The sequence below is a fragment of the Capricornis sumatraensis genome, chromosome 10 (assembly GCF_032405125.1).
Source record: "Capricornis sumatraensis isolate serow.1 chromosome 10, serow.2, whole genome shotgun sequence".
Lineage (NCBI taxonomy): Eukaryota > Metazoa > Chordata > Mammalia > Artiodactyla > Bovidae > Capricornis > Capricornis sumatraensis.
In genome coordinates this window covers 104,390,457-104,526,202 of record NC_091078.1, presented here as the reverse complement: position 1 = coordinate 104,526,202, position 135,746 = coordinate 104,390,457, and the positions used below count along the sequence as shown (strand labels likewise).

At 55.5% G+C, this 135,746-nt stretch overlaps 5 protein-coding genes across 7 annotated transcripts; 3 read left to right on the top strand and 2 right to left on the bottom strand.

Annotated features, from left to right (window-relative positions):
- Nucleotides 1–34,328: 34,328 nt before the first annotated feature.
- On the top strand, nt 34,329–43,779 carry CNBP (CCHC-type zinc finger nucleic acid binding protein). 3 transcript variants are annotated; one of them, XM_068981640.1, is made up of 5 exons: nt 34,329–34,454; nt 41,510–41,647; nt 41,776–41,838; nt 41,941–42,139; nt 42,738–43,779. In XM_068981640.1, the coding sequence occupies exons 2-5, from the start codon at nt 41,524–41,526 to the stop codon at nt 42,853–42,855; spliced, it is 504 nt and encodes a 167-aa protein (XP_068837741.1). In that variant the 5' UTR covers nt 34,329–34,454; nt 41,510–41,523; the 3' UTR covers nt 42,856–43,779. The 3 variants fall into 3 exon arrangements, with proteins under 3 accessions (XP_068837741.1, XP_068837740.1, XP_068837739.1); XM_068981639.1 differs by having other exon boundaries at nt 41,510–41,626; nt 41,746–41,838; nt 42,738–43,778; XM_068981638.1 differs by having other exon boundaries at nt 41,746–41,838; nt 42,738–43,778.
- A 6,383-nt stretch (nt 43,780–50,162) lies between these two features.
- ISY1 (ISY1 splicing factor homolog) lies at nt 50,163–64,910 on the top strand. Its single transcript, XM_068981715.1, has 11 exons — nt 50,163–50,272; nt 52,277–52,299; nt 52,801–52,852; nt 53,776–53,841; nt 54,008–54,050; nt 56,748–56,860; nt 58,333–58,450; nt 61,131–61,253; nt 62,053–62,171; nt 64,123–64,209; nt 64,455–64,910. Exons 1-11 carry the CDS (start codon nt 50,270–50,272, stop codon nt 64,560–64,562), a joined length of 855 nt encoding a protein of 284 aa, XP_068837816.1. The 5' UTR covers nt 50,163–50,269; the 3' UTR covers nt 64,563–64,910.
- Nucleotides 64,911–70,569: 5,659 nt separating this feature from the next.
- RAB43 (RAB43, member RAS oncogene family) lies at nt 70,570–90,281 on the top strand. The gene is made up of 3 exons (XM_068981716.1): nt 70,570–70,813; nt 84,351–84,534; nt 87,657–90,281. The coding sequence occupies exons 1-3, from the start codon at nt 70,616–70,618 to the stop codon at nt 87,905–87,907; spliced, it is 633 nt and encodes a 210-aa protein (XP_068837817.1). The 5' UTR covers nt 70,570–70,615; the 3' UTR covers nt 87,908–90,281.
- A 584-nt stretch (nt 90,282–90,865) lies between these two features.
- Nucleotides 90,866–91,408, bottom strand: GP9 (glycoprotein IX platelet). The gene has a single exon (XM_068983139.1). The coding sequence runs from the start codon at nt 91,406–91,408 to the stop codon at nt 90,866–90,868; it is 543 nt and encodes a 180-aa protein (XP_068839240.1).
- A 15,941-nt stretch (nt 91,409–107,349) lies between these two features.
- EFCC1 (EF-hand and coiled-coil domain containing 1) lies at nt 107,350–135,062 on the bottom strand. The gene is made up of 8 exons (XM_068983138.1): nt 134,367–135,062; nt 132,675–132,958; nt 114,744–114,901; nt 111,945–112,101; nt 110,654–110,819; nt 109,084–109,224; nt 108,180–108,249; nt 107,350–107,486 (listed from the first exon to the last, which is right to left on the bottom strand). Exons 1-8 carry the CDS (start codon nt 135,033–135,035, stop codon nt 107,350–107,352), a joined length of 1,782 nt encoding a protein of 593 aa, XP_068839239.1. The 5' UTR covers nt 135,036–135,062.
- Between the last annotated feature and the right edge of the window lie 684 nt (nt 135,063–135,746).

Here is a 135,746-nt window from a genome sequence, read left to right as displayed (position 1 = left end):
GAATTTAATACAAGGAGATTGTCTCACAGGGGATTGAAGAACTGGGAAGTGACACAGGAGGCAGGGAGCCCAGGAACCGGCGGCGGCAACCGCAGGCCTCTCCAGACTGACCCAGGCCTGGGGGCTGCCTGGTTGGCCCTGGGGCACGCAGGGAGAGCTGTCGGCTCACACCGCCCCCCAGCAGAGGGAGCAGGGGAAAAGAACCCGGGTTCTTCCCCGTCCCGCCTGCCCTGCCCCCTCTGGCCCTTCCCAGGGCGGGGGCTCCCCAGGAAATGACTCCGACTCCCGTTTACTCAGGGCCTGTTTCAAGGTGCCTGACAGCGCGCCAGCCACGGTCACCCACCCCACCCCGTGTGGCCCTGCCCGAGAGCTGCCCTGCAAGCAGATACTGCCTCTGCTCTATAGGGATGACAGCGATGCGGGGCAGATAAAGGAAAACAGCCTGTCGGGCGGGCCGGGGCCAGGGGGCGGAGGAAAGGAAGGGCTGCAGGGAGGCCGAGACATTGTGCGGAAGCCTTCCCGGCCGGGAGGCGCCCGCAGCCCGCAGGGGTGGGGAGCGAGGCGCTCCTTCAGCACGCTCGTCCAGCCAGGAATCCCCTGCCTGAGCCCCACTTCCTGTCTCAGGCCGGCTGCCCCCACCCACTTTGCCCCCTGGGAAGGCCTGGGTTCCTTCACCGCAGAAATCGTTTGCAGTGAATCTTTTGTTTCCCCCTCATGCTTGACTCGTGGCTACAGTTTGTTTTGTCTCTCAAAGACCTGCTCGATTCCGTTTTTCATGCCGTTTTCACACTGCTGAGGGGCATGTTGGCCTGGGACTTGCTCACACACAGGCAGTTCAGCACTGGCGCTCAGAATCCAGGAACCACGGCGCTCCCATAAATGGTTTTAAACCCGGTGCTGAAGCCCAGCAGCTCCACGCCTTTGCCTGGCCTCTGGGATCAGAAAGCCCTCCTGTTACCTCCTCCCACACTTGGCCTTGCACCCTGGCCAGCTAGCCTGTGCTCCCAGATAAGAAGTGCAGAGAAAGGCGGGCTCTTTCTCCCAAGCCCCATGTGCAAAGGCTGTGTCTCACGATGGTGCTTTTTTAGGTGTGACGGTGCTGTGGTGGTTGGATAGGAGAACTGAAACTGCCTGCACATCTTTGAGGAAAACACACACACTCACATTCACATGTGAACTGAATATGGCAACTTAGTGATTACTAGATCTTTTTAGTCTGTGCATTTGACTTTTTTAATGATAAAAACAATTCCCCTTCCTTCCTTCCTTAAAACATTTTAATGTATTCATTTTTAACTGTAAAATTAATTGACTCTTTTTTTGCTTTCAAACCACCAATCATAACTTCTAATCTGAGATAAACTGTGTTGTCACTTTGGATTTACTTTATTCCGTCCAAGAGGGAAAAATAAGGGAAAAAAATAAGGCTTTCTGCTTAAATGTAGGTTTTAAGGCAGTATAGAGTAGGGTTTGTCTCTTGTCTTTTAAGACATGAATGAAGGTCAAGGTTAGGCAGACCTACCCTGTTCTCTCGCTCTCTCTCCTGGAGAGCAGCTGGTGCGGGGCGAAGGGTCCGGGAGGGAAGGCCCAGGGAGAGGGCGGCAACCTGGCCGCAGCGTCTGCAGGAGGCTCACCCGGGCAGGCCCAGCTGCCACAGCCTTGCACAAGCTGTGTGGTCGGGAACAAGGTGTGGGATGGATCCACTGATGCCTCTGGCATGACCTTAAAGATTGTGGAGGAAGCGACCAGCACCCTCCCCATCACACACTTAAGTAGCACAGAGATTAGCATGGAGAGCTCAATAAGCTGCTCAACGAACTTTGGACTAACGCGTGTGGGATGCGGGGCGAAGTGCAAAAGCAAAGCTAACCGTGTTGCGGCCCTTTGCCACCTCGGTTTCTGAGCTGTGGACTCACACAGCCATTCAAAATGGAAAGGAAACTGGCGTTTCAGCTACTTATTGCTAAAGTCAGCATGTCAAACTTGCTTGAAACGTGACTGCATATTTCCCCTGGCTCTGCACTCTGGGCTGGGCTCACCTGAGTGGTTCTTCCACCCCGCCAGGTGTCTTCTGGGGTGGAAGGTTCCAAAGAGCATCTTCACCCAGACTTCTGGGGCGTCAGCTGAGGTGGCTGGAACGGGGATGACTGGCACACTTGTGCCTCCATGCCGTCACAGCAGCTGGACCTCGTCACAGAGTGACTCAGGACTTCAAGAGGCAGCATCCCAAGAGGACAGACCCCAGCATTCAAATCTGTACCAAGGCTCTGTGCCCAGCACATCTTCTACCATCCCGTCGGCCAAAGCAAGTTAGTTACGTGTCCAGTCCCGGAATTTACCTGTGAGGAAGAGGGCGGGCTGACAGTGGATACCACCAATGCATGGGCCCCACAACCAGGAAGACCGCTCATACAGCAGCGCATAAGCCGCCGTGGGCCGCCCAGGATGGAGCTCTCCTTCCGGTTAGGAAGACACCAGCAGCGCGTAAGCTGCCGTGGGCCACCCAGGATGGAGCTCTCCTTCCGGTTAGGGAGACGCCAGCAGCGCGTAAGCCGCCGTGGGCCGCCCAGGATGGAGCTCTCCTTCCAGTTAGGGAGACGCCATGAAGGATCTCAGTCAGTCAGTCATTCAACACGCATTTCTCGGGAGTGCAGATGCTGGGGATTGGTATGGACGAGACAGGTGAGCTCTTGCTTCTGAGGCTATCAGGTAGTCCATATGCAGGTAAGACCGTTTCCAATGACGACCAGCACTGTAAAGAAAACAGCGTAGCAGGGCAGAGAGTGGGCAGAGGTCGAGGGTGGGTGCTGTAGCTGCAGGGATCAGGACAGGCGCTCCTTGAAGCAGGAAGCTGAGCTGAGACTTAAGCGAGAGGGCACCCACGTGGTGGAGACCCAGTTGCAGATGTTCTAGGAGGAGGGAACCAAGGGCGGAGCAAGGGGGCAGGAATGCACCTTGACCAAGTCTCAGCTCGACATGTTTCAGGGGTAGTGGACTAGGGCGTCTGGAGTAGCGGAAAAGGGAGGCAAGGTTCGAGGGAGCAGGCCGGGCCTGGCCGCACCTCTGAGTGCACCCAAAAGCATGACGCGCGTCGGGAGGTGCGTGACCTGGAGCTCCTCGCCCATCGTCCTGCCCCTCCCCGGCCCTCCTCTGCGTTTCCAGGTCCATTCTGAGAAGCTGTCAAGCTCTGGGGGCTGCCAGAAGGTCGGCGGGTGGGGCGCTCAGAAGGAAGTTAAAAAATTTCCTAGCGTTGGAGGCTGACTCCCTTGCTCCGGACACTGGGAGGCAGTGCGCAAACCTCCCACCGCCACCATCGTACACACAGACAAGCCGTCTTGACACAGACTCCAGGGCGCTGTTGCCCATTTCTAATTATAACCGACATTTGTTTTCACATACGTCATGCCACGTTATCCCTTCGTCCAGCCAGAGCCAGTCCGCCCAAGGAAGCAAACACTTGAGCAACCTTCGCGCTAAACCTCGTGCTCAGCAGCCCTGTGCATCTGGCTAGCCTTCCCCCAAGCCTGCGCAGGTTCTAACTTCTTATCTCCATCTCTCTGTGGGGGATGTAGGCTCAGAGTCACACAGGAAACAGCGGCACTGCAATTCCAGCCTGAGGCCTTTGAGCCCGAGTCACAGGCTCCACCCCCTGCAGCTCCTGCGGGCTGCTTAGCCAGGCCTGCCCTGGGCAGGTGGCCAGGTTGCGCATTCTCCCAGAGCTCCACCTCCATACAAGGGCCTCCATGAGCCGGAGATGAGAAGAAGGATTGAAAGAAAATGCTGATCGTATTACTTTGAATTTTGGCTTCCTTAGTCAAGCCAGTACACCTGGAGTACACCCTGAGCAGATAGGTGTCTATAGAGGGAATTTTACACAATGTGTATAAAAACTTCCCTGTGTATTTATCGTGCTTTTTCAAATGAACAATTGGATCTATTATTTTCAATTTAGACATTGTTTGCTGGAAATGGTTGCTAGAGATTAAAGAAAAAAATTATTCAACGTCTTATTTGAAAATGTAACTAAGATATTATTTTAAAATAACCTTTTCCAAAATATCCTGGCGGTGCAGTGGTTAGGACACAGTTAACCCTTTCCCTGCCAGGCCCCGGGTCAGTCCCTGGTTGGGGAACGAAGATCCCACAAACTGTGTGGCACGGTCAAAAATCAAACAAACTCATCCTTTTTCCTGACTTTAAAATGCACCTATACTTTCCAAAAGGAAATACACGTATCTCCATCCGTATACATACGCACACGTAGTTACTTTTATATGTGCATGTAATTCTGCAGTCACCTTTAGCCCTACTAAAAACGCAGTGTGTGTGTTTTGAAAGTGTTAATCATCTACACATTTAAAATACCACAGTTTGGAGCCCTGACTTGATACTCCTTCCTATTAGAAGGTCAGCAGTGGCTAGAGCCGCTCACACCCGAGAGGCCCCTGGTCCAGCTGATTTAAACCATATCAAGTCTAGGATTGCGTTTGTTTTTTTGAATTGCAGGGCAAGTGACTTGCTTGGGTCATGCTCAATCTGCAGTCTGTGTTTAGACATGGCGCAAACATCCCCCGAGAACTCGGAGGAGACTGCCAGGGAAGGCCTGGGCCTCCTTCCCAGAACAGCCTGCTTCAGACCAGCTCGGTGTCTCCTCTACGCATCCCAGCGACCCCCTGCCATAGGTGGGGCTGGAACCCAGCAGGATTGACCCTCACTGAGAGGGAATATGGATCACAGCCTCCCCGCCACCCCATTTGCTTTTCAACGGTCAGCGGCTTGAGATAATGTGTTTTAGGGATTTCTCAGTCAGCTAGTATTTAAAAGATGTTTATATTGAAAAAAGAAGATAGAGGCTCTGGCAACTAGGAAAACACAGAATAAAAGTTTTCCCTGGACTCTTTTTTTTTTTTTAATTTCTATTAAAGAAAATCGATTTTGAAACTAACAATGTTGCGTTAGTTTCAGGCGTACAACAAAGTGGTTGAGTTATACATGCATGAATCTGGTTTTTCCCAGATTCTTTTCTCTTGTAGATTATTACAAGATACTGAGCCGAGTTTCCTGTGCTGCACAGCAGGTCCTTGTCGGTTATCTGCTTTATATATAGCGTGGATGTGTTAATCCCAAAGTCCTTATTTATCCCTCCCTCCACTTTCCCCTTGGGCAGCCATACATTGGCTTTGTATGTCTGTGGGTCTATATCTGTTGTGTGTATAAATTCATTTGTATTATTGTTTTGGGAGGGTGGTTACACAAACCGGTGATGTCATAGGCTATTTGTCCTTGTCTGACTGACTTCACTTAGTGTGAGCCTCTCTAAGTCTATCCATGTCACTGCAAACGGCTTTCCCCTACTCTTTATTTGCAGTTTCTGCAATAATAGTAAAGGAAATAGGAATTAGAAACCTCAGACACCTCAGCCTTCTTCTTTCTAGTCCTTGTCCTTGCAGGGGTTTATGTTGACAAAGCTGATAACATTTGTGTTGTCTTTTCACCTAATGTCAATAATTCCATAAAAGAGTACGTCGCTTCTCAGAGAGGAAGGGTTACTTTTTATTCTAAGGTGTTGTAATATTACATACAGTTTGGGGAAAGAGAAAAAAATTATTCATAGTCCTGCCGTCCTTACTGAACCACTTTAATTTTTGCATTTTCTGTCTCTGCTTTGTTCACCGCATCTATATTTTGCATGTTTTATATAATAGAACTATTCTGGTTATTGCCCACAAGCATTCACAGGTTTATAAAAAAAAATGTGTGCTCCCACACTCCACAAAACTCTTAAAAACCTGTTTTGAGTTCTCCTTACAAATCCTTATCCACGTGCATATTTCATTTTTTCCACTAGTAATAAAAGCACGAATTCAATGTATTGTTTTTATCCTATTTTATATTATAAAACACTTCGTGACTCCCTATGCTCTGTATTACTTTTTGCTTAAACTTTAAGACTTGAAAGAATTACAAAAGAAATTCATGCTGATTTTTACAACTGAAATAATTCAAAATTTTGTGAAAGGAAAATCATATACGCCCTACGCCCTCCTCCAGTCCCATCCCCTGAAGTAATAAATGCTAACAGCCTAGTGTGCTCAACACATATTTTTCCTGTCTTTCAGATATACATACCATATTTTTAAATATATGCTTTTTTTTTACAAAAATGGAATACTATACACATATCTTGACAACTTGCTTTTTTTTTTAAACCATAACGTGCATATTCCTCAAGACCAGAAGATACTAACTTATTCTTTTAGGTGGGTTTATTTTACGTTAAGGATGCATCGTGATTTATTCATTTAGTTCCCTGATGATGAATACTTCCATCATCCATAGTTTGTTATCTCTAAGAAATGTTGCGATAAAACGTCCATCGGCATAAGCTCTTCTGTATGGGTACTTTCACATCTGTAGGCCTGCTTATCCAAAATGGGATTTGAAAGATAAAGAAACATATATTTTTGTATTTTAAAATTTTAAATCAACTTTTTGCAGCCATCATGGCCATGCGCTGAAATGCTCCCATGTAACTGTAGCGTCAGTGAGGTTTGATGAGTATAGTCAGCAGTGTCACCACCAACACAACTCAGGCGCAAACCTTTCCAGCCCCTGAAACGCCCCCTCTCGCACCTCTGCAGGCGTGCCCCCCCCCCCCCCCCCCCCGCCACTGCCCAGGAGGGTTTCCCCTTCCTGGAACTCCACGTACCTGGGATTCCCCTGCGTGTCTCGCCCACCTCTGGCTTGTCCACTTGGCCCAACATCCTGGACATTCATCTGCCTCGTAGCTCATGTCAGAAGTTTCTTCCTCTTTGCTGTCAAGTGTGGTTTTCAGAGAAGCAAGTTCCTTTCCGGAAAAGTCGCAGCTGGCCGCGTTCCTACCAGCAATGAGCAGGAATGTCTCTTTCTCCCAATCTCTACAGGCCCTGGGTGTTACTCTTTTCGGGTTTTGCCAGCTCCTCAGATGAAAGTGAGGCTGTTGCTGCTGCCTGAGTTTGCATTTCCTTGCGTGCCGAGAGTGCGCGTCTTTTATTTTCGTTTGTTTGTAGCTGTGCTGGGTCCTGTTGCGGGGAGCTGCGGCGTGAGCCTCTCTGCTGTTGCGGGGCGCGGGCTCTGGGGCGCTCGCTGGGCGGCAGAGGCGGCACGTGGGCTCGGCGTGGGGCTGCGGCTTCAGAGCGCAGGCTCCGCAGTGGTGCCGCAGGGTCCTGTCGGTCCCCAGCATGTGGGATCTGCCCAGATCAGGGTATGGCCCACGCCTCCTGCGCTGGCAGGAGGTTTCTTCACCGCTGAGCCACCAGGGAAGCTCTGGGGTTGTGCTTCTCGTGTTTTCTCCTCTACGGGTTGTCTGTCGGAGCACTGACTCATTTTCCTATCGGATTTTAATTTGTAGAAACTCTTCCTTTACTAAAGATCTTAACTTTTGTTGCAGATAGTATCATTTTTTCTTGCTCTGTCCTTTGTCTTCTAACTTTTAAAGTGTTTTTTGTCTCAACACTTAGAATGTCAAGTAGTCCAATATGCTATCTTTGCTTTTATGGCTTCTGGATTCCCTGATAAGCATAATCTCTATATACTGTCGGGTTCTGTTCCTTCACTTAAGATGTAAGCATTTCCCGTGTGAGCGCTTAGTCACTCAGCCGTGTCCGACTCTTTGCGACCCTGTGGGCTGTAGCCCACCAGGCTCCTCTGTCCATGGGATTTCCCAGGCAAGAGTACTGGTGTGGGTTGCCATGCCCTCCTGCAGGGGACTTTCCTAACTCGGGGACTGAACCCGCATCTCCTGCAGCTCCTGTGGTGCCAGCAGATTGTGTACTGCTGAGCCGGCGGGAAAGCCCTTCTCGTGTATTGCCGCCTGCACAACTGGGATTGTTAAGGCGGCACTTCGTCACACCCAGAGGTAGCCCATGAAGTAATTACAGTTATTCTTCTCTTGGATGCGTGATGTAATTATTAATTAATAATTTTTAGTTTAATTACTTTGAATAATTTCCCAAGAGTGATGTCCTAGGTTTTGAAGGTATTTTGTAATTTTTTTTTTGGCTGCACTGCACAGCTTGTGGGATCCTACTTCTCTGATCGGGGATCGAACCCACGCCCGTGACAGTGAAAACGCAGAGTCTAACCCCCAGACTGCCAGGGAATTCTATATTATGTGATTCTAAAAATATGTCAGTAATCTAGAGAAATACTCCAAGCCAGAATACTGGAGCAGGTAGCCTGGGTCGGGAAGGTCTCCAGCAGATCTTCCCAACTCAGGAATCAAACCAGGGTCTCCTGCAGTGCAGGCGAATTCTTTAGCAACTGAGGCATCAGGGAAGCCCAGCCGGAATACCAGCACGGCATCTTGAGTGGTCTCACTCTCGGAGGGTACACCGCGGCCGGTGACAGACACGGAGGTTCAAGGCGTGACGCACCAGCCCCGAGTGTGCCTAGAAGCCCTGCTTCCTGGTTTGTGTCAGAGCAAACCCCCAGTGATGCCTGCTCTGTGCGCCCCTGCACTGCATCTGGGGGCCCGTCTCTCCCCTTTCCCTACCTCCACGTCCCCTCTACAGCTGCCTAGAGAAGCTGGGGGCTGAGCGGTGGAGCCACGCCTGGGTCCCAGCTCTGACCTGACCGGGAGCCTGGTCCTCTGGCTGTATCCGTGAATAACGTTTGCACAGCACAGATCCCTTCCCCGTTCACAAAGGCCCTTTCTCAGACTTTGATGTCGGAATCCCCTCTGCTTTTCTCAGCCCAGTGAATGCCTTCTCACCCTTCAAGAGGCAGGAAGACATCTCCCCTCCCAGCAGCGTCCCCTCGCTCTCTCGGGATGGTCTTAGCACTTGCACTGTGTTTCACCGCAGTCTCCCTGACTGCACCCAGCCTCTGCCCACCACTGTGGGTTTCCCTGAGGAGTGCAGAAGTGTGTTGCAGGTGGAGCCTGGGGCTGGGTCTGTGGCAAAGTGAGATTAATGAGGGGCAGAGTGGAGATGCGTGGTGGAGCTGGGAAGGCTGGCAGGGGCTGGGCCTCTGGGATCCTCGCTTGCCAGGCAGCAGGCTGGGCATTGTCTCCTGGTCAGTGTGGACCCAGTGGAGGGCTGGAATGTGACTCGACTTGGGTGAGTGGTGGCCGTCTGCAGGCTGGTGATAGTGAGGGCCTAGCAGAGGCAGCTGAGAAGAAGGAAAAGGGAAGGGGCTGAATTCCAGAGAAAACCTGGATTTTGAAACAGTGAGTCTTGGCCACTTGGCATCCACGCGGCTGTACCCGCCCAGGCCCCAGCTTGTTTAGGCAGCGGCAGAGATGGCGTAGGGGTGGGGAGGGGAGGGGCAGGACTCCGAGATGAGGTGTGGGGGCGCACAGAGAGGGCACCACTGTCTGGGGTGGTTTCTGCCACAAACCGGGAAGCAGGGGTCCCAGGCACACCCGGGGCTGATGAGCGGTCCCTTGAACTGCTGCTCTTCAGGAATGCCTGGACTGATGTCTCCCTTGAGGACTTCCCCCGACAGCCCGCGTGGGGTGTATCCACAGTCTGGGGTGGGCGTGGCGGTGGGGGGTTGGGGAGGTCAGCAGTTGAGAGGAGAGGCAGGCTCTGGGGCTGCTCTGCCTGGGCTGATGAGTGGCCCAGCGCTCGATGTCTGAGTGCTTTTCAGCTTCAAAGTGAGAGGAGCGTTGATGCCGTGTGAAGGAGTAAGAGCTGAGGAAGGCAGAGTGCTGGGCCCAGAAGGAGCTCCTGGTAAGTATAAACTGTCGTGGGCGTCAGAATACCGCAGCTTGGCCCAGAGAAGGGCGTGCTCGCGTTGGCCTGGAGCAGCCCTAAGAGGCAGAGAAGGGTCGGGGAGGCAGGGCGCCCGCCCCAGCAGCACCGATGCAGAGGGCCCAGGGGCCGGCTTGCAGGCGCGGAGAGGACGCCGCAGACTCGCAACCTGTGGAGCTTGGCTCTTCTCCTTTGTGGCCAGCTCCCAAATATTCATTAAATGAATGAATGCTCCCAAAATATTTTTTAAATATTTGGAAAATTTTTTTGATTCTTTAAAGCTTTAAAAATTTCTGTCTAATTTTTAGAAGGTTACTTTGCATTCACAGTTATTACGAAATACCGGCTATATCCGTTGTGTCTACAGTGCATCCTTGAGCCTGTCTTACACGCAGCAGTTTGTTACTGCCCACTCCCCCTATATTGCCCCTCCCCCAGATTATTTTTTTATTTAAAAATTCGTGTTACAAAATTACCTACATTGATGAAAGAACCTTCAGACAGCATTGTCCAAGCTGCTCAGTGAGCTGAGCCACAGCCACACCACTGCTCTGGCAGCACCGACACAGAAGCTGAGGCAGCCTTCCCAGGTCCCGCACGCGCACCGTGAACGTGCCCACCCTGACACAAGGCACGCAAGTACCTGATCTTCCCAAGCTTCCTGTTACGCAGATCTCGGGGGGGTAGGCGCGGAGGCCCTCCCTGGTCCTGTGACATCTAGTGTCCCGTTAGGGGGCCCTCCCCCAGCCGCCCAGGCCTTTGACTGCTGCGGGGTGGACCCAGGCCAGGGCCTCCCCCACCTCCAGAGCTGGAGCCTGGAGGACAGCCTGCCTGTCTGGGCAGAGATGCCACCACGTGGGCCCCCCACGCTGCGTGCAGCTGTGGCGTGAGGGCTCCGTGAACACGGCAGGCCCTGGGGACGGCGGCGCTCGCCGGGCTCTGCGGAGGGCCTGAGGAGCGTGCAGACAGCAGCCCCCTGTGCTGCGCTGAGTGGGTCCACCCCCGGATAAGGCAGCGCCCCATGGGCTAGTGATCGCTAAGATCCTGTGCCCTGTGAGACTCCCTGGGGTCCAGCGGGTGACTCTGGGCTCCCGGTTCAGGGTGCCCAGGCTGGATCCCTGGTCAGGGACCGAGATCCCACATGCCACAAGTCACAGATAACACACGATGCAAGGAAGAGCTGGAGCAGGCAGTAAGCACGTGTTGAGAAGAGAGCCTGTGCCTGCCTCACGCAGACCCATTCGACACGTATTAGCCAAAAGGAAGGAAGGCACAGTCTCGTAATCCCACCACTGCATTCTGAAGAGGTTGTATGTGTTGTGCCTGTATGTATAAGTTGTTATGTCTTACAGATGTGTGCAAAGACATGTTTTCAAAAAAATTCAAACCATAGCAATAAAAATGAGATAAAACTACACATATTGTTATATACCTTATTTTTACTTGAACATAAATTAATCGGTCTATTTCTGGGCTTGTCATTTATTAACGAGGTGGTTTTGACCAAGTTCCTTCACTCCCTGAGCTTCAGCATTCTCATCTATAAACAACATGTATTTTATCACAGTTATATTATGAGGGTTAAATGAGGTAATACGCATGGAGTACATGATTAGGGTTCGGTAAATGTTAGTTACTGTTCAGTTCAGTCGCTCAGTCGTGTCCGACTCTGTGACCCCACGGACTGCAGCACAGCAGGCCTCCCTGTCCATCACCAGCTCCCGGAGTTTACTCAAACTCATGTCCATTGACTCGATGATGCCACCCAACCATCTCATCCTCTGTTGTCCCTTTCTCCTTCCGCCTTCAATCTTTCCCAGCATCAAGGTCTTTTCCAGTGAGTCAGTTCTTTGCATTGGTGGCCAAAGTATGGGGAGTTTCAGCTTCAGCTGAAACTATTACTAGTTACTAGTAAGTCATTAAATATTCGTCCTCAAAAGTCTAACTGGCCGTATAGCAAGCATCCTACTGTATCGATTACACTATCTGCGTTTCAGTAGCTCAGTCATGTCCAGCTCCTTGCAGCCCCGCGGACTGCAGCCCGCCAGGCTCCTTTGTCCTTGGGGATTCTCCAGGCAGGAATACTGGAGTGGATTGCCATGCCCCTCTTCAGGGTTCTTCCCAACACAGGGACTGAACCCAAGTCTCCCACATTGCAGGTGGATTCGTTACTGTTTGAGCTACCCGGGAAGCTTTTATTGAAAACACTGACATCTGTGAGGTAAATATATAGGTCTATATAAGATATAAACATGCTTGTGTGTGATTTATATTACACAGCATTCACATCTGTGGTGAATGCCTGGCGTGTGAATTGATATGGCAGCATGCATATGTACTGCTCTATGTTTGCAAGTGTGCTGTTCCATCAGTACAGATGTGACAGATACGTATAGCATATACGGTATGCATATGTTTACATATATGTGAAACCTATTCCTTAAGACATGTAGATTGCTTTCTTTTTCACTATCGTAAACAATAACCTCAGTCTTCTTTGGGCTGCTGTAACTACCTGGCTGGTTTAAACAGCAGGCTTTTTTTTCTCATCGTTCTGGAGGCTGACGACCCAAGATCAAGGTTCCGGCAGAGCTGGTGTCTGCTGAGGGTCCACTTCCTGGTTTGCAGACAGCTCTCCTCTCATTGTACTCCCAGACGGCAGAAAAGGAACCTGCTCACTCTCTGACCTCTTCTTATAAAGGCACTAATCCTCCTTAAGAGCACGCCACCCTTCTGAGCTAATTACCTTCTAAAGGTTCCACAGCCCAATACTCTTAGTATCACATTGCTGATTAGAGTTTCAGTGTGAATTTTGAGAGGGCACAAACATGCAGTCTGTAACAACCATCCTCACTGAACGTGCTCATAAGTCAACAGTTGTGCACATCACTGAACATTTCATTAGGATAACACCCAGAAGTATCCATCTCAGGCTGTGTTGCCCTGGGGCACGTGGGATCTTAGTTTCCCGACCAGGAATCGAACCTGCTCTTCCTGCATTGCAAGGTGGATTCTTAACCACTGGACCCATGGAAGCCCCAGCTTCAGCCACTCCTGGACGCTCACCGAGGGGAGCTGCGCCGCAGCTGTGACTGGAGGCGCGCCGTGCTGCGGCCGGGAGCCGCGCTGCCGCTTTGTCGTCACCGTGTAGTGTCCCACCGCCACACCTGTCTTGCTGACCCCTCCTAGTTGCTTCTGTGTTCAGCGATGCATCACAACACCCAGATTCCCTCCAGTGTCTCAGCCTTGCATTTGTGGGCGAAGTAGAAAGAGCAACTGGTGTTACCTCTGGGTAGTTTCTCTAGGAAAATCCGAATACTGTAATGAGCGCTGAGATTATTGCGTAACTCAGCCTCAAAACTCTTAACTTGGGTGCATTAAATTTTTTTTTCATTTATGTCTCAAGAAACCATAAAGGCTGCCCCAGGTGCCCTGATGGGAATAAAATCATCAGCTGAAAATGTCAGGAAAACATTCTCCTTTGAAGAAAGTTGCTTCTGTCTCGCTGTATTCTGTGCCCGAGTTTAGTCCCATAGCCTGGAACTCAAAACAGTCTTGGAGATCCCCGTCCGGCCCTCTCCTTTTACAGACGAGGAAACAGAGAGGCGCAGTGGCTGGTCCGCGGTCACTCTGGTAGCTGGTGGCAGAGGAGACCCAGGACCTCTGTCCTCTTGACGCCAAGTCCACTGGCCTTTCTGTGTCCCAAGCCGTGGCCTTGGCCAGCCCTGCCTCTGCTCGCTCTCCTACCTCTCAGAGTTCATAAGGTTACCAAGCAGAGAACCCAGCGAGAGCCCGGATGACTCAGAGCTGAGGCCTTGGAGGGGGCAGGGTGGGGCAGTAGGTGGTGCGGGAGCGACCAGGTACTCACTGGAGGAGGCAAGGCTCTCAGACCGGGAACTGGCGAGGGCCGGTGGAGCTGGGCCAGAAGGACTGGGCGTCGGCCAGGAGCAGCGAGGAGCCTGGAAGGCAGAGGAGGGCCGCGCCCACCAGGTGGGCGTGCGCTGTGAGTTCCTCGAAGCTCTGCTGCTGCTGAGGGGCTTCTGCTTGCTTCTGTTTGCTTGTTCATTTTGGTGGGGAAAGACAGATATGTATAATTGGCCATCCTCACTGTTTTAAATTGTGCCGTTCAGTGGCGCTAATTACAGCGTTGTGCAACCATCAGCACTGTCTACTTCTGAAACTTCCGTCGCCCCAGACAGAAACTGTCCCGTGAAGCAATAGCTCCCCTCTCTGCCTTGCTCCCAGCCCTCAGTAACCTTCCATCCACTTGGTGCCTCTGTGAATTGCCTAAGACAGACAGTTCGTGCACGTGGAATCGTGTGGTATTTGTTTCTCGTGTCAGCCTATTTCATTTGTGAATGTTTGGAAGATTCGCCTGTGTCAGCGAGCACATCAGAACTCCATCCGTGTGTGTGTGCGCACTGAATATACCATGCTTTTGTTTTCATTTTGGTAAAATACACGGAATATAAAATTTGCCACCTCACCATTTGCTGAGTGCTCGGTGGGTGGTGGTAAGTACATTCATGTGGTTGTCTAGCCGTCACCGGTCCATCTTAAGAATTTTTTCATCTTTCCAAACGAAGATTCTGTCCCCATTAAACACACTTCCCCCACCTCCGCCACTTCTCCAGCCCCTGCCAACCCCCATCCTACTGTCTGTCTGTAAAATTGACTCCTCTTGGGACCGCATCTCAGTGAAGTCAGCCAGTGTTTGTTCTTTTGTGACAGCTTATTTCACTGAGCACAATGTCTTTTAGGGCCTTCCCTTGTGGCTCAGCTGGTAAAGAAATCGGCCTGCAGCATGGCAGACCTGGGTTCGATCCCTGGGTTGGAAAGATCCCTGGAGAAGGGAACGACTGCCCACTCCAGTGTTCTGACCTGGAGAATTTCATGGACTGTATAGTCCATGGGGTCACTAAGGGTCTGACACAGCTGAGCAACGTTGACTTTTAAGGGTTTTAAAAGCCTTTTTAAAAGCGCCTTTCACTTTTAGTGTCTTCTGAGGTTCATCCGTGTTGCAGCATGTGCCAGAATCGCTCATTTTTCAGGCAGAATATTGGTTTACCCGTTGTCTGTCCTCTATCTGTTTATCGTTCAGCCATGGCTGGATATTTGGGTGGCGTCCACCCCTTGGCTACTGTGAATAGTGCTGCTCTGAACAGTTGATGTCAGGTATCCATTCAGGTCCCTGCTTTTACTAGTTTGGGGTATATACGAGAGTGGAATTGCTGGATCGTAAGGTAGTTCTATGTGCAGTTCTTTGAGGAGCCAGCAAAGTGTTTCCACGGTGACTGCACCATTTCACGTTCCCACCAGCGGTACACGGTGGCTCCGGCTCCTTTCCGTCCTTGTAAGCCCTTCCTTTTCTGTTTTCATTCCTGTTTTACGGCTGAGTAACATTCCGTTGAGTGTCTATATCACTGTCTGTTTATTCATCATCTATTGATGGACACTTGGGTCTTTTCCACCTTTTGGCTGCTGCGAACAGTTCTCCAATGAGCACTGGCCTACACGTATTTATTTTGAGTGTTTTCAATTGCTTGGGTATATGCCTCAGAATGGAATGCCCAGGTCATACAGTAGTTCTATGTTTAACTTTTTGAGGACCATCAAACGGTTTTCCACAGTGGCCGCACCATTTTACATTCCCGGGGATATTGTACAAGGGCTCCTCCAAGGTCGGGAGCAAGGCTGGAAGAAAATAACCTTCCCCAAGCCGCCTCCCTCCTGGCCTGCTGTCGTATTTTTCAGGGTTAGGAAATCACTCCTCCTGTGTGAACTGCTTATTTCTGGGCTACTTCAATGCCATACCTGAGGGTTTCTTTTCTTTTCGGTGTCAGTATTTAATGCTGACACCGAATATTCTGACACCAAGTCAATAGGATCGCCTTTCTCCTTAAGCCGAATGCAACCCACTGTATCAGTTCAGTTCAGTTCAGTCGCTCAGTCGTGTCCAACTCCGCGACCCCATGAATCGCAGCACGCCAGGCCTCCCTGTCCATCACCATCTCCCAGAGTTCACTCACACTCATAAAATTGCTCAAAAAAAAAATTGCTCTGCAAAACAGATCCCCTTCTCCCAGCACGTTTCTGTCTTGTATTTTTTCTCCTGCTTGCATCTGGGGGAAGGGTTGGCGTCCTGGCTCCGTGACCAGCAGCCAATCCGTGAAGTTTTCTGAGCTTGTTGCTTTGTGGAGAATGTCAGATGTGAAATCTGAGTTCCTGTTTTCAGAAGACTGTCTTGATACTTGGAGTAGAAGAACTTGATTACATACTGTATTTTCGCAAGACTTGCGATATTCTCAGCTTCCGTGTTGCCCCACGGCGTGTGGATCTTCCTGAACCAAGGATTGAACCCGCGTTCCCTGCATGGGCAGGCAGATTCCTGCCCACTGCACAGCCAGGGGAATCACTCATTTTCAACTAATAGTGTTTATTTTGTCTTGAATTTCCCTGCTATGGTGGATGTTGATAAAACCATCAAGGCAGCTTTTATTTGTCGCAATTTATACACTTGGAGGCAGTCTTTTCAGTTCGGTAAAAACCAGTAAATACCAGGCAGTTTTATATCCATAAGGACATTTTTACATATTCTTCGTAATAGTATAAATATGTATAATATATACATATATATATATCGACTGCAAGCACATTTTAAAGGTGATAATGTAAGAAAGCAGTGGTTTTTGGTTGGATATTTTCCCTAGCGCACCAGCAGTTATTGCTTTGACTTTTTGGTTTGATAAATTTACAATAGGAAGAGGTGATAAAATTACCATATTTAGAAAATATCATACGAAAAAAGTATATACAGTAGAATTTTAAGGTATGAGAATAAATCATTCGCTATTTGATACATTGTCATTTTCCTATAGACTGGAAATTTCCTTGCCTCAGTCAATGCTCCCCTTTCATAAAGATTTGTATAATGCGGTACAAACCCCAACTGACTAATATATTAGCTGCCTTGCCCTAGATTAGGAGGCCTGAGACATTTTGTTTATGGATGCTGCCAGCTCATCTGTATCTTTCTGGGAAACACAGTTGCATGGCACAGGCTGAGAATCTCCGAGCCTGCCTGATAAAGTGAAATCTCCAAAAGCGGACAACGTGTGCGGTTGCTCTGATTCAGCACAATGTAGATTCTCTTTTGGCAACAAAATAATAATAACGCTAAATAATGCTCTGCCACTTCCCAGCCACGGTCAATAGAGAGGTTTGAGCTCCGTGAGCAAATGACCATCCTTGCAAAGGCAGCAGCGTCTGGAGACGCTGGCTGGTTGTGCTGTCTTTGGGGCAGCTTTGCACAGCACGTTCATTTGCTAAGTCAGGACTGATTTGTACTGTTAAAGTTTTAATTTGAAACAAAATGGAGAAATAAAAATCCAGGTAGAGACGTAGAAATAAAGGAAATTCTGCCAGTCACAAGAAGACAAGTGCTGTGTGACCCACTTTCATGAGGCCCCTAGAGCAGTCAAATCCATGGAGACAGAAAGCAGGGTGGCGGGGTGGGGGCTTCCTGGTGGAGGTGGGGAGGCAGTGTGTAGTGGGGGCAGAGGCTCAGTGTGGGGGGATGAGAAAGCTCTGGAGGCGGATGGCGGTGATGGCTGCAGAGCGGTGGCCGTGGACTTGATACCGCTCAACTGCGCTGGAAAACGGTCGAGAAGGTAAATTTTACTTAGGTATATTTTACCCCCAAAAATTCAAAAGGAGAATGTAGTCCAAATCCCCGGAGCTTGGTACATTTAGGCCCTGGCTCATTAAACAGAAATCTGCTTAGCTTTCCTTTACTGAACACTGAGCCTTTTAATTTAAATGGTATAAATCAGCTTAAAGCATAGGGAGGTGGAGATTTGGACTTTTTTTTTTTTTTTATGATTAAACCTTCCAGATTAGAGTTACAGTTGGGCTTGGCTCAGATGCTGCCGATTCAGTGATGTTAGCACTCAGGGCGGAGACTCTTATGTGTGGCACCGGGTGGGAACGTGGTCCCAGCCTGCTCCCAGGCCACGTGGGATTAAAGTAGCAATGAGTGACAGGGAGACCTGGAAAGCCCCTCAATACTTGGAGATTAAACAACACACTTCTAAATAGACATGGGTTAAAGAGGTCTCAGAGAAACATTTAAATCTTCTGAATATACAAAGAATTCTTAAAACTCAACTCTAAGAAAAAATAACAACTCGATTTAAAAATGACCCAATAGCTGAATAGGCACCTCACCAAAGAGTACGTAGAGCTGGCAGTGGTGAAGGGATGCTCAGCGTCGTGTGTCATCAGGGAACTGCGGACTGAAACGGCGGGCAGAGGACTTCCCCGGCGGGCCAGAGGGCCAGCCCCTGCCTCGCCATTCAGGGGACGTGGGTTTGATCCCCGGTCTGGGAACACTCCACGTGCCATGGGGCCACTAGGCATGTGCTGCCGAAACGCCTGAGCCCTCTCGCCTAGAACCCGTGCCCCGCAACCTGAGAAGCCGCCGGGACGAGCAGTCTGTGCCTTGTGACGAAGAGTGTCCCCTGCCCTCCACGCCTAAGAACGCCTGCATGCAGCAGCGAAGACCCGGCACGGCTAGAAATGATGCGCTGATTAATAATGCTCCCACTCTGATGAGATACCACTGCACACCTGTCAGAATGGCCACAAAGCAAAGACCGACTCCGCTGGCCAGGATGTGGAGCGGCACGGATTCTCACGCGTTGCTGGTGGGAAGGCAGTTTGGCAGATTCTTGCAGAACTGAACGTCCTCTTCCCATAGGATCCAGCAGCGAGTCATGCGGCCCGGTATTTCCCCAAAGGAGTTGAAAACATATGTCAACAGAAGAACCTACACACAGACATTTATAGCATATTTATTTATAATTGCCAAAACTCGGAAGCAACCGTACATCGTTCAGTAAGCAAATGGACACACAAACCGTGGTACATTCAGGCCACAAAAGAGTGTTATTCGGCACTAAAAAGCAGTGAGCTGTCAAGCCGTGAAAAGCTGTGAAGAAAAAGGAAATGCGTGTGATCAAGTGAAAGAAGCCAGTCTGGAAAAGCTACAGAACGTAAGATTTCAACTCTGCGGCACTCGGGAAAGGCGGAACCAGGGGAGAGAGACCGGAAACGTGGAACCAGGAGAGGGTGACCGGAAACGCAGAACCAGGAGAGAGTGACCAGAACCAGGGGAAAGAGACCGGAAACGCGGAACCAGGAGAGAGTGACCGGAAACGCGGAACCAGGGGAGAGACACTGGAAACGCGGAACCAAGAGAGGGTGACCGGAAACGCGGAACCAGGAGAGAGTGACCGGAAACGCGGAACCAGGGGAGAGACACCGGAAACGCGGAACCAAGAGAGGGTGACCGGAAACGCGGAACCAGGAGAGAGTGACTGGAACCAGGGGAAGAGAGACCGGAAACGCGGAACCAGGAGAGAGAGACGAGTGCCGGCTGCTGGGTAAGATTTCGACTGTCTGGCGCTCCGGAAAAGGCAAAACCTGAAGAGTGAAATGAGTGCCGGCTGCTGGGATTTCCGGGGCAGGGATGGGGGAACTCTGTACTCGCTACTCAGACTTACTCTGAACCTAAAGCTGCCCTAAAGAGAAGCAGCAGCCGCCTGCATTTAGTTAACGGTGATGGTTGCATGGCTCTGAGAAAGCACTAACACCCAGTGAATTGTATACTATAAACGGGTGGCTTTTATGGCATATCTGGATGTTAAAAATGGCTCCATTCTTCCCACTTTATTCTCATAAGTCTTCAGTTGATGGTAAGAGTGAATGAGATGGCAAGTCTTGAGGTATTTTGCCAAAATGATTGACCACAAATGTTGAAGAATCAGTGCTTTGTCACAAAGAGTAAAAATGACCGGGTGCAATCTCCTTGTGAGGTCCTTGGTTGTTTTCTGATGTTGTAATACTCAGAACAAACAAACGGATGGCACTTCACAGTGTAAACAGTGCTTCTGACATAGATCATTCTAAAGTCAAACCCTCCGGTGAGCTAAGTGTCAACGTTCCCTTGAAAAACCTTTTGTATTGACATCAGTTCTGGATATTCCACATGGCTTGCTGTATCATCATTGCAAAGGCAGCATAAAACCCATGCCGGTGACGTCACCGGAATGATGCTGGAAGGGACCCGGGAACAGGAAAGGCCTGTGGAAGATGCCTTGTCTTAGCAACTTTCTAGTGAGGTCTGAGAAATGCTGGCTCTGAGGCCCGTGGGCAGTTGGGCAACCTCCGCAGGGCTGCATCGGGGGACAATAAAGCCCTTGTCCACCCAGTGAGGTCCACTGCCAGGCGCTGCTTCTGTAAACCGCAGTTCCATCTTGCCTCCCCTTGACCTTGGAGGGTCTACAGTTTAGAATCCTGTAATGAAACTAACACTTGCTTTTTCAAAAATTCCCTCTGACTTGACTTTTCAGATTTCCTTTCTTCCCCCTCCTTGCAGATCTTAAACTGCAGTTTTATTGTTTATGTCCTTATGTAACAGGGCTGTGTGTGAACATACGTCCCTGTGTAAACCCAACTGTCCTTCGTAGAAGAATGTGCAAAGGTCTTAAAAGATTGTGGAAGGAAAAAGTAGGTAAGAGTCTGTGGTTAATACGTGGAGAACCTTGAGGAGACTGATTTGTCAGCCTCTATGGACTCCACCACGAAGGGTTTAACGGGGTCTCCAAGAGGGACCCGTGGAAGAAACTCTGGAAGAGCTAAGACCACTGGCGAACGTCCCCTGACCTCTGCAGCGGAGGGGCCTGTGGGCTCTGTCCAGCGGGCCACGACCTGAGCGTCCTGGGACGATGATAGACTGGGAAAGGGGGTGTGAGAACGGCTAAAGGAGAAAAGCAAAGACAAACCTTTGCCTGCAGTGGCGTCTCAGATCCCCTCGAGGCAGAAACACCCTTGGGTTGTTTGAGAGGGGCTTCCACCACTGTGCTATTCTTCCAATCTTCCGGTCATGAAAGGTGTGTGAGGTGCTGCGCGCATACGCACGCGCACGCACGCACACGCACACACAGACTGTTACTCTGCACTTGAGATGCTGCCTGTGTCAAAAAGACCTGCCCCCGACACTGAATTTTTCAAGCACACACTGCATTCGGGGGTGGACCTCTCTGCAGCCGCTTCTGTGAGCGCTGCCGTCCCCGGCCCTGCGCAGCAGCCCCACAGGTGGCGGTCCTCCAGGGGCGGCTCAGGGCTTCCCGGGGCTCCCACGCTGGGTCCACTGGGACGCCCTTGACGCCATTTTTGTCCCGTCCATCTGTCCCTGTGACTGTTCACGCGTGTGTACTTCCTCTCCTCCTCTGCTCTCATTTAGGCTTCCCTGGCGCTCAGATGGTAGCGAATCCGCCTGCAGTGCGGGAGGCCCAGGTTTGATCCCTGGGTCGGGAAGATCCTCTGGAGAAGGGAATGGCAACTCACTCCAGTGTTCTTGTCTGGAGAGTCCCATGGACAGAGAAGCCTGGGGGGCTGCAGTCCATGGGGTCACAGAGAGGCGGACACGAATGAGCAGCCGACGCACACCGTCTGCCCCCGTTTCCTGCATCGTATTTTTAGGGTGATTCACATTTTACTCTTATTTTAAGAGGGAGCTTTCAGAAGCAACCTAAGTGTCTTTTGGCAGATGATTGGATAAGGAAATTATGTACCTATAAACAACAGAGTATTATTCAGGCGTAAAAAAGAGAAGGAGATCCTGCCATCTGTAATAACATGGATGGGCCTTGAGGGCATTAGGCTCAGTGAAATAAACCATAGAAAGAGAGTTCCTGTGTGAGCTCTCCTATGTAGAGCTAAAAAGAAACGAGCTCATAGAAACAGAGAACACACTGGGGGTTGCTGGGTTTGCGGGGAGTGGCTCGGTGAGAATCAGTGAAGCTGGTCAAAAGGTGCAAGCTTCCAATTAGAAAATAAAGGCCCTGGGACATAACGGATAGCATGCTGAGCACAGTTACAGAGGCATGTGTGTTCAGGCGTGTGTTGCTCTTTGCAACCCCACGGATCACAGCCCACCAGGCTTCTCTGTCCATGGGATTTTTCAGGCAAGAATACTGGAATGGGTTGCCATCTCCTCTTATAGGGGATCTTCCCGACCCAGGGATTGAACCCACTTCTCCCACATGCAGAGCCATCGGAGAAACTCTGTAGTTAATGATACTCCATCACATGTTTGAAAGTTGTTGAGAGAATCTCTTTTTTTTGGGGGGGCTGTGCCATGTGGCATGTGGGATCTTAGTTCCCCAACCAGGGATGGAACCTGCACCCTTTAACCACTGGGCCACCGCTGCGGGGGCGGGGTCCTGATAAGTCTTTTTTTTTTTTTATTGACGTATAATTGATTTCCTATCTTGTGTCAGTTTCAAGTATACAGTAAAGTGATTCCATTATACACACACACGTCTCTACTTTTTTCCGACTTCTTCCCATGCAGGTTATTACTAAGTTTTGATGATAGTTCCCTGTGCTGTCCAGTAGGTCCTCCTTGGCTGTCTGTTGTATATAGATAGTAGTGCGTGTATGTTAATCCCAAACTTCTTCAAAGTCTCATCACACCCACAAAGAACGAGTCACTGTGTGGTGATGGATGCTAACTAGACCTTTGACTCTTGTGGTGGCCATTTTCTGATATACGCAAACGTCGAATCATATGATATACACCTGAAAGCACTATAATTCTATATGTCAGTTATCTCTATAAACACAATGTGCAGAGTCCGCAACTTTCTCTCAGGTGGTTCTGCCAGAAAATAAAATATGTGTGTGTGCCTGAAAAAGACAAAAAGAGCAGACTCTGCCTCACAAGTGAGGAAGCACGCTACCTTGCATATTATATTATCACAGTACAATGGTAGCACCCAGGATGGCCACTTGACCTAGGTGCCCCTCGTTCCGGAAGGTTAGGCGGTGTCACAGGGGAGCTAAATGCTGGTAAGCGCCAAACTGAGACTTCTCTTTGGTGCTGGAAGGATTGAAAAGGGCTTGAGAGCAGGTTTTATTACCACATGACTCAATTGCAGTCGATGTCCTGCCACGTACCACGTGAAAGCATCCAGGCATCTCGACTATGAAAAGCAGTAGGTCACGGTGCTAATGCCTCCTACTTAAATATCCAGATCCTGGGACCTCCCTGGTGGCCCAGTGGCTAAGACGTCGTGCTCCACATGCCCCAGTGAAGACAGAGGACCCCGTGTGCCGCAAGGAAGACCCAGCACAGCCGAATAAGCAAGTCAGCCAGCTGCTCTCATTGAGGCAGGCCGTGCTAGAAGCTGTGAGGTTTCTAAACCTCATAGGCTCACAGAATAAGATGGCAGCTAAGTAACGGAGCAAAGGTGGAACTGCCCAGCAGAGCGAGGTACATGATCCTCTCACACTAGATTCCTGCTGAAGTTTTATTATTTTATGAAGTACTGTGTAAATGAGGTTATTATTATCCTAGCATACTAAATGACATCCTAGCCCCTGGTGGAATGGGCTGGTCAGACTTGAAGAGAGAAGGAAGCGGCCCTGTTTGACTCAGGAAGTCCCGAGGAAACTAGATGTGGTTGGGGCGTGTCCACAAAGAAGAAGTCCGGAACCAGAGGGACCAGAGGGACGATCCAATTCGCCACCCATTTCAGTTGGGTCCAGAGCCGTCTCTGAGTGCTGTGCCCCCAAAGCAAACTTCATTTTGGATAAATCGTCAGCATCGGTAGCTTTTGGAATCGGTTTTAGTCCCCTGAGAACTCTTATTGCATCAAATGAGGAAACCAACCCCTAAACAAAGAGAAAAATTACTTCCGATCACTCTTCAAGTGCAATAGAAATACTATGATTACTTATTCAAGTGTCCATAATATTTCCGTTCTTTGTAATAAATCAGTGTAGAAAAAAGAATTCTATGACATGTGTGAGGCCAAAAATAACCGATCTTAATCCCAGTTTATCTTGATAAAACATGGTAGAATTTGCAAAGCATTTTTGTATATTTCATCTCTTTGATCTTCACCACAGACCTTTGAGTGGGTTTCCCAGGTGGCGCTAGTGGTAAAGAGTCTGCCTTCAATGGAGACCCAGGTTCGATCCCTGTGTCGGGAAGATCCCCTGGAGGAGGGCATGGCAACCCACTCCAGTATTCTTGCCTGGAGAATCCCGTGCACAGAGGAGCCTGCAGGCTGCAGTCCATGGGGTTGCAAAGAGTTGTACTGAGCATGACGTGCATAAGGGAAACTAGTGAAGATAATTTTGGTCAGTGAATGCTTTACAGGGTGATTTACTGAAGGGCAAGCTGACTTTGGACTTGTTGACCCGGCTCTGCAGACCACTGCGCTGGGGGTACTGCGCCCCAGCCAGGACTCCAGTGCAGACAGGAGACTGCTCGCTGAACTCAGAAGGAGAGTGCAGGCCGTGCCAGCTCGTCTAGTGCACAGCTTCACGGCCAGGACTGCAGGGGCACGGCCTCCGCTCCTGCCAAGGCAGGAAGAGTAAGAGGCTGAGCGATGAGACGGTTAGGAAAGGGCCCCCTGGCACCTGAGATCGCACTGCCCTGGGCTTGTCCAGAAGCTGTTTCCCCCATCAGAGTCCCTTGGAGAGCACTGGCCGTACCAGCGCCATCAGCATTCTCGGTGGCTGGCTGGAGGGTGAGTCAGGACTCTAAGCTGGCTGCAGCGCTGGGGAGAACAGCAGCGTGCGGAAGGAAGTACGTCCTGAAGGCAGCACTTCCCCAGGGCAGGTCGAGACGCTGAAAAGCAGGGGTTTGTGACGCAACGTGCGTCCCAGTGCCTCCTCTGAATGAGACCAAAACGTAAAGGTGCCTGGCGTTTGCCCTGCAGCAGGCAGAGGCTGTGATGCTCGCTGCCGTTAAAGCATATTCTTGGCGTATAATGGAGGCAAAGGAGATGCTGCAGAGCATGGGGGGTTGGGGGCGTGTAGCCGTCTCCCCAAACTCAGTGCAGGCAGCCTGAACCAAACCCGTCTGTCCTTTCATCAGCACCCAAATCCATGCTTCAGAGGCTCTTCCTCAATTCCCAGTCTTTACATCACGTTGAGAAACAGTGATCACCGAACTGTCAACAAAGATGACCTGGTGTGACTGACAAAGGACTGGCATACAGAAAATAGAATTCTTTCAAGTCTATCAGAGAAGGGCCCCAAGAAAATAGCAAAAATGAGTGGACTCAGCCGTTCTCACAGGAGGAAACTTGAATAGCCTGCAAACACATGGAGGGTGTTCAGCCTCACTGAGATGGGGAAACACCATATGAAGAGGGCAGCAGCCTGGGTGAAAATGACGTGCACACAAAGACCTTTTCACAAATCTTTGCAGCAGCTTTATTTGTGATGGTCAGAGATTGTGTAAGCAGAAGAGTCGGAGGGTCCCTGGAGAAAGGGAAGCAGACCTGGCTTTGCTGACATAAAGGAAGCCATTTTTGGCCAAAGCCGCGTTGTGATCGAGGCCTGACCACGGTAACTGCCCGTGAACAGGCCCCAGCGATTGAGCATCTTCAGGGAAGTGAGAGGAAGCAGCAGCAAAGAGAAGGCAGTCGAGAAACACTAGTTCCGGAATAAGACAGCCCTAGTTCCTCCTAGGGGGTAGGCATCGCACTCTGATTTGTGTCTTCGAGTTCTGCTTGAACTCAGCATTGCAGCCCTTCAGCTCTTGATGGCAGAGACGGGTACACAGACCTACACGTGAGACACGCGTATACAACACACACGTACAGCGTCCAGGAAAACTGAGGAAAGCTGAACAGAATCAGTGGATTTTGTGGCTTCAGTATCTGGTTGCGATACTGTATTGTACTTTTGCAAGATGTTACCATTAGGAGAAATCGGGGAAAGAGTACATCTGATCTGTCTGTATTATTTCTTTCAACCACATGCGAATCTACAATGATCTCAATGAAAGCAAACGAGAGACCTTAGGTTTCACCCATCAGATTGGCAAAAATCAAACCATCTCACAATAGAGTCTCGGCAATGATCGAGAAACGCGGCACCCATATCCTCTGTGACTGGGAGTATTGTTTGGTGTGTTCACTTTGAGAGTCATGGCAGGCAACCTGCAAAGTGTAAATACAGCCTGTTCTCTGTCAACACCTCTCCCTGGGTCTATATGCCCTACAGAAACCGTCCCTCATGTGCCCCGGGAGACCTGTACACGCGGTGGTTTTTACAACATTGTACAGAAGAGTGGGGATAGCATGCGTACCCTCCATTAGGGAAATGGACACGGATGAATCCCTGGTGTCAGGCTTCCCTGGTGGCTTAGATGGTAAAGAATCGGCCCACAATGTGGGAGAGCTGCGTTTGATCCCTGGGTTGGGAAGATTCCCCTGAAGGATGGCGCGGCAAAAACAACAGAATGATCTCTTCGCTTCCAAGCATACGATTCATATCGCAGAAATCCACATCAGTGCCCCAACAGTTAATGCCAAAGAAGCTGAAGTTGAATAGTTCTGTGAAAACATACGAGACCTTCTAGAACTAACACCAAAAAAAGAAAGAAAGAAAGATGTCCTTCTCATCATAGGGAACTGGAATGCGAAAGAGCAGTCAAGAGATATCTGGAGTAATGGGCAAGCTTGGCCTTCGGGTGCCAAATAAAGCAGGGCAAAGCCTAACAGCTTTGCCAAGAGAACACACTGGTCATAGCAGACACCCTCTTCCAACAACACAGGAGATGACCCTATACATGGACGTCACCAGATGGTCAATATAGAAATCAGATTGATTATATTCTTTGCAGTCAAAGATGGAGAAGCTATATACAGTCAGCATAGAGCTGACTGTGGCTCAGATCATGAACTCGTTGGAAAATTCAGACTTGAAGAAAGTAGGGAAAACCACTAGGTCGTTCAGGTATGACCTAAATCAAATCCTTACGATTATATAGTGAAAGTGACAAATAGATTCAAGGGATTATATCTGATAGATAAGAGTGTCTGAAGATCTGTGGACGGAGGTTCATAGCACTGTGCAGGAGGCGATGAGCAAAACCATCCCCAAGAAGAAGGAATGCAGAAAGGCAGAATGGGTCTGAGGAGACCTTACAAATAGCTGAGAAAAGAAGGGAAGTGAAAGGCAAAAGAGAAAAGGAAAGATATACCCATCTGAATGCAGACTCCATCTGAATGCAGAGTTCCAAAGAACAGCAAGGAGAGATAAGATCTTCCTAAGAGATCAATGCAAAGAAATAGAGGAAAACAATAGAATGGGAAAGACTAGAGATCTCTTCAAGAAAATTAGAGATACCAAGGGAAGGTTTCATGCAAAGATGGGCACAATAAAGGACAGAAATGGTATGGACCTAACAGAAGCAGAAGAAATCTCAAGAATACACAGAAGAATTATACAAAAAAGATCTTCATGACCCAGATAACCACGACGGGTGTGATCACTCACCTAGAGCCAGACATCCTGGAATGCGAAGTCAAGTGGGCCTTAGGAACATCATTACAAACAAAGTTAGTGAACGTGATAGAATTCCAGCTGAGCTATTTAAAATCCTAAAAGATGATGCTGTTAAAGTGCTTCACTCAATATGCCATCAATTCTGGAAAACTCAGCAGTGGCTGCAGGACTGGAAAAGGTCAGTTTTCATTCCAATCCCAAAGAAAGGCAATGCCAAAGCATGTTCAAACTACCACACAATTGCACTCATTTCACATGATAGCAAAGTAATGCTCAAAATTCTCCAACCCAGGCGTCAACAGTACATGAACCAAAAAATTCCAGATGTTCAAGCTGGATTTAGAAAAGGCAGAGGAACCAGAGATCAAAATGCCAACATCCGCTGGATCATAGAAAAAGCAAGAGAGCTCCAGAAAAACATCTACTTCTGTTTCATTGATTACGCCAAAGCCTTTGACTGTGTGGATCACAACAAACTGCGGAAAATTCTTAAAGAGATGGGAACACCAGACCACCTTACCTGTCTCCTGAGAAATCTGTATGCAGGTTTAGAAGCAACAGTTAGAACCGGACATGGCACAAAGGACTGGTTCCAAACTGGGAAAGGAGTACATCAAGGCTGTATATTGTCACCCTGCTTATTTAACTTACAGGCAGAGCACATCATGCGAAATGCTGGGCTGGATGAAGCACAAGCTGGAATCAAGATTGCAGGGAGAAATATCAGTAACCTCAGATATGCCAAAGAATTGATGCTTTTGAACTGTGGTGTTGGAGAAGACTCTTGAGAGTCCCTTGGACTTCAAGGAGATCCAACCAGTCCACTCTGAAGGAGATCAGTCCTGGGTGTTCATTAGAAGGAATGATGCTGAAGCTGAAACTTCAATACTTTGGCCACCTCATGCGAGGAGTTGACTCACTGGAAAAGACTCTGATGCTGGGAGGGATTGGGGGCAAGAGGAGAAGGGGACGACAGAGGATGAGATGGGTGGATGGCATCACTGACTCGATGGACGTGAGTCTGAGTGAACTCCAGGAGTTGGTGATGGACAGGGAGGCCTGGTGTGCTGCGATTCACGGGGTCGCAAAGAGTCGGACACGACTGAGCGGCTGAACTGGACTGAACTGGTGGTCCAGTAGTTACGTCTCCATGCTTCCAAAGCAACAGGCCTGGGGTTGATTCCTGGTCTGGGAGCTAAAATCCTACGTGGTGTGGGTATGACCACAAAAGGAATTTTTTAAATCAATGTTTTCACATTAAAAATGTACTTTTGGAAGTGTAGTTGATTTACAAGGCCGTATGGCACAATGATTCCGTCGCCCATGCATCCTCTCCCATGTTCTTTTCCATCCTGGCCTTTCGCAGGGCGCTGGTGCTGCTCTGCGCTGTGTGTGAGCCTCCCCGGTGGTTCCAGCAGCAGAGAGCCCGCCTGCAGTGCAAGGTCCCGGGAGGACCTTGCCGTCGGCCTCTCTGCCTGTGCCGTCCCGACCTCCCAGTCCGTGCCTCCCTCAGCCCCTGCCCCTTGGCAGCCACAGGTCTGTCCTGTGTGTCTGTGAGCCTGTCTGTTTTGTGCATAAGTTCACTTGGGTCATAGTTTAGATTCTACATATAAGTGATATTATATGGTATTTGTCTTTCTCTTTCTGACTGACTTCACTGATACGATACTCTCTGGATTCATCCATGTTGCTGCAAATGGCATTATTTTATTCTTTTTTTATGACTGAAAATCATTAATATACTTGCAGGAACTCTGTGCAACTCTGTTGGTCTCCCCTCAATTTAAATTTAAAATGAGAAGACTACACTAAATACTCTAGGATTAGGCTAAATGTCCTTTTAGATTTTTTATCCTGATTTAGCCAATTATTTAGTGTGTGTGTGTGCTAAGTCACTTCAGTCATCTGTGACACTTTGAGACCTCATGGACTGTAGCCCACCAGGCTCCTCCATCCATGGGATTTCCCGGGCAAGAAGACTGCAGTGGGTTGTCATTTCCTTCTCCAATTATATAGTAGTTCTTTTAAAATTTAACCGTTAAAAATCACTTGCATTGTTTTTATAGATTATGAGAACTACATGACCCAGTGTTAAACTGTATAACACTCTCTCAAAACACAACTGCAGACATCCTGTAAAATACTCTTTGGAAGCAATTTAAACACACCATTATCTTGCTATTCACTCCCTATTTCAAAGTTTAACTAAATAATGTAGATGCTTGATACGAAATTCAGTTCAGTCGCTCAGGCGTGTCCGACTCTCTGTGGCTCCGTGGACCGCAGCACGCCAGGCCTCCCTGTCCATCACCAACTCCCGGAGTTCGCTCAAACTCATGTCCATCCAGTTGGCGATGCCATCCAACCATCTCATCCTCTGTCATCCCCTTCTCCTCCTGCTTTCAATCTTGCCCAGCATCAGGGTCTTTTCTCATGAGTCAGTTCTTCACATTAGGAGGCCAAAGTAATGGAGTTTCAGCTTCAGCATCAGTCCTTCCAATGAATTTTCAGGACTGATTTCCTTTAGGACTGACTGGTTTGATCTTCTTGCAGTCTAAGGGGCTTTCAAGAGTCTTCTCCAACACCACAGTTCTAAAGCATCAATTCTTAGATGCTCAGCTTTCTTTATAGTTCAGCTCTCACATCCATAATGAGCACTGGGAAACCATAGCTTTGACCAGACGGACCTTTGTTGACAAAGTAACGTCTCTGCTTTTTAATATGCTGTCTAGGTTGGACATAGCTTTTCTTCCAAGGAGCAAGCAGCTTTTGATATCATGGCTGCAGTCACCATCTGCAGTGATTTTGGAGCCCCCCAAAATAAAGTCTGACACTGTTTCCACTGTTTCCCTATCTATTTGCCATGAAGTGATGGGACCGGATGCCATGATCTTTGTTTTTTAAATGTTGAGTTTTAAATCAGCTTTTTCACTCTCCTCTTTCACTTTCATCAAGAGGCTCTTCAGCTCTGCTTTCTGCCATAAGGGTGGTGTCATCTGCGTATCTGAGGTTATTGACATTTTTTTCTGTGGCCATGGCTGAGTTTTCCACATTTGCTCGCATATTGAGTGCAGCGCTTTAACAGCATTATCTTTTAGGATTTGAAATAGCTCAGCTGGAATTTAGGATTTTAAATAGCTCAGCTGGAACACCTCCACTAGCTTTGTTTGTTGTGATGCTTCCTAAGGCCCACTTGACTTCACACTCTGAGATGTCTGGCTCTAGGTGAGTGAGCTCACCATTGAGGTTATTTGGGTCATGGAGATCTTTTTTGTGCAGTTCTTCTGTGTATCCTCGCCGCCTCTCCCCTTCTGCTCCTGTTAGGTCCTGACCGTCTCTGTCCTTTATTGACGTGAAATTACTTTTTCTAAGTACCTACATCTACTTTTCTTTTAGGAAGGAAAAAAAAAACAAAAAACAATGGAGGTTTTATTTTGAAACTTTTAAAACTCATTTGCAAATAAAGTTTTTCTTTCACCAGTTAGTTTGCAGGAGAGACTATGTCATTGTTAAGGTCACAGAGGAGGAAGCCAGCCAGTGGAAAGCTCACTAAACTGTTAGTATTTCGTATTTTCCTTGTCATCACCTACCCTCCCCTACTCTGTCACTTTAAGAAGTCTATGGGAAATTGTAGGATTGGGTCTCAATAACTACGGAGGCCAGAAGCTTTGTGTGAAGCACTCCAGCTGCCTCTGTTTGAAGGCAGCCCAGTTATTTCTTTGCTCTGTGACCTTGCTCAGATTATATTCTCTGGACTAATTTCCCCATAGGGATAATAAAAGTACTTATCTCAAGGGGGTTTTGTGAAAAATTACAAAGAGGTTATAAACGATGCCTGGCATCGAGTCAGTACTCTGTAATGATAATAACAATAATAACAATAATGACTGATAATACTTTACAAGGAATTACTTTATGCCAGGCACTGTTGTTATAACAGGGGCTTCTCAAGTGGCACGAGTGATAAGTTACCTGCCTGCCAGTGCAGGAGACATCAGAGACATGGGTTTGATCCCTGGGTCAGGAAGATCCCCTTGAGGAGGCCATGGCAACCCCACTCCAGTATTCTTGCCTGGAGAATTCCACGGACAGAGGAGCCTGGTGGGCCACAGTCCATAGGGTGGCAAAGAGTCTGGACATGAGTGAAGTGACTTAGCAAACATCCACACATGTTCTAAGAACTCTCTATTTTAACTATTAGGTATGATTAGTACTATATAACTAACTCCTATTTCAGGATCAAAAGCTGACATGAGAAGTGGAAACGATTCATTCTCCTTAACCTTAGCTGCATACTTCAAGTAAAGTTATTTCCCTGTTGGCAGGGAAAACAAGACATAGAAGGGTTTAGAAGGACAGACACAGTATCATCTCCATTTAACCACAGGATCTAGGGCTTGTGCTAGGAACAGTTCGGCATTTTAAGCGGAAATGAGGAGTTGGCAGTTATTGCAGCTCGACTGGCATTCCTTTGAAGGAATCCTGAATCATGCTGAATCACAGCATCTTAGCTGGTCCTCTCTGAGGACACTTAATACTTTCTTTTGGCCCTTGTCATCCTGCAAGATATTCAAGGGCACGGTCTGTCTCATCTCACCTGTGTAACCCCTGCAGAGATGAGTACAATACCTTGGGGAAGCCTGGACATGGGAGGGCAGGAAGGGATAAAGCAGATTTCCAGGGGAGGGAAATACAGAAAACTCTTCAAATACAGGTGGCAGTTTATCTTTTAAGTGGGGTAGCCTTTTCTTTCCTTTGTTTTCAAACATCACTAATGAACAGGTATACCCAGGGGCATATCCATGCAACAATAGTCACTTCATCCCAGACCTTCTCGGCCACAGTCAGAATGACTTATGACCAGACTGGCTCTATTAAAAATCATCATTATAGAAAACTGGATGCCAAGTAGAAAAGGCCATTAGCTGCTCCTCCCAGAGCCAAAGAACAAAGGCCACATGATGTCTCCTCTCCTTAAGTCTCCTAAAACATGTGGAAGAACATCATGTCCAGTGTCTTTATTTCACACCCACCTTTGAAAAAAAGTATTAGGAACATTCAGTCCTTGTGTAATGAATATTTTATGCAGCACATTGATTGGAATGGTGAACCGAAATCGAGTCAGAAAATACTAATTTCTGGTTCCTGTGACAATTTTAACTCATCTCCTAGTGTGGCATGGAGGCTTTCAGGCTGGACTTCCTACAAAGCCTCCTGTGTTACACTGACTCACTGGTAGGCCTTAGGAAATCACTAGGTAAGTGTCTGTGGTTACCACACTACAACTTACCTCAAGATGTTATAAAGAGTAATCAATTAGGGAGGGGAAACTGAAGCTGTGCAAGCTTCTTGGTGATAAAACTATGTAAGCACAAAATGCTTTATTTTGGGGGGCTCCAAAATCACTGCAGATGGTGACTGCAGCCATGAAATTAAAAGACGCTTACTCCTTGGAAGAAAAGCTATGACCAACCTAGATAGCATATTGAAAAGCAGAGACGTTACTTTGCCAACAAAGGTCCGTCTAGTCAAGGCTACAGTTTTTCCAGTGGTCATGTATGGATGTGAGAGTTGGACTGTGAAGAAAGCTGAGTGCCGAAGAATTGATGCTTTTGAACTGTGGTGTTGGAGAAGACTCTTGAGAGTCCCTTGGACTGCAAGGAGATCAGCCCTGGAATTTCTTTGGAGGGAATGATGCTGAAGCTGAAACTCCAGTACTTTTGCCACCTCATGCAAAGAGTTGACTCTGATGCTAGGAGGGATTGGGGGCAGGAGGAGAAGGGGACGACAGAGGATGAGAAGGCTGGATGGCATCTCGGACTCGATGGACGTGAGTCTGAGTGAACTCCGGGAGTTGGTGATGGACAGGGAGGCCTGGCTTGCTGCGATTCATGGGGTCGCAGAGAGTCGGACACGACTGAGCGGCTGAACGGAACTGAAGCACAAAGTGCCATTGCATTATGGGTAACTCGGTGCAGAAAGTGCCGGGCAGTTCAACCGTTATTAGAAATTGGACATTTTCAGTGACTTTTAAAATATTTTAAATTGGCTTAACACAAGTTAAAATCATGGGTCCTTAAAATAGTCCATCCACTCCAATAATTGCTCCCAGCTCTGCTAAGTGCTTTGCAGTGATCGATTTGAACCAGGTTTAAGCCTCTCAGCACCCGAGATCTTAACCACACTGCTGCGCTACCTGCTCACCACGTGCTGGAAGAAGCCATACAGCCGTGGTCCTAGGATTCAGTGAGGTGCAACCGGGGGCAAATGAATACAAGTCTACAGTCACCTGCGGATGGAACGAACTGTCTTGCAAACAAGGACTGGTCACCCCAGTTTTCACATCTTAATAGACACAAGCACTCACTTTCCAAGAGTAAGACAGTCATTAAAAGAATGGAAAGTACACCCCCGGGCTGTAACAGCCAACCCGGGCCGCAGGCAGACCTCCAGAGCACACCGAGTTTAGTGTGAGACTGGGTCATTTTAGGGCCTTTTCGGGCTTCAAGAGACTGGAACTCGTCCATTTTTCTTCTCATATTTTTAATGAAAGCCTTTCCAAAATGAGACACCAAGGTCTGTAACTGCTCACTTTACATCCAACAGTTTCACTTGATTTCACCGTGACAGCGTGTCTGCGCTACGTTCACTGTCTCTTGGAGAACCCCTGAAGGCCTGCAGGGACGGTGACACCCCGGGCCGCGGGGGCCGTCACGCGTCACGTGCTCCCCGGGTGACAAGGGGTGTTGGGGCGGCGGTGCCTCCCCCGCGCCCGCTCCCCCGGGGCGGGACGTTTATCCGGGAGGGGCTGTGAGGCGGGACCGGCAGCCCGGTTCCCCCCAGCCGAGTGGCCCCGGCAGCGCCCGGCTCCGGCGGCGCTGAGCCCGACCCCGGGAGGAGGCCTCCGGACCCCACGAGCACAGGAAGCCGCTCCCGGAGCCCCTGGCCGCCGCCGCCACCGCCGCCAGGAGGGTCGTCGAGCCGGAACTCGGACCGGCCCGACAAGGGCCCGGCCTCGAGGCGGGAAGGCCGCGCGCAAGGCCCGGCGGGAAGGGCCGCGCACGCCGGGGGGGGGGGGGGGGGGGGGGAGCCCCGCCCCCAGCGCCGCGTCGGGCGCGGCGGCCCGCCTCGCGGGCGGCCCTGATTGGACGGCCGAGCCGCGCGCGCTGATTGGCCGCGTGGGCGAGGCGGCGGCGAGCCGTGCGCAGCGGCGTGTGCGGGGCCGTGTGCAGACCCGCGTGTGGCGCAGGCAGGGTCCCTGAAAATAAACAGCCGCCGCTTCGCGAGCTGCCCTCCCGGTCTGCGCCTGAGTCTCGGCCGCTGCGGGCCCCTGCGACGCGGAAGGTGAGGCCGCGAGCGGGCCGGGGACCGCGGCGCGGGGGGAGGCCGCGGGCGGAGGGCCGGGCCCGGGCGGGGACGATGGCGGCCGCGCTCCGGCCTGCTCCGCTGCTGCGTCAGGCGGGAAGCAGGCCGCCGCCTCCCGGACCCGGCCTGCGCCTCACGGCCGGGTGCCCCCGCGCTCTGCCCGCCGCCCGGGACGCGGGGCCGCCTCGCTGGGGCCTCCGGGACCCGGCGGCGTACGAGGCCGCGCGTCCTTGGGACTGAGGCGGGGGCTCCGGGCCGCGGGGCGGGGGTGGCTTGGCGGGAAGGTGCGGGGAGGGGGCCGTGGGGGGGGGGGGCGCGGGGCGGCGGGCGGCCGGGGCCGGGCCTGGCGGGCCACGTGCCAAAGGGCTCTTCGGGCCCAGGAGGGACCTCGGAGAAGCTGTCCGCTCAGGGCGGGAGACACCCCGCCGGAAAGCCCGTGCGGCTTCGGGCCTCGGTCTCGGTGCTCCACGGCAGCTTCAGGATTCTTGGATTTTTATCGTCATGGACGTGCTAAGTTACTGGTCTTAGGTTGCACTTCGGGAAAGGGCAGATAAGGCTCGTTTTCCTTGAATCAGCACGACTTTTAAGTTCGAGAGGCCTCTAGAAAAAACCCCATTATCGGCAAAACACATGAATCGGCCAAACTTCCAAAATCATGGCAGCAGCAGTAACCTTTGCATCATTTCCCGGGTAGATGAATGCAATTTAGAAACGAGGCGAGGAGATGAGTTAACCAATCTCCATTTGGTTTTTCCAAACGTGAAAACCTATTTTAGTAAAGGCATAATGGCCCACATTTGGGTTCGGGTGTTGATTTTATTATGGATAAGGCTTGTGCTTATTGCCACATGTTAACCACATGGCCTCAGCCACAGGACACTTCCAAAGGAAGTGACTGCATCTGGTCCTGGGGGTCCTAGGAAAAGAAAACATTGCTTGGTTTTCATCTGTGACTTCAGATAGTATGTTTCAGGCATTGTTCAGAAGGACCCACGAAAAGTATAAGGTAAATAAGCCAAGAGTCTGGATTAGTGTGCCTTTCCCCCCCCCCCTTTCTTTTTTCTTTATAGAAGGATTGAATTTCATCCTTATCTTGTACCCCCAAAAGACAAGTTTTTAAGAAAAGATTTTTTTCCCCCTTTTTCTTGTTGTTTGACTCACTTTTTTGGAGAGAAACATAACTAGTTAATTTCTGCCTCAGTGAATTAACCTTAATTTAAATTAACAACTTTTTATTCTTTTGCTCAACCCCTATTAGTTGAATGTAAGGTCTTGAGGGTCTTAAAGAGATGAATAAGAGGTTGTTCCTACCTCTAAGACCTTTTTTCTCTCTGCAACGCAACTACTTTCAAATACTTAAAAATTACTGTGGTCATGGCTTAATCAAATACCTACGAAGTGCCACGTTCGTAGTTTAATGCTGTTTTAGTTTGTTGGGCCTGATTCTTGTTTAGGAGGAGCTCTATGTACTGAAATATAAAAGGGATAATTTATTATATTCCCAAGGGCTGAATAAAGAACTTAGTTTTTTCCAAGTTGTAACTCTTGGCAACAATTAGAAAAAAGCAAGGTATATATTTATATAGTTATCTCATATGTCACAGAGAACTTGGGTTAAGTTTTTCTTAGCAACCAAAGGTCCACAGTCCTTTTCCTGTTGATAACAAACTAGGTATTTTAAATGTGCAGTTTAAGGGGCATTTATTACACTTACATTTGAACATCTGGAACAGGCAGAATATCTTTTTTAAGGCACTATAAATGAGGATTCTTTTTACTTTTCTTGAAATCTTTAAAAGTATGTGGCATCTACATGGAAAGCTTAAAGACAAGAGAACCACAGTTTTAACTACTTGAGGGGATTGGTCTCTTGTCTAAATGCTTGACCATGAGAGAGAGACTGCTTCCCTCCTCCCGCGCCTGCAGGAATGAGAGTTTCTTTTTTAAAAAGTTGTTGGCTTCTTTCCTTTTCCTAGCCTTCTGACAGTAAGTGGAGAGCAAAAGCGTGGTGCCAAGGCCGCCTGGCCTGCTCTGTGGGGAGCACCCTTTCTGTACTGGCAGGTTTAATAGAGCTCCTGTGCTGGCCGCGTCAGGTGCTACTGCAGTCAGGGCCTGGTCTTGAGAGATTCCAGCAAAGTGCACACCATTTTCATGTTAAAAAGACGGTGGGCTAATTCAGTAAAGATTGTAGCAACTAGCATTCCCATTGGAGGGGGTGGGCTCTATTAAAGGGGACTGGAAATGCAATATGGTGTTCACTTGGAGTGGCTTGTTAATTACAGAGGAGGGTGTTAACTAGGGAGGTCAGGTTGCCAGTCTTTGCCACTCCTAAATTCTGCCTTGAGGAGGGTTAAAATCTAGGATGACTTTAAATTCTTTCATGGGCATGGGTTTTTAAAAACATATCAGTTCTATTTTATTTTGACTTATCCAATTTGGTATACTTTTCTGATAGCATTTTCATGAACCTTATCACTTAATCCTAACAACCTCTGCAGAGGACTTGAGCTCACAGTTGAAATCCTGACTCACACATCCTGACTTTCTAGTTGTGTGGCCTTGGGTAAGTTACTTGGTCTCAGATCCTCAGTTTCCTTATCAGTGAAAGGGGAACAAGGATACGTAATTTGCAAAGTTGCAGGGATTATAGATAATGAGTAGTAGGTATTTAGGTGCTAACTGAAACCTCTCCGGATAAGCAGAGGTGGGTGCAAGTAACCCGAGCACGCAGGAAATGCAGGAGAAGAAGCCAGAGCTGCTCCTGGTGGTGGTCTCTGTCCTGCGTCCTTCGGGCAGAGTGCAGGTAGCCCACAATGTCACTTGCTTCCTTTAGTTTATTTTTACTTGAAGCTGAAGCGTCTTGGTACCACGTTGGTACTCGGAACTGGCTTAGTGGAGCGCAGTGATGGGTGAGTGTGTTCTGAGGGCAGAGGGCCCGTCTGGGCTTGGGGACGATGAGTGGCGATAGCGCTGGTAGGAAGCAGGGCCGTGTGAGGAGAGCGGTCTCGCCCACGCTCCTCCGCCACTGACGCCCTTGGCTGCTCTTGCTTTAGACGTGTTTGTAGACTGTTGCTGGCTCCTACTCATTGGAGCGCGTTGCTCATGTTCACCAGGTGCTGTGAAGGTTTAATCAAAGCAGTTTCCTGGCTTTGTTGTTAGTATCAAAAATGCGGTAAATTTACCTCAGTGAAGACAAGTTTGTGTGACTAGTTCCAGGACTTAAGCACTCACAGCCTAGATGAGTGCAGAATCGGAATAGTTGGGCCTCCCAGTTCAGCTCACGTGGCCCTTCTCAGGTCGCATTTTGACTGCGCCAGGCGTGCCCTGGGCCCTGCCACATCTTAAATGTGACTTGTGTCATAAAAATTCAGTTCGCTGTGGCTGAAGGGAAACATACTGCTTCCTGGGGTTGGAAATGGGAGCTCATTTGGAATTGACCCTTTTGCTTCTCAAGAAGGGGCGCTATAGGCCGGGAAACTGGAGTGTAAGCGGAGTTAGGCCCACTCTAAGCCTGCTGTGTAGATTGGCCGTGTTGTGAGGCTTGTGGGCTGAATCCCCGAGCAGAGAAAGAACCGGGGCCCTGGCAGTGAAAGTCCGGAATCCTGACCAGCAGGCTGCCGGGGAACTCCTTAGAGTGAGTTCTGCCTGTCTGCACTTGAACCTCAGCAGGGGAAGCGTGGAAAGGAGAGAGGAGCTGTGAGCAGCAATCATCAGCCCTTAGGAGTTTAGTTGAGCGTGTGCTAAGCACAAGGCACCTGGAAACAATTCTGGCTCCAGATCAAGACAGGAGGGGCGTCAGGTGTCCTGAGGTAACGCAGCAAGCAGTTAAGTGGTTAACCCTGTGGTTCCCAAATCTTTTTACATTGTGAAAATACATGGGGGTGGATAGCAGCAGTGGTTTTTAGCAGCGAGAAGAAACTGCCAAGTGACAGTGGAAATACAGCATTTGCTTTTTAAATTAGTATATATGTGCTCTGCAGCATTCCATAGATTACTGGGTCTCATTGAATTCTTGGAGTAATAAGAGTGTGCGTGGCAAGCAGAGGTCCTGGTTTGGCTACTGACTTTAGTGACCTGGGGTGAAAATTTCTCCGTTACGTGTGGGGATTGTAACAGATAATCTGAAATGCATACTGAATCTGGATTGCAGTCAGTCCTTAGTGAGGATGTAAAATCCATTGTTGCTCTGTTGTTTGGCCGTACTGTGACCGGGGAGCGAACTTGGGCCCGAACCTGGGCCCTGGCAGTGAAAGTGCTTGAGTCCTAGCTGCTGGACCACCAGGGACTTTCCAGCATCATTCTTTTAAATGAATAGTGCAGCAGCTCATCTGATAGCAAAAATTTAGGTGGTTTTTTTTTTTTTTGGTCAGTAATTACTGGATTGGGTTGGGTCTGTACAAGAAACACAAGTTTATTTCATTCAGCAAATGACTATTGGCCCTCCCCCTCCCCCCCAAAAAAAACCTCAGCAGTTAAAATCCTGAGTTACAGAACTGCTCCTAAAAGGGTGATTGTATGGGGTATTATTCAAAGGTGAATAACTTGGTCTGTACCCTCAAGGAGGATGATAAAAAGCAGAATGGTAGAGCAGGCAAGTGCCCTGAGTCTTGGTAGGAAAAGGGAAAGTTCCAGGCTGGTGATGTGGTCAGGTTCTTTTATAGAGCTGGCATTTATTTGAGTTGGCCCTTGAAGGTTGGAAAACGTTGGGACAGGTGCGAGAGGCGGAGGAGACAGTGCCGCCAGGCTCCCGGCCCAGAGCAGGGGGCACCGTGGAGCCGTGATGAATTCGCAGCGCCGTCTTCCCTCCCTGCCTCTAGTGTTCTGAGGAACAGCGTGAGACTCCCTAAAGACCTTGCAACTTAATGTGCTCGTATGTGAGATGAGTGCTAGGATAGCGGCCTGTCTCCTAGGATAGGTAGCATGCCTTTACAACAGCAGGAGTCAGTTGGATTAATGTTAATTATCTAAGAGCTCTCTCAGTAAAAACGTAGAACAGCTCACTCAGATTGGCTTGGCCAAAGAGGAAGAATCCACACATGGGCTAATCACTTGGTAGGAAGCTAAATTTTTTTAACTATTATTTGCAGGCTGAAAGTAACCCTAAAATGTTAAAGTGTGCATTGTTAATTTTCTTCCGCTGATAAGGCATCTGATGATTGAGTGCAATGTATTTCCCTTATGCTTTACCGTTAGGAAGCAAGCAAGAGGTATTCTTAAAGCAGCAGTGTAAGAGTGAGGTTGCCCAAACTGCCATTTACTTTAGCTTTGAAAACGCGTGTTGAATGTTGGGCTGTCATTTTTCTAAAAGATGAGTATCTCATTAAAGTAAAAAAGTATGAAATGCTTGGAGCCCGTCCGCTTGCCTGGATTGCCTTGTGAAAGGAAAGGACTCCTTGGGACCAGCAGCTACAGTGCTCGGATCCGCGTGCCTGCTCAGTACTGTCTGGCTTTCGGCCCTGTGGAGAGTAGCCCACCAGGCTCCTCTGTCCATGGGACTTTGAGGCAAGAATGGTGGAGCAGGTTGCTGTTCCTGCTCCGGGGGATCTTCCCAGCTCGGGACGTGAACCCGGGTCTCTCGCATCCGCTGCGTCGGCAGGCCGGTTTGCTGCCACTGGGCGCCCTGGGCAGCCCGTCTGTACTCGGACTGGTCCTCAGTAAACCAGAGAAGACGCAGGATGGAGGTGGGACTGAGGGGAGGCCCGAGAGCCACAAGCACTTTTCCTATGATTGTTGTATGTGCTGTTCACTTTTTAATCTCAGTGTTTTCTCTGGAAACCAGCCCTCCACTTGACTTAAAATGCCAGCACCCATATAGGAAAGCAGATGTAATTTTGCCAAATGCCTTTTTAATCGTCACGGACTGGTTTCTTCTGAGTGGAAACGTGCCTTGGGACAGCGTGGGGAATGGGCGCCCTGCTCGGGCGCGCTGTCCCCCGCTGTTAGGGTAAGTGTGCAGGGCGAGTGTGCGAGATGGCAGTGTCCTCTGAAGATTTGTCCCGGCTCTGGTTTCAGGCGCATGGGACAGGTATGAGTTCTTTTGGATATCTGACAGCGGAGACTTTTGAAACTAAACTCGAGCATAATTTGAGTCACTAGGTTTTGCTCCATCGAGTTAAAAAACTTTGTGCACCATTCTTTGACACTGGAATTAAGGGCAAAACATGTTTAGATACAGGGAAGTGTGGAAATGTAAAGGTCACATTGTTTTCAGCGAGCTTTTTAAAGGCCAGTTTAATGGGAGTTTGTCCTGCAGCATTCCATTCTGTTCTTTTCCATTCTTTTCTAGGAATAGCCCCTGCTTATTTTTAGATCGTTACGTAAGAAGTATAAAATGGATTTGCTTTGGAGTTTCGCTTTTATTTTGAAACAATACCCAATAAAGGAGTCTACTGTGAAATTACAAGTAATCTTGTTTTAGATGTAAAATTACAGGAGAAAATTTGGAAATGGAAGAAACTAGAGACGGGGAGATGGCCCCAGTGCTACCGGGACTTTACTTTGGCGTTTCTTTGTTGCTTTTCTACTATTTTAAGACTGCGCCTCTCCAGCCAGCCCTTGCTGCGCCTCTTCTGGCACGCCTGCCATCCAGAGCTCAGTCGGCAGGCAGGGCTGCGGCGTCATTAGGCGCCGTGCTGGCTGCTCTGGTGCACAGGGGGTTTTGCCTCTGCGCTGCAGCGATGGTGCAAACCCACGGGTTGCTCTAGGTTTATAACCAGTATGTGACTGTCAGTGCCCACCGTCGAGTTCTATCGCTAATGATGTATATTCATTTACACTAACCCTGAAAGTCCCCTTAGTAACCGGGTTAACGTGTATGCATAATTGGAACGACTATGCGAAGTGTTTCTGATTCATTTTTTAATATATTTCATGATCATGATGCCTAAGTATATGGTTGTCTGACTGTTTTTCTAAACAGTATATTGGTTGGCTTTTGTTCCTGAAGAATAATTATCCAGAAATACACTAAACAGGGAATAAAAGCTGGAAGTGGTGGTGAGTGGCTTCATGTTGTCGTTTTTAATGTTTTGAAGATCTGACTGCAGCCATGAGCAGCAATGAGTGCTTCAAGTGCGGACGGTCTGGCCACTGGGCCCGGGAGTGCCCCACTGGTGGAGGCCGCGGTCGTGGGATGAGAAGCCGTGGCAGAGGTGGTTTTACCTCGGATAGAGGTATTTTTGTCGAATAAAAAATTCTGAAGTGCTTCCGTATTCGTGAGCGTCAAGACTGGGCTAATGGGCCACGCACGCTTTGTCTCCGTCCAAAACAGGCTTCCAGTTTGTCTCCTCGTCTCTTCCAGACATCTGCTACCGCTGTGGCGAGTCTGGCCACCTTGCCAAGGACTGCGACCTTCAGGAGGACGGTAAGTGCGGGGCGTGCGGAGGAGGGCCCCCGGGTGCGGCGTGGAGCCTGGCGGCACTCGTGAGGTGCCGCAGTCTGGCTGACCTTTCCCCTGCTGCCGAAGCTTGCTATAACTGCGGCCGAGGCGGCCACATCGCCAAGGACTGCAAGGAGCCCAAGCGGGAGCGGGAGCAGTGCTGCTACAACTGCGGCAAGCCCGGCCACCTGGCCCGCGACTGCGACCACGCCGACGAGCAGAAGTGCTACTCGTGCGGCGAGTTCGGGCACATCCAGAAGGACTGCACCAAGGTCAAGTGCTACAGGTGAGCTGCCCGGGGCTGCGGGGGCCTGGGCTGCCGCCGGTGGGGGGACCCGGGACGCTGCGGCCCCGACCTGGCGCCGACCACATGAGCGGTTTGTGTGCCTGAAAGAGTGTGAGGGGTGATGGTTTGGCACCTTCAGAGACTTCGTAGAAAAGTACAAAGCGTATGTTCTGGTTTGTGTAATTCATACCCCGATCTTTTTCGTGAAATCCGGAGTCTCTGCTTGTGAACGTGACATGATAATATATGTACATGTTAAAGCATGCACTTTGACAAGTTTTGATATGTACATACTTGTGGGATCCTAGGGGCTCATTTGTATGAAGACAGACCATGTTGCCCGTGTGTGGTGGTGGGGGGATCTGTGTGGTCCGTGTTTGGTGGTAGTGGGTGACCTGTGGGCCGCTCAGCTGAGTGGCGTAGCTGTCGGGTTCCTCCTCCTCGGCCTTAGTTTAGGGGTCAATGAGACTCACTGTCTGAAGAACACAAATGTACACTCCACTCATCATTGCTCTTTGTTTTGCAGTAGCTAATCCTTCAGTACGCTGTGACTTTTTCTGAGCGCTCTTGTGACAGCTGTTCTAATTTCCCCTCTTAGGTGTGGCGAAACTGGGCACGTAGCCATCAACTGCAGCAAGACGAGTGAAGTCAACTGTTACCGCTGTGGCGAGTCAGGGCACCTTGCGCGGGAGTGCACGATCGAGGCCACAGCTTAATCGCTCTCCTTTGTCGCCCCTCCTTTTCTGATTGATGGTTGTATTATTTTCTCTGAATCCTCTTCACTGGCCAAAGGTTGGCAGACAGAGGCTACTCCCAGGCCAGTGAGCTTTACTTGCCGTGTAAAAGGAGGAAAGGGGTGGAAAAAAAATCGATTTTCTGCATTTAACTACAAAAAAAAAAGTTTATGTTTAGTTTGGTAGAGGTGTTAATGTATAATGCTTTGTTACAGAACCCCCTTTCCGCGCCACTGGTGAATAGGGTTGATGAATGGGAAGAGTTGAGTCAGACCAGGAAGCCCGTTCTGGGTTTCTCGAATATGTTCCCATGTAGGAGGTAAAACCAATCCTGGAAGTGTCTGTGAGCTTCCATAAATAACTTTAATTTTAGCATAATGACTGCCTTGGATTGTCTGACCTCAGTAGCTATTAAATAACATCGAGTAACATCTGTCTCAGGCCCTCCATAGAGCATGCAGCTGAGTGGGAGTAAACAAAATCAAAAGGCAAGCACGCGTGTCAGTGGCTGTGCGGGAACACGCGGGATCGAAGCCTGAGCAGGAACGGCCTCACCACAGCGTTGATGCTGGGTAAACAGATGGTGATGGCAGTGGTGTAGAACACGTTTTCAAAGACTCAATCTAAAACCCAGAGTAAACATCTATGCTCAGAGTTAGCATAATTTGGAGCTATTCAGGAACTGCAGAGAAATGCATTTTCGCAGAAATCAAGATGTTATTTTTGTATACTATATCACTTAGACACCTGTGTTTCATTTGCTGTAATCAGTTTTTAAAAGTCAGATGGAAAAAGCAACTGAAGTCCTAGAAAATAGAAATGTAATTTTAAGCTATCCAATAAAGCTGGAGGAGGAAGGGGAGTCTGACTAAAGTTCTTTTTGTTTCAACTTTTCATTAACGTATATAGTGCAGAATGCCGCATTAAAGGGGAGCGGAGGCCCGGAAGCTGGCCGTCTGGAGTGTTCTTGTGCTAACTCAGTCTGGCCTTCCGTGAGGAAACGTAGCTGTTGGAGGGAGCACAGGCTTCAGACGCTCCGTCAGCTCTGCGAGGACATAGTTTACGTCTTCTCGTCCATTATAATGACGGCCTTTCGTTCCACATTGATTCTGAACAGTTCTAACACCGTGGATGGATGGCTTTCGTTAAAGTTTACTTTTTTTAATGTGGACTCTCGTTAAAGTCTTCATTGAATTTGTTACTATATTGAAGTTGATTTATGATTTTTTGGCCGCAAGGTGTGTGGGATCTTGGCTCCTGGGCCAGGGATGAACCTGCGCCCCTGCCCTGGAAGGCGAAGGCTTAAGCGCTGGACCATCAGAAGTCCCACCATGACAGTTTGACCATTTCAAATTTCCTGGACTTCACAGGGATCTGGAAGGTTGGATTCCTTGTGTTTTCTCTCAGTGTGATCTAGAGTTGCCATGCCCCTTAGAGTTCATTTAGTGAACTCACTTTACAGATGAGTCCCTAGAAGCTTAAGCTGAAGAATGTGCAGCTGCCTGGACCCTCAAGTGCCCTTCCTCTCCTGCAGCTGCTGGATGCCCCTGGCCCTCCCCGCTGCTGCTGCCTGAGCTTCCCAAGGTGGCTCATTGGCCTCTTCCTCCTGCCGGGTGGTTTCCTCGCCTTGCGTGTGCTGCATGCCGCGTGGCATCTGGTCAGTGTGTGATGGTGGGTCACACAGCGCTGTGCTCACCAGAGCAGCAACATGGTGAAACCCCAGCGCCAGTTCATTTCCTTAGAGTGTCAAGCGTTCAGTTTTGTTTTGCTTGTGTGGTTGGGTTACATGGTTTCTTTTTGGCTCAGTCGCACCTCTGGGATCTGACTTCCCTGTGTCTCTGGCCTGGAAGCTTTGGGTCTTTAACCTGGCACAGACAGCGAAGTCCCTTTGATATTTCTGTGAAGCAAGTGCTGTATCTCAGATGTTAAGTATGTTAGAGATCATGATAATTTTAGTTTTCTGGCACAAGTAAGAAACAGTGACGTTGCATTTCATCAGTTTTACTGCTGACAGAGAACTTGATCTCTTGCATTGAAATGACAAGCATTTCCCTTGAAAAGCCAGTAAGCTGCCATTCATCTACCTGATGACTTTAGCATTTCCTGTTCTTCGTGTACAGTTGGGAGAAATGACCACGTCGCTCCCTGGTTCAACAAAACCAAGTTGTACTAAGTGATACAGTGCCCTTGAGGGTTTTGAGGATTCTGGTAAATAATGAGTATCATCCACTTAAGAAGAGTTGATTTTTTTAGATAGAAATAGTCAGATTTGTTGCAATTGTAGGGAAAACAGTGCCTTGAAGGATTTTGTCTGGGATGTTGGTAGCTGTTGTGTTTGAGTTATTTTGACTATTTTATATGTTAAATTATTCGTGGAACAGGCTGTCCTTGACTTCAAGGCAGTAACACGGTCAGTAGGTGAGGCACCTGGCTTCCGACGAGACGTCGTCTACTCTTAAGTGACAGAGGCAAAATCTCGGATTCGGGGCTGTCAGAAGTCAGCAGCATATACTCGTACCATCTGTTCTCTGTTCCCTGTTATGGGATCTGTTTCCCTTCATTATTTATTAGTACTGGTTGTGACAGTCCTTGTTAAACTTAACTCTGTCATTTTTAAAACCTGGTAGAAATTCTAGTTGTCCAAAAGATTGTGAGCACGTTATTCATTGGACTCATGTAACTGCTGCAACCGTTTAAAACATTTCTACCGACAGTTTAATAGAGTAGGTGTTAAAGAACATCTCTGTTAGAATTAAAGAGGCTAGCATTGGGCCTGACTTTCTCAGGGTGGGTACTGAGCGGTATTTTGTAAGATGCTGGGTGACTTCCGGGATAAGGAGACAAGGTCATGGCCCCAGTGGTGTGGTTATAATTTGAGAACAACTCCCAGAGCTTGTGCTCTGAATTACAAAAGTTCACGTACATTTAATCATCCTTGTTACTTGCCTTAGAATTGAAAGAAATTACATTGAACGTAACAGCTTCCCATCTGTTCATTTCCACCTCTGCTACTAACCTTGGCAATGAACTTGACTGCTTGTGATCTCGGTAAAGGTTTTGGTAGCCAGCTGAGGTGTCAGTTCTGTCTCCCAAGCAGGCTGTATGTGATGGTAATGAGGGTCACAGTGATATCTTCAACATCACAGACTTCGTGTTTTCACACTTGGGTTTCTGCTCTTGTGTTTGTGGAAACATACCTTCCTAGGCGGGCCTGAGGTGACCGAGGCAGCTGCAGTGAGCAAAGCGCACGCCCTTCAGCCGGTCGGGGTACTTTGCGGTATGAACCACGAACCCTGGCCTGGAGCCTGACCACTCTGGTCTCCACTGGAGAACACTGCTGCGTGACCCCTGTTGGGCAAAGAGAATCTGGTCGCAGAGGTAGTAACTCAAGTGACGTCGTGGCAGGCCTTCCACAGCTCACTGAGGTTAGCTTCTTGCATGAGCAGGGCGCCCTGCGCTGCTCTCCACCCGAGCCCTCCACCGTCCGCAGCTTCACAGCTGCAGTCTGCTTGCCCTCTCGTGCCCTGTCACGACAGTTGCTCAAGCAAGATGAGCCCAGGTCTCCTGCATTGCAGGCAGATTCTTTACCATCCGAGGCACCAGAGAGCGCGCTCACAGTCTGGGAGATGGGAACTACGTCTATACTTCCTGGTCAGGCCACAGGGGTGTGTGCATGAGGCCCGGCTTTTTTAGCACTGCCATGTGTGAGGCAGCCTTGTTTGATCACTGGAGCTTTAGGGAGCCTTCCACCCAAGGATTGATTAGAGCCGGATGAGTGTCAAGGTCTAGAGAAGATTTCCAGCTGATGTATTAGAGTGATGGGCATTTCTTTTTGGGGGTGCCGTGCTGGGCCTTTGTTGCTGCGTGGGCCTTCTCTGCTTGGGTGAAGCGGAGGCCTACTCCATAGCTGTGGGGTGTGGGCTGCTCATTGCAGGGGCTTCTGTTTGGAAGCACCGGCTCTAGGGGGCGTGAGCTTCAGGAGCTTTGGCTCCCGGGCTCTAGCGCACAGGCTCAGTAGTTGGGCCGCACGGGCTTAGTCGCTCCGAGGCGTGAGGGATCTTCCCAGATCAGGACTCGAACTCGATTGGGAGGTGGACTCTACAGCTGAGCCACCAGGGAAGCCTGGGATGCGCCTGCCTTTTCGCGCCTCCAGGTGGTATTTTCAATTTGGGTAAGTGAAACTGCAAATGATGTGGTCTGTTTAAATGCAGATGAGGTGACTCTTGTCCAAGCTGAGGCCTTCTGCTTATTCGCTAATATTCTGGGTGAAATATTTGGCAACAGGAACCTGGACAGATACAGCAGAGACCAGAGGTGGCAGTCACCGGCCATGAGAGGTGCGTGTGCGACTTCTAACACCTGGCTAAGTCAGTTCTCAACTCCCCCCAGGGCTGTCTCAGTACCTCTGTACCCGGATCTCCAAAACTCTCCTGGTTTTAGCAGCAGAGCCTTGCTTGCACTTGAAGCTGTGTGGCAGCACGTTGGCAGCAGACCACACTGAAGTCTCTGCTCGGGGTCAGTTGTCGGCTCGTACTTGAAGCTCAGCCAGTCGCTCTGAGCTCATCTGTAAAGTGAAGAAAAGCTGTCCTGCAGAATCGCTGTGATGGTGATTGGGCGACTAGACACATCGTTGGTGAAGGTGGAATAATAATAATAATCAGTGGTGCCTCTTGTTTTCAAACTTCCTACAGTGCCACCACACTGCATGCTGCTGAGGGGAACACCTCTCAATGTCTGGCAACCCTGAAATGGGCCGGGGTGAGCCAGTTACCAAAATGCTCAAGTGTCTGGCCGCTAACTGCAGACTGCAGCGGGCAGCAGGTCGTGTGGGTGGAGCTGGTCAGCTGGCAGGTGGAGGAGGTGGTGCTGCAGGAAACTGATGGGCCCTGCCCCTCTGGGGTCAGCAGCAGCCCGGCTCTGCCCCGTTCAGTGGCGCTGCCCCCTGCTTCACACTTCATTCAATGTGCTCTTGTCTAACCCTGAGTGCATTTTGAAAATCAGCTCTTCTTGGGCATTTAGACCTTGATTCAAAATGAGTTCTCATCCTAAACTTGATTATAAATGCAACTTCGAAGCAGAAACACTGCAAGTATAATGGATTAAAGCCTTCTTAGTAACTGAGATTTTTTTTTTTTTAATTTCGGGATGCTCCAGTCACCCCTTCCCAAGGATTCTACCAGAACTCATTTCTACTCTTTTCTTGGGTGTTAATTCTATTAGACCTAACAGAATAGCATCGCCTCGTGAGCATGGGAGTTTCTGGTATATTCTGCTGGTTACCTCTAGCTTGGGACAAAGAAGCCCAAAGTCGATTAAAACCTACGACTGCCTGAGATGCAATCCTCTCTCAGGAGAGCTGTGTCATTTTAGTCTCATACTGTCCTATCTTTATTTCCCACTAAGAACACAGTGCTCCGAGATCCATTCAGATTACAAGGGTCTGTATTAACTTCCAGGTCTTGGGCTTGGACCAGGACAGTACATGAAGGGAGGGTATGCTTCTGCCTCGGATGGACCTTGTCACCATCTCATCCTAACATGACCAAAAGCGTCATCCCATCAAAGTTAAAAGTCTGCTCTAAGTTTGGTCAGCTACAGAGGTGCCAGTCTCTGTCCTAAATCAGGTATTGGTGAGATGTGGGTATGATTCAGTCACTCCTATCGGTAGCTTTGTGACTTGCTCCCCAAGATGAGTGGGAGGCATAAGCCCCAGTGAAAAGACACAGGACACTGCCCTTCAGGACGGGAGACTGGAAGGAAAAGGCCTCACTGGTTTCAACCAGTTACAGAATCCAGCAGGGCAAGTGGTGTGTGGTGTTAGGGCCTGAGCACCTCCTCGGGCTTGAGCTGCCTCCCCAGGAGCAATCGGTTCCTCTCCATGGAGGGCAGCACCTGTTCACGGCTGCACACTTGGATCAGCCTGTTTCCTGCCCCTGGAATCTTCGGGGGTTAACAGCCATCTTTTGTACCCTGTCCCTTGCCATCCAAGCTGGCAGTGGTTCTGCTGGTGTGAAATGGTCAACCTTGGGGGTCTCCTGCGTGTGTCATCGGAATTCACTCCATCTGACGAGGTTTCTCTGTACATCTCTCCTGGATAACCCATCTGTATTCCTGGCTTCTGCTGAGATGGTTGAAAGTGGCCATCAGCCTGGAAGAGAGCCCCCTAAAGCTCACAGTACTAGAGCAGCGAAGTTTTCGGGCAAGGCACATACAGACTTTTCAGGATCCCACCTAAGTGGCACACATTCCTTCCACTCCATTCCTATAGGCCAGGGTTTCCTGGCAAGCCCACACCTAGCTGTCAGGGAGGTGGACGACGGACTGTGGCAGGACAGCCTGCTTTTTAAGAGAAAACTTGTCACGATTCAGGCATGGGCCCCTGGTGTTCCAAGCACTCGTCGGTCCTGTCTGAACCACAAACGCTGGCTGCGTCCCCCGATGGCCTATGCTTCCCGGCTGCAGCCGGAGCACCTAGCAAAGATTAGGCCCCGTGTCGCTGGAAGTTGCTTCCGCAAAGCACCATGCTGACCGAGGGGGAGGTGCTGGAAGTGGCCACCGGGGCCCTGCGGGAGGAGCCACCAGGCCCATCCCTAGCGGTGGCCTCTGCCTCCCTGGTCCGGGGCTAAGGCCTTTCTGATCCCTGCGATGCGTCCAGTACCCACAGACTGAGCTCCTGCAGTAACGGCCCTTTTCTTCCCCGGGCCTTACGTTTATTTTAAAAGGGTGACCTCAAGCCTTGGTCCAGCTCGTACAGACCCCGCGATTCTAGGAGGAAATCTCAGAAGCACAGACCCGAAATAAACGCCTGAGAAGAGGGGGGGGAACTGACGAGGCGAAGCAGCCTCCGGCCACTGGCGAGCACGCGGGCCGCGGGAGGGCCCCCCGGTCCACTCAGAGGGCTGAGGACGAGATACTCCCGACGGCGTGTCTCCGCTCCCAGGACGTGACGGGGCAGCAGGGACGCGAACCTCCCGGAGCAGCCACGGCCCCAGCAGCCTCACACAAGACGGCGGGGCCGCGAGTTATCACGGGAAATCTCGCCGTTGTTATCGCGAGAGCAATACCACCGCGGTCCGAATGGGAGACGCTTCCGTTCCATTGCGCAAGCGCAGTTCTTCCGCGCCCCTAATTTTCGTGCGCACACGTCGGTGCGACGTCCTGACGCCCAGGGAAGGCTGCCAACGGGAGCACGCCTGCACTTCCTTCCCGTCCCCAGCTCAATTGAGTTTCGCTTCCGGTTCCTCACTTCCGGTCCCTTAGTTATTCTTCCGACTGGAAAGCCGGTGGTCCGGGAAGGCTAGGACCTTCAGTTCCCGTCCGGATTGGCCGCTCCCGGGGCGGCGGAGGTCCGTGGGCCGGTGCCGCGCGGCCTGAGGGCGGCGCGCTCCCTCGCAGCATGGTGAGCGGGGCGGGGAGCGAGGGAGGGGAGCGGCGGGCCGGGGCCGGGGAGCCCGGGGGCTCCGGCGCCCGCGTTCGGGACACAGGGCCTTCCCGCCGCGTGAGGCCGGAGGGGGCGGGGGCGGCGCCCCGAGGGCAGGGTCCAGGGGTGGGAGGACGCGCGGGTGCGTGGGTGCCCGTGACGTTCTCACCAAGCGAAGCGCCCGTGCGAGGAGCTCGGCGCCGAAGTCATCGAAGGCGTCGTGGAAGTCTGTCGGTTGATGAGAAACCAGTGCGCAGAAAGCAGCCTTCTCCGCTCTCCAGCCCTGGGAGAATATGCCCCCCGCCCCCCGTTGCTCTTTCGCACTGGCCGCCTCAGCCCGCAGGCTCTCGTTTCCGAACTGTGACAAGCGTAGGGAGTCTCCTCTCTCCGCTCCCTAGCAGAGGAGAAGGGGCCCTGGCTTCGGATGCTTCTGGCAAACTGTGGCCCTCACACACACTCCTTTTTGTGGGTTTCCATAACCCTGGATTTCATTGTTGTTCGCTTGCTCAGTCGTGTTCGACTCTTTGCACACCCGTGGACCGCAGCACTCCGGGCTCCCCTGTCCTCCACTCTCTCCCTGAGTTTGCCCGAATTCATGTCCGTTGAAAGTGTTAGCCTCTCAGTGCTGCCCAACCCTTTGTGTCCCTGTGGACTATAGCCCGCCATGGGATTCTCCAGGCAAGAATATTGGAGTGGGTACCTATTCCCTTCTCCAGGGCATCTCAGGGAATGAACCTGGGTCTCCTGCATTGCAGGCGGATTCTTTACCGCCTGAGCCGCCAGGGAGGCCCTGAAGGACTGCGGGCAGGAGGAGAGGGGGCAAGTGAGGATGAGAGGGTTGGATGGCATCGCCGACCCTGCGAGATAGTGAAGGACAGGGAAGCCTGGCGTGCAGTCCATGGAGTCACGAAGAGTCGGACACGACTGGGTGAGGAAACAGCAGGCACAGATGTCCACTGAGTTGGGGCCCTGGTTACGTGCCCTTGTCAAGTAACTCATTGTGCTGGGGAGGAAGGTTCTTCTGACTTCCCCCAAAAGGAAGGACCGTGGCCAGATTCCTAGTGCCCAGCATGGCGTTTCACAAATTAAATTGGATACTGAGACTCTGTAGGCTTTGAAGTAGGTAGGACACAGCCTCAGCCTTCAAGAAGGCAGCTTCTCCTGGGAGAGCCTCTCTGTTTCTTTCCTTAGTAGATGTCGTGTTTATCTACCAAGCACTTAGCGAGTTTATTTCTCTGTCACTTGGAAGAAAAAGTCAGAAAGACTTAAGTGGAGCTCACACTTTCTGAGCACCTGTTTACTGCACCGCTGACGTCCTCACGTATTTGTCTGATTGAACCATCCTGACGCCTCTGTGAGGTAAAAGTTCCCATCCCTGCCTAGAGGTGGGAAAGCCGAGCCTGAGAGAGGATTTCTCAGGGATGCTAAGTGGGAGAGAGGAGAGTGACACTCAGGCCCTGCACTCAGCACGTGCTCCCCTTATACTGGAACCGAGGAAACGTGCTCCCTGCCCGACGCTGTGTTTCAGGGATAAGTGGCTTGCCCTAAGTGCAACAATCTTTCCATGAAACTTACTTGTAAAAGCCAGTCTTTCCTTCCTCAAGTTCCACTGGCAGAGAACAGAGAGTTGTGATGCTGGGTGGAAAGTGCCTGGTAGATATAGACCCAGACAAAGGGGAGCAGCCTAGCTGGGAAGAAGGGGTGACAGGAGAATTGTCTGGGATGATGATGGCTCAGGTGGATTCTGAAGGGGTCGTGGCCAGATGGAAGGGTGTGGTCGCAGTGGAGGAGTCTAGGTAGGGAGAGCGGCTGAGTCGAGTCGCGGTATCTGGGCGTCTTCTGATCTTTGTTGTTATTTGCTGTGCTCATGCTTCTGGCTGTGTCCTGAGAAAGCTTTTCTTTAAATAAAACCTTTTTCTAAAAAGTAAAAGAAACAGCTCTTTAAAACATGGATGTTTTTCTTCCCCTCTCTTTTCCTTTTAGGCCCGAAACGCGGAAAAGGCCATGTAAGTATCCTGTCCCTTTTGTCTGCAGATTTTATGCTGCTTAACTGCCAGCTTGGAGCTCTGTTTCTGTTTGGTCGTTGGGTACACGTCTCTTCCTGTCCCTGTGTTGAAGCAGCGTGCGTGTATCTGCCCATGTATTTATCTCCCCCGAAGTGTTTTCTCGCTGCTCCCAGAACTTTACACTGAAGGGGAGGCGGGGCTGTGACAGCGGCAGCCCTTCTTATCCGTGTTTTTAATACCGCAGCGGGGTGCTGAGTTTCCCACAGTCCTTACCTGCCATGTGGGTAGAGGGGATACGGGGTGTTCAGGAACACAAGTCCTTATGAACGCTGCTCTTTGGAACGTGGAAAGCCACGATGTCTCTGGGTTCTTGACAGCAGTGCGTATGTGTGTATGTGAGTGAGGGGTGGCAGCTAACGTCATGAGCAGATCTGCCCACCCAGGACATGGGTGATGAGAGACCTGTGAGCAGGGTCTAACGGTCTTCTCTCTTCCTGGTAGGACGGCCTTAGCAAGATTTCGCCAGGCTCAGCTGGAAGAGGGGAAAGTAAAGGTTGGTTTAAAGCTTCCTCGTGAGTTTTCCAGTAGGAAGGACGAGCGCGGGCAGACTCCAGACCCTCCTCTTCTCGTCTCCGCTTCCCTGTCTCCTAAGAGTCTGTTCGCCTGAGGCCCAGGTGAAGCTCCCTGTCGCGGGGGCTGCGTGATGATCTGTATCCTCGGTGACGGGATGCTTGGGTCTCCCTGTTATCCCAGCCCGGGCTCATGCTGAGTAGTAGAAAGTGGGGTGTGCTCTGGGAAGCAGCTCTAACCTGAGACCAGCGGATGACCTCCGCTCACGGAGACTCAGCCAGGTTAGGGGTAATATATGCTGTTCTTTGAGTATTTTCATTTTGTTTTTTAAAAGTATCCTCTCACCTGCCCCTGCACCCACACATACTCCTGTGCACACACAGACGCGCATATGTACGTTTGTTCTGAATACTGATTGCTGTCGCTGCTTAAGATAGTGCAAACATGCCACGGGATGGGTATAGCCAGGTGCACTTCGTATCTCTCTGCGTGGATTCACTTATTCACAGATATTGTTCAACAGTAACTACTCTGGAGCTACAGAGTTATGGTTGGTTGAATCTGTGGTTGCAGAGGAACCACGGATCCCGAGGGCTGACAAAGTTAGACTCGGATTAACACCCGCTTTGCTCACGGTCATGGCCAAGTGCAGTGGGCTTTTACATTGAGTATTGGCCCCCATCCCAGGTGTGACACAGGGGGTGTTTTTGCCTGTGCAGTTATTTCCTATGGAGAGACTGCAGAGTGAGCCTTAAGGCTTGATGAAAACCACTGGGGACTGAAGCTGCGGATGTCTTTAGACTGTTAGACATTTGAGGCTTCAGGCCGGAATCAGTTGTGACTGTTGCACGAAGCTTGTAATTCCATATGAGATCGTGGCGACGTGTGTGTTTTGCTTTTCCTTAGGAGCGAAGACCCTTCCTTGCCTCAGAATGTACTGAACTGCCTAAAGCCGAGAAGTGGAGACGACAGGTGCGGTCTGGGCGAGTTCGATCTCAGCAGAAATAACAAGGCTCTGAATTTTATTACCTGCATGACTCTTAAACCACGTTTCTAAGCACTTTTAATTAGATATTTCTTATGTTTTCAGACTTATTCAGAAGCCATACCGATGTATTACCTCTTATTTTTCCCGTAGATCATTGGAGAGATCTCAAAAAAAGTGGCTCAAATTCAGAATGGTAAGCCAGCCTCTCTCTTTAAAGTGCTTGATTCTCACTTCCACAGTTAGGCGTGGAGACGTCAGCCCCCTCTCAGTGGTTGGTGGAACAGGAGTAAGGACAGAGAAGAGCTGAGCAGTGGTATCAGTCAGCTTGAGCTACTTGCCATGTATAGAGCACTCACCTCATAAAGAAGAGTGTGCTTTCTTTTTGAAGAGGAAATGGAATACTCACCAAAATAGAGCATATTTTGGATTGTAAAATAAATGCTAGTAAACATAAAATAATTAAAATTTTGCAAAGTATAATTCACTGATTAAAACACAGTTAATGTAGAAATCGGTTACAGAAAGATACCTGGCAATTTCCTAAATATTTAGAAATTAAACATACCTCTAAACAACCCATATACCTAAAGGAAAACCTCGAGAAAATTAGAAACTATTTTTAATTGAATGAAAATGTAATGTCACAATTCAGGGTATGAAAAAAGCAATGCTTAGATGAAATTTTATAGCATTAAAGTAAAATAAAATAAGAAAGATATCAAGTCAGTGATCCCAGCTTCTCCCCTAAGAAACCAAAAGGAAGAGCAAATTAATTCCAGAGTAAGCAGAAGGGAGGAAACAGACAGAAGACGAGCAGAGAAAGTCGGGCACAAGTGGGTTCAGTAAAATCGATAAACTTCTAGTCCAGTTAGATGATCAGGAAAAAAAGACACAGATTAGTAACAGCAAGAATGAAATCGGGAACGTCACTCCACGCTCTAACCATTCGGAGGATAAGGGAACATTAGACACAACTTCAGGGCTGTCACTCAGCAACTTAGATGAGACGGGCCTCCTAAAAAGACACGTGCTAACAGAACAGTGGTCCCTAACCGTCGTCAGTGTCAGCCCTCCAGCCCCCTCCACCCACCCCTGGGAATTTCATGCTATCTGGAGGGGCTTCATTTACTAGAGGAATTGAGTCCATAGCTTAACACTTTCCAGCGAAGAGGAGCCCAGACCCAGGTGGCTCCCCTGGCCAGTCCAGCCCTGCAGCGGCTCCCAGAAGAGCGGGGGAGGGGCCCTTCCTGGGTTACTTTCTTACGTGCTCTGGTGTGTGTGCCCTTGACCCTGAAATCAGAAAAAGACATGACAAGAAGAGGAAAGACTACAGACAACATTCCTTCCGGAATTTGGCCATAAAGGCCTCAGCAAAGGATTGCATGGTTGATTCAGCACTCAAAAATCAATTCACTGTGTCATCAATTTAAAGAAGAAAAACCATGTCATCTCAGTAGATGCAAAAGTGTTTGACAAAGTGTATCATTCATTCATAAAAACTCAGCTAACTGGGAATAAACTGGAACTGCTTCCTTTCCCTGATAAAACACTTCCACCGAAAAGCCTGTAGCGAACACCATGCTGAGTGCTGCAAGGTTGAGAGCAGGAACAAGGTGAAGATGCCTTTCTCACGCCTTCCATTCAGTATTGCACTGGAGCTCCTGGTCGGTACAGTAAAGCGAGAGAAGGAGATGAAAGACCCAGAGACTGGAAGGGAAGAGAAATGCTCTCTTCCGAGGTGGCTTGATTTTCTGTGTTGGAAATCTCAAGGAATCTACAGAAGGGTTTCCACAGTGAATAACTGAGTTTAGCTAGATGACAGACTAGAAAGTCCATACAAAAAAAGTCAATTTGATTTCTGTGTACTGGCAGGAACATTTGGAACTAGAGCATTTTTTAAAGTGGTATTTACAGAAGCATCAAAAGGCAAGAAGTACTTAGGTATAAATCTCGTAAGATACGCACATGGTCTGTATGGTGAAAACTAGGAAGCAGGGATGCCAGGTCGTAAAGAACCAGTGAAGTGGAGACGTAGCTAGTGTTTGTGAAGGGGAAGACTCAACATCGGAAAGAGGTCAGTTCTTTTCCTTTTTAAAATCTATCACAGAACCCCAGCGTGGTTTTCCAGTTTATGTTGACAGACTAAAATTTACAACTTTGCCATTCCATGTAAATGCAGCCAAAAGAACTTCGAAGAACAAAACTGGAGCACCCATAGCATCTACTTTCAAGATTCAGTGTGAAGCTAAAGGTATCAAGATCGCATGGTCCTGGTGAGAGACAGACAGACCAGGGAACAGAATAAGGAGTCCAGACATAGGGGCACACGCGTGTGGTCCGCCCACCTGGCAACGGAGCAGAAGCAGTTCAGGGGAGGAGAGGAGGCCGTCTCCCTCCCTGTAGGCACAGGGTGCTTCGCTTCAGCACACCAGAGACCCCTGACTGTCCTCCTGCCTCTGGTAGGACGCCCTGGTCGCCAGTGACAGCGCCTCAGCAGCCTCCTGTGCTGTCCCCTTAAATCCGCCCCGTGGGCTCCTGGTCAGAGGTGTTCCCGGGGACCGGCAGGCTGCTGACGCTGCCTCCCTGTGTCCTGGACGCTGAGTGCCCCGCCGCTGAGCTGTGATGTCTCAGAGCTGGTGTAAATGGAGCTGCAGGACAGCTTCAGTTTGCATTTCTCTGGTTGCTAATGGGGAGGAAGTTGTTTTTCAGAGTTTTTCTGGGGCCGCTGAAACTGTTCACGATCGTCACCCTTCCATGATTTCGGTGTGGATCGTTTTCCTCGTGAACTGAAGTGTGTTTGCGTTGCCCACCTCTGTCAGCGTTGACACTCTTAGGGGTGTGACATGAGGCGGTCTTTTCAGGAAATGATACGACATTTCTCTCTTCTTAGCTGGTTTAGGTGAATTCCGGATTCGCGACCTGAATGATGAAATTAATAAGCTGCTGCGAGAGAAAGGACACTGGGAGGTCCGGATCAAGGAGCTGGGCGGCCCTGACTATGGGGTAAGTAAGCAGCAGCCCAGGGCCCGGCTTGGGGGCTTTCTAGGCAGGGTGGGTCCTGTCTCACTGCAGCCCCCGCAGGCCTGCCTTGGACGAGGCCCTTGAGAAATGAGAGGGGCCTGGAAAGGGCCTGGTGTGTGTGCACGGGAACCGTGAAAGCACAGGGCCAGTGGTGTAGAAGGTCCCCGTCGCGGGCCTGGGAGAGTGTACTGGCCTGGCATCCAGGGTGAGCCGCTCGGTCTCCCCGGACCCCTTATGGAGACAACCTTGGCGCCACACGTGCGTCTCTGAGCTCCTTGAGAATTGGGACAGCCCTTCCACTGCAGCTTCTGCGCTTGAGGGGCCCTGGAGACGGGCCCTCTGTGCTTGCTCTGGATTCTTTAAAGGCACAGTGACTTTGAGGCTTTCAGGACTGTGACCCTGTGTATATGTCTGTGAATCACACACAGTCGCTGGGTCGCCGCCCAGTACACATGAAGATGTGCTGAAAAGGTTCCTGGTGGGCGCTGCTGCGCTTTGAAATTTTCTGTTCTGTTCTATTTTGACTTTTTAACAATTGGTAATTGGGACCTGCATAGTGGATTTCATGACCCAGACCTGCCCCGTTTGCCCAGGTCTTTGAACCAGTCGCGTGTGGTCAGTGGACTGCCGTGTAGCTACGTAAGAAGCCTGGGCGGTGTTTCTGTGTATTAGTCTGGCCCCCCTTAACACAGAGCCATAATTCTCAGGTCAGTGCCTGGCCCAACCGAGGCGTTTATCTTCCCATGCCTTGGGCACCTGCTGGGAACATTGCCTCCACGTCCCCGTTATTCCTGTGACGCTGGTTTTGCTCCCTGTCGGACGGCGTTGGTGCCTCTTGTTCCCCGTCCTGGAAGGGCTGCAACAGCTCCAAGTCAGTAGTGATGTTTCTGTCTACTTCCTTCTGGGGTTGTTCCATGTGAAAGCAGTTGATGTTTATTTCCCGGGTGTAAAAGTAACACCTGTAGGGGCGTGCACCTTTGGTTCAGTCATCTGGCTGTCTCACCGTGTTCCATGCCTTGTGGCCTCTCCCCTGCAGTACAGAGCCTCCTCCAGACTCACCTGTGGCCTGCAGGTGTTGCCGTCATCGGTTTTAACGGAGGGAGTTCCATCTTCTGGGTGTTTGATTTGCCCTCTTCTTCCACTAGCTGTCATTTAGATTTTTTGCGACTTCTTAAAGCTTTCTTTTTTTTCACTTAACGTTGTGTTGTAAGCAGTTTCTCAGCCGGTGTGTTTTGCACGAGCCTTCATTTGTCGGCTATAGAGTATATTCCCCCGTGGACAAACTGTAATGGTATTTAGGTTGATTTCTAAAGGATCGAAAAAAGTTCCAAAGTGTATTTCTGTGCCCCTTAATACCTGCTGCCTTTAGCATCACTGTCTTCAAGCATATCTGCAAACGTGGAAATAGTGGGTTTACAGACCAGATCCATTTTCTCTTTTTCCTTCCCCATAAGAAAGTTGGGCCTAAAATGCTGGACCACGAAGGGAAGGAAGTCCCGGGAAATCGAGGCTACAAGTACTTCGGAGCGGCCAAAGACCTGCCTGGCGTCAGAGAGCTGTTTGAGAAAGAGCGTGAGTGGCTGGCGCTGGCGAGGCTGTCAGCTGGCTCTCGGTGCTGGCTGTGAGTGACGCCGCGTGCCCCGCTGCGCGGCAGCCCCGTGTCGTTAGGGGACTCTCCTTCCCAGGGCTTAAATGGGAACCCTCGAGCACGGGGCGTTGAGGGGGCAGGCCCAGGGCACACCTTGGGCAGGAGTGGGAACCCAGAGCTGCGGGCACCAGATTGCAGGCCCTGACACGCCCGCTTCCGAGTGAACACAGAGGAGCCGTGGGCGCGGGGCGCCGTGGGGGCGGAGCCTCCCGTCGGCGCCTGTTGGGGCGCGGGTGCAGTGGGCGCGGGGGCACTGTGGGCCCCACGCCTGGTGGAGGCACTGTGGGCGCGGGGGCGCTGTGGGGCGCATGGGCACTGTGTGGGGCGTGCGGGCATGTCGGCGCCTGTCGTGGTGGCTCCGAAGTCCATGCAGCCAGGTCCATGTTTCAGGTACTTGTTGGGCTGAAAAAGCCCTTAACTGAAGGACTGATGACACCTCGGGCCGAAGCCACTGTGCACTGGGAGGAGAGAGGGTCCGAGTCAGACACCCTGGCCCTGGGCACCTCCAGGATTCCGCTCGTCTGGACCGCCTGCGTCTGATTTTTGACTTTTTGAAAAGCAGTGCAAGCATTCCATAGGAAAAAGTGTGGAAAGCAGAGAAGGGCGAGACCAGGACCCCTCCCACTGCGGGCGTTCTGCTGACCCTTCCGATTCTACCTTCATGAAACCCTGCTTGTTCTCTTTTTTGGCCTCCTGTGGGATCTCGGCTCCCTTACTGGGAACTCAACCTGGGCCGCGTCAGTGATAGCCTGGAGCCCCCAAGCCCTGCTGCTGCTTGAGTCCCCTGCGTGTGCAGGCTGGCTTTGCGTGTGTCATCGACATTGCTTAAGATGATTCAGAATTCACGTATCACCCCATCTATTATGAACGCAATGAAACCTATTACAGACACGCAGAATACAGAAAATCAGGAAGAACGCCTCTGTTCTCACATCTTACAGTTGGCGGGGGTTGACATGTTGGGGCGTGTGCCCTTTCTGGTTTTAAGGCCCCTAAAGTGAGGTGGTCCTGATTCTCTGTTTTTGCACTTACTTTGGCTTCAAATGTACTCTCATGTCCTTACGTGTTCCAGGCATCGGTTTTCTTTTTTTTAAAGAGAAAGTGCCCGCGTTAGTCTTCAGGCGCAGAATGTGGACGGTGGCACAGCCCCTCTACCCCCGTCCCGCTGCTCTGCTCGGGACGCCCCATCGCCCCTGCTCTCTGGAGCGCCCCCTGCCAGGCCTCCCCGTGCTCCTCCCTGTGTGTCTCAGCAGCTGAGTCACGTCCGCTTAGGGACAGGTGACTCCAGCCCGGCTCCCTTGAGGCAGAGAAGCCGGTTTCTGGCTCCTGGGACCGACGCGTTTGTCCTCAGGAGTGGCTGGTCCCAGAGCCCTTGCTCCTGCTGCCGTTTCGGCTTCCGTCCTGCGAGCGCTTCTCTCTGTCTCGTCTCCTTTGGGGTGGCAGGCTGTCCAGTATCCACTTAGAGTTTGTCCCCTCAGCGAGTTTATCACCATCACCCGCCACCCCCCAAAAGGTTCAAGCACAGGCCCCAGGGCGAGCCCCGCCCGTGCAGGTCGGACCCCAGCTCCCCCCCAGGGCGAGCCCCGCCCGTGCAGGTCGGATCCCAGCTCCCTCCTGCATCCAGGACGCACTCAGTGCTCCGAGCCCGTCCTGGGCGCAGCCCTCATTGCCCAGGGCTGGGCAGGGTTGCTGGTACCTGTGTGGGCTGATGGAAGGGGGCTTCCCCATACCTGTGCCCATCGTGTGTGGACCATCCGTGTCCCCCCACAGTTCTCCTTACAAAGCCTCGTGACGCAAAGGACCAGAGTCGCGGGTGACCCGTGCTGGCTGTAACCACCCCTCCTGTGTAGACTTTTAGTTACTTCCGCGTCTTCACGACTATAACATTGTTGCTGGTACTTGAAACAGTATGTTGTTTCTATTTTTTGTTTCCCTGATTACTAATGAATTGACGGTTGAATTCAGTTCCTATCAATCACTGAAATGTTCACACTTAGAGGTTTCTTCTCCTTCAGTTAATCAGCTTTTATTCTTTGAGCAGTCAGCTGGACTTTCATTTCCCTTTTGATTTTCCAGAATTACTACATATCCTGAACAGTAATACTTAGTCTGAATGTATTTTCTTCAGGAATTTCTCGTGTATCTTTTTTGCTTGTAGGTTATTTTGTCTTATCTGAGTTCTTATGTTTTTTCAGTAGCTATTTTGGCATTTCCTGTGAAAGCACCTCATGAAGCCGCGGTCGGGGGGGGTCACAGGACACCCTCCCCCTGCCAGGCAGTTCACAGTCCTGGGGGGGGTCCAAGATTTACTGTTGTATCAACAATGCCGTGACACTCATCTCCGTCCATAAAGCTCTGCCAGCTTCTGTTTTTGCTTTTTAAATTACAGTAGATTCCTTCTAAACGGGCTGAGTCTGAAACATCAATACTGGTTTTAAAAAGGGTAGTGTCCTGTGTAGCCCCATCACTAGTGTGGCGAGGCTCCTGTTTGATGCCATTTTCAGGAACACACGTGCTGCGTGCCTGTGTCGCCTTGTATGGGGAGGAGGCGCGAGTGTGGCTGTGACGTGGAACCCGGCTGAGCTGAAGAATTCTTTCTTTCAGCGCTTCCTCCTCCAAGAAAGACACGAGCCGAGCTCATGAAGGCGATCGACTTTGAATACTACGGTTACCTCGATGAAGACGATGGTGTCATTGTGCCCTTGGAACAGGAGTATGAAAAGAAACGTAGGTCCTCGGGCATTTCACTTCACGACTGGTGGCATCTGGTTTCTTTTCTCACCTTTGAAAAAGGAGGTTTTCTCTTTCTTTTTCTAAAGAATCTATTTTCTGTTAGGACTTTGTGAAAAATTGAAGCTTAGTTAATGTACAGTGTTACGTACAGGTGCACAGTAGCGTGATTCACACTTTTTGAAGGTCTGTTCCTTTAGCAAGTTACGTGAGAAGTGTTTCCTGCAGGCCCTGTGTTGCACAGCATATCCGTTGTGTTCTGTAGATTCCGCGAGTGAGCGATGCCTTAGAGTGTCTGTCTTTCTCTGGCTCACTGCACTTAGCAGGATAATCTCTGGGTCCGCCCGTGTTGCTGCAGGTGGCGCAGGGCCCTCTTTTTTGCGTAGGATTCCACCGTGTGTCTCTTCATTCACCTGTCGATGGCGCTTCGGTTGCGTCCACGCCTCGGCTGTTGTACATGGTGCTGCTCTGAACATTGGGCTGCTGTGTCTTTTCTGATTGTATCTCTGTTTATTTCGTGTTGAACCCAGGAATGGAATTGCTGGATCACATGCTAGTCCTGGTTTTGGTTCTTTGAGGAACCTCAGGGTGTTGAGCCGGGGACGATCTAGGCGTGTCCCCCGCCAGCCGCCCCGAAGCTGCCGTGGGACCCCTGCCCTCCCGTCTGATGCCCACCCGTGGGGGCCGGAGGAGGGTCACCCTTCGCAGAGGGCAGGCCTCGGTCACCTTTGCCCCGCGTGGCACGTCGCTTTCTCGGAGGCCAGAGCGCCTGACGCCTGCTGTCCCTCGTCTGCAGACAGAGCCGAGCTAGCGGAGAAGTGGAAGGCAGAGCGCGAGGCCCGCCTGGCGAGAGGCGAGGAGGCGGAGAGGGAGGAGGAGGAGGAGGCGAACATCTACGCCGTGGCTGAGGAGGAGGTAGGGCGGCCCTGCGGCTCGGGGAGGGCGCCCGGGCCTGGGCAGGCTCCGGGCCCGGTCTGCCCCTGGACGGGGGGTGAGGGTCGCCTGGGGTCACAGTGAGGACGCTGAGGGCACCTGGGGACCTGCGCTCTATGTCGGGGTGCCTGACTTGCGTCTCAGAGCTAGGCCCTCCGGACCTGCGGGGCCTGGATGTGTAGGCAGGTTTGAAGCCCCTGACCTCATTGTTTGAGCTTCAGTGGCGGAGCCAGTAGCGCTTCTGTGGGCCCTAACCACCCACGCCCTCCTTACTGTGGGAAACCAGAACAGAGGCTCCCTTGGGGGTCCCAGGTGGGGTGGCCCTGTGGTCCCGCAGCCAGAGCCCTCTGCTCCCAGCTCCCCCACCCGGCAGGCCCGGGCTGGAGTGCATTTGTGACTGAGCCAGGGGAGGGGAGTCAGCCAGGCCGGGACGGCGGGTCACGCCCCGTGAGACCTCGCGTGGTGTGCCCCGCAGCAGTGGCAGGCACGCGGGCTCAGGAGCTTGGTGACTGGGTCGCGGTCGCACAGGATCCGGCAGGCCTGCGGGGCGTGCCCTCAGGCAGGCGTTTGAAGCAGGATGGCAGCGTGCCCTGCAAAGATTTCCTCTGGGTGCAAGCAACCTGTTCACTTTTTCAAGGGGTGTTTGTTTCCTTGGCGGCCATTAATGAGTGAGTGAGGCCCACTCAAGGGACGTTGCGGCCACACGCTCCGTCGGTAGCTCAGGATCCAAGGGGCAGCCCGGTCAGCAGACCCCGCAGGAAAGCGGCACGTGTGACGGGAGCCCTGGGTAGCGGGGCGGGCGGGCGGGGCTGCAAACACGTCCTGGGGAGGCAGCCCTTCAGCTGAGCTCAGAGGTCGGGCAGGCGTCACTGGCGCACAGGGGCGGCAGGGCAGCACGCACGGACGGCCGGGGGAGCGTCGGGCCAGAGGACCGGCCAGCAGCTGGAGCCCAGAGCGGGGCCCCTGATGGGAGCAGAGGGTGCAGGAGGTGACCAGCAGGGGCCCTGGCCCCCGGGGGACGGGTCTTCCCTCACTGCAAGAGCCATGGAGAGGCTGTGAAGGCTTAGCGTGTGTGTTGGAACCGCCGCAGACTCAAGGCAGCTGTTGAGCTGAGAGAGGCCCCGCGCGTCCTTCCCCCAGGCCTGGAGGCCCTGTCCTGAATGCTGCCAGCTCGGCGTCCACGAGGAGCCGCCTGCTGTGGCCCGTGTGTAGGGCTGGGCCTGCCGTCACTGGGTGGCTCCCGGGACCACGACAGCCTTTCTTGTTTTCGTCCGCCGGCGGTGGGCTGGGGGCAGATGGGGCGGGTCCGGCCCTGAGACCAGCGGACAGCGGACCGAGCTCTGCACGGGTCTCCTCCCCTCGGGCCCCCAGGGCCGTTCCTTAGTCATGAGTGAGCACTGCTGACGCACAGGCAGCTTCTGAGTGATGCTTCTGTGCACGTGGTCCGTTTTTACAAGTTTAGTTTTAAAAATAATACACTCGGGGCTTCTCTGCTGACTCACGTGGTAAAGAACCTGCCTACAAGTTGGATCCCTGGGTCAGGAAGATCTCTGGAGAAGGAAATGGCAACCCACTCCAGTATTCTGGCCTGGAGGATCCCATGGACAGAGGAGCCTGGAGGGCTGCAGTCCGTGGGGTAGCCAAGATAATATATTCATGAGACTCGCAGCCCGAGAGACGCATGCAGGCCTCGCCCAGCATCCCTTTCGCAGCCCCGTCCTCGGGCCCGGCGCCCACTGAGGCCGCTGCTTCTCTTCGTCGGGCCGGAGGCCACGCAGTCCACGCGGTCAGCTTGGCCCTTGTGCTTAGCGCTGCATCTTGGGGGTGTCTCTGAGGAGAGCTCATCGCCGGGGCTGTCTCTCCCGTCAGACCGCTGCAGGCTGGGCCTCTCGCGGCGTCTCCTCTGCACAGCTTCTGGTGTTCTCTCTTGCAGTCTGACGAGGAGGGCGGCCCGGACAGAGGAGGGGAGGACGGGCCGCAGAAGTTCATCGCCCACGTGCCGGTGCCGTCGCAGCAGGAGGTAGGATGCTGGGCCCGCCAGGCGAGTTTCTGGGCCCTTCCTGTCCCCGCGGGCAGCTCTGACTCCAGGGGTACCGCTGACTGCACGCAGCATAGGGTGTGGGCCCAGCAAAGGCGGAGTCCATCCGCCTTAGAGGCAGTGGCCTGCTCTGCCGTGCACGGCGGGTCCCTGTGGCTCACGCTTGCCGGGAGGAGGTGTCAGGGGCAAAGTGTATGCTGCCCCAGCCCCGCCTCTGCTGCCCACAGATCGAGGAGGCGCTCGTGCGCAGGAAAAAGATGGAGCTGCTGCAGAAGTACACCAGCGAGACCCTGCAGGCCCAGAGCGAGGAGGCCCGGCGGCTGCTGGGCTGCTAGGCGGCCCGGCTGCAGCCTCCCCTGCCCTCCTTGCTCACACCGTGCGCCCCCCGAGGGCCGCGGGCTGGACCCGTCTGCGCCACCCCGGCCGCGTGCAGCTGACGCGAGAGCCCTCAGGCACTGTCCTGACTGGGTAGGACAGGCTGCTCCCGCGGCCTGTGGGTGTCGTCAGTGGTGGGGGCGGCCAGCCGGGAACGCCCCTGAGCGTGCACACGTGTCTGTGATGCCTCCTGCGCGCTGAGAAGACGCCCCGCCACCCTCGGGGCTGCCCTGCCGCCCATCTCGCCCTCAGCCGGCCTTGCTTCCCCCAGCCGGCAGGGGGGCATGTTTGCCGCTTCATCTGGGAGTGGTTCTGCACAGAGCTATTTTTATTAAAGATTTTTGTATGAAAGGCAGCCTTGGGTTCCGGGCTGTCTCTGTGAGGTCTTGTCCACGGTAGGACCTGAGAGGGCTCCGCGGGGCCCGTGTCGGGGGCTGGGCCCGCCCGCGGCCCGTCCGGGCGCTGAGGGTGCGGGGCGTCCTGCCTGGCCCATGCCCACGACCGTGGGTCGGCACTGAGGTGGGGCCCGTGTTTCCGGCCCGTGGGAGTGCCGAGGGTGCCCCAGGGTGGTCCAGACCTGCCGGCGCCGCCTAGTCTCTCCTTCCCTTTGGGGAGAACCCACCGCAGGGGCCCCAGCTTGGGGCAGGTGGGGCTGGGGAGTCCCCACCCTCAAGAGGGGTCCTGGGCACGTCAGCAGAGCCTTGTGGGCCTCTTGAAGCAGGCTGTGCCAGCCTGAGTGAGGGACGGTCGTCAGCAGGGACCTGCCTGACAAGTTCTGAGCAGGGGACAGAGGGCGTCGGGCAGGTGGGCAGCAGCCGTGGGGAGACCACCCAGGGCTTCAGGGCTGTGAGGAGGAGGGGAGGAACGGGGCTGGGCTGGGGACTACCCTGGGGGCCCTCATCTGAGCCCCTGGGCAGGCGTGTGTGGAGAGCTGGGAGGGGTCGAGGCTGGAGGGCTGGGGGCCCGGGGACAGACAAGGCCAGACCTGGCCCTGGGACCCAGCTCCCACCCAGGCCTGGCCCAGACAGGGCTCAGGAGCGATGCTGGGCGCCTGGAGCAGCCCCTCTGGGCCTGGACCTCCGCATCCCCGTCTGAAAGGCCGGGGCTGGACCCGGTGCCTGTGCGTTCACCCCGCGACAGGCAGCCCCATGGGGCAGGCAGAGGGGAGGCGGGCCCTGAGACCGCCTGGCCTGGGGTCCAGCCAGGCGGCAGGCAGGGCCCAGCTCAGATGGCCCAGAGAGGGCTTTCCCTCTTCCGCTCCGGACACCCAGGGCCTCGCAGTGGCTCCTGGGACAGCTGCAGACAGCATGGGCATCAGGGAACTGGGGGCTGATGGGAAAGCAGCTTGCTGAGGACCCACAGGCGTCCCTGGTGGAGACTGGCCCTGCCCCAAGTGTTTTCCTGCCCCGTGGGCCCTGGCTTTTTTTGTCCCAGGAGGACTTTGCAGGGCCCCCCCCACCCCTCCAGGCCTGGAGCGTCCGGGGAATGTGGCCCTGGCCGGGCGTGGTCTCCATGGTCTCGGAAGCTCACGCCCAGAGGCGGCAGAACCCGTCCCGGGAAACGTGGCTCAGACAAGCTTTGGCTCTGCCCGCAGTTTCCAAAACATAGATGTGTCCAGCTCGCTCTCCCCTCCCCACGCTTGCCCAGCCGGGCCCCCAGTGCCCTCCTCCCCTGCATTCTGCCCCCCGACGCCAGTGCTTTGGTTCTTGGGCAGTTTATAAGCCAGGAGGAGATGAGAACTTTTCTCTTGCCTGACACCCTGGGCCAGCCTGAAGCGAGCAGGTGCTGGGGTCAGCCTTGCGTCCCCCTGACGGCCGCACCCCATCTCTGCCGGCATCAGCATCTCACTGCTTCCTCCCAGAGCCCTGCGGGAGGACAGGCTGGCACCCTTCACTCTCATCGAAGCCTCCACAGCAGCGTCTGCCTGTGGGTGTCAGGGCCCCCAAAGAGCAGACAGGTCCACAGTGGGGGGCTGGGGTCACACCATCTGGTTCCCTCCCCCACAAAAATAGGGCAGCCTGTGGAGGGAAGTCCCCCTGAGGGGTGCCCAGCTCTTCTCTGCATCACCAAGCCTGGGCTTCCAGCCCGGAGGATGATCTGTGCCCCCCGGTCCCCTTGTGAGGGGTCTCAGGGCAGGGGAGCGGGGCAGGGGGAGAGGTGAGCGGGGGTCCCCAGGGTCTGGGGCTCGTCCTGGCATCTGTCTGGCAGGCCTGCTCTGTGGGGACTGGGGCCGTGAGAAGCTGCGAGGGGAGGAAGCCAGGGCGGTCCTCCAGTTGGGGCACAGCCCCGGGGTGGGGCCGCAGAGAGGTGGGAGGGCCCGTCCGGATGCTGCCCCGGCCCCTGGGGGCTGCTCCCAGCCCTCAGCCAGCTCGGGCCCAGTGCCCCTCAGTCAGCAGCTGCTGCAGCATATTGCTGCGCTCTTGCAGCTCCTATTTTGTGCTTTGCAGCAGGCAAGCTTCAGCATTAGGAGCACAGCGTCATGCCTGGGGTTGGGTCTTCATGGTGTTTTTCCACCTTTATTTCTGATCCGGGGCACGTTTTCAGCCCTAGCCTGGGCTCTGCCCATGAAAGAAAACTCGGATGACGTTGTTCGAGGCTGTATATTTTAACAGCGGTGACTGTACACAGGAAAAGGTGGAAAAAGAAGGGAGGAAGGAAGGGGAGAAAGGCCTCTTTCTCGGCGGTGTTCTGACCCGGAGGACGCGGGGTCGCAGCAGATGCTTCCGTCTGCCGGCGAGCCTGGCGCCCCCGTGTGGCAGGGCACACACAGTGCAGGTTCATCCCGCCAACCCACCGTTCGCTTTTAAGAAGATTGAATTCTTTTCGGCTCTGCGGGTCTTCGTTGCTGCAGGAGCTTCTCATCGCGGGGGCTTCTCTCGTGGGGAGCACAGGCTCTGTAGCTGTGGTGCGTGTGCTGAATACCTGTGGAGCACACAGCTAGTTGCTCCACACCACGTGGGATCTTCCCAGACTTGGGATCAAACCCATATCTCTTGCACGGACAGGCAGATTCTCTACCACTGAACGACCAAGAACGTGAAATTCGTGACACGTTTTTTAAACTGTGTTTTCATTGACTGACCGATTCGCTGCATCGAGCCTTGGCCGTGTCGCAAGACCTTTCACTGCTCAGTAGTTGGAGCAGGCCGACTTAGTTGCTCCGTGGCGTGTGGGATCTTAGTTCCCAGACCAGGCATTGAACCAGCCTCCCCTGCACTGCAAGATGGATTGTTAACTATTGAACCACCAGCGAAGTCCCTCTTGACACATTGTGAAAAATTTGGGGGATATGTGTTATTTACCTAAGATTTGGGGCATTAGGTGAGATCAAGATTTTTGCATTACTGCAGTTCAAAGGAGCATAATTCAATTTCAGATAAAATGCCACTCAGGAATCTGCCTCCAAAGAGAGGAAATGCAGTTAATTTTTTAACAACACGACTGAGATATACGTGACAGACCGTAAAAACCTACTGCTAGCTTACAGCTTAATGACTTTAACAAATCTGGGCCGAGCAGCCCGCACGACAGCCCAGTTTCACAACCGTCCCATCACACCACAAATGCAAATGGTGTCTGGGTTTCCTGGCAAAATCTATACCCAGGTCAGCATTCCAACCCCCGCAAACCAGCTCCAGGAAAGGCCAGTTCAGCTAGTCAACCACACGCCCAGTGCACCCGCAGCTACCCAGCCTTCTTCCTTCCTCTCCCCCTGCCTCCAGTGGCAGGACCTTGGCCTGTCCTGTCTCCTGGACTCACCTTTCCCTCTCCACCTGGTGCTGTGGGAGGCCACTCAGAGCTGAAGACACATGTTGCTTTCTGGGGCCCTGGGCTTTGACTGTCCCAGAGCTAGCTCGGTGTGTGGAAGCCTTCTGTCCCAGGCCCTTCAGTCTGCTTCTGCCCTGGATAGAGGCTGTGTCCTATGGCCCTAACCTGACGCACCAAAGCTGGGCTCCCAGACCCGCTCTCCTGTGCTGTTGGACGCTTCCCATGGGAGTGGAGCTCAGTAACTCTCCCCCCTTCTCCATGGGTCTGCCTTGCCTCCTGGCCCAGTTTCTCTTACTTGCTCATCCGGTAAAGGTGGTCCAGGCTCTCGGGCGTCCTGGTGGACTTGCTCTCTGTGGTCTCCGTAAGCTACAGGAAGTCCCTCTTCCCTTGTCTGCTGCGGAGGGTATGGATATTTCTCTGCCTTGTTCACTTAAATATTCCAAAGTCTTAGAAGCATACCTGACGCATAACAGGCATTAATCAAAATGTAAACTTCCATGGATTTGGAGTTCTGTACGAGACCCCTTGCAAAGAGCAGGAGTGTTCTCAGTTCCTGTCCATCCGGATGACTGTGGAGACGCTAGGGGAATGGGTCCCATTTGATCTAGGAGCCCCATGGACAGCAAAGACATCCGACTAGTCCATCCTAAAGGAAATCAGTCCTGGGTGTTCATTGGAAGCACTGATGCTGAAGCTGAAGCTCCAATACTTTGGCCACCTGATGTGAAGAACTGACTCATTTGAAAAGACCCTGATGCTGGGAAAGATTGAAGGCAGGAGGAGAAGGGGATGACAGAGGATGAGCTGGGTGGATGGCATCACCGACTCAATGGACATGAGTCTGAGCAAGCTCTGGGAGACAGTGGAAGACAGGCCTGATGTGTTGCAGTCCATGGGGTCGCAGAGAGTCGGAAACGACTGGGCGACTGAACAACGAAGCCCCTTATGGACAATCGAGTCTCGTTTCTCTGAAGAGCCCTGGTGGACCAGCCCACCTGGGGAGCCGGCCGCCTTCCACAGAGCTCCCCTCAGCCCTCCCTCGCTCCTCAGCTCAGGAAAGTCTCACCAGGTGGGTCAGTTCCCTCAACTGGACCCAAGTTCCCAACTGAGCCAGCCCGTTAGGGCAGCTGCTTCCACCACTGTAAAGCGTCTGCCTACAATGTGGGAGACCCGGGTTCAATCCCCGGGTTGGGAACCTCTCTTGGAGAAGGAAACAGCAACCCACTCCAGTATTCTTGCCTGGAAAATCCCATGGACGGAGGAGTCTGGTGGGCTACAGTCCATGGGGTAGCAAAGATTCGGACACGACTGAGTGACTTCACTTTCACTTTTCACCTTCCACCACTGCTGTTCAGCCTTTTGGGCTGGGCTCTCCCAGCCCTTTGGATCCCCCAAAACTAGCCCCCACCAAACAGGTCTCCCTAACCCCATGTCCCAGCTTTCTGGGGGTCACCTTGAGCACACGGTCCCACAAGCTCTCCTCTCAGTTCTGTAGCCAGCTTAGTTTTTGGCCTCTTTTCTCGTTTCCTCCTTGCAGCGTGTCCCAGGCCTCTCCCTTCTTCAGTACAGGGAAATGCATTGTCGGCCCCACTGGTGTGAGCCCCGAAGTGACACTGCCATGCTTGTCCACGCTAGATCCATTCTAGAGGAGGCCACTCTGGGCCCAAGGGCTGAATCAAAAGTCCCAGAGACCCTCCCCTGCTCTCGAATCCGCTCCAGACTGAGTTTGGGACGGCCCAGGTGGGAGATCCCTGGGCGTCAATAGGCGGTGGGGGCGCGGCGGGTACAGGGACGCTGTGGGCGGGCTTAGGGGCGGGGCCGAGGGTGCTGAGCTACTGAGGGCTGCTCTCAGGGACTGGGCGGGGCCGAGGACAGTGCTGGGGGCGGGGCCCGGCCGGGGCGGGCCTGAGGTTGGGTTCTGATTGGATCGAGCCTTGGGGTGGGCCTCGCTGGGGGCGGGGCCGAGGGCAGCGCAGGGGGCGGGGCCCGGCAGGGGGCGGGGCCCGGCGCGGGCCGCAGGGCCGGACTGGCCTGGCGCAGCGCTGAGGGCCGGACCCGGCGCGTCCCGGGCGGAGCCGCGGCCCCGGGGCCTGGCCGGCGGGGCGGGCCGGGGCGGGGCGGCCGGCGGGCGGTGGCGCCCCTTCCCCAGGTGTTGCGGCGCTTCCACGTCGCCAGGCGGCCCGCGGCTTCCGCGAGCCCAGGCCGCCCCAGCGTCCGGAGCGCCGGCCTTTGGGGCTCCCGCGCCATGGCGGGGCCGGGCCCCGGGGACCCGGACGAGCAGTACGACTTCCTGTTCAAGCTGGTGCTGGTGGGCGACGCGAGCGTGGGCAAGACGTGCGTGGTGCAGCGCTTCAAGACCGGCGCCTTCTCGGAGCGCCAGGGCAGCACCATCGGCGTGGACTTCACCATGAAGACGCTGGAGATCCAGGGCCAGCGGGTCAAGGTGGGAGGCCGGGCCCGGGCCCCCCACGGCTGTAGGGGTCGGGCCCCGCCCTGGAGGGTCTCCCCTGCGGGGGCGGGGGCCGCAGCGAGCGCCTGACCGCTCCGCGGCGGCTGGGCCCCTGCCCTTCGTCCCGTCCGAGCAGGCCTGGGCCTTGGCGTCGGGGCCGGCCTCCGTGCGCAGATCGAGGGCTTCGGGGCGCGGGGGTGCGCGTGTTTCGGGGTGCGGAGAGAAGGCCCTGCCCCGCGAGCTACAACCCCACCCCCGGGGACTTTGCTCCAGTCTCCGGTGCCCGGCGGTGCGGAGCCTCGGGTGCAGGCCCCGGGGGCGTCGGGCCGGCCTGCCCCTGCCCCACCCCGGTCAAGGCCCCCAGCTCGGCCCTCGGTGGGGACCCCAGGCCGCAAGGGACACCCTCCCCCCCTTCTACCCCGCACGACTAGGAGGGAGCAGGAAGTAGTTGCTTCTGGGACCGGAGGGCCAAAACTTTTTTGTCAGAATTTCCGGCCTGGCCACGCCTCCCTGCAGTCTTTGTGGACCGGGTGGTGGAAGTTGACTCGGCCGGGCCGCCCGGGTCCCCTCCCCCAGCTGCCGCCCGACGGGAGCTGAAAACGGCCCCGGAAGGTGGGGGGCGAGCCCCCCGCTCCGGCGGTGGCTCTCCAGAACCGCGGGATGTAGCTGCCGAAGCGTCCTAGCGACGGTCTGACAACTAGCGTTTGTGATTCGCCCTTCAGTCTCTTAACGTGGGTGTCAGCCCTCCGTGGTGGATTGCGAGACCATTGTTCTTGCTCGGTAGCTTCGCTGAACGGCGCCGGACTGACATCCTTTTCTCTCTTTCGTGGTTCTGCGTTCCCACCGGCTCTGGCCTGGCTCCCAGGAGCCCTGGGCAGGGGTGGCCCCCTTACCTCCGTGTTTTCTGGTTGAGCCCCCATACCGTGTGCCCGGCTTCGCTGGGCTGCCTGGGTCTGCTACCGGTTGCCTTTTGCCAGAAAGCTCAGCTCTTTGTTTCTGCAAAATAGGGATAATTTCTGGGTGTCGCCTCCCGCCAGCCTCACCATGGAGAAGTCAGCCAACAGCAGTTACAAGCCCTCAGCAAGCCCTCAGCGCCTTTGGAGTAGATGAAAGGGAAAGCAGAAACTCCATGCCCCCAGGGATCCTTTTTTTTTTTTAATAGTCTTTGGAGTTTGTGTATGTTGGGTCTCCTTAGGACAGGGAAAAGGAACAAGGTGTGGCAGGCAGCTTTGAGTCACTGTTCGGGACCACCCTATGGAACAGGTGGAGGGAAGAGCTGTGGGCTGGGTGGAGTGTGTCCGGAATGGGTTGTGCCCTGAGGCGCCGCCAGCAGCCCGGGGAAGGGGCCAGCTGAGGGACGGGCGTGAGGGATCAGGGCGCGCTGACCCCCCGCCCCCCGCCCCAGGTGCTGACGGAGGTCAGGGAGGGGGCAGGGTGTTCCTGTTCACCTGGCGAGGTTACAGCCAGTGCAGGGCCGGGGCTGCACTGTGTACCTGAGCGGGTTGTGTAATGCAGGGCAGAGCTCGACGGCTCCCTTTCCTGATGGTCACCTCCAGGGTGTTCTTCCCGGGGCGGGGGGGGGGGGGGCGGCAAGCGGGTCTGGGTCTGGGATGGGGAAGCGGTTTAGACAAGGCAGCCCCACTTAGGGTCTCGGTGGCCGACCCTCTCTAGAGCCTGCAGTGTACCGGTGGTTGCGCAGATGTGCCCTGGTGCCCAGCCCCACCTCCCCCGGGCCGGGCAGCTGGGAGCCAACAGACAAGGCGGTTTTCTTGGGGCGCTTCTGACTCCGCCGCATCGGGGGCTTTCCCCTGCACCCGACCGCGGCTTCCGTTTGCGTGGAGTAGGAAAGCCTGTTGTAAAAACAGGCAGTTATTTACATTTTGCAGCCAGAGAAAGACGAACGTCAGCACTGAAGAGACCGTGGCCTGAATCCGGGAGGTGGGGTGTGGCAGCGGGGACAGGCTTCCGGGTCCTGGATTCTGGGCTCTTGGACTCAGCAGGTCCTTTCTCCTCACCCATAAGATATCTTTGGGGTGTCTTCCAGCCATGTGACTTAAAAAAAAAAAAAAGTCAAAAAAGTTTATCGAAGTTCCACTTAACACACAGCGAGCCTCTCTCACTTCGGGTGCCCAGGTCTGTGATCTTGACAAATGCGGGCAGCCCTGTGCCCACACCAGCACGTGCAGGGGCCGATTGCTCCCGTCCACCCGGAACGTTCCCGGGCGTCCCTTTCTGTCAGCGTCCTCCCCCACCCTGGGCCCTGGCAGCCGCCCATCTGTTTCCTCTCCGGTTTCAGCAGTGTGACTTTAACTGGAGCCCTTGACGAGCCAGATTTCATCGCTGTTTCTGCAGAAGGCTCGTCCGCATTAGAGATTTACTTTAAAACTCTCCCAGGCCTCTCCGGGCTCCAGCAAGTGTCCAATGTGATCTAGGCCGCCTCGCCTGTGCTGGCGGCTCTCGTTGGTGCTCGAGGAACCTCAGGGGGAGGTCACCCCTCGTTCTTCCGGCTGTCTGGCCACAGTGTCTGGGGTGCGGTGGGCTGAAGCGGGGAGGCCACGGGGTCGGAGCGCCTTAACTCGCTTCTCACCCAGTAGAGCCATGCTGGCACTTGAGTCTAGTTTGACGTTTAGGTTCTACTTGTCCTTATTTGAATAAAGAGTTCTGCTTTCCAAGAAATAGAAAGTTAGGGCCATCACAGATGGAATTCAATCCCTTTATTTCAATAATCACTCCCTCTTGCAACCAGAATGACATCCCAACTCCTTTCCTAGAGGGCTGGGCCTCTGTCTGCCTTGCCCATGTCATCTCCCTGCCTCAAGCGAACTGTCCAGCCTCTCTAGCCCTTTCGGTCCTTCCAACATGCCTGCCTCAGGCCCTTTGCACCTGCTGCCCCACCTGCCCACATTCTGCCCGCAGACCTCCGTGTAACAGCTGCTTCATCATTCGGTTACCATTGCCCCGGGTGCCTCTTCAGAGAGGCCTTTCCTGACCTCCGAGGCCCTCCACCCTTGGGGGGTAAGTTTAAGGGTGAGTTCATAGCCCTTACCAGGACTTGACCTTGCCTTATTTGTGAATCCAGTCTGCCTTGCGTACCCCACACCCTGTGAATCCCCACACCTGCCTCAGTGTCAGATGGACAGTGCTCACTATATGCCTGGTCCTTAATTTTTATTTAACGGGAGGAAGCTGAAGCCAGGATGATAAGGGAAGTGACCAGGACACACACACGTCAGTGGCAGAACCAGGCTCTGGACCCAGGATCTCACCGGCTCTAAGTCCAGCGTCCACTTTTACACTTGACCGCCCGTCAGTCCTCAGCCCATAATGACGCCAAGATTCTGTGTGTAAATGACTCGTGAAAAGGCAGTTGTGGCCACCACACTTGGAGAACAGCGCGTGGACTTGGGCATTTCTGAGATTTTCAGGAATGAGGGTTGAAGTTGAAACCCCAAGGACTTTCCGGGGTATTGTCTGCTAACAGAACATAAGGCCGCGCCCGGGGCTCCTGGAGCACTCTGCTGGGGGGAGGCTCTGGCCGTGGGTGCGTTCACCAGGCTCTGGCCTGCAGGCTGAACCTGGAGGGGGTTCCAGGGGCCGCGGGCCTCTCAGCAGTGGCGTCTCTGAAGGAGACCCCTGGCCTGGGGGTCTGGAGAGCTGAGTCTCTCGTCTGGCTCCGTTCGGCCTCTTCCCAACCCTGGCCAGTTGCTTTCCCTGCTTGGAGCCCTGGCCTTCCTCCTTCATGAAACGGGACGGTTCACTCTACCTCTCAGGGTTGCTGGACAACTACAGACCCACTCAAAACAGTTAAAAATCCCCCTTGTATGTCTTTGGATAATCCATCCCCATGGATCAGAAGTTCATAGACAATAGGCCATGCTGTTAAAAACTCTTTTCCATTTCTGTCCCCCTTTAAGAAGGCAGTCAGTGTTAACCTGTCTCATTGTCTATCCTGAAGGTGCTGTTGTGGATAAACCAAGAACTCCAAACATAAGGGATTATTTTATTGTTGCTGCTGTTAGCATTTTCCTCCCTAGGGATTATTATTAAGACTATTTCTTAACCGGCCCGGCCCCCCCACCTCATGTCCCCCAGGAGATCTCGGCCAGTTCTAAATCCCGGACGCAGCCTGGGCACCGCTCTCCCACCTTATCTGGGACAACACAGAGGCCTGTTATGTAAAACGGTCTGCACCTCACAGGGGATGCGCAGGTGGGTTGACCCCAGAGGGGTGCACCCCTGTGTCGGGCTCTCCGTCGGGGTCGCTGTCCCCGTGCAGGCGAGGTGGCCAGGGCTGTCTGGCACGCAGCTCAGTCTCGGCCCCGGGGCCCAGGCTGCAGGACCTTGAACCCGGCCGCGGTCCTGCTCTGCAAGGGGCGGGGCCGGAGTGCAAGGCGCAGGCTTCTGTTTGACGTTTGCATCCTCAGCCCTTCCCACCAGTGGTCTGGCCTTGCTCACGTGCTTTTTCCTATTTGGATAAAATTAGTCTGACTTTGCTAATTTTGATCAGAAATAGCAAAAGGACCACTGGGTAAGAGAAGAGTTCTGGGCCCTGCTGGTGGTCTTAGGAAGTGTGTTCCGGGCGCTGTGAGGGCCATCCTCACGGCAGAGTGGCCTTGCCTCCCAGGAGTCTGCCAGTCCCGAGGCAGCAGGTGTGGTGGGCAGACACAGGAAGGGGGGGCTTTGCTGCCTGGCCTGCTCCCCGGTCACCCCAGAGCTGAAGGGCCAGACGCACAGCAGAGCATCAGCGATGGGAGCTGAGGTCGGCGTGGTTTCCGCCCGTCCGGGTCTTCTCTCCTCCCCTCGGCTCGTGCGACCCTTGCAGAGCCAGTGTCGCAGGGCTATCTCCGGAGGCGCTGGGCGTGAGGGGCTGTGGGGTGCCCGGCAGCCCTCCCTCCGTCCCCCGTCTTCCTGGTTTCCACCTCTGTTCACGTGCTCTGCTCCACGTGGTCCTTGCCGCCCTGTGAGACCCCATTTCCCAGACGGGGAGGCGAAGGCCTTGTGGGCAGGCCTGAACCAGAACCTCATCTGACGCCTATTCCTCATTGCTGCGTGCACGCCCTGTGCCGCTGCCAGAGACGCTCGCGCACAGTCGCGCACGGAAAGGTTTGGGAGCAACGTAACCTCCAGGTCGATGCGCGTCACTCGCGTTTCACGGTTTCTTAGATTTTGATCGGCGGTGCCACGTCGACCTCCTGATGCCTTCCGCTCATTAAACCAGTCCTGATGAATTCAGATGAGTTGGGAGAAGGGGTGCCTATGGCTAGTGTGGACAGAAGGACGCACCTGCCTTCTAGAACGGTCTGCGAGATGCTGTCGTGTTGAGCGCACAGCAGCAGAGCTGAGCCAGCACTGGGAGTCAGGGGCAGTGAGCCAGGCCCGTCTCTGCGTCACAGACTTGTCCCCTCCCTGCCTGGCCTCTCTGGCCTCTGCTGCCCTGGGCAGAGGCCTGAGTAGCCGCGGGCCAGGTGTGTGACTCTGCACACAGCTTGTGCAAAAGGCAGCAACCGGAGCTTAGATGTGTCTCTAGGATCCGTCCCTCTCAAAGTGGTCTCCCAGGGAAACCGTGTCCGCGTCTCCCGATGTTGGGTCACGGGGTGGGTTTGATGACCCTGGAGGGTCAGGAGCCACTAGAGCGGAGCCTCCCGTGCTGCCAGGAGGCCTTTGGTCCCAGAAGAGGCCCGACTGAAAGCAGAGTCCTGGCTCTCGGCAGGCTGGGCCTTCACGAGGATGCGCAGGCAGTCGCCGTGTGTGGGGGACAAGGTTCATCCCCAAGGCCTGCAGAGGCGGCCTCCGGCAGATGGTGGGCAGGTCACTTTCGGTCCCCAAGTCAGTTCCCTGGGCCCCTGTGTGAGGAGGCTGGACCACGATCACTGAGGGGTTCCTTTTTCTTTAATTTATCTGGCCGTGCCAGGACTTAGTTGCGGCGTGTGAACTCTTAGTGTGGCCCGTGGACCTAGTTCCCTGACCAGGAATGGAACCCGGGCCGCCTGCAGTGAGGTCGTGGAGTCCCAGCCACTGGGCCACGGGAAGGCCCCCATCCTCCTCGAGGCCACGTGCTCCTGGCCGTGCACCTGCCTCTGGGGTGAGGCCTGTTTTCGAGCCTGGGCCAAGTTCTCCCTCAGGGACCGAGGTAGAAGTGACAGCGGCCTCTGGGAGGGGCCTGCAGACCACCCCCGGCTCAGGCCCCCCGCGTCCCGAGACACCACGGCCAGCAGCGTGGGGACTCGGGTTTGGGTCCATCTGACCAGTTTTCAGAGTTTTGGCTTAACAACTAATTTTTCCAAGGTCCCCTTTTGCTATGAAGAAGCAAGGAACTGCCTCGTCCCACCCGCCTCGTCCTGCCCACCTTGTCCCGCGGGGGCAGCCTGCTGGGATAGAGGCCTCTGTGTGCCCACTGGGAGGGACGGTGCTGGGCACGGGCTCCGGCGCAGCTGGTTTTCCTTCTTAGGTTTCTGTGACCTCATAAGTGGAACTGACTTCACACTGCAGCTTGTGGGAAGCCTCCCTGGAGGGCAGCACCTGGCCTGCCCGCCTGACCACAGGACCTGCCCTCAGAGGGCTTCCTTCCCGGCCGGGCGCTGGTTCTGTGCCGGGTTAGAGGGATGAGACAGTCCGTCCTCTCCAGAGCCCGTTCTCGACAGCGAGGGTCAGACTGGCACACAGGAGCCGTGCACACGGCTCTGTGCCCGTTTGCCCGCCGTGAGGCCCATTTCGTTTGGCCTGCACAGTGGCGATTTGCTGACTCGTTTTTTAATTGAATGTGCGTTAGGCAGGGTATCCTTTTCGGTCATCTTACTGCATCTCATGGCCCCTGCCTGGCCCCCAAGGGCACAAAGTTTGGGGCAGTCGGCATCTTCCGTGTTGTGTGCTGTTACAGAGTCCAGAGCAGAGGGCTGAGGACCACGGAGAAGGCAGGTCCGCTCGGCGTGGGGCCCAGGCCTGGGTGTCGGGGGAGCTCCGCTGACCAGGTGACCCAGAAGGTCCAGTAGGGGTTCACCAAAGGTCGAGGTGAATGCAGTCTCTCCTGGAGAAGGAACTATGACAATGATAATTCTCATCACGGGTGTGGGGACCCAGAGGGACAGTGGGAACCCGGAGTCCTTAGAGGTGGCCCTTCGAAGGGAAAATAGGCTGGTCCCTCACCTGGAGGCTGTCCTTTCCCATGAATTCCCCACCCGCCTGTGTGAGACTCGCCCAGCTGGCCCCTGGTGACCTGGAGTGGGCAGCTCCCCTGCCCGGGGCCCTCTTCTGTCCTGACCCGGCCTCACTCTGACCCTCTGCGCCTCGGAGACGCCTCTGGCCTTCACACTGGGTATCCGCAACCCAGAGAAGCCCCCAGAGTCAGCTGGGAGACAACAGAGCCTGGCTGGGAAGATGGGGAGTGGGGCTTGGTGTGGCTCGCAGCCCGAGGTGCTGGTCCATCCGTCCAGTGAGCGCAGGTGGAGGACGCCCGGCGGGTGGGCACGGGGTGCCCGGTGGTGGTTTCAACTCAGCAGGTGTTTCTCGGTAGCCAGCTCCGGTTCTGCACTCTGAGTAGTGAAATTCTACGTGAGGATGCAGGTGGCCCGACAGGGAGCTTTGCTGAGTCCAGGCCGCAGCTCCGCACCGGGCTGCTGGAGGGGGGCGAGGCTCGACGGGCGGGCAGGTGCCCCTCCAACCAGCGCACTGTGTTTATCCAGCACCTTCTGCATGCAGGTGCTGAGCTCGGTGCTGGGCACACACAGAGAGCCAGGCAGACACGGCGCCTGCCCCCAGGAGACCCACGTGCAGGAGGGATAGAGACCGTGGAGGAGGGCTGCGTGCCTGCGTCAGGCCGGGCGGTGGAGTTGCTGAGGAGGGCGCGCAGGGGTGGGTGGCGAGGGTCTGGGCAGGAGCGATTCAGGTGGGAATCTGGACGCGGGTGGAGGCTGTGGAGCTTTAGGGCCAGTGGGGGACAGACAGGCCAGGTGGGCACGGCCCACAGGCGATGTGGAGGCCCAGGGGTGCCTTTAGGGGTGGATGGCCGGCAGGACCTTGGCTGGGTTCCGCTGGCTCCCCGATGGCGCCGCGTGGGGAGCGGACCCGGTGCCAGGCAGGTCAGGCCATCGTCTGCAGGGAGCCTGGTGTCTGCCTGGCGGGTGAGCCCCGTGAAGGGGCAGGAGCTCCCAAGGCAGAGGGGACCCCGCACCTGGGAGTGCCTTCGTGCTGGGCCTTGCGGAGGGCTGTGCGGGAAGGCAGGCAGACAGGAGGCCGGGCCTGGACTCAGCGTGAGGCTGAGATGCCTCCCCTGGCCGGCTGCCGCACCCCCAGAGCTGCCCTTGTCCTCTGAGCCGTGGGGCTGGGGCTCTCTGCCCACGCCCCTGAGGCCCCGTGTGATGCCCCCCAGCACGCCCCGCGCAAGTCCCCCTGCCCCGCATCCAGGCGGCACGTCTCGTTGGGTTTCAGGCCGCGTGGTGCTCAGGTGGCTCTGACTCGGGACCTTCTCACAGCCCCCCCCCCCGGGGCCCGGCCTGCTGGAGGAGCTGTCCATGGCCGTCTGGAGGGCGGCGCGCTCCAGGCCTGGCTGCTCCCGGCTCCCAGAGTGCCAAGGGTGCCGGGGCCTGGGATGGACGGCCGCCTCTGCCATCCCCCGGCAGAGCCTCATGGTCCCTTTCCCGATGCCAAAGCCTGAGAGTCCAAGCTGGAGAGGGCGTGGCTGGCCCTGCTGCGTCCTGGCCTGGCTCTCCTCCCTCGGCTCTGACGCGGAGAACTAGGGTGGCAAGATCACCACCGCGGGAAGGACCTACTTTCCAAAAATACCTCCTCCAGCCCTGCCCAGCCTTCGCGAGTGGGCTGACCCAGATGCCGTAACCTGTGGCTGGTTGTGTCGGTTGGTCGCTGGTTTGTAATTGTCGTCAGCTACACGGGCATGTGACGCTTCCACAGGCTTCTCACGCAGGGGCCTCCTGAGCACTTCCGGCCCGTCTCCCTCTCGCTTCTGTTGCTGCCCCTCCTCCCCGACGCACGGGCGTCTTCCGTCGACTTCCTGCTTTGGGACCCGAGGCTTTAGCTCTCAGCACAGCCCTTGCCCCCGTCTCTCTCGCACACGCTTTGGTCCTCGCAGCAGAGGCGTGTGGCGGCGCTGATTAGATCAGCGCTAACTTCCTTTCCGTCACCTTCTCACAGTGAACCCCAGTTGCCCACGTCCCCCGACCTCCACCGCTGCCCGAATCACGGCCGTGACCTCCCGGCTGACCCCCCGTTTCTGTCCTCTCTCTCCCTCTTTGTGTGTGAGCCGCACAGCTGCTTGTGGGACCTTGGCTGCCCGACCAGGGATCGAACCCGGACCGTTGGCAGTGAAAGCACGGAATTCCTAACCTCTGGACCACCAGGGACGCCCCATATCCGTGCTCTCCTCTCTATGCAGTAATCAGAGTGATCTTGATAAAAAGCAAATCTGATTCCCTTCAAAGCCCTGGTGACCCCTCGACTCCCAGGGAAGGCAGGGCTCCTCACACTCCAGCCCCTTCTCGCTTCTCGGTCACGCCATGTTTTCCCCTCCCTTTTCACTCTGCTCCAGACACGCTGGTGCTCTTGCTGCTCACACCGGTTGTGCCTCTGCCTCGGGGCCTTTGCACGCTCGCCCTGAGATGCGCGTCTCCCGGGCATCGCCCAGCTAGCTAACTCTCTTCAGGTCTTGCCTCGACAGCTGTCTCACTGAGGGCTTCCTGCCTAAAATGCCTTTGCTCGCCGTGTTTCATGACCGCTTCCCCTGCTTCCTTCCCTCTCATCACTGTCTAGCACACTGATTATTTCATTACTGATTTTATAGTAACTCTTCTGTTTACATTCTGTATTTCTATGTAAGCTAATATATTATACATCCTTATTACTCACTGCTTAGCATCTGTCTCCTGCACGAGACGGTAAGCTTGACCACAGGAATCTGCGTCTGTTTCCTGTGGTGCCTGGAACTCAGAGCAGGTGTGCGCTGAGTGCTTGCTGGAGTGGCTGAGTGCGCACACTGTGATTAATCAGAGCTGTTCAGGGCTAGGCCGTGTGGCGTGTGGACTAGGCCACGGTTATCTTCTGTTTCCCGGGGTCCCTAGCTCTCCCTGGCGGCCGCGATTGTCTTCTTTCAGCTCCAGACTCTGCCCTCGTTGGCGTGACTCCTCTCCTCACCTGTCCAACATACCGTGTAATTTTCTCCTCACTGTCTTGCTTCCTCTCAGCTCCATCTTCTGGAAGAAGTCTGTGCCAGCGCGTTGTTGATTTCTGTTTTGGAGTGTGGTTCGAGGAGTATTCTATGAGAATGCCGTCTTTGGAGGTTTATTGGGGCCTATCTTAGGATCCAGCACATCACTTTATCTCGGTCAACGTCCCGTTCATTTTTCTTCATTTTTTTTCACTTTGTTCTTCAGAGTAAATAGTCTCTAGATAATTTCTTCAAGCCCACTGGTTCTCTTTTCTCTCCATCCTGCTGTTACACTCAGTAGATGAATTTTCCACTTCACTTACTGTGCTTTTAACTTCTAGAATTTTGACCCTTTTAAAATACGTTTTCACAAATGTTTTGTAAAATATTTCATTTTACTGACACTCCCTGTTTGCCCCCTCAGGGTGATATTTTCCTTTAATTCTCGGATCACACTGAAAATCATAGCTTTCGTTCTCTGTGTCCCCGGTCCAATATTGGGTCCATTTTGGCCTCATTTTACATTGACCTCGCTTCTCTGTAGGGAGTCCAATCTTCCCTATTATTTACTTTTTCACGTTTAGTAATTTTTTCCTACTGTATATTAGAAATACCGGTTTACACCTTGTTTGACTCTGGGTTGTGTTATCTTCTTTTGAAGAGCACAGATTCTGGTCCTTGTAGTCAACCCGGCGACTGGCTGATCACCTTGAACGTGTGTCTGGCCTTCGTCTTTTGTTAGGGCAGACAGGTGCGAGCCCGATGGTATTTCTCTAGCCTCTTACCTTGGTGGAATTTGGCCTCCAAACGGCGAGCTTAGCTTTGGGCGTTGTTGGGCAGGTGTCAGGAGGCCAGCTTCTCACCGTGGTCCTCACGTAGGCGCAGGCATCCTGACGTCTTGGCCTCATACCTCGGTCACTCCGAGGGGCTCAGGCGCCTCCTCCCCAAGGCTGTGCCGGAAGGCCCCCCAGCAGGGCTCAGCCTCCACGTCCAGTCTGTTCCCATCCCCGGAGGAGCCGCTGTCTGGTTCGAGTCTCAGCCGATGCACGGGGCCCGCCGGTCGGGACCCCCAGGGACGCCCCTCCCCCCGCCACCGGCTTCTGGGCTCTCCCACCCCCTGCTTCGCTCTTCATGCCAGTCACATCAGCTGCTCAGGGCTCTGCTCCCTGCCTCCTGGGCTCAGCGGGACCGCCGTGGCCTGCTCGGACGCTCGCCCCTGTCCTGCGGCCAGTCCAGTCGCCAGGAGAGCCCCGGCGAAGGCTCCCTGGTGCTCAGGGTGGGCTCCGCGAGCGTCGCTCCCTTCAGGGGGGGTGGTCTCGCGCTGCTTGCCGTTTGCGTCCCAGCACGGCCGCCTCTGTGTTTTCCCGTCCGCTGGGCGTTCCGGGAGTGGGCTTTCGTCCGCCGCTAGTGACTCTGCCCGCGCTGCAGGCTCTGGGGAGCTCCCCCCGCGCTGGGGGCCCGCCACCTCTCTTCCTTTGTGTTCAGTCCTGTTTGCTGGGTCCCCGTTTTCTTCATTCTGGTTGATTTCAGCAGCTTGCTGAGAAAGGGTGGCAGGTAAATTTTCTGATACCTGTGTGTCTGAAAACGCCTTTGTTAAACCATCGCACTTGACTCGTAGGGATTAGGGGAGAATTCTGGGCTGGTGGCCATCTCCCTTCGTAATTCTGGGCATCATTTGATTGAATATCTAATGGGATGTGGTTCTTGTGTGAAACCGCGAGACCCGGTTTTCCTTTCTTTTTCTTCCCTGTAAGTGTGAAGGCCCTTTCCTCTGCCTTCTTGTCACGGAGTTCCCGCAGCCGAGAGTCTGTGTGGGTCCGTCTTCCTCCATTGTGCCTGCTCGGTGGCCCTTTCAATCAGTTCCGAGGAGTTTTCTTGAAGCATTTTTTTGAATTTACTGTTCTTTTTTTCCCCCCAAACCTCTTACTGTCTTGATGGTGGACCATCTAGGCTGCTTCCACAATTCCTTTTCTCTCTTTTCCATCTCTTTGCGTTTTTTTGTTTTGCCTTTACTTGGAAGGAGTTATTCAGGTCTGTCTTCCAGCCCTTACGTCACATCTTCCATTTATGTTTTTAACTTTCAAGATGTTATTTTTCCTTTCCAAATGCTCCATCTACTGAAAATGAAGGTGTTCTCCTACCGTTCCGTGGGTCTTCTCTAATGAAGACGCTAACGATTGTTTCTGAGATCGTGAGACGCTCTGCCGGGCTCCTGTTTTGTCCAGGGTGCTTTCTCCCGTGTCTGCTTGGCCTCTGTCTTCGTGATCTGCACTCCCCTCTGGGGTGTGGAGGGGAGTCCTTGGTCATCTGGGTCCTGGGCTGGTGTGGTGCTGAGGGTCCCGCCTTTTGCATCACCCCTGCCTGAGCGGTGCCCGGGGCCTGCTTCCTGGAGACCCTCACCCTGCAGAGCACACGGGAAGAATCCGACAGGGGGTCTGGTTTGGCGAGTCGCAGCCCAGAGGGCGTCAGCTGTCTTGTGGGGCCGGGAAGAGGTGGTCACATGCACAGTGCCCGGGCTAGGGGCCCTGCCCACAGGACTGTGCGAGGCCTCCGGGTCTGTCCCCACCCGGGACACTCCTTCAGAACCCGACAGAGAGGCCCCAGAGTGCCTGTGCCTGCGGAGGAGAGCGGGTGGCCTGCAGCTCGGGCTGGGCCAGAGCCAGTGTCCTTCTCAGGGCCCCGGGGCCTGTGGCCTGTGCAGACGGAAGACTCCCTCCCTGGGGTCCCTCCTACCAGCCCACTGCTCCTACTGGGAGCCAGAGATGATCTTGCCACGTGGGCCCCTGTCTTGCAGCACTGAGGGGTGCTGGGGCAGCGAGGGCCTGCAACAGGAGGGGCATTGCACTTGGGGTCGGGGTTGCGGTTGGAGTTGGGATTGGGGTTAACAGGCTGAGTCAGCTGATGACCGAGGCCCCAGGAGCAGACTCTGCCCATTGCCTCCCCCAGCCCCCTGTCCCAGTGTTGGCATCGTCCCCGGGCCCGCTGAGGCCAAGCAGAGAGCCCCAGGGCTGGGGGCCTCCCCACGGTAGGGGAGGCGCTGGACGTGGCCCTGCAGCGAGCCAGTGTCCAGGGCAGAGAGGGTGTCACGTGGGTCTAGCGCACGTCCTGCCTCAGCGCGGAGCCTACACTTTTGCCCCCCGGGACTCGGGAGCTGGGGGTGGGGCTCCTGCCTCTCCTTGGCCCACCCCATCGAGCTCAGGCCACTGAGCTGCCTTCCAAGAGGCCAGGAGACCTCTGTGTCCTGTCCACCTCCTGGCCCGTCCTGTCTGGTACCTGCCAGCGGTCCGCCCTGCAGAAGCAGCGCTTTGGGGGTGGGCCTGGGGGCCTGGCCTCCTGGTCCCCTGAACCCGCAGGTTCACGGGGCCCCCATTTCTCCAGCTGCAGATCTGGGACACGGCTGGCCAGGAGCGCTTCCGCACCATCACACAGAGCTACTACCGCAGCGCCAACGGGGCCATCCTGGCGTACGACATCACCAAGAGGAGCTCCTTCCTATCGGTGCCGCACTGGATCGAGGACGTGCGCAAGTACGCGGGCTCCAGCATCGTGCAGCTGCTCATCGGTGAGGCTGGCTGGCTGGCTGGCTGGCTGTCTCCTCTGTAAGCGAAGGGCGGGCGGAGCTTGGCCAGGCAGGCACAGAGCCAGGACCCGAACGCGACCTAGAAGATGCGGTTCCTGCTAATCGCCTGCAAAGCTGCACCAAAGCGGAGACCAGGGGAGGCGCCTGGAGGCAGTCACCACGTGCCCGCGCCACGGCCGAGGCCGGTGCCTTCTATGTCGCGCGTCTTCCCAGAACCCTGCCTGCTCCTCCTGCGTCAGGAGGCTCAGAAATGAGAAGTGATTTCTCCCCAGTCCATGCAGCCCCTGAGCACGTGAAGGAGGCTGGTTGTGATTCAGAGGCTCGCTCTGCCATCCACTGCAGAGGGCCTTCTCACACATCTGTCCACCTCCAGGCCCCTCTGAAGTCGGACCCCCCACCCCACCCCAAGAGCGTCTGATCGGGAAGGTCTCGGTGGGCGTCTGTCCACCTCCAGGCCCCTCTGAAGTCGGACACCCCCCGAGCGTCTGATCAGGAGGGCTGGGTGGGCGTCTGTCCACCTCCAGGCCCCTCTGAAGTCGGACGCCCCCCGAGCGTCTGATCGGGAGGTCTGAGTGGGCGTCTGTCCACCTCCAGGCCTCTCTGAAGTCAGACACCCCCCGAGCGTCTGATCGGGAGGTCTGGGTGGGCGTCTGTCCACCTCCAGGCCCCTCTGAAGTCAGACCCCCCACCCCACCCCCCGAGCGTCTGATTGGGAGGTCTGGGTGGGCATCTGTCCACCTCCAGGCCCCTCTGAAGTCGGACCCCCCACCCCCACCCCCAGAGCATCTGATCGAGAAGGTTTCGGTGGGCGTCTGTCCACCTCCAGGCCCCTCTGAAGTCGGACACCCCCCGAGCGTCTGATCAGGAGGGCTGGGTGGGCGTCTGTCCACCTCCAGGCCCCTCTGATGTCGGACACCCCCCGAGCGTCTGATCAGGAGGGCTGGGTGGGCGTCTGTCCACCTCCAGGCCCCTCTGACGTCGGACACCCCCTGAGCGTCTGATCAGGAGGGCTGGGTGGGCCCGTGAGCGTGAGTTTCTGGCAGGCTCCAGGTGCCGCGGCAAGCCACCCGAGAACCACTGCTGCGGGCCGTGCCCTGACTGCCTTCTGCCTTTTCCTCCTGCGTCAAGGTCCAGACCCGGACCCGGACTCAGGAAGCTGTGGCCCAGATGTGTGTCCCTGGGGCCCTTGTCGCAGGCCTCAGGCTGGATCCTCTCAGCGGGCTTGTACAGAGGGGCCTGGGCTGGAGCGTGGTGCGCTGGGCCAGGCTGTTCCTCACCCCCCGGCAGGAAGGGGGCCCTCCCACCTGCCTGGACACCCCCCTTTCATCCAGGACTTAGAACAAAGCCTTCCCCGCAGAGCGTTTCACACAAGCTCGAGAAGGGAGTAGCGCGCCGAGCACGGGTCAGCCGCCGCCGCAGCTCCGCCTGCAAGTCCCGTGCGCAGTCGCCTCCGGCCTCTGCCCCTGCCCTGCACGGTCCTCCGGGGCAGACCCCAGCCAGCTGCGCCATTCCCGGGTGTTGCAGCACAGGGCCACCAGAGCCACACGGGCTGTAAACCGTGCGATGGCAGTGCTGTTTTCACGTCTGAAAAATACTGGCCTCTCCTGACACAGTGAGCCAGCCTACCTGCAGTCAGGCCATGGGCACCACGCATGCTTTTATTTTCCGTTTGTTGAAATCAGGAGCCAAGTAAGCGCCCTCCACGGACACGGGCTGCTGCACCGTGTACAGTTATCAGACAAGTTGCCAGGCTGTTCTTCACAGCGTCTGTGTGTGTGTTTCTCGGCCATACCACGCAGCTTGGCGGATCTGGTTCCCCGACCTGGAACTGAACCCTGGCCCCGGCAGTGGAAGCGCTGGGCCCTAGCCACTGGCCTGCTAGGGACCCCCAGGTCTTTATGGCGCCTGTTTGTTGTTGTCCCTGTGACCACATTATGAAAGGCAGTCGCTAGCTTTAGTCGCCAAGTTGTGTCCGATTTTTGCAACCCCATGGACTGAAGCCCCTGAGGCTCCTCTGTCCATGGGATTTTCCAAGCAAGAATACTTTAGTGGCTTGCCATTTCCTTCTCCAAGATGTATAAAAAAAAGTCTTGCATAAACTGGGCCAAGGAGCAGCTGACCAGATTCCCTAAAATATAACGAATCCCCTTAGACCTCAGAGGCGAAGCTGAGGCATGCTCTCAGAGCAGCTGTGGTCTGCACTGTTGTTACCAGAAGCACAAAATCATCAAAACCCATGATCTTACAGAGGATTAAAAAATCCCCCTCTAAAATAGGAGAGGGTTAATAATAAACATAATAACAAGATTTTACCAAAAAAAAGGCACGACCAGGTTTCTTTAACTTCACGCCCCGGTGGCTCAGCGGTAAACAATCCATCCGCAATGCGGGAGACCTGGGTTTGATCGAGCCCTTGGAGGAGGGCATGGCAGCCCACTCCAGTGTTCTTGCCTGGAGAATCCCGTGGACAGAGGAGCCTGGCGGCTGCAGTCCCTGGGATCAGCAGAGTCGGACTGAGCGACTAAATAACAACGGCGAAGTTGGCGGGGGGCCAGCCCGGGGCCAGCTCCCATGCCCGTCAGTCCCTGCTGTGCGGAAGGCGGCGTCCCGAGTGCGCAGGCCGAGCCTCCGAGACGGCGTGAGTCACCCCAGGTCACACAGCAGGCAGCTGGAAGCTGGTGTCCCTCCCCGCAGCTGTCTCCAGCTCTAAGGACCCGCATTCTTTTTGCCCAGCTCTGCTGCTTCTGTTTCGTAGAAAAAATTCAGTAAAGTATACAAGCCCCTGGCACAGAGAAAGAGATTAGACGAGGGGGTAGTGAAAGTGATAGTCACTTCAGTGGCGTCCGATTCTTTGCGAGCCCAGGGACCGTAGCCCACCAGACCCCTCTGTCCATGGGATTCTCCAGGCAAGAATACTGGAGTGGGTACCCTTTCCCTTGTCCAGGGGATCTTCCCAGCCCCGGGATCAAACCCGGGTCTCGCATTGCAGGCCTACTCGTCATCGTCTGAGCCGTCAGGGAAGCCCCAAGGACGGGGTGAGGGAATTAAAATCGAGACAGAGTCCCAGGCTCGCTTGCCTCACTGCTGCCCCCGCTTGCCCGCAGGGAACAAGTCGGACCTTGGGGAGCTGCGGGAGGTGCCACTGGCCGAGGCGCAGGGCCTGGCGGAGCACTATGACATCCTGTGTGCCATCGAGACGTCGGCCAAGGACTCGAGCAACGTGGAGGAGGCCTTCGTGAGGGTGGCCACCGAGCTGGTCGTGCGGCATGGTGGTCCGCGGCTCAGCGAGAAGGGCGCCGACCACATCCAGCTGGACAGCAAGGACGTCGCAGAGAGCTGGGGCTGCGGCTGCTGACGGGGCACCCACAGGGGAAGCCGGATCACCGTCTGGAGGCCGCGCCACCATCCGCAACGGCAGCGCTGGCCTCCGCGAGGGAAGCGGCAGGAGGGGCCTGGTGGCCTGAGCCGGGGCTGTGGCCCTGGGGGGGCCTGGGAGCATCCCCCCAGCCCTGCGTTTCCTGGTTTGGCCCGTCTCACCCCCGAGGCTGCTGCGGGCTGTGGCTTTCCAGGTGCCCGGCTGGGGCCCCGGGTCCCCCCAGGGCCTCCTGTGCAGCCACCGGCCCCCTTCCTTCCGTCACTGCCAGCCCTCACCCAGCCCTGGCCGGCTCCTCCTCAGCAGGCCCTGCCTCTCCCATTTGCCCCGGGCCCAGCAGGGACCGTCACCCGCAGAACTCAGCTCTGGTCTGGGGGCCAGAGCTTCTCCACTCAGGTTGCCAAAGCAGTGACTCATTTAGCCCTGGTTCTCAGCAGGCTGGGGGGAGCGGGCGTGAGATGGGGGGATGGATGTTTCGGGGACTAGTGGAGGCCACCCCGTCTCACCCTCCGTGCAGAGATGCTTGCTGCCACGGTCAGAGCACCAGTGCCCCCCGGCCCTGCCAGTCTAGCTTAGACAAAGGGCGCAGGCCTGGCCGTCCAGGGTCTGGGCCCACTTCCCTTGTGGCCTTCAGCTGGGGCTGAGGTCAGAGCGACAGCAGGGACCCTGGTCCCTCGGGCCCTTGGAAGGAGCACTGTCCCCTGGGCTGGGGGGGCGAGTGGTCTCCCCTGGTGACCCCCAGCCCCTCCCCTCTCCCACCTGCCAAGCGTGTCCTCTCTGCAGCCAGGCTGTCGGCTCTGGTCCCGGAGGAAAGGATACTGGCCCGGTCGGGCCGGGAGATGCTGGGCAGGGGTCTGCCCTAGGGGGTCAGCCCACTGTCGGCTGGGTGGGCTAGGAACTGGGAGCGAGAAGGCTGCCCACTTCCCTCCTCTGTCCTGCTGATGGGAGGGGCCCTGGCCCCTCGGCCTGCACAGCAGAAAGCGCCTGTGCTGAGGTCTCAGAAGGGCCCCTCGGGCCAAGGGCAGAGGTCCTCCAACCCTAGGACCCCTCTGCTCAGGCCCAATGTTCGGGCAGACCCAGGTGTTCGGTCCAGGCCCAGGTCTGCCCTGCAGAGGGAGGCTGCTCTGCTCCGGGGGCAGGCGGGGCACCCCAGTTCCAGGGAGCACAGGTGCTGAGCCCGGGCCCAGGGCTGCCTCACAGGCCTCAGGGAGGAAGGGGGCCTGGGCTGCAGGGACCGTCCAGGGGGACAGCTGTCTGGCTCTGGGGGCTCCTCTGCCACTGCGGGCCGTGCCCGCTGCAGCCTGGAACTCGGGGTCACCTTGGGCTCCCCACTTTCTCTCCCCGCCCCACTGCCATGTCCCTGCTGCCCCCTCGGCCCAGAGTGGCCCCACCCCCTCCCCTGGACTCCTCCCTGAGCTCTTAGGCCCGAGCTTCCACGCTGCAGGCGGACACCCCCCGCTGCTGTCAGGGGGCTGTGAAAGGTCCCTCCCCCACCCGACACCTTCTGGCGCCCGGTGCACTGGGACGTGGTCCACCCTCACGGTGTCCACCCCTACACGGCTCTGCCCCGGGAGCAGCCCCTGCCCTCCCCGCCCCACCCTCCCCTAGAGTCCATGTCATTCACAGCCCACTGCGAGAACCACCTCCTGCGGGGTTCCGGGTCCTCAGTCTCAAACGCCCATGCCAGTGCTCTGGGCGTGGCCTGGGAGTGCCCGCCAGGCGGGGCCCTCACCACCTTTGGGCCCCGGGCCTCTATCAGACGGCCCTGGACTCGGTGACAGCTAATGGGGACAGATGTGAGACGACACAGCCCGCCTCTCTCTTCCTTTGTTTATAAATTACCCAAGATCAGGAGCAGGTGGGGTCCCGCCCCCCCCATCCCCAGGGGCTGCAGGAGAGGAAGTGGGCCAGAGGGCCGGCAAGTGTCCCAGCTGCCAGCCACCCCCGCGGAGGAGGCGGTCAGCGGTCTGGGCTCAAGGAGGACCAGGGGACAGTGGGGTTTATATTTCACAGGAGGAGGGCGGGCGGGCCAGGGACCCCCAAGCCAGAGCGGTGGGTCCCTGTCCCAGAAGCAGGGCGGGATTGACCCCAAGAACACAGGCCCCAGCTGGCTCGGAGCTGGAGGAAGCTCCTAATTCATATTGAACTCAGTTACTTCGCAGGGAAGGGCGGCGGGGCTGGGGCCTCAGGGACCCCCAAGCCTGCCTGGGGTGGGGAGGGCCTGAGGCCAGGATGCTGTTGCGTTTGGAAATTCTTCTCATTGCCTATTTATGAATATACGAATCTTTATAGCAAATCTATTTTTTAAAACGGGAACAAGTTGCCTTTATGGAGACTTAGAAGAGCCAGAGTGTACACATCCCTAAGCCAGTAAACGTTTCTCTACGTGCTCTCCGCGCCCAGACTGGTCCTCTTGCTTGACGCTTGGAGATGGCCCCGGCAGCCACGCACCCAGAGCCCCCCAGCGGGGCTCCGAGCCCACACGCTGCCCCTGCCTGCCCTGGGTCCCCCTCTGAGACAGACACTGGGTGCCCCACCGGCCTCCACTCAGACCCCCACGTCTGCCTGGGCTGGTTTGTGACCTTGGACGACACATCCTCTGCCAGAGCCCTGGTTTCCTCAGACTGCGGACACGTGCTTCAAGCATCCATCCCAGGCTGTGGGCAGTCACGTGGCCAGTGTGGGGCGTGGGTGCCAGCGGCCAGGAGGGCATGAGAACCGGGCCGGGACCGGGGAAAGGGCCCTGGGTTGTCCAGAGATGGGGTTGGGGGTAGTTGGAGGGCGGGAGGTGGAGGTGGACCCAGCCATTTTACTAGGAACTCGGGGAATAGGGAAGCCCGGATCAGTGTCTAAACACAGGGATGCGGGTTTCCGGGACGCTAAGAGGGAAGCACCTCCGAGCCTGCATAAGGGCTGGCTGGGCGGCGGGTTTCTTCTGAGCTACTGGCGACTGGCCCGGGGCACCGGGACGGTGCACAGCAGGCTCCCCAGGAGAGCCAGGCCCAGCGCGGCCACGACCACCAGCGCCGCGTCCCACCAGGGCCCCGGGCAGCCCCAGGACTCGCGCAGGCTCCAGCCGCAGCCGCCCAGCTCCCAGCCGCTGAGCTGGGCGGGCGCGCGGCCCGCGGCGTGGGCGGGGCCGGCGCAGCGCAGGCGCCGCAGCTGCTCGGGCGCGCGGTCCTCCAGCCAGAGGCGCAGGTAGACGAGGTCGCAGTCGCAGCGCCACGGGTTGTGCTCCAGGTCCAGGGCCTGCAGCTGCGGCAGGTGGTCGAAGGCGCCGGGGGGCACGCTCCGCAGGCTGTTGTTGGTCAGCAGGAGCTGGCGCGTGGGGGCCGGCAGGGCGGGGAGCGCCTCGAGCCCGCGGCCGCGGCAGTCCACCTGCAGCCCCATGGTGTCCAGCGCGCGGCAGGCGCACGCGGCCGGGCAGCCCTCGGAGGCCTCGGCGGCCGCCCAGACCAACAGCAGCGCCACCCACGCGGGCATCGGGCGGGAGGGCTGCGGGGACAGTGGCAGTGAGGGCCCGGCGGCCTGCCCCCGCCCCGGCCCGAGGGCCAGTGGGGCCCGACTGGACAGGGGACGGCTCACCTCCTCTCGGGCCTCGGCTTTCTCCTCCGTGAAATGGGTGGTGGGCACGTGGGCGTGAAGCTCCCTGGACCCAGCCCGGCTGGCCCTCCCCGGATGCTCAGGTGGCTGGACCCTGAAGGTGGCTACGGTGAGGGGGTCAAGGAGTGGACTCAGCCGCTTCCTGGGAGGGGTGGGCCCGCCTGCCCCCTGCCAGAGACACCAGCCCCTGCTTAGGGGCCAGGGGCAGCAGGCGCCAGCTGAATGACAGCAGGCCAGGTCAGGGCCTCTCCCCAGCACCCTGCACACCTAAGCCTGGGTCTGGCAGATGGCGGGCACACCACTGACCACCGCTTGGCCTGTGAATTCAAACCCCTCTTCCTGGTTCACAGCAGAGTGAACTTTCTCGGGGTCCCTGGTATGCAGAGCAGCTGGCTGAGTTTGCTTGGTTGCAGGGTGGGGTGGAGAAGGGGACCCAGACCGGGCTCCATCTGGAAAGCCCTAGATCAAGGCTCAGGCTTGGAGTTGGGAAAGAGGCCCAGAGAGAGAGACTGCCTTCTCCAGGGCTGCCCAGAGCTGTCAGACACCAGGTTTGCACTGGGTTCTTAGAAACCCCAGTCCTCTGCCCAGCTCACTGCCCCTCCAGCACTTGGTGGAGGCTACCTCCCCTTCCAAAGGTGGGCTCCCACCAGGGCTGGCCCATGGCAGGCTTCCAAGGAATGTCTGTTTGATAGACCAATGACTTTTGACTCAACCAAGCACCTGGTATCTCAGAGGGAATGCCTGCCCGTGCCTCTGCCCCCGCCCCCCACTCCGCCCCTGCCTGGAGGGGCAGAGGCTGGACTTGCCACAGGCCACCTCTCTCTGCCAAGCCTGGACCCAGAGGCCCCCAACCCCCAGGAGGGGCCCGCACAGTGGGAGGTGGTGCTGGATGATGAGGGCCACTTACCTGACTGGCCTGCCCTCAGGGCAACCCTTCTGTGGCCTGAACTGTCCTGGCTGAAGCCACAGTGGCTGGCCGTGCTGTGTGAAGCAGCCGACGGTGACCCCTGCCTCAGTGGGAGGAAGGAAATGGTTAAAATAGCCTGGCTTATCCCTGTGTGCAGCCCCCGGAGGGCCTCTCTGCAGAGGCGGCGGCCCTCGGGGTTCCAGGAACTTGGGCACAGAACCACGGGTCAGTCGGTTTATCAGAGGGTGCAGCGCATCCCGGGCTTCCCTGGGGGCTCAGCTGGTGAAGAATCCCCCTGCAGTCGGGAGACCCCGGTTCCATTCCTGGGTCGGGAAGATCCCCTGGAGGAGGGCATGGCAGCCCACTCCAGTGTTCTTGCCTGGAGAATCCCCATGGGCAGAGGAGCCTGGTGGGCTACAGTCCACGGGGTCACAAAGAGTCGGACACGACTGAGCGGCTGAGCACAGCAAGCACACTAGTGTATCCCACTGGACCGCAGGTCCTCCGCGAGCCTCAGTCCGGAGCGTGGGAGAACCGAGAAGGCTGGGGAGGCTTCCTGGGGGAGGGTGCCTTGCATTTTCACATCTTTCAACATTTTGCAAGCATGCTTAGTCATTCGGTCGTGTCTGACTCTTTGCAGCCCCATGGACTATAGCCCGCCAGGCTCCTCTGTCCATCTCCTACATTGGCGGCAGGTTCTTTACCACTGAGCCACCTTAATGCTTTCTGATCCTCCTTTTTACCAAAGAGCTGCGTCAGTCTCGAGCTCGAAGTAAAGCCCTCAGTTGTACGTGCAGTGTGTCTATTTCTATAGGACATTCGACTCAGGGGAGTGACTGCAGCTTCCCATCTATGTTAGTGATATAACAAAAGTCCTGTTTAAAAGAAACACGTATCTTTAATTCAATTTTATTTTTAACATTGTAAAGTTTGAATTAAAATCAAGCTGAAATACAATTATATTATGTGGATCTTATAATAATAATAATTATATATAATATATTATATATAATATAATAATAATATATGCCTTTTATTATGTTGGAGAAGGTCATGGCAATCCACTCTAGTGTTCTTGCTGGGAGAATTCCATGGACACAGGATCCTGGTGAGCTACAGTCCATGGGGTCACAAAGAGTCAAACATGACTGAGTGACTTCACTGTATTGTGTTATAAAAATGTCAGTAGCATGAAATACCAAGTTAGTCAGTACAGGATCTGCAGAGATGGGAAAACATGTACCCGTGGCGGTGGGGAAGCTGTAACCCCTTGGGGTACAGCGATGCTTGGGAACGGGTGGAAGGGGTTCTGGCAACCAGAGGGATGCAGGAGAGACGCCCAGAGGGGGCCTCCTGGGAGGGGCACTGCTGGCCGTGCCCATGGTTGTGGTCCGCGTCAGCCAAGGAGCGAAGCTGAGAAGCAGGTCTGAGGCCCCCGGTCTGGGGGGCGTTCTAAACCCTCTGAAACTCAGACAGTTGGGGCTCGAAAGGAACACTGAGGCACAGAGCAGCCAGGCTGCCAGCAGAGGGGCTTCTGGACTTCAAGCAGGAGGCACCCGGCCGGGAGGCAGGGAGCCTCACCCCCTGCAGCCGCGGCACTAAAGCCGCGGGCAGAAGTCAAGGGTGGGGCCGGGCGCACTTGACCCCGCCGCCCCCAGACCCAGAGGAGTGTCCCTCCGGTTCGGGGTGGGGTGGGGTGGGTGTGCGTCCTGACCTGACCCCCCCCCCCCCCCGATCAGGCCCACCCTCTCTCCTCTCATGCCTCTGAGGTTTCCTTCTTATGTTAACACAGATGGCTTGAAAAACGACAGAAATGAATCGTTTTCGTTGTGGAAAAACCGGACTCTGCCGGTGTGAGCAGGAAGATGATAAATGTCCTCAACCCCAGTATCCAGCAAGGCTCCCCCTCCTTTCCTGCCTGTGAGTGTAGTCTTGCCCACACAGGGCCAGACGGGGCCCATGCCCCCGGGGGTCCGCCCGCAGGTCACCAGCATTCTCAGGCTCCACTGCAGTGTGGCGTCTTTCATTTGGGGATCCCAGACGTGAAGGGCCCCCGGCCACCCATATCTCCCGACAACAGGCCTCTGTGGGCTCAGGGCGGGGGCCCCTCTGGGCTTCCTGAGGGGGCTCCCTCTTCCAGAGCTGCCTGGGTGGCCGGCCCGGCTGACCACAGGCTTTTCCTGGGGGGAGCCAGGGGCCTTCTGCTCCCTGACCAGTCAGGCTCCCTGCCAGGTCCCCCGCCCGTGCCCAGAGGCCCCTCTCGGGCTCCTTCCGTCTGTGAACGTGCTCATGCCCGCTTTGTCCTGTAAAATCCCCATGTGAGTGCGTGCGTGTGTGCACACGTGTATGTCAGTGTGTGCATGTGTGAACGTGTGTGCATGCAAGTATGTGTGTGCATGTCTGTGCGTGTGTTCATGTGAGTGCATTTATGTCTGTGTGTGAGCATGTGTGCATGTGCGTGAGTGTGTGCGTGTGCATGTGTGTGTGTGAGTGCGGGTGTGTGCGCACGTGTATGTCAGTGTGTGCGTGTGTGTATGCGTGCATGTGTGTGTTTATGTGAGTGCGTGTGTATGTCTGTATGTGAGCGTGCGTGCATGTGCGTGAGTGCATGCATGTGAGCGTGCGTGTGTGCATGTGTGTGTCTGCGTGTGTGTTCATGTGAGTGCATGTGTGTGAGTGTCTTTATGTCTCTGTGTGTGTGAGCGTGCATGCATGTGCGTGAGTGCATGTGTGTGAGTGCATGTGTGTGTGTTTATGTGTGTGTGTGTGAGTGCATGTGTGTGTGTTTATGTCTGTGAGCATGCGTGCATGTGCGTGAGTGCATGCATGTGTGTGTGCATGTGTGTGTCTGCGTGTGTGTTCATGAGTGCGTGTGTGTGTTTGTGTGTGAGCGTGCGTGCATGTGCGTGAGTGCATGTGTGTGTGAGTGCATGTGTGTGTGTTTGTCTGTGTGTGAGCATGCGTGCATGTGTGTGTGTGAGTGTGTGTTTATGTCTGTGTGTGTGAGCATGCGTGCATGTGCGTGAGTGCATGCATGTGTGTGGGCGTGCATGTGTGTGTCTGTGCGTGTGTCCATGTGCATGCGTGTGTGTGTTTATGTCTGTGTGTGAGCATGCGTGCATGTGCGAGTGCATGCATGTGTGTGTGTGAGTGCGTGTGTGTGTTTATGTCTGTGTGTGAGCGTGCGTGCATGTGCGAGTGCATGCATGTGTGTGAGTGTGAGTGCGTGTGTGAGTGTGTTTATGTCTGTGTGTGAGCGTGCATGCATGTGTGTGAGCGTGTGCATTTGTGAGTGCTTGTGAGTGTGTGCGTGTGTTTATGTCTGTGTGTGTGAGCATGCGTGCATGTGTGTGCATGTGTGAGTGCATGTGTGTTTATGTCTGTGTGTGTGAGCATGCGTGCATGTGCGTGAGTGCATGTGTGTGAGTGTTTATGTCTGTGTGTGAGCGTGCGTGCATGTGCGTGAGTGCGTGCATGTGTGTGAGTGTGAGTGCGTGTGTGTTTATGTCTGTGTGAGCGTGCGTGCATGTGCGTGAGTGCGTGCATGTGTGTGTGAGTGCATGTGTGTGTGTTTGTCTCTGTGTGTGTGTGAGCATGCATGCATGTGCGTGTGTGCATGTGTGTGTGAGTGCGTGTGTTTATGTCTGTGTGAGCGTGTGTGCATGTGCGTGAGTGCATGCATGTGTGTGTGCGTGCATGCATGTGTGTGTTCATGTGAGTGCGTGTGTGAGTGCATTTATGTCTGTGTGTGAGTGTGACTGCATGTGCGTGAGTACGTGCATGTGCATGTGTCTGAGCGTACGTGTGTGCGCACGTGTGTCAGTGTATGTGTGCATGCGTGCATGTGTGTGTGTGTGCGTGTGTGTTCATGTGAGTGTGTGTGTTTGTGTGTGTGTGAGCGTGCATGCATGTGCGTGAGTGCGTGCATGTGTGTGTGTGAGTGCATGTGTGTGTGTGAGTGCATGTGTGTGTGTTTATGTCTGTGTGTGTGTGAGCATGGGTGCATGTGCATGGGTGCATGTGCGTGAGTGCGTGCATGTGTGTGAGTGTGAGTGCGTGTGTGTGTTTGTGTCTGTGTGTGTCAGCGTGCGTGCATGTGTGTGAGTGTGTGTGAGTGCGTGTGTGTACATGCACCAGGCCTGCTACTGCACAAGGGGTTCCTGCTCCTGGAGGAATTCCTCGGGTGGCCCACACCAGCCCACAGCCCGACCCCTGGACCTGGGGAGCCCACTGCGACCTCAGGGCTGGGCCTGTGCTGGGCTCACTGACAGCTGACCTGCAGGAGCCAGGTTTCCCGGGCGCCCAAGGTGCCGTAAATTGCTGTCGCCCCTGCCTTTGCAGGGCTTCGTGACAGCATCGAAGAAAACCCGAGTTCTGAGCCCGGCCCCTTTCACGGGCTCATGGTCATGGCTCCTGCCCCCTGGCCCCTTCTCGCGACCCTCCCCATAGATGACAGACCCTAAAACCGGCCCTTCTGGAAAGCCCACCCCACGCCCACAACTGCCCACACATGCCGTCCCTCGTCCTGCCTCTTCCACCAGGACCCACCCTGCAGGACCTAAAATCATGTTCACGTTTTGTCTGCAACCTGGACAGCATATTAAAAAGCAGAGACATTATTTTGCCAACAAAGGTCCATCTAGTCAAAGCTATGGTTTTTCCAGTGGTCATGTATGGATGTGAGAGCTGGACCATAAAGAAAGCTGAGCACTGAAGAATGGATGCTTTTGAACTGTGGTGTTGGAGAAGATTCTTGAGAGTCCCTTGGACTGCAAGGGCATCCAACCAGTCCATCCTCAAGGAGATCAGTTCTGAATATTCACTGGAAGGACTGATGCTGAAGCTGAAACTCCACTTTTGGCCACCTGATGCGAAGAGTTGACTCACTGGAAAAGACCCTGATGCTGGGAAAGATTGAAGGCGGGCAGAGAAGGGGACGACAGAGGATGAGATGGTTGGATGGTGCCGGGGTCCAGCCCCGGTGGATCCAGGGTGATTCGAAGGTGGGGACGGAATCGGCGTCCTGGAAAAAACTTATTTAATTACAGATATGGAGGGAGATTAGAAACAGATAGTGTAGCAGGAGAATTAGTGGAGGAAAGAGGCTGAATAACTGGTTTACATGGAATACCAATCACCACCTACGTAGGCCACAGGCGTCTTTCCATTCTCCCAAAGGAGAGGAGGCACTGAGGCCTCCCCGGTCCGATCTAAGAAGCCCAGGCAGAATTAGCAGGCTTGGTGAGTACCCACATTTCAGATGGGAATTCAGCCAGGAAAACGGGGAGCGAGAAAGAAACGACACGGGGGAATCAGTCTTTCCAGAAACCGATCCGATTTCTTTATTTTTCAGGTTTGTTTATATACCTTTTTGTTATACGTACGGATGAATACAGAGTCACGCGGGGGTCAGCAGACCTGACCCTTGTCACAATCAGGTGCTTCATATAAAATTATACAAAGGTCTTATGAGTTTCATCATCTTTTAGCCATGAGGTCTGCTGACATTTTATGGCCCTTTCTGATACTGGTCAGTTAACCAGAAAACTTATTTTTCCAGGGGTGATTTTTTCTTAAATCAGACGCCACCCTCCAAATAAAGTTGCATTCCTATAGGGTGAGGGTGTAGTGAGTTACAATCAAGAAAGGAATTTACTTAACCTAAGGTTTAACATGATTAATCTTAAAGGTTAATACTTATTTCTCCTATATGCTAGTTATATTCATTATAAGGGCAGGAATATGAAGTTTTAGCAGCAAATATTGGCTTAACAAATGTAAACCCTTCACCAATGTTCCCCTTAAGATCTATTTTGTCTTAAGAGAGTGATAAAGTTACATAGCATAGTGATTTATAGTGATTTATAACAAAGTACAGTGATCTATAACAAAAGAGAAGATTCATTAACTCAAGAGTCTAGTATTGCTAACATCAAAAAACTACTATATTTCCTTTTCTATATTCCAAATACATTGATTAATATATTCCCAGGTGCCTAAGGATATGGAGGCCTGATGGCAATCATTGACTCATCAATGAAAAAAGCCCTACGCTAATACTCCAAACTCTCTGTGCTGTTTATGGCTGAGAGGCTGTCACACAAGCTAGTCTGTCAGCAGAGAGGTTTGACCTGAGACATCCTTGTCACACCCAGGGCAGGGAATTAGCAGTAATTATTGGCAGGACAAATGAAAAAACCCTTCACCAATATAATTCCTAATCAACCTACTAATACTATACTAATGATCTTCTAACTTCTCAAAAGAGTCTGTTTTTAGAAACTTTTAAAACATCCCGTGCCTCTCACAGTCGGGAGGCTGTAAACAATCACATGCGGGCAGACGAGCCTGATCAGGCAGGCCAGAGAACCTCCAGAGTTCGTAAGTTGAAACACTCTTATCACGCCCAGGAATTTTTATTAACTGGAGCTGCAAGTTAACTCCTTCTCTGGGAGAAATGGTTATGGGGGAGAGCTCCTGGTAAAGTATTCTGGTTTTGGGGGTAGACGCTCGGGAACAGGGGGTTTCCTGAGGCTTGATCACACCTTTGCGTATGCCAAGCTTCCTTCCTCATGACCTTTGCCATGGGCGGAGTTCCTCACGCTGGCTCCCAACATCATGGCATCACCAACTCAATGGATGTGAATTTGGGTGAACTCCGGGAGCTGGTGATACACAGGGAGGCCTGGCGTGCTGCAGTCCATGGGGTCGCAAAGAGCTGGACACGACTGAGTGACTGAACTGAGCTGAGCTGATGAAATGTCTCCTTCCAGGCAGACAGGAGCTTCTGAAGGGCAGGGACTCGGTGCTTAAATGCTGTTAAGACACAGCTGCGCCTGCACGTCACAGGTGCTGAAAGCGTCCGTAAGGTTTGCAGACCACCTCTCCTCCCGCTCCGGTCAGTCCGCTTCTCTCGGGACCGCCGTCTCCCGGGCGCCCGTTTCTGCCTCTGGCGACAACCTCAAGTCTTCAGGTTAAAACCAGGTCCTCAACAGCGTCCCGCTCTGCAGCACACCGTCACCAGCTCATGGCCACCGGCAGGTCAGCCTCAGCCCCTCTGCCCGCTGCACACCTCTCCTCCTGTGCCCTCCGTCCCAGGTCCACCCAGGGCAGGGCCTCTTCCAGGAAGCCCTCCTGGAATGGCTCCCACTGCCAGCAGACTGAGGCACCGCTATCTGCCGTGCCTCTGCCCCCTCGCCCCCGGGTAAGTGTCCTGGGCACTGTTCGCAGAGCAGGCGCGGCTGAAACTTGAGCAGGTCTGTTAGGCGGTTTCCAACCTGGTGGGAGAGCCTTTGTGTTTTCACTGCTTCGTAACGCAGGGTACTTAAGAAGCCTTTTAACTTGCGGCCCAGGACCCTGCATTATCCCCTGGAGCAGTTTCCTTCTCATCTCCAGAGATTAAGACGCTGTGACCCCCAGCTTCTCAGCCGTCACTTCTAGCCTGTGCACACCGCCCCAGAAGCCCTCCTAGAGTCCCCGGGCAATCTTCACCTAAACCCATCGCACCTGTAAGCTGTGCCCACGGATTCGCCGGAACCCTGGCGCATCCTCCAGGCCGCCAGAAACCTTAACAGGGGTCCCCCGCATTGTTTGGCAGGAACTTGGAGTCAGGGACTCCACGGACACGAGTTTGGGTGAACTCGCAGAGTCGGACACGACTGAGCGACTGAACTGAACTGGAGTCAGCTGAGGCTGGTTGGGACCTTAGGCCCTCCAACAGGGCTTGCCCGAAGGTCCGCTCAATGGCCTTTGACATCAGTTCGGTTCAGTTCAGTCGCTCAGTTGTGTCCCACTCTCTGCAACCCCCTGGACTGCAGCACCCCAGGCCTCCCTGTCCATCACCATCTCCCGGAGTTCACTCAAACTCCTGTCCATCCAGTCGGTGATGCCATCCGGCCATCTCATCCTCTGTCGTCCCCTTCTCCTCCTGCCCCCGATCCCTCCCAGCATCAATCAGAGGCCCCCAAACCCCATCGTCCGAAGATGCTAACTAGGCCTGAGGAAGCCTGGAGCGAAGTCTTGTCTCCAGTTCCAGTTCTCCTCCGCGTCTCCGGCTTCAGCAGGTCAATCCCTGCGCCCTTCGCCTTCCCGGAGCGGGTCCCAGACTTGCTCCCTCACGGCGTCTAAGCATTGCACTGGCTGTGCGGCGGGGCTCATGCATCTCTACCGACGCGGGTGTGTCGCGGGACCACGTTGGGCTTCGGCGTCCGGCGTGCTTCGTGCCGGCTCTGCGGCCCCGGGCGGGGGTAGTCTCAGCCCCACTCTGCCTCAGTTTGCTCGTCTGTAAAATGGGGGAGAATGAAGCGTGGGGCTGGAGCGTGGCCGGCGTGGACCAAGGGCGCTCCCCTCCGGCTCAGCAGACACACCTGGTCGGAACCCGTCTCTGCAGGGCAGGTAGGGCTACCGCCTCCGCTAACTTAGAATAGGCATTTCCTTTTCAAAGTCCTTGACGTAGACTTTAAAAGGGAGCTGATTTCAAGGAAACGGTAGCGCCGCTTTGAGTACAGGTGGTGGGGAGACCCCGCGCATCCCCGAGGAGGGGCTGGGGCGAGGCAGCGCCCCCCCCAGCCCCACCTGCTTGGAGGCTTTGGACTCGCCTTGGCTCCGCACTTCAGCATCGCCATCTGCTGCTCAGAGTGTGAAATGCGCGCTGTTTCCTTGGTCGCGGTGGGTGCGTGGGTGGGGGCATTTTCGGGTCAACACACTAGCTTTTGTTGCCAGGAGATGAGAGCGGGCAGTTAGTCAGAATTTCCTAGAAAACCTTTTTCCTAAGGAGTCGCAGACCATTTGAAGAAACCCAAAGAAGCTTTGATAGAAAAAGGCAAAAGGGGCGTGATGGGCGTGGAGGCTGTTTATAAATATCCCTTCCTCCTGTTTTTTCCTGAAGTCAAAGCTATGGTTTTTCCAGTAATCACGTATGGGTGTGAGAGTTGGACTATAAAGAAAGCTGCGCGCCGAAGAATGGATGCTTTTGAACTGTGGTGTTGGAGAAGATTCTTGAGAGTCCCTCGGACTGCAAGGACATCCAACCAGTCCATCCTAAAGGAGATCCGTCCTGGGTGTTCACTGGAAGGACTGATGTTGAAGCTGAAACGCCAATACTTTGGCCACCTGATGGGAAGACCTGACTCATTAGAAAAGACCCTGAAGCTGGGAGAGATTGAGGGCAGGAGGAGAAGGGGACAACAGAGGATGAGATGGCTGGATGGCGTCACCGACTCAATGGACATGAGTTTGAGTAAGCTTCGGGAGTTGGTGATGGACAGGGAGGTCTGGTGTGCTGCGGTCCATGGGGTCACAGAGAGTCAGACACACTTAGCGACTGAACTGGGCTGTCCAGCCCCTTCCCGCCTCTGCCCACCCAGGGCCCGCTTCAGGGCCGGCCGCCAGGGCAGCTGCCCAGGGCCCGCTCCGGGCCACCCTGCGCTTGGGGGCTGCTGCTCTCTGGCCGCTGCCCTGAAGCTCTCAGCGGAGGTGCCTTTCCTGTCCTCTCGGTGCGGTCCTGGTGGACTGTGGCCCCGGCGGCACTCGGGGCCCTGGCTGCACACGGTCAGCCCCCTGAGCCCCGGCTGCTGCCCCTCCGGCCCCAGGCCCCCAGGCTGCCCTCGGCCGGTGTCCTGTGTCAGCCGTGGCTGCTGGCAGGCGGCTCCGTCAGGCCTGCTTCTTCCCCAAGCATGTCGGTGCCCTGGAGGGAGCCTGCAGTCTGCCGAGTGCCCCGGGGGGCCTTGTCCTCCTTCCAGCCTGCTGGCTATCATTGTCAGGCCTCGGACGGTTACTCACACGCCTAAACACCCTCCGGAACACTCCCGAATCACCCTGTGAGTGGGGCAGCATGGCTGTTCACTAGAAGTGTTTCCGTTAGCTGTTGCACGAAACAGCGTTCCCCAAGCTCACAGCTTAAGCAGTAACGTGTGTTCACTTATCCTCTCAGTTCCCCGGGGATCAGGACCTTGGGAGTGGCTTTGCTGGGCGGGTCTGATTCCAGATACTGCAGTCAGATCCCGGCCTGAAGACCTGACCCGGGCTGCGGGTCCTGCTTCTGAGGTGTGAGCTGGGCTGACGGCCGGAGGCCTTGGTTTCTTGCTGGCTGTTGACGGGAGCACGCTGTCACGTGGCCTTTATCGTAGGGCACCTGGATGTCCTCCTGGCTTGGGGAGGAAGGCGGCGGCCCAGCCCTCGTGTCCGGGGTCACACCATCAACGCCTCCGTTCTCTGTTAGACCCGAGTGGCTTAGTGTAGCTCACACTCGGAGCAAAGGGAACTGGCTTTGTATTTCAAAGGGAGAGTACGGAAGACTGTGTGCATTTTACCAGGAAATTTTCAGATTCAAATAGCTGCAAGGCCTCTGCCCGGAAACTCTACAGCCTTATTGAGAAGCATCAGGGAAGGGATTAATTGGTTAACAGAGCCCCCAGGAGCCTCAAGGGAGGAGAAACTTCTGGGTCGGGATCGTGGCTTGAATGTCAAGCCCAGATATCAGGGAGGCTCTGCTTTTGGTGAGGCTTTCCTTGAAATTCTGCACTTTCCTGCTTCTTCCTCTTTTTTTTTTTAAAAAGAATATTTATCTGCCTGTGCCAGGTCTTAGTTGGGGCGTGTGGGATCCAGTTCCCCGAGCAGGGGTCAAACCCAGGCCCCCTGCATCAGGAGCCTGGAGTCTTAGCCTCTGGACCCCCAGGGAAGCTCCCCACCTTGAGGTTTATATGCAGCATACATGTGTCATGAAGTTGCTGGTCTTTTTAAAAAAATTATCTGCTTCTGGCCCTGCTGGGTCTTTGTTGCTTCGGCCCGTGGGGGCTTTTTCTGTGGAGGATGGGGCAGCTCTCTAGTCGTTGGGCTGCTCGAGCTGATGGGTTCCCCTGCCACCAGCCGCGGACTGGCACAGACGCCCTGGTCCCGGGCAGCCGGCTTCTTGCTGCAGCGACTTCTCTCGTGGAGCACAGGCTGGCAGGCGCGTGGGTTTAGTGGTTGCGACTCTCAGACTCTGGGGCACTGGCTTACTTGTTCTGCTGTGTGGGGAATTTTCCCGGGCCAGGGATCGAACCCAGGTCTCCTGTGTTGGCAGGCGGATTCTTTACCCCTGAGCCACCTAGGAAGCCGTGTTGCTGATCTCTTAATTTCAAACACATCTTAGCATCCCTGCATTTCCTCTCCCCTCCCCTCCTCACGCCTGTGGCGCTTTGGACAGTGCGTCTGACATCTTTGTGCCCCTTGAGGCATCGATTTTGCTCCTTTGCCTTTTAATCTGCCTGCTAGCTGTGCGCGTGGTTAGCTTGCTCCCGTGAGCGGGTATTTGCTTTACCAATGAGTGTTTTCCTTTCATAATTTTCCTGTTTCTGGTTGTAGCCTCTTTTTTTTTTTTTTTTTGCTTAGAGAAGTCTCTTGAACATCTCTTATAAAGCTGGTTTGGTGGTGCTGTAAAACTTTCAATCTCTCCATCATATCTGAATGAGAGTCTTGCCAGGAAAAGTATTCTCGGGTGGGTGTAGGTTTTTCCCTTTCATCACTGTAAATATATTGAGCCCCTCCCTTCTGGCCTGTAGTTTCTGCTGAGGAGCCAGCCTTTGTATGTAGCTTGTTGCTGTGTGTGCGTGTGCGTGCGTGTGCATGCGTGTGCGTGCGTGTGTGTGTGTTTTGTCTCATCATGTGGCGCGAGGGGTCCTAGTTCTCCAACCAGGGGTCAAACCCACGCCCCCTGCAGTGTGAACCGCTGGGCCACCAGGGACGTCCCTCCCTTGCTGTTTTTAGGGCTCGCTCTCCATCTTCAGTGTTTGCCTTTCTACTTACGCGTGTCTTGGTCCTTCTGGGAGCTGCTCCCGTTGGATTCTCTGTGCTTCCAGCACGTGAGTGTCTGCTTGCTTTCCCAGGTTAGGGGAGTTTTCAGCTACAATGTCTTCAGATAAATTCTCTGCCCCCTGTCTTTCTTTTCTGCTAGGACCCCTGCAATGCTAACGTGAGTACACTTGGTGCCATCACAGAGATCTCTGCGACTGTCCTCGCTTCTCTTTTCTTTCCGGCTTCAGCGGTTCCCACTTCTGTCTGCCAGCTCACTGCCCCACCTCTCTGCATCAGCTAGCCCGCTGCTGACCCTTCTAGTGGCTTTTAAAAATGCGCACTCGCTACATTGTTCCCCTGTGTTTGGGGGTTTCCTAGCTCTCCTTAGAAACGCCTGCCTCTCGCTCTGTTGCCCCTTCTCCTCCTGAGTTCTTTGCGCCTCTTTGCGACCATCACCTCGCACTCTCTCGGGTAGGCTGCCTGTTTCCGCTTCACTTTGCTCCCCGGGGGCTGCACCCTCTCTCGGTGGGGAAATGGGGAGCGGCTCGCTTTGTTTCCGTCTGCTTTTGTTCTGACTGAGCTGGGTCTCTGGCAGCAGGCATGGGCTCCTCCAGCTGTGCCTCACGGGCTCAGTTGCCCAGCCAGGTTCCGACCCTGCACTGGAAGTCAGACTCTCACCCACTAGACCGTCGGGGAGCCCGAGCTGGGGTTTCATCCTGTTCTTTCGTTGAGAGCATGCTCCTCTGGCGCCTCATTCGCCTGATTCGCTCTTGCTGTCTTGTAGGTTGGCTGACTTGGCGACGTGGCCTTTTGTAGGAGCAGGCTGTGGGTCCTCCGGCAGTGTGCGCTCCTCTGGCCACGGTGTGCACTGCAGGGGTGCCTGTGCGTGCCCGCTCGGCCCCTCTGCAGGAGCAGGCGGACCTCTGTCAGTGGCCTGGGGGGTGTGGCTGGCCCCGGTCCAGCTGGCCGCCTTTTTCCTTTTAATACTGTTAGCATTAGCTGGTCCCGTGGTTGCCCAGCTACAGATGGCATCTTCCAGCATCCCTTGCAGCTAGGTATGGCCGGTGGGATGGGCTTAGAGGACGTGTGAGCCAGAGTGCCTGAGCCTCCCTTCCCCGTCTCCTCCTTCCCGGGGGCCGGAGGGCCGACGCGATGCTGGTGATTAGCTTCTGCCCTCGGGGACGACAGAGCAGCACAGCGGAAGGAACCTGGGCCCCTGGGTGGCCACATGGAGCAAAGCTGCTCTGTCGTCCACTCCCCTCTGAACCACTATGGGAGAGAAAGCTCTGTCTTGTTTGGCCCAGAGTGTTGTGGGAGCTCGTTTATCGGGGTGGCTTAGGCTGTGCTGTAACTGATCCAGACCCCAAGCCCTGGGGTCCCTAACCGGACACAGCTGGCAGAGGGAGGAAGCGTGTGAGACGTGGGCTCAGGAAGCAGGCTCAGCCCAGGCATGGGTGCTGATTTGCTGTGCGGTGCCAGACAGTCCCTCAGCCTCTCTGGGCCCCTCTGCATGCTAGGCCGTCTCATAAACTGGCCTCCAGTGAGATGAGGGCTGCACGGGCGATGACTCACCTTTGCTTGTCAGGCAGAGGTCCGAGAAGATTTCTATTAGGAAGCTCCTGAGGGTGTCCCTTAGTGTGGCTGGAATCTACAGGAATCCTGCCCGCCTGCTGTTGGCTGATTCCAGGGGGCCAGAGCAGGGGCGGGGGTGCTTGAGGAACGTCTCTTCTAGTCCCGTTTCTTATCACCATTATTATTTCTAAAATATGTATTTCTCTGCTCGCCTCGGGTCTTAGTGGCAGCACGCAGGGTCTTCATCGGGTCACGTGGGGTCTTTGGCTGTGGTTTATGAACTCACTGGTTTGCAGCCCGTGGGCTTAGCTGTGGCATGTGGGATCTGGCTCCCCACCACATCCCCTGCATCGAAAAGCGGATTCTTAGCCACCGGACCGCCAGGGAAGTCCCTGCCCCTTGTATTTTTCATTAACGCACAGTAAAGCTGAGTTTTTGGAGAGGCCCGCCCACTCCCATGGATCTCACTACACGCGTGGACTCCTGCGGCCTCACGCGCGGCCGGGGGTCCCCCTCCAGCCCTCCCTGTGGCCCCGCCTGGGACTGCCTGCTGGGCCCCTGCCCTCCTTTCCCGGTGGCCCCTCTTCTGCGTCCCCGTGGTGACCCCTTGCTCCCAAGTCCTGAGGCCTGTCTGCTCTTCTGCCCTCAGCTCCTGGAGGCAGGTCAGAACCCCGGCAAGGCGCCCGTTGCCCGGGAGACGAGTCATCAGGGCCCCATCCCCGCCGGGCGCCTGCCCTCGCCCCGCCCTCTGCAGGGCTCTGTCCTCCTAGGCTTGGACTGGCCCCTCTCGCCCGGACTCTCAGAACCCTCCTGTCTGCCGCAGTTTAGCACTGCAGCGCTCGCCCACGTGTCTTTCTCTCCTACGAGGGTTTAAGGCTGATGGGACCAGGCAGCTTGTCTTGCTCCTGCCTGTGACCCGCGGGGCCCGGTACCTACTGGGTGCTCGGGAAAGAGGGGCTCTGGGGTCTGTACTCATGGGGCACTTTACGGCGGCACACTTGGGCGCTCCCTGTTCCCTTGCATTGAATGCCCTTCCCTCCTGTCTGCCCATCTAAATCTAACTGCTCTTCCAGAGCTAGTTCAAGGCCACCTCCACCAGGAAGCCTGCCATGATCACTGTCTCCTCCCTGGGAGTTCCCCCAGTCTCGTGTCCAGCCTTCAGCACTTCCGGGCCATGGGCAGTGTCCTCAGTAGAGTGCAGGGCACGAGGTCCCTGGAGCAGTCACACTGTGTGGACAAAGAGGACACCGCTGGGAAGGGAAGAGATCCTGGGAGCCTAGGGAAGGGATTCTGGACTGAACTGGGCAGAAAAGCAGGCACCTCGACTCCAAGGGCAGGGGGCTGGCAGCGGGTACAGGCTGATCCAGCGACCATCAGCAACGTGCTTGCTGGCAGCAGGAATGTAGGCCAGGAATGAGAAGCCCAGGGAAGGCGTGGCTGCCAGCCTCCGAGCTTGGACTGGTCTCAGAAGGAGCCGGTGACCCCAGGGTTCTGAGGATGTGATGGTGGCCAGGCTGGTCCCGGAGGCTGGTCTGATGGTGGCCAGGCTGCCCACAGGCCGGGCCAGCCCTCAGCAGGAGGTGGGGAAGGAGTGGGTGAAGGCTGGGCTTGTGGAGGCAGGGGCCAAGGGCTCTCTACGCAGGAGCTCACAGCCAGCCAAAGCTTGGCGCAGGGCTTCCAGCACGGCCGAGGGGCCAGACGGCCTGTCTGGGGAGAGAGTGGGCAGCAGGAGAGTCATTCTCTTCCCTGTGGCCCACAGGGCTGCCTGCCCTCCCCAGCCTGGCAACCCTCTCCCTCCGAGGACCCTGGGGAAGGCAGTTTCTAGTGCCCAGTTTCTGAACTCCTCCTTGATGCCCGGGGCCAGTCAGGGCACTGGACGCACCCGAGCCCTGCCCAGCGGTGCCTGGTGAGGCCAGTGGTCTCACCACCAGTGAACCTCCCCTCCTGATTTCACCGGGCATGAGCTGGCCCTGAGAAAATTGCGCTGCCCTGAACTTTGACCAACAGGGCCACGCGGCCTAGTGCTTAAGGGAGAGGCCTGAGGTCTAAGTGCAGCTGACCCTTGGCCTCTCTGTGCCTCAGTCTCCCCATCTGTGGAATGGGTGTGATAATAGTCCTTCCTCCGCAGTAAGCCCAGGGCTAAACTGGCAGCAGGGAGCCACCTGGCTTCCCCGGAGCCTGGCCACACTGGCTTTTATTAGGCCTTTTGCCTGAAGTGCCCACTCCCTGTCCTCAAATAGCGCCTTCAGCTTCCCGAAGCCTGCTCCTGACTGTACCCTCTGCAGGTGGGCTGGGCAGGAATGAGGCAGCATTTTGCAGGCAAGACACTCAGAACGGAGGAGCTGAGTCAGGATGCTGCCCAGGCCTTGGAAGATGGGTCGGGGACGGGGGCTCACCTACCGTGTGCAGGGTCCCTGCAAGCGTCCAGCGTGCTCAGCAAAATCTTCCCCAGGGCTTTTTTGGATATGTTCTTAAAAAAAGAAATGAGACAGGGCTGGACTGGCCATGGTTGCTGAATCTTCAAGCAATGGGTGGGACTTCGTGGCCCCTACAGGCTTCTGTGTGGCTCCCTGGGGGCAGGTAGAGTCCGTTCCCCAACCCCCACCCCCAGCCCATGGTCCTTTCCTGGCCCCCATCCCTGTGATGACTGCACTGCCCAGACTCTTGGTGGATACTGGAGCAGCGTGCAGGACCCATTTAATCCAAGATCACGTACTGACAGACCATTGTCCCTGCGCCCAAGGAGGCACTTGGGAAATGACCGTGAAAAAGAGCATTTTGACGGTGTTAGCTCCTTTAATCCTTGCAACAGCTTATTTTATTCTCTTTTTAACCAGTGAAAAAGCAGCGCTGAGAAAATGAGAACTCTTGTCTGAAGCTACCAGCCGGGAGGTGGAGGAACCGGGTGGTCTGTGCTAATAGGCGTCTGGTCTTGAACCATCTTTGAATTCCTGCGATAAATCCAACGGCTCACCTTGGTTTCTCTAACCGCTGCTGGGCTTGGTTTGCAGATATGCTGTTTAATATTTCTGCATCCACATTTAAGTGTGTCACTAGCTTATAATTTTCTTTTCTCCTATGGGTTGTCCTCTGGTTTTGCGATCAAAGTTATATCAGCTTCATAAAATGAATTAGAGAACCCCCCTTCTCTCTGATTACTTTCCCTGAGCTCTTTCTGTCTGGAGGCAGAGGTGACACCTGCCTCTGTGGGGAGAGCTTAGAGCCAGTGCCCGACGCGGGTGGGTTCCACCCCTGAGGGCCCCGCCCAGCCCTGCCCCCGGGACGCCAGCTCCCGTGAGCCCACCAGGTCGCGGAGCTTCTGCAGGAGCCCCAGCACGTCCTCCAGCTTCTCCTCCAGCAGGGACAGCCGCACCCTCTCCGTCTCCACCAACTGCAGCTCCTGCCGCAGGCTCTCGTTCTCACCCACCTTCCGCTGCCGCTCTGCCTGTGGGGACACCAGGGGCTCAGCGCCCGCCCTGCCACCCTCGACCCCATGCACACAGCACCACCCCCAGGCAGGGCCCACAGCCTGCCCTGGCCCTCCCACAGGGGTCATCTCATCCGGCCCCTGAGCCTACAGACAGAACCACCCTGTCTCCCCAGGGAGGGCGCTGAGGCCCACAGAAGCTGCACGCCTGGCCCAAGGCCTCATGGCCAGTCAGGCTGATGTAAGAATGTACATGCTTCCTTTCTGGTGGAAGGACTCCCTCCTTCCTTCTCTTCTCCATTCATCTGCTTGTCCTTTCTAAATTGTTTTGGTTGCAAGCAGGAAGCTAGTCTGGCCAGTTTGAGCCGAGGAGGAATTCACTGCCAGGCTAGTGGCTTGTCCCAGAATGGGTCGAGGGCTGGGGGCATGGAGGGTGAGGCAGAAGCGGCTGGACACTCCTGTCTGGGGGCTGCAGCTGAGGACACCCTGCAGCCATTCCCCACCTCCCTCGAGACGGGAGCCCCAGGAGAGGGGCCCGGCTGACCCAGCCTCGGTCACCGGCCCAGCCCTGGCCAAGCAGCATGGACGCTGCTGCTCCCTACGGAATACCAGGGGGAGAGGGTGGTGGGCTGCAGAATGCCACGTGGACACCTGCCTTCTAAAGCAGGGGCGGGGGGAGGGAGGCAGCCCCCGCCCCTGACAGCAGCGGACGGAAATAGAAGCAGCTGAAGGTGTGGCGTCCTTGGGCAGTAGGCAGAGCACGGGGCCTGTGGACTCGGGAGCGTGGTCTGAGGGTCTCAGGAACTGAGCTCCCCTCCTCCCCTCCACAGCCAGTTCTCCTTGGGGGAGGTGTCTCTCTTCCATTCATCTGGCTTTGATGGAGCTGCCAATCACAGGGCCCTGCCCGCCTACCATAGAGGACTGGTCCAGGTATGGGCACGTGACTGAGGCCGACCATTGGCGTTCTCCCCTGAGATTTACTGTGCGGGGCTCTTATTGTTTCTCTGGGGGTTTTAAGTAGGCTGATGGGAGCCTAGAGCTGCCTGGGGCCCTGCTTTCCCTCACCCTACCACATGGAGAAAGCCCCTCTATAGCAGGGAAAGTGAGGCCAGCACCCATGAAAAGAACTGAGCAGACGGATGGGGGCAATATAATCTGAGTCCCTGGATCCAGGTGCGCCTGACGCTCAGCTTAGCTGTTCTTTTGACACCATGCTCCCAGCTCCATCTGGTAATAAATTCCTGTTTTTTTCCCTTGAGCTGATCTGAGATGGATCCTTTGATGCGCAGTCAAAATATTCTTCATTAGATCTAAATCATCTCCTCTCAGAGCCTTGGTTTACCCATCTGCGAAGGGGGCACAGGACTTGGCTGAGATGGCTCACAGTCCTTCCACCTGTAAGAGACTAGCCATTGGTCTGGCTCCCAGCCTCTGGGGCTCCGCTGACCTCCTCCTCAGGCGTCCTCAGAGTCTTTGCACCGCAGTCCCGGGACCCCAGCTGCTCCACCAGCATGGCAACACAGGCCTCCAGCTCCCCCAGGGCGCGGGCATGGTTGGCACCGTCCAAGTGGCTGAAGCAAGTCATGAGCTTCTTGGCCATCTGGTCATCGCACCTGCAGTGAAGGAGAGTACCGGCACAGAGGGGGCTGCTTTCCAAAGTCTGTTCCAGCCTGCAGGGGGTGGGAATGCGTTATTACTGAGTCTGTCTCCCCTGAAAGCTAGGTGGGGCCATGGCACCCCCTGCCCACAGCCTTCCCCAGTGCCCCGTGTCATCAGAGCAAAAGCCAGAGGCCTCGCCCAGTCTGCCCCTTACCTCCCAGACCTCCTTCCCACTCACCTTCGCTCTTTCTGCTCCAACCACAGCAGCCTCCTCCAGGCCCCTCCTGTGTGCCCCGGGGCCTTTGCACCAGCTGTTCCCTCTGCCCGAAAGGCTTTCCCCTCACTTCCTTCAGATCTCTGCTCAAACAGCACCTTCTCAGCGGCTCCCCTAGCATGTCCTGCCCCCTCCTCATCCTCATGCTTGTCACCACTCAGGAGAACAGAGGCTCCTGGGCGGGGGTGTGGGGGGGAGCTGTCTTGGTTAGTGCTGTTTGCCAGGAGCCCTCAAATTTGCTTCATATGCTTGTTGACTTAACGGGTTGGTGATAACAGTGACCCAAGAAAATCGGCAGGACTTTATAATAAAATAGTCAGCACTGCCCATCCCCGACTCCCATGGAGTGCCTCCCGGGATCAGGCCCCATGGGGGCATTTTATACCCTCGATGGTGAATCCTCACAAATCCTCTGCCAGGCAAGTGTTGGCGTCCCATCTTAGAGACGGGAAGCCTGAGGCTCAGAAGTCAGCTGACTTGACCAGGGTAGGGGACGGGCTCAGGCATTGAGAGCAGTGGGTTAGGAAAGGGTCTGACACGTGGGGGGTCACACTCGAGCTGTGGGGCAGGTCCAGGGACTGTGGTCACCGGAGTGAGGATCAGGGGGAATTAAGCCACCTGGAAGCGTGCCCTTCCTCAGCTCATTTCTCCTTGACACTTGCCCAGGGTTTTCAGCTTGACCAATGGATCTGGGGACCGAGCAAGAAACAGCAGGAGGGGACCCAGCCTGGATGTGAAGCAGGAGGTCAGCCTCCCATGTTCCAGGCCCATTGCTGCAAGAGGGGCCGCCCTGTGCTTGTAGGACGACCATGGGGGCCTGGCCCCAGGTATGCCCGATCCTGGACGTCCTCACTGGAGCACGTACCTGCTCCTGCAGCCAGAGAGACCGGCCAGCAGCGCCGTGACCTCGGCTGGCGGCCGCCGTGCCTCCCGCCACTTCTCGCGGTCACCCTCCTCATCAGAGGCGGCCTGGCCCTCGACCGAGCGGAACAGCTGCTCGTCCAGCCCTGGGGAAGCACGGGCTGAGGACAGGGACAGAGGCAGGGGAGGAGCCCCCTCTTTGGGGGCCGCCCCGACTCCCCTTGGGAGCCCTCCCACCTCCGCTCTGCCCAGGCTCAGGGTGGACATGTGAGTCCAACCCGGCAGTCAGGGTGCAGCCGGCCGGCCGTGTGACTGGTGCAGGCAGGGCTGGGGACCCCGCAGGGGCCGGGGCCGGTCGGGCCAAGCCCTGACTCAGACTTCCAGGGAGGAGGGACGCCCCTGTTCCTCCCGCCAGGGCCTGGAGGGCGTGAGTCTGGCTGCTGGGGGTGAGGGGCACGCCTTCTGCACAGTGAGCCTCGCAGAGGCTGGTGGGCGAGGCCGGGGGAATGGGGCTCTGCTGACATGGGACTGTGCTGGAAGCCTGCTGGGACTTTTCGTGAGTTAGGTGAACCAGAACGTTCCCTTGAACTAGAGCGGTTCAGGCCGAATGGACAATGTCCTGACCAGCACGGCCCCTGGCCCCAGAGGCCTGCGCACTCGGGGGTGGGCCCCGGGCACCTGTGTTTCATGAGGCTCCTGGGTGATCCTGATGCACTGGCAGGTTTGGGCACCCCTGGCCTCGGCTGTCCTGATTTTGGACACCCAGCTGGGTTGGCTGCAGAGCCTTCTGTTTGTTCTCAATAAACAGTGTTCCAGACCCAGGAGAACCGGGCGTGAGGTGACTGGGCAATACTCTTTGATCATGTGATGGTGTTTCCAGTATTGATAATTTGGTTTTCTTCCTGGGATTTCCTGCTGCTGGTGTGTGTGTGTGTGTGTCTATGTGTGTGTGTGTCTGTGTGTGTGTGTCTGTGTGGTGTGTGTGTGTCTGTGTGTGTGGTGTGTCTGTGTGTGTGTGTGGTGTGTGTGGTGTGACTGTGTGTCTGTGTGGTGTGTGTGTGTCTCTGTGTGTGTGTCTCTGTGTCTGTGTATGTCTGTGTGTGTCTCTGTGTGTCTGTGTCTCTGTGTAAGTGTCTGTCTGTGTGTGTCTCTGTGTGTCTGTGTCTCTGTGTATGTGTCTGTCTGTGTGTGTCTGTCTGTGTGTGTCTGTCTCTGTGTGTGTGTGTCTGTGTGTGTGTCTCTGTGTGTCTGTGTAGTGTGTCTGTGTGTGTGTATCTGTGTGTGTCTGTGTGTCTGGTGTGTGTGTCTGTGCGTGTGTCTCTGTGTGTGTGTGTGTGTGTGTGGTGTGTGTGTCTCTGTGTATGTGTCTGTGTGTCTGTGTGTGTGTCTGTGTGTGTTTCTGTGTGTGTGTCTGTGTGTCTGTGTGTGTCTCTGTGTGTGTGTCTGTGTGCTGTGTGTGTGTGTGCTGTGTTTCTGTGTGTGTGTGTCTCTGTGTTTCTGTGTGTGTGGTATGTGTCTGTGTGTGTACGTGTGTGTGTGTGTGTCTGTGTGCTGTGTGTGTGGTATGTGTGTGTCTGTGTGTGTACGTGTGTGTGTGTCTCTGTGTGTGTGTGTGTCTGTGTCTGTGTGCTGTGTGTCTCTGTTTCTGTGTGTGTGTATCTGTGTGTGGTGTGTGTGTGTCTCTCTGTGTGTGTCTGTGTGTGTGTCTGTGTGTGGTGTGTGTCTGTGTGTGTGTGTCTCTGTGTGTGTGTCTGGGTATGTGTATCTCTGTGTGTGTGTCTGTGTGTGTGTCTGTGTGTGGTATGTGTGTGTGTGTGTCTGTGTGTGTGTGTCTGTGTGTGTATGTGTCTGTGTGTGTGTGTCTGTGTGTGTGTCTGTGTGTGTCTCTGTGTGTGTATGTGTCTGTGTGTGTCTGTGTGTGTGTCTCTGTGTGTGTGTCTGTGTGTGTGTGTCTCCGTGTGGTGTGTGTGTGTCTCTGTGTGTGTATGTGTCTGTGTGTGTGTCTGTGTGTCTCTGTTTCTGTGTGTGTGTGGTATGTGTGTGTCTGTATATATCTCTGTGTGTGTTTGTGTGTGGTGTGTGTGTGTGTCTCTGTGTCTGTGTGTGTGTCTGTGTGTGTGTGTGTCTGTGTGTCTCTGTTTCTGTGTGTGTCTGTTTTTGTGTGTGTGGTATGTGTGTGTCTGTGTATCTCTGTGTGTGTCTGTGTGTGTCTGTGTGTGTGTCTGTGTGTGTGTGTGTCTGTGTGTCTCTGTGTGTGTCTGTGTGTATGCGTGGTGTCGCTACAGTCACAACTGTCCCGGTACCCGAGGCCGGGGCAGTATGGGGCCTCTGAAGTCGTGTGAGAGGACTGGCGCCTGCAGCCTGCCCAGGCCTGCCTGCAGCCCAGCCGGGAGAGCCCTGGGGCGCCGGCTCAGACAGCGTCTCTCTGCTCTCCTTTGCTCCTGAGGCTGCACACCCAGCAGACCCGGGTTCTTGACGTGAAGGGCCTCTTTGTGGCCTTCTCTTGGTGACCAGCCAGCCCTGCCCGCACACCTGTGATGACGGGGAGCTTGCTCCCACTCCGGCTCCCTGGGTGCCCGACCCACCCCTGCATGGCGCTGACAGGAGACACGTTTCGCACCCTGAGCCAGAGCCCGCCTCCCTGAAGCCCACCCTCCCCCCAGCGTGTCCGCTCGCAGGCCTGCGGGGGTGGGGGAGCCTAGAGGCTGGGGAAGCCCGGCCTCAGCAGGTAGAGGGAGGGGCTCTGTCTGGAGGCCGGATGGTGGCATCAGCGCAGACGGGACCCTGGGTGTGCGGGACAAACCTTGGTCCGGGGGTCTGCTCGCCGGGCTGCTGTCGGACCCCCAGGCTCCCTCTCGGGGGAGCTCTGGGCCTCTGGTCTCACCATCCTCGGGTTCACTGCTCTTGGTGTGGGGCTCTGGGCTGGCTCGTGGTGAGCTTGGGAGCTGGGTGCCCTCTGACCTGTGGGGCGGTGGGGGAGACACAGGTGTTGAGAGGGCGGGGTCTCCGCCGGTTTCCTGCGGGAGAGTGTGGGGTGTGGGCCCACCCTCCCCACTGCTAAGGCTAAGCTGCCTGTGACATGCCTGCCGAAGCCCATGGGGGTCTCTGCAGCTGACCCCACCGGCCCACTACCTGATAGCCAGCTCGGCAGAGGCAGCTTTCCACGGAGGACAGTCACCCAGCTTCTCTTGCAGGTGAGACATAGGCTTATGACGCGATTTTAGCCAATGGGACTGGAGGCAAAACCCTCTGAGGAGCCTCTGTGTCCAGAAGGGTGTGGGTCCTGGGCTCCCACCTCAGCGCTGCCAGAGGGACAGCCAGTGGGACTTGGAGCCCCTTTTGCAGGTGGATCCCTGGAGCCAATGCCTCCGAGGTCCTCCCAGCTCCCATTGGGTTCTCGCCCTGTGCCAGTGGGCAGAGGGGCAGGAAGCCATCGGAGGGACCGGGAGTGCCAACCTTCTGTGTTTTATGAGCTGCTAACTCTGACTAATGATGCCCAGCATTCAGCACCCCCACCCCCCGCCCACCCAGTACAAGCTGAGAATGCGGAGGTGCTCAGAGGCAATCAGTGCAAGACCCCCTGGGTGTGGATTCTTGGTTCAGAGAGAAACTGGAGCTTAGGGCATATCATTTGAGGTCTAACTGGGGAAAGGACAGTCCCTCTCCACTCCAGAGGTCAGATCACAGCCAGAAGAGAAGACACCGGAGTCGAGGGTACAGGATCGCTTTCTCACAAAGACCGCTGACCGAGAACGGAATAGGCTTCCTTTGGAGGTGGTGAGCTTCCTGGCAGAGGAGGTGTGTAAAGAGTAAGGGGCTTCAATATGCAGAATTTTGAACAGTGTCGGAATGGGCTTCCCTGGTGGCTCAGAGGTGCAGAATCCACCTGCCAATGCAGGAGACACAGGTTGGATCCCTGGGTCGGGAAGATCCCCTGGAGGAGGGCGTGGCAGCCTGCTCCAGTACTCTTGCCTGGAGAATCCCATGGACAGAGGAGCCGGGCGGGCTGCAGTCCACGGGGTCGCAGAGAGTGGGACACGACTGAGCGACTGAACAGGAACAGCGATGGACCCAATCTAAGTCTTCCCACTGCGAGAAGCTGCTGTTTTCCCTCCATTATTTAAGGGCTTCAGCAAGCAAAATGAGCTGGCGGGGACAGCCCTTATGAACAGTTTCCTAGCAGAGGCTGGCCCACAGTCCCCACATCCCCACAGACACCGGGGTCTTTGAAGCTGGTTCCAAGGGCGACTTCCTGCGTCAACACCGCAACTAATCTCTCAGCATCCCTGTGAGGTGCCAGGCACTGCTCCGGGGCTGTGAACATGTCCTCCCAACACCCTGCCTGGATGGAGGCAGGGACCGTCCTGACTCCCGTTTCCCAGAGTGGCCAGCCCAAGTCACACGGCTCAGAAGTATAGGAGTTGGGTTTATGCTCCAGCCCTGCCAGGCACAGGGGACGCTTGTGCAGCGAGCCCGGAGCAGCCCAGCCCAGCTGCCGCCCTGGTTAGGGGGCTGCAGGTCACATGCGGCGGAGTCAGGAAGAGGAAGCAGCAGGGACAGAGCTGGGAGAGAGAGCGCCACAGACGAGGACACGCTCTGCAGTTTTCCAAGAGGCGAGACGCGGCTGCGGAGAAACACGGGTATTCCTCTTGTCCGGCAGCTGGCCCTCCCGGCCTGCATGGCTGGCCCCTCTCCGCGGGGTCCGTCTGCAGCCGCAGGCCCCTTTGCGTGTCGCATGGGCGAGCTGAGCCATCACCACCTTGGAACAGAGACAGCGAGCCTCCCAGCTCGTTCTCTGCCTGCTCCATGCACGTCCTGTCAGCCACCCCGCTCCCTGGCTGGACACCTCCGGCCCTCGGCTTCCAGGAGGCGCCATCCTCCCCAACGCCTTTTCCTTCGCTCGTCCTCCGCGTCCTGACCCTAAACCCGAGGACCTCGTCTCTCTTCCTCGGGCGCACTCACTCTGCAAGGGCTCAGCCAGCACCCCGGCTTCCAAACCTGCCTGCAGCCCTGGCCCCTCAGATCCTGTGTCCTCATGAACCGGCCCCCGTGGCTGCTGCCTGGTCACTTCCTCCTGGAAGCCCTGTGCAATCTGCAAGGCCTCCTTGTCTTCCTGCGTCTGCTCCTCCCATTCCCCACCCCCCCCCCCCGGGAAGGCCACTATCTTGGCCCCCCAAGCAGTGGCCATTGGCTTTGGCCACCTGGAGGTCATACGGAGAGGCCAGGCCAGGGAAGGGGGTAGTCACAGCAAAGCTGTGGACCGGAGCCTGCCAGGCTCCTCTGTCCATGGGATTCTCCAGCAAGAATACTGGAGTGGGGTGCCGTTTCCTCCTCCAGGGGATCTTCCCGACCCAGGGATCGAACTTCGTCTCCTGCATCGGCAGGCACGTTCTTTACTGCTGAGCCACCAGGAAAACCCATGCATGGAAGCCCGGCGGACACAGATGGAACTGCCGGCTTTTCCCACCTCGACAGGTTAAGAGGACGCGTCTGTCTGTAGGGTTCCTTGATGGACCGGCTGCAGATCCTCCCTGCAGTAGCTTCTGGAAAGCTCTGCTGGAATATTCTGGGCCTAGAAACTTGACGGGTTTTGGCCCCGGGACTGGACCTTGGGGCCCGTGGTTTAACGAGGGCTTCCCATAAGAACGAGACGCGTGGGGCTTGTCCGGGGAGCGGACCTGGGGGGCAGGCGGAGGTCACCTGCGGCCCCCTGACTTGCACCTCCGGCTTCCTGGAAGGCACCAGCCCCAAGGTCACAGAGAGGGGACCTGTGACCTGCGAAGGGTGTCTGGCTCTACCCCCACCCAGGCTGCCAGCACTCGCTGTCCTGGCTGTTTCTGGAAGACAGCTCCTACCCCATGCCTCTCTCCCTTCAAAATGGTTCAGCGGCTCCTACGGCTGAGAGAAGGGATGCCAGTATCCTTAACACAGCATCCACTGGGGGCCTCCAAGGTCCAGCCTGGTCTCCGGCTCCCTGCTGGTGGTGATCTCAGGGCCTGGACGGCCAGACTCATGACCCCCTGGTCGGTTGCCCTCTGGATGCTTGAGGAGCGCTGCCGACGCCTCACTGGGTGCCGGCTCCTGCTCTGCTCTTCCCGCTTAGGCGTGCACGTTCAGCTTGAAGCCCAGTGAATGCACAGTATTGCGCTGGTTTCAGCGGCACAGCAAAGTGTGTGTGTGTAAATGTATATATAAACGAAAGGGGACATGCAAAGCCTGAAAGGGAATACGTGTGCACACACACACGCGCGCTCTTTCTCAGCTGCTTTCCTGTCACAGGGCATCGCAGGCTGAGTGCAGCTCCTTGGGTTTCACAGTCAGTCCTCACTGTTGACCTGTTTCCCAGATCGCATGAGTGTGCGCTGCGTGTTTCAGTGGAAAAACTTATCTACTCTTCTGGAGAAGGCAATGGCACCCCACTCCAGTGTTCTTGCCTGGAGAGTCCCAGGGAGCCTGGTGGGCTGCCGTCTATGGGGTCGCACAGAGTTGGACACGACTGAAGCGGCTTAGCAGCAGCAGCAGCAGCTACTCTTCCGAGAAGCCCTAAGAAAGACTTACGCTCATTCCTGCCATTTCACAGATGAGCAAGCTGCGGCACAGAGCAGGAGGAGCTTGCGGAGACCCCGCGGCTCCCTCGGCCCGTCGGGTGCAGCCCACCAGGCTGGTCCCCAGGGCCCCCTCTCTCGTCTCGCCTCCCCGCCTGGACACCCTGAGCTCCTGCGGTCTTCAGCGACTGTTGGTGTTTCCTGGAGGGCCCAGCACAGGATGGAGCAGCCAGTCGGTGTTTGTCGGATGTATGAATGAATGAATGAGGGCATGGGTGAGTGACACCGTTGGCGGCAGGTCAGGTGATGAGAGGGAGAACGGGTCAGGTGGGCACAGGCCCCGCGTCCGACAGGATTCCAGCTCCTCCCGGCCCTCTGCTCTTGGATTGTTCCAGAAAGACAGTGAGAAGGGCATCAGCATTCAGACACCGGGGCCGTCCCAGGCCTGTGGATGCGGCTGACCCCCTGCCCAGCCCACGGAGGATTGGACCCTCCAGGCGAGAGAGTGAGCAGGACCTCCCCTAACCACAGGCATTTGGGGTCCCTGGCTGAACTGTTGACTAAAACAGATTTCCTTTCACGGGAAACTATCACCAAGAGCGAAAAGCCGGCATCTCTTGCAAAGATAGGAGGTAACTGGGAAAACACAGAATAACAGCAGAGCCGCCCGCGTAGGTCGGTCTTGTTTTCCGCCCGCCTCTGACCCAGGCTGTTGCTTCTCTGTTGAAAAGAGAGGTTGGCGCTGCTAAGGACAGCTGGAGACGCACCAGATCCGGCCCGGGACCTGAGCCAACAGGGCTGGTGGAGGCCCTCCCTGGCCGGCGACCCCACCACCGCCCACGCAGGCCGCTGTTCCCGGGGAGACACGGAGGGGCTGGGGGCGCTTCTGCAGAGGCCGGTCGCCCCATAGGAGTCGCCAAACGCCCCCTGTGCAGGCCCTCGTAGGGGGCAGCGGGCCCTCGCTGCCTGCTGCCCCCTCGTGCCCTCGCCCCCAGCTGACCCTAGTCCTCGTCCCGCCGGAGTGTCCCCTCCAGCTGCACACATCTGCCCACCGCCCGGAGCCCCCCCGGACATCTTCCTCCTGCTGGAGGCGGCGGTCGCCTCTGGCCCCCGGCCCGGCCTCCGACACGGCCTGACAAGGGCCAGATGTTCCTGAGTTCTCCCTCCGGTCCTGGCAGCTCCCGGCTCCAGGCCTCCAGTGGACGGACCCTCCCTGGGTTCTGCAGTGTGAAGAGAGGGCTTCTGCGGAGCTTTGCCTCCTGCCCCAGGACCCTGGTGTGACCGTGGGACCCTCCACGACTGCCCCTGCCCCCAGCCCCCATCTCAATCCCCTGTTCATCCGCCGGTAAACGCCGATGGCCCTGAAATGAAATACGGCGCTTCTGATCACAGGGGGTCCTGCCTCTGCCCAGTGTTCGGGGGGACCTTAGGCAGGACTCAGGTGAGCAGGAGGGGGGTGTGTGTGTTGGTTTTAACCTGAATTATTTAGGCTGCTGCTGCTGGTAAGTCGCTTCAGTCGTGTCCGACTCTCTGCGATCCCATAGACAGCAGCCCACCAGGCTCCGCGGTCCCTGGGATTCTCCAGGCAAGAACACCGGAGTGGGTTGCCATTTCCTTCTCCAATTATTTAGTCTGAGTGTATTAAAAACAACTAATGAGCACATCGAAGCATCTTCATCCTGTGTTTCTGACAACTTCCCTTCAAATGCTCAGTCACTCAACCGTGTCCAACTCTTGAGAGCCCACGGACTGTAGCCTGCCAGGCTCCTCTGTCCATGCGATTCTTCAGGCAAGAAAACTGGAGTGCGTTGCCATTTCCTCCTCCAGGGGATCTTCCTGACCCAGTTATTGAACTGGGTCTCCTGCACTGCAAGCAGATTCTTTACCACCCGAGCCACCAGGGACTATCTCTTTAAATCCATTAAGTAAAAAGAGTGAGATGATTTCAGGGAAAATAGTAACTAAAGACGAATAATACAGGTTTGACACAGAGATGGCAAAAATTGACACAGATCCTTGGACAGTGTCTGGACTTTGGCAAACGCCTGGAGAGCAGTGCATCGTGAGATCTGGGCACTGGTGGAGCCAGACCCTGGCCATGTCCCGCAGCCACTCATTCTGTCCCCTCGCAGCAGAGGACCCCACCTTTGACAGATTGCCACTCTCTTATAAAAGGAGGTTATGTTTATATGTCTTATAAAAAATGGTTATGTTGGAAGATCCCAAAGTGAGCTGAATAAGGGATAGACCTTGTCTTTACATATACTTTGAAAAAACTCTGGGTGATGCTTTTGAACTGTGGTGCTGGAGAAGACTCTTGAGAGTCCCTTGGACTTGCAAGGAGATCCAACCAGTCCATCCTAAGGGAAATCAGTCCTGGGTGTTCATTGGAAGGACTGATGCTGAAGCTGAAACTCCAGTATTTTGGCCACCTGATGGGAAGAGCTGACTCATTGGAAAGACCCTGATGCTGGGAGGGATTCGGGGCGGGAGGAGAAGGGGACGACAGAGGGTGAGATGGCTGGAATCGCCAACCTGATAGACATGAGTTTGAGTCAGCTCCGGGAGTTGGTGATGGACAGGGAGGCCTGGTAGTAGCAGTCCATGGGGTCGCAAAGACTCGGACACGACTGAGCGACTGAACTGAACTGAACTGCTGCTTTGTGATTTAAAGGAGAGAGAAATGAATTTTACAGTACACATTTCAATATGTAAATACTCAAGGTATAAAAAACTTTTAGATGATTAAACCTATTTAATAGTAGCTTAGTTTGAATTTCAGAGAGGTAAGGTAATAATCAGATATTTGTGATACTCTTTCCCTATATTTGACATGGATATAAGGGCTAGGAAACGGTATTCAGATAGATGGATGGATGGACAGGTGGACACAGAGACAGATAGATACGCAGACTCCCTGGGACACGGAGTGGCGGATGCCAGCGGACACAGGAGCTCCGCACCAGCTGGCTAAGCTTCACAAGTGTTGTTATCATCTGCGATGTGTTTATAAAATGATGAGCAACCCTTGGAAAATTCCAAACAAACCATAACATAACCTTTCCTCAATTGACACAGCATTGCATTCTAAGACTCGGTGTATTAAAGCTGTACAAAAAAAAGTGTGTTTATATGTAAAGCAGAGTTAGATGGTAGTCTCAGATAATTACAGTGAAAAGCACGTTTTTCGTGGGATGAACACCCAGCTTGGCATTTGGAAGTTTTTTGGGGTACAAGGTAACCCTGGTGGGTGGTACAGGACCTACCCAAAGGCCTGTGTCCCTGGGAACCACCCACCCCCATCAAGTGCCTGGAATGCTGCCCACCTGGTCATTGAGACAAGCAGGCCCTCCGAGTGAATGTCCAGGGTGTCTCTGGTGGGGATACTGCTCCCATGGAGACACCTTGTCCTCTAGGAACGACCCCCCAAGACCCCACAGCCTAACTCCTGCAACCTGTGAATGTGGTGAGGTGTCACTCCTGGGATGCTGTTACATTATATGGGACAGCTGACCTTAAGCCTGGGTATTATCTCCACCTCATCACAGTTTAAAAACAGAGAACTGTCTTGGCTGGTGCAGAAGAGGAAGTCAGGGAGACATGAAGTATGAGAAGGACTTGGGTCATTGCTGGCTGGAGGATGAACAGGCCCACGGGAGGCAGTATGTGGAGAGCGACCCCTGCCAACAGCCAGCAAAAGACAAGGATTATAGTCGTAAAACCATAAGGACCTGAATTCAGCTCCCCTTGGGTGAGCTTGGAAACAGATTCTTTTCTTGAGTCCCAGGTCAGCGGCACCTTAATTTCGGCCTTGTGGGAGCCCAGGCAGAGAGACTAGGCAAGCCTGCCTGGAATTCTGGCCTGCAGAACGTGAGATCATAAATGGATGTTGTTTTGAGTGCCTAAATTGGTGGTAATCTGTTATGGTTGCATAGAAACCAAATACAACAAACCAAACAGGCACACCCATCTGTCTCGTTGGCACAATCTCAGTTATTCCATCAGACGCTACGTGGCCAAGTGCCTCCAGACAGGAGACCTGATTGGTCTAAGCTGATCATGGTGATTCCTTCTTTTCGTCAAAGGTTTGTTTAGGAACAGGCATATGATACAATCCTGGCCGGTGAGAAGTAAGAAGATGTCTTCCAGGAGAATCTCTGGGAACAGAGGAGTTGAAGGAGGAAGTTATTTTTCTGTCTCTGGATGTGGCAGTGATGCCTGGGGCAATGGCAGCCATCTTGTGACCACGAGGGGCCTCTGCTGATAGACCAAGATGACAAGCTGAGGCAGACCGAGTCGGAAGCTGGAGAACTGGGTACCTGCACACATCACTGAGCTGCTCTCCCTTGGGCTTCTCATGCAGGAGCTTGTGTTCCTGTGGTGTAAGCCGTTCTGAGCAGAGTTATCTGCTACTTGCAGCCTAAAGTGTGGTCAGTGATAAACTGAGCGCTGCCTGGGCGTTACACGAGGGGTTGTGTAGGCGAATCAGCGCACGGCCTCGTGCCACAAGGGCACCAAAACGGGGCTCTGCTCCCCTCCTGCCTCAGCCCCTGCATGGTCAGGGCTCAACCAGAGAAGGCGGGCCAGTAGGGGATGCCCACCTATGTTCACACCTGTCCCTGCAGAGCTGTCTCAAGAGCTTTACCACCCGGAAGCGGCCCCTGTGGCTGGGGGGCCAGCCCAGCAAGTCTGAAATCCAGAGGAGGGGCTCACAGGCGTCTGGAGCCCTGGATGCGGTGGGACCCCGTTGTTTCAGGGAAGCCCTCAGCCTCACTTACAGGCATTCGCTTCACCCAGATTATCCAGGATCATCTGTCTCTCTTACTCCAGTGCAACTGGTTGTGAACTTGAATTCCACCTCAAAACACCCACGGCAACCGTGGGTTACCGTTTGAATGACTTGGGCTGTACCCAAATGGCTCAGCAAGGTGGTCCAGTCGGAGACCATGGAACATCCCCGGATTCAGCTTTTTTCTGAGCTGGACGGAAAACGTCACTCGTGTTTGCTTCCCTCCCTCTGTTCGTCCCTCTGACACCCAGCGGCCCCTAAGCTTCAGGAAGCTCCTGGGCAGAGTGGACACTCGAGGCCTGGCTAGGAGCGGGGGCGCCAGGCGGCTGGAGATCCCAGAGGCTCTCAGGCCGGCTGCCTTTCCTGAGCGAAGGCTCAGAGGAAACAACAAACAACAGTAGGAAGGCGGGCTCAGCGGGGGACCGTGGAGGAAGGGCTGAAAACAAAGCCCGCGGAGCGGAGGGTGCAGGCAGCGGAGAGTGCTGGGGCCGGGGCGCCCTTCTCAACTGGCCCTTGTTTCTGCTCCCGGCTGAATGCGGGGTGCTGCCTTTACTGGGGGCCAGGTGCAAAGGGGTGTCCAAGCACCCCCCTCCAGTGCCGGCTGTTAATTCTGCTCTGAAATGCGTCTGACAGAAGCAGTGTGGCAGCCACCGTGTGTGCTGGAAACGGTGCACGCGGTGAAGCGGTCCCCCCTGCGGGAGCAGGCCTCGCTTGGGGCCACCTGGAACCGGCAAAGTCACGACAGAAATAAATGGAAGATGGGAAGGCCAGGGGCGATCAGAGATGACAGAGCAGAGGCCAGGGCCTCTGAAGACGTCATGGGATGTAGCTAAGACGGCTGGGTGGATGTGAATTTGTCAGGAGTCCCCCAGTGTGGTCAGGGCGCCTGAAGTAGGCAGGGAGAGGTTTGGGGTGTGAGGAACAGAGAGGCTGGCGCAGCTGGAGGTGTGCACGTGGGCAGACTGGAGGACGCTGGGGCCGGAGTGGGGGCCCCACCACCGTGACCACCGTAACGGCCAAAGGCAACTGACTGGTCTGGCAGTCAGGCCACCCGGGTCCTGGGAGGCTGCCCCTGGCCTGCAAAACCAATGACATGGTCTGCTCGTCACCCATCTGCGTGCCTGAGGCCACCGGCCCGGCCTGCAACTGGGAAAGCAGGGTTCTGAACATGGGGTCACAGAGCATCCCCAACATAACCTCAGAGGCACAGAGCTGAGGCTGTTCCCGAGCCCACCCCGACGGAAGCAGGAGAGCCCGGGACTCCTGGGCGCCGGAGGACCGAGTCCCGCCTGGGCTGTGCCCTGACCGCCTGGGTGGCCTTGGCGGGATCGCCATCCCTTTCCGAAGGACACATTTACGGCACAGATTGCTGTTCAGTCGCTAAGTGTGTCTGACTCTGCGACCCCGCGGACTGCAGCCCGCCAGGCCTCCCTGTGTATCACCAGCTCCCGGAGCTTGCTCAAACTCATGGCCGTTGAGTCGGTGATGCCATCCGACCGTCTCATCCTCTGTCGCCCCCTTCTCCTCCTGCCTCAGTCTTTCCCAGCGTCAGTCTTTTCCAGTGAGCCAGTTCTTCGCATCGGGTGGCCAAAGGATTAGAATTTCAGCTTCAGCGTCAGTCCTTCCAATGAGCACTCAGGACTGATCTCCTTTAGGATGGACTGGTTGGATCTCCTTGCAGTCCAAGGGACTCTCAAGAGTCTTCTCCAACACCACAGTTCAAAAGCATCAATTCTTCGGTGCTCAGCTTTCTTTATGGTTCAGCTCTCACATCTGTACATGACCACTGCACACACTGGCTTTAATCAAGACCCTTCTCCCGGCAGGAGGCCACCACCCAGACCCTAGGCTGTCAGTGGAAGTGTGGGCCCAGGCTGTGCCTTGAGGGAATCCGGCCGGGGACACGCATTTGCCTGGGGGTAGGCATCTCTGGGGGACGCTGTCCATCAGACAGCTCAGCAGGGTGTTGCCGGCTCCTCCCTCCTCGCTGTCTCTGCTCGCCCGGCTCCTGCCCGTGGGCCCTGCCCTGGCTACCACTCTCACTTGGCCGTGGATGAGGGGTTTCGGGGCAGGCCGTGCTTTTCCGGGTAGAAGAGGGCCGATGTCCGCCTGCCTTCTGCCTTTAATAGTGTGGTGAAGGCCACGTGTCTGAGGGACATCTCTGAAGATGCGTCACACGACCACTGGGAAAACCACAGCTTTGACCGGACGGCCCTCTGTTGGCAAAGTAACGTCTCAGCTTTTTCATATGCTGTCCGGGTTGCTCATGGCTTTCCTTCCAAGGAGCAAGTGTCTTGATTTCATGGCTGCAGTCACCATCTGCAGTGATTTTGGAGCCCAAAAATATAAAGTCTGTCACTGTTTCCATTGTTTCTTCATCTACTTCCCATGAAGTGCTGGGACCGGATGCCATGATCTTAGTCGTCTGAATGTTGAGCTTTAAGCCAGCTTTTCACTCTCCACTTTCACTTTCATTAAGAGGCTTTTTAGTTCCTCTTCACTTTCTGCCATAAGGGTGGTGTTATCTGTGTATCTGAGCTTGTTGATATTTCTCCTGGCAATCTTGATTCCAGCTTGTGCTTCACCCAGCCCAGCGTTTCTCATGATGTGCTCTGCATATGAGTTAATAAGCAGGGTGACAACCGCCTGATTGGGGCCTCCCTGGTGGCTCAGACTGTAAAGAATCTGCCTGCAATGCAGAGACCTGGCTTCAATCCCTGGGTCAGGAAGATCCCCTGGAGGAGGAAATGGCACCCCACTCCAGGATTCTTGCCTGGAGAATCCCGTGGACAGAGGAGCCTGGTGGGCTACAGTCCCTGCGGTCGCCATGAGTTGGACTAGAATGAGCAACTGACACTTTCACACTCACTTAACCGCCCACTGAAGGCTTCTTGTGCTCAAGCAGGACCCCCTGGAGTCAAGAGGAGCCAGTTGCCTGACCCCTGCCTCCTCAGCCTGTGCCCAGTGGGAACCTTTGCTGAGCTTGGCTCCCGGGGTCTGTGACTGTGAACGTGACCATGTGCAAGTCCCGAGGCATGGTGTGCACTCCCCTGAGCCCCGAGGCCCCGGCTCAGCATCCGGCCCGCGTTGCGCTGACACCCACGGGTCATCGCAGCGCTCTGCTGGCACTGGGGTGACGCCCGCTCCCTGACCTAGCGTGACGGGAGGGCACCAAGACTCGCTCTGGGTGACCCCTTGCCAGCTCCTCCACCCAGAGGAAGGTTCCCCTCGTCCAGGCTTCCGCTGCCTCCCGCTCTCCTGTCTGTCTTGCCCTGCAGAGGAAGTGGCTGGGGCAGAGAGGCTCCACCCAGCTCCAGGTGGGCCCTCGGGGTGTGGGCTGGGGGCTGTCCCTTCTCGGGCGCTGCACCCAGAAGCAGCGCTCTCACCGGCCTTGCCTCCTCTCCCCGACTGCCCATCTCTCTCCACAGCCTGAAGGGGGATGTGAAGCTCAGAGCAGCCGCTTCACTCCCTGTTTGTCTTGCTCGTTCTCTGGGGCAAAGGCCTCGTGCCTCAGCCCAGCGCTCAGGGCCTTTCACCATCCGCACCTGCGCTCCCAGCACCCTCTGCCGCTCCCCACCTCACGCCCGCCAGCCACAGTCCGCCTCCCTGCTCCCTCGAGGCGCCGGGCCTTTGTTTGCGCTCACAGTGACCCGAATCTGCCGTCCCCGAGAAAACTGCTATTCACCCTTCAGCACCCAGCTCGAGTGATGGCTTTCCCCCGAGAGATGCCCCAGCCGGCATCACGCATGCCTCCTCTGTGCTTGCCCACACTCTGCAACTCCGGCAGGACCCTGACACTCAGCGGGCACTGCCCACTGCCTGTGGAGGCCCTCACGCACAGCGGGCTCCCGGGGGCCAGACTCTCTCCAGGGCCGGCCTCCGGCTCCTATCAACAACACCGACTGCCATCACCATTACTGTTTGTGGGGATGCTGTGAGAAGGGAGAGATGTAACAGTCATCTCCAGCTTTATCAAGGATCTTCTCAGTGCTAAGCAGCATTCTAGGTGCTTCCTATGTATTGGCACTTTATCTTCAAATTCCCTGTGAAGTGGGTGTCAGAACAGTCACTGCTCTTGCCCCGTTTTACCGATGAGGATACGGAGGCTCGCAGCGGCAAGAATGATGCACACAGGTCAGCGCCCCAGAGCTGCACCCCAGTCTGCACCGCCCTGCCCCCACCTCACTGATCACCCCGCACCCAGCACCCAGCTAGGGGTGCGGGGTGATCGCAGCGAAGAAAGGGAGGCTCACAGAGGGCAGGGACCAGCTCAAGGGCCCGTGTAAGCATCTGGGAAAGCTGGGATTCAAGTCTAGGCCTGGCTGGGCCTCCCAAGCCTGCCCCCTGCCCCAAACCCCCTCTGCGGCTTGGCCGGGGTGGTCCGGTGCGGCAGGCGCCCGGCCAGCACTGGCCCTTTGTGAGCTGGGGTATTGTCCCCGGGAAAGGCCTTGGTTCCCACGAGCGGCCGCCCACACGCTGGTTTCTCAGGATACTGGCAGCTGCATCCCCCCTCTGCTCCAGATGGCCCCTCGCCCCCCACCCTCCTGTCCCCCTGACGTTGCCCCCCTAACCCCCTGGTGGGGCAGGAGAAAGGCGGTGGCCCACAAAGCCCTCATCTTTGTGGAGGGCAGCCCAGTGGGCGGGCCCCCGCCTCCCTCCGTCTCCACTGCCCCCACTCCAGTCTTCTCATCCTTCCTGGCAAACACAACAAAGCCGCAGAGGAGGCCGGGTGGCTCTTTCTTCAGCTCCAGCTGAGCTGGCTTTTTGGTCTCTTTCTGAAGGCGGAGCCCACCGCCGCCTCCCCCTGCCCAGCAGTGCTGGCCCCAGGCTGCCCGGCCAGGTGTCTTAAAGGGCCAGCTTCTCCTCGACAGCGCGGGGCAGGGGCGGTGGGCAGAGAGATGGCTGAGACTCGAGGCTTCAAGAGAATCTGCGGTCACCGAGTGGAGGGCGGCTCTGCTGGAGGCAGGGTCAGGCCCCGGGACGGCTCGGCGCCTGCCCGGGGCTGGATGCCTGTGCCTTTGCTGCCGAGACGTTCCCGAGGCTGCTTCTGTCCACACGCCCGTTGGTCCCGACACTTGCTCATTCACTGTCTTCCTCGGGGCCTGGGCTGGGTGCTGGCCTAAGAACCTCAAGCCATCCTGCTTCCTCGCAGGGTTCGTGGGCTGGGCCCAGAGACCGGTTATAAGCCCATCCTTATTGGGCCGACTGGCCCATCCTCCCGGCAACTTTTGAGGCACAGGACAGGGAGGTCGGGGAGGGTGCAGAGTGGCCGGCAAGAGCTGACTTTGGGGTGTGCATTATTCAACGTTTCTGGGACGTGCACTCCTGTGATTCTCCCGGGAGGAGCTCAGACCCAGAGTTCGGCAGGGTTCCCCCCGGGTATGTGTGTGTTCGGTAGGTCAGTCACCATAGTCTGGCCAGTCAGGGCATCACATGATCCTGACTCCTGGTGGGTTCAGGGACGAACATGCTTCCAAGTTGGTCCGTTGAGGCTTAGCCTGGCGCTTCAGGAGGCTGACTCAGACCAGAGATGGTCTCCCTACTGGACTTGGAGCTTTGTAGATGTCAGTGCCTCAATGGCTGCCAGGGGAGAGACCTTGCCTGGGAGCGAAGCCCAGAGCTTCTGTATCCTGGTGACATTGTTTAAGTACCTGGATCCAGCCATGCCTGAAGCTGGTCTCATCTAAACTTTAGTAAAAGCCAGCTCCTTTTTTAAGTGAGTTGGACTTTCTGGCACTCATTAAGAGACCTGGCTGATGGAAAGAGACAGTGAGGAGAGAAAGCTGGAGAGTGTTTGGGTGTAGCTTGGGAGGAGTGACAAGGAAACACTGTGTTCAGATGGAGGGCTAAACGGCATCGTATAAATCGTGGTGTTAAATATTCCGTGTGAAACTGCATTACCGCATCGTAATCCGCGTCTTCCCCTCGGGATCATCAGTTGTGCCCACTCTGGTCACACGTGTGCCGGGAGGAGGGACTGTCTTGCGGGATTTGGAGGAGCCGAGTCTGCTGTCTGGGCCGAGTGAGCCTGAGGAGGCCAGCTGTGCGCAGCAGGAGCCCCGAGGTTGATGGGCCCAGCAGCCCTCCTCTGCAGGCGGGCCGGCTGGGTGAGCTCCAGGAGGCTGTGGCCGCGTTGATGTGCGGGATGCTTGTATGAGATCCAGGCCCCTCCTGGTTCTGCAGGCTGTGGTCGCTCCCTTGGGCCCCTCTGCACAAAGCATGTGCGTGTCCCCGCGTCAAGTTCATGGCCTGCTTTGCCCAGGCCCAGGGACCCTCAGAGGGCAGTGGGCATGCCTGTGTCTGTTCTGTGTGCCCAGCGTATCTGCACAGGGCTTTGTCCATGGAGGGTGGTTAGGAAATGTGGGACAAATACCTGAGGGTCTCCAATGGCTTAAATATCTCCTGTCTGTTCTCCTGGGTTCCTAGTCAAGACGGTGGATGGAGGTGCTATGAGAAGCGCCCTTTCTATCTTCAAACACACAGAAGTGCTGGAGAAAACCTTACCATTTAGGAGAATGCAGAGCCAAGGTCACAGATTAGAAGGTAAGATGCCCGGCTTGTGTGGGGAGTGGGAGGTGGAGCTGAAATGCCCCCAGGGGGTCAGGACTGGGGGTCTGAGGCCCAGGTGGCACAGGGGTAGGGGTCCCTGCGTGCTGCGTGAAGACAAGCAGGCCCCTGCAGGAGGAGAGAGCCCATCCAGGGGCCGTCTCATCCACAGACAGAGGCGAGAAAACCCCTCCGACTGCTTCGGGATGCTGCCTGAGGTGCGGGGCCCAGTTTCTCACCAGCTGTGCAGTGAGAAACCTTGAGCTAAGAAAGGCATCTAGAAAGCAGCCCAGAATCAGGCCCTGGTGGGGACAGAGAGGGAACACCCCCCACACACACTGCGATCGGGGGACCCTCCAGGGTCCTAACGTCTGTCAAAGCTGGGCTCAGGGTGGCCATCCCCATCATGACGGGGAGAAGTGGACAGGCTGGGGTTACAGCAACGCCAGAGAGATGAGAGGGGGCAGCTTCCTCGAGAGACAGGGCAGGGCTTGGGAAGGGAGGTGAAGGCCCAACTTCGAGAAAGAACTCAGAGCAGTTCCTCCTGAGCAGCGAGGAAGAGCGGCTGAGGTCACACCTGAGGAGGGGCTCCGCAGGGGAAGGAGGCTGGTGTGGAGTCGGGAAGCTCAGCCGAGTCCTGGGCCCCTCGAGCTTGGTTTTGTGACCAGTGTTCTTGGCTGTTCTGTTCCCTTCCGTTTCCTTTCTTCAAAGACAGAGAGCGTGGGGGGCAAGTCAGCCTTCAAACCTGCAAGCTCTGACTGGAGCAAACAGACAGAGGAGGCCTGCTCCCGGGGCGGGGCCGGGCTTAGGGGCCGGGAAACAAGTGGCGGCCACCACCTAACCACTGCAGGAGGGCCACTGTCTGGCCCTGGGCTTCCGCATTCGCCGGGCGTAGCCTCTGGGGCCTCTGCAGGATCTGCTCCGTTCCCTTCCTAGGGTGGTGGTTTGGTTGCTAAGCCGTGTCCAACTCTTGCGACCCCATGGACTGTAGCCCGCCAGGCTCCTCTGTCCATGGGATTCTCCAGGCAAGAACACTGGAGTGGGTTGCCACTTCCTTCTCCAGAGGATCTTCCTGACCCAAGGATCGAACCAGGAGCCCCAGTTTGGTTTGGGATATCAGCATCACCTGACTCTTGCAGGTAGAGGCAGCCACATGCTGCAGTTCTGGCCAAGCTGGAGGAGGTGCAAGTTCCAGAGGGAGAAGCGGGGGTTGGGGGGTGAATATCAAGGCAAAGCTCACTAGCAGAAAATCCTTCTGGCCCTCAATGTCACTGGTCCATCTTATGCCTGGATAGCAGACATGAGGTCTGGAGCTGCAGCAGCCATCTTGTAACCATGAGCCAACAACAAAGAAGGTGAAGTGGAAATAAAGAAAGAACACAGGCCTGTAGCAGACAGGCCTTCCTGCTCCACTTTCTGGCTGTGAGGCCCTGGGTATGTCACTTCACTTCTCAGAACCTCACTTCCCACAGTTTATAAGATGGGCAGACCTCTCCCTTGCAGTCTTGAGCTGATTAGATCACGCACTGCCTGTGCACCCACGTTCTGTCCTCTGAAGAGCTATATGAATGTGTGGAGTTACTTTTACAACCATGCTGTAAAGGACAGTTCTTTTAGGTCAAAAGAAAGAAGAGACCGTCTATTTCTCTTCTTGGAGAAAGATCCAAGGCTGGATATGGGCCTTAAGCCAACGAGCCCTGCTCCCCAGCTGATCAGCTCTGCAAACAGGAAGTGGCCGTCCAAACATTTGGAGCTGCAGGAGGCTAGCCCAGAGCGGGCGACTTCCTTCCAGCACTATGCTTTTTCATGTCCCCACTGAGAGCACCTCAGAACTCAAGGACACTGTCCACCCAGTGAGGAACTAGGTTCAAAGCCATCCCTTCTGGCTGCCCCGCCCGCCAGGCCGGGCCAGACCAGCTTCCTTTTGGGCTGGAGGCGGATAGCAGCCCCCACAAGCCTCCACGGCTTCATGCTGTCCCGAGGGAAAGGCTGACGTCCTCGCCGTGACCTGCGTTGGCCCGGTCCGCGCCTGCCTCTCCTGCTCCATGCCTCCAGCCCAGGTCCCTCCTGTCTGTGCCCTTTACCTACCGTGTTTCGTTTTCTGGAGCATTCTCCCCTCCTCCCGCCCCTGGCCCATCTCGCATCTCGCCAGGTAACCCCTGTTCACAGTGGCCCCCTGCAGCCTCACACAGCGGCTGCACAGAGCCGGTGCTCAGTACACGTGGGAGGCACGCGGGGCGCCTTGGAATTTGAAACGGTGGGAGCTCTGTTCACTGAGCACCAAAATGAGCCAGGCAGGGCCTCACGGCGTCTTCACAGCCACGCGGGCAGGCAGGAACCGCAGTCTCCATTCCACCCAAGAGGAAACGGGGGCTTGGAGGGGGCCAGTGACTTTCCCAAGGTGTCATGTCGGCAGAGGTCCTGCCAGGATGTGAACCTTGGTCCCAAGCCCAGTGTTCTGCCCTGGCGGAGCGAGCACAGGGCTCCGGCCCGTCTGTCTCCTCACCTGGAGAAGGGGGACAGCATGGTACCTGCCTCCCAGGGCTGGCGGCTGGGGGGACTCGGTGAGTTAAGTCACCTGAGTGCTCAGAGGCCGGCCCATCTTAGGTGCTCAGGAACTCTTAGCTGTTGCCATCATAGTATCGCACTGATCCGTCAAAACAAATATGAATAAACATATCCTATTACCCGCCCATCATGAATATGCAAATGGAGGGACTTGATGGGTGAACAGGCCCCTGGCCGGATGGATGGATGAGTGGATTCGTGAACAACAGCGAACCATGAGAACGAGTGGGGAGGAGGAAAGCCCCGGAAAACGGGAGGGGATCCCCGACCCCAGCCCCCCGCTCACCTGTAGCGCCGCAGCTCGACCTCCAGCCGCCGCAGCCCGCGCTGCAGGCCGGGCACCTGGCGCGCCAGCGCCTCGAGCTCGCGGACGCGCCCCAGGCTGCGGAGCACCGCCTCCCGGGCCTCCTCCGCGCGCCGCCGCACCTCGGCCTGGCCCCGGCGCAGCCGCCCCGCGTGGGCCTCGGCCGCCGCCAGCGCGCCCCGCGCCTGCCGCAGCTCCCGCGCCGCCGCCTCGGGCTCGCCGCGCGCCGCCTCCTGGGCGCCCTCCTGGCTCTTCCAGAGGCCGACCTGCCGGGACAGGGCGGCAGGGCAGGCGGTGAGCGCCTCGCGCGGGATCCCGACCCGGCCCAGAGCGCGCGAGCAAACCCACCGGGGCCATAAGCTCCGTTAGCCCTCGCCCTAACTCTGCTAAGACAGGAGCTCGCACCGTCCGGTGGTAATGCGTGCCCCCGGGTAAGCGATGCGGGCCAGCGAGGCCCGAAGCTCGCGCTGTTCTTTGCGCGGTTCCAGTGAGTCCCCAGACTCTTCTCCACCTCCTGCCCTTGGGGCACTCCGCCTCCAGCCCACAGAGGTGGTCCCCTCTTCTTGGCCTCAGGCCCATCTCCCCGGCCCTGCCCACTCCTAGCCGCTTAACGGGGAGGTTTCCTTCTGTTGCGTTTATGGCTGTGCCTTCAGGCGCCTAAAATAGGCCTGGCACACAGTAGGTGTTCAGTAAAGACTTAACGAAAGGAAAAGGAAAATGGCAACCAACTCCAATATTCTTGCCTGGAGAATCCTGAGGACCGTGGAGCCTGGAGGGCTGCCGCCTATGGGGTCGCACAGAGTCGGACAAGACTGACGTGACTTAGCAGCAGCAGCAAAGACTTAACAAATGATCCTGGACGATCTTACTCCACAGAACAAGAGTAAGCCCCCCGCCCCAGGCTTTGCTTCTGGGATGCCCGTGGGCGTGGCCCTTGCCTTGGCCACTAAAATCTGCGCCTGGACCCCTGGGCGCTTCTGGGTCTCTCCCTACCCCTCGGGGCTGTGCCCGTGCCGCGTGGGGAGCAGGCAGCTCCCTCAGAGGCTGTTCTGGGCCTCGTCTGATCCCGCACCTCTTCTCATCCCCTTTGGCACAACGCTGGTGCTCAAGTGCTTGCTGACTGAATCCCAGAAGCCTGCCCTGGGTCCGTGCCTCTCTCGGCGCCTGGCCCCCACAGCGCTGGGTGGCCTTTGCCTGCCCGATCGCCAGTGTGACACTATTTAGGCCCGGGGACGCGAGGCCAGGCCCCGAGGCAGGCCTGCAGTGTTTGTTGAGTGACTGCATACAGCTGCCGGTAGACCCCGTTAGGCAGGGAGCTCCTTAAGGGCCGGACAGAGTCTTCCCCACACCTTATCTCCTAGGCCTCCCGGAAGCCTCTAGAGGCCTATGTGAGACCGTCCGGGTTTCCTGGAAGGGTCCGGGCCTGGATCAGAGGGCAAAAGGAGACGGGTGCGGGTGGGGATGGTTTCCCCAGTGGGGCTGGGGTTTGGGGGTGGGGGGAATGGGCGATGTGAGTAGGGGAGAGGCCCCGGGGGGGTGGAGTGGCTGGGCGGCAAGTAGGCCCAAGCCAGGCGGGCTGCCCCCGGCTCGCCCCCTCCTGCCCAGGAGGGGCTCTCAGCCCGCCGCGGTCGGCCCTTCCCCGCCCAGCCCCTTCCGCCCCGGCCGCGGGCGCACCTGCAGCGCCAGGCAGCGCGCGTCACTGCTCTGAAGCGCGGCCCGCAGGTCCTCTACCAGCTCGCGCAGGCTGCTGTTTTCCTCCTCCAGCCGCGCCAGGCGCTCGCCGTCGGGGCCGCTGTCGGTGCCGGGCGGGCGGGCAGCTCGGCGGCGGCGGCGGCGCGGGCGGCGCAGGCGGATCTGCGTCTCGATGTGCTCGCTCAGAGCGCCGCGGGGCAGACGGGGCCCGGCGCGGGTGCCGAAGTAGCCGCAGAGGCGCGCGTGGAACTGGCGGAAGGTGAGCTCGGGCGGCTCCGCGCGCAGCGCCAGGCGCGCCTCCTCCTCGGCATCCTCGTCCCATTCGGCGGCCTCCCCAGCGGCCGCGTCCCCCGAGATCACGTCCCCAGAGTTCGTGTCTCCGGCGGCCGTATCCCCGGAGGCGGCAGCCCCCTCGAAGCGCAGTCCCAGCACCGCGCAGAGCGCGCGGAAGTCGGCGCGGGGCAAGCGGCCGGCCCCTCGGCAGTCCAGGTGGTGGAAGACCTCCTGCAGATACTGGTCCAGGCCGGTGGCCAGCACCACGATCTCGTTCTCCACGCCGCGGTCCAGCCCGTAGTGGTGCGCCAGGGCGCTCAGGAGCCACTGCGTGCGCCGCGCCGGCCGCCGGTACGGGTCACTCGCCGCGCCTTCCATGCCGGCTTCCGCGCCCGGGCCGCTGGGCTCCAGCGCGGCGGAGCGCCCCTCCTCCGGTCCCTCCGCCCACCACTTCCAGGGGCGGCCCCCGGCTTTCTCGAAAGGAGGGGCTTAGCGGCGGCTGGAGCGGAGCCGGCGGCGTCTAGCGGCGGCGCTGCGTTTACCCGGGTGGGCTTGGCGGGGGCTGGGGAAGGGGACCCAGCGGCCCCGAGGTCCCCGTGGGGCTGCCACCGCCTGGCCTCTCTCCCGATCTCGGCGACCCCTCATCGCTCCCGGGGCGTTCCTGGCGCCTCCTCTTCCCTTCCCACTCCGGGGTCTGTCCTCTTTCAACTCCCTCCTTGTGCAGAGTGTGCCCCAGGTAGCGGTGGGCGTGGGTGCGGGATGCAAGCTGGGGGGCGCTGGAGGGTGGCGGCCTGGTTCTCCTGCTGGGGGCGTGTCCCCACGCCCACGCGCCCCTCCACCCTTCCAGCTGGAAATCCAGGAGAGTCCGGCGAGCTCGCCTGGACCACCATACCCCCGTAAGAGCGGGGAAGCACCTTCAAGTCACCTACTGGGTCCCCAAACCGACTTCCAGCTCCGCCAGGGCCGGGGCACGGCCCTCGCATTGTAATGAGCCGAGGAAAACCAACCTGGAGAAAGAGGGGATGCCTAAGGGCGGTTCCGGTGGGTAGAAACCATCTGAACCAGAACCTTGCTCTCTAAGCTCTGGGT

What these genes read in the sequence shown, in the direction of transcription:
- CNBP (XM_068981638.1), top strand. Translation starts at nt 41,524, where the DNA reads ATGAGCAGCAATGAGTGCTTCAAGTGCGGACGGTCTGGCCACTGGGCC. An exon ending in TGGTTTTACCTCGGATAGAG is followed by an intron (nt 41,648 to 41,745) that starts GTATTTTTGTCG and finishes CGTCCAAAACAG; the next exon opens with GCTTCCAGTTTGTCTCCTCG. An exon ending in ACCAAGGTCAAGTGCTACAG is followed by an intron (nt 42,140 to 42,737) that starts GTGAGCTGCCCG and finishes TTCCCCTCTTAG; the next exon opens with GTGTGGCGAAACTGGGCACG.
- ISY1 (XM_068981715.1), top strand. An exon ending in TGGGCGGCCCTGACTATGGG is followed by an intron (nt 56,861 to 58,332) that starts GTAAGTAAGCAG and finishes CTTCCCCATAAG; the next exon opens with AAAGTTGGGCCTAAAATGCT. An exon ending in ACAGGAGTATGAAAAGAAAC is followed by an intron (nt 61,254 to 62,052) that starts GTAGGTCCTCGG and finishes CCTCGTCTGCAG; the next exon opens with ACAGAGCCGAGCTAGCGGAG.
- RAB43 (XM_068981716.1), top strand. Translation starts at nt 70,616, where the DNA reads ATGGCGGGGCCGGGCCCCGGGGACCCGGACGAGCAGTACGACTTCCTG. An exon ending in TCCAGGGCCAGCGGGTCAAG is followed by an intron (nt 70,814 to 84,350) that starts GTGGGAGGCCGG and finishes CCATTTCTCCAG; the next exon opens with CTGCAGATCTGGGACACGGC. An exon ending in CATCGTGCAGCTGCTCATCG is followed by an intron (nt 84,535 to 87,656) that starts GTGAGGCTGGCT and finishes GCTTGCCCGCAG; the next exon opens with GGAACAAGTCGGACCTTGGG.
- GP9 (XM_068983139.1), bottom strand. Translation starts at nt 91,408, where the DNA reads ATGCCCGCGTGGGTGGCGCTGCTGTTGGTCTGGGCGGCCGCCGAGGCC.
- EFCC1 (XM_068983138.1), bottom strand. Translation starts at nt 135,035, where the DNA reads ATGGAAGGCGCGGCGAGTGACCCGTACCGGCGGCCGGCGCGGCGCACG. An exon ending in CGCGCTGCCTGGCGCTGCAG is followed by an intron (nt 132,959 to 134,366) that starts GTGCGCCCGCGG and finishes CTGTCCCGGCAG; the next exon opens with GTCGGCCTCTGGAAGAGCCA. An exon ending in TTGCAGGGACCCTGCACACG is followed by an intron (nt 107,487 to 108,179) that starts GTAGGTGAGCCC and finishes CTCTCTCCCCAG; the next exon opens with ACAGGCCGTCTGGCCCCTCG.